This window comes from Apus apus, chromosome 4, assembly GCF_020740795.1.
Source record: "Apus apus isolate bApuApu2 chromosome 4, bApuApu2.pri.cur, whole genome shotgun sequence".
NCBI classification, from domain to species: Eukaryota; Metazoa; Chordata; class Aves; order Apodiformes; family Apodidae; genus Apus; species Apus apus.
Window position 1 is genome coordinate 4,129,703 of NC_067285.1, and position 144,179 is coordinate 4,273,881.

The following is a 144,179-nucleotide window of genomic DNA, read 5'->3' on the forward strand; positions in this document are numbered from 1 at the left end:
CAGCCTTAAAGCTTCACTGGTTCTCTAGAAGCTATCACTTCACCTTTCAAACAGCTTTGTCCAACATGCTGGAACAAGCCCTTTTTTAATGGCTCTAAGTCAAGTTCTAACAAGTTTATTACACAGCTGTGAAATTATATTGACATTTCTGGTAATGTAAGTCTCACATGAATCTTTGACGCCTTCTGTATGACAAGTGAAAACTCATTTCAGACCTTTTCTTTCCCATAAATCCTTGCATTTTCTCTGTTTTCATAAATAAATGCATTATGGAAGGTACTTCCAGCATATTGACAAACATAGGTGATTATGAAGATAAACAAAATCAGCTCTTACCGCCTTCAAACAAATATATTAGCTACAAATAGTGAAACTTCACTGAATTACATGGACTATGTTTGGATTTGGACATAAGCCATGCAGAGAGACAGTTATCACACTCAGGAATCACATTATAACTTTATTTGGCCAAATGAATCACAGACTTGAATACTACTTGTATCTGAAAGGAATAATTCCTTCCTTTGTTATCCCTTGTCTTCAAAACACAATCCTTAAATACAGACATTTTAAGGACTGCTCTCAGATAAAGTTGCATTTGCCAGATTATTGCCTTTAGCTTGACACAGACATTTATGTGTCACCTTCAGTTCCCAGTGGGCTTTTGCCCCTGGCTTCTAAGGCAACACTTAGGCTGTGGATAGTGAAGAAATCCCAGGAAAAATGGCCATTGAATGGGTTTGGTGTCAGAGAAGCTCCACACTGCAATTCCCTGCTGCTGCCTGGGATGTGTTAAACACACGGCTCACGCTCCGCGTGGCACATGAACAGCAATGTTGGTCCAGGAAATTCCAGACTGAAGTGGGAGTCATTCCTTTTTGCAATTCAAATGTTGGCAGGTAGGTGATGTGGATGGGAATTTGCTGGAAGTGGCTGCTTTCATACAAGTAGCCCAAAATAGGATGTTCCAGCTGCACATCGCCCACAGCCTGGCTGTGTGCACAGCAGGGGCATTTTGTCCCATCTTCTCCAACTGTTCCATGAAGCTACTGTCATCTACTCATCTCTGTTCTCTTCATGCTGGCTCAGCCTCACAGCTAAAATAAAATGCAGATAAAACTTGCCCATTGTAGAAGAAAGCAAAAAACTCTAAACCATTGACTAACGTGGACCTGCAGTCTTTCAGATGCTGATAAATCAACCAAAAAGAAATAGTATTAGAAAAAATAAATAAATACTGCTAGTTCTTTTTGTTCTGCTAGCATTACAGATTATTTTTGTTTTTAATCAAAAGGCAGCCTCTTCAGTCCCTTTCCTAGTGATAATCCTGCTGGCTTTGATCCAGTGGTGGCTGCCAAATGCCAGGGCAATGTGTTGCCAGCATAAAACCTCCAGGCAGTCTAGGGGCACAAAGAAATGTAACTGCCATCATTCAAAAGAAAACAAGGAAATATTGCATTCTTTGCAAAAGATGCCAGAAATTCTTGTTGGCTTTGTTTATGGTGAACACAGTCATTCTTAAAATGCTGTTTCTCCTCATCTGTTCAGCATGGAAGGGAAAAGTAAAGAAAACTTTGGACACGAGTACATGGGGATTCTTCCTTCCTCCAGCAGAAATGGACTGATGCAGGTGTATCTGTTCTAAATGTTCCCAAATAACAATGGTGATGGGTGCAGCCTCTGCTCCACATTGAAAGCACTTCTGCCATGAACTGAGCCATCACCTCAGATGATGTCTTTGGGATGCTCCCAACATGAACATCCCACCGTTCCGTTTCTTGCTAAGAAAAGGGTTCCTAAAATGAATATGATATAAGCGCAGGAAAGTAGAAGAGAACAAGGAACTTTTGTTTCCATGGCAATGGGAGCTCCTTCTTCAGACACAAGCACAAAGGCAATATGCTGAATGATTATCTGAAGGTCATGTTGTTCTTGCCAGAAAAGTTTGAGAGAATACACTGAGCTAATTTCCCCAGGCGAGCTGCATGCTGCATTTCTAACCAGTTAAAATAAGCAATTGCTAAAGGAAATAATTGCCTTTGTTAATGTTATCCATCTATTTTAAAATCTGTTTTCCTAAAGGAAACTGCAGCCTTCTCATGAGGGAAAGGAGTATAACTGGCTCTTCATTACACTCACTCATATTTTGCATCATTATCCTTGTGCTCAGAGACAGACGTTCAGATCCCATGTATTTTTGGCATCCCTCACCTGCTAAAATAATGACATTCCTTTTAACATCAAGTGCCTCTTAAAAATGAGTAAAATGTCTCTGTGTGAGAACTTGTTATTGTTTCCACTCTTTCAAGTCTCTGCCTTATCAACAAGTGCAAACAGGCTTTTAAATGCCTGGATACCCCAGGGATGCAGGCAGTGTAGACAGGAAAGCAGAAGAACAGCTAGCCAGTATCTGTCTCTCTTACATATGTAAAAAACAGGCCACTAAGAGACACATAAATCTTAAAGGCAGTTTACCTTGTATTCCCCAATGTCAGTTTTAGGTTTCCATTTCCTCTGAGATGATTTGACCTTGTTGACAGCAGGGGTAAATTCTTGATGTGGAAAAGAAAATGACTGTTTATAAAGCATAATTCCATCTTCTTACTCCATTCTGTGCTCCGTGATTTCCTACAGATCTGAAGTACAAAGGAACAGAAACTTTACTGGTGTTGGGAAGGAAAGTTATTTTTAGCCTTGTTTTGTTGCCAACACTTATAGAAACCTTATGTGCTACCTCAGACAGTTACCGTGGAATGGCAGTGAAAGAGGGATGCCTATTTCTTCATCTTTTCTTTCCAACCACAAGGCTTTTCTCCAATTCAAAAACTATGACCGTATGCCAAAGGAGAAGTTGCAGGAGCCACCAAGGAGTTGGAAGTTGAGTCATTGATTGTGTGGTAGAAACACAAATGAAGATCTTGAAGCAGGACAGTGCTTGCGCATACAACTCTACCTTTATGCTGTTAAAAAGCATTCCTGAATCTGAGCTTCATGAAGTTGTGGTTGTCAACAACCAGAGAGGGAGAAACAAGGCTGCAGAGGTGGGAGGGGAAAAGTTTGACATGTAGAGCCCAGCTGTCCCAAACAAGAACCACTAATTTTGCTAGAGCCAGATATTGTCAAAATGGTAGATGTGAAGTTAAGGGCTGGGAAACACCACCTTGAGGCACAAGAAGGGTGGGAAAGGGTGACTCAATGTGCTCACCCTTTGCTGGCACCTGAGCACCTCCAGCTTGGGGTTGGCATGGACCAGGGTAAGATAACATTTTGCTGGAGCTGGGAATGCCTTGTTTGCCAGGGGTGGTATTGAAATCAGCTCAAAATGCACAGCTTGAGACATGTTAACTCAACTTAGAGGCTAAACCATCATCTTGCAAATAAACATTTTTTGAGAGCAGAGGGGGAAACCCCTGCTTGTCTGCAGATAATGTCATGTTGTGTTTCACTTCTGCAGGACAAAGTTTTAAAGGAAAATGTGGAATGACTTACACGTTATCCCTGGCATCTGTCCAGGAGGGGAGGATATTGCTGGTTACAGTTGTTCTACAACAACCTTAGTTTGCTTTATCTCCTTCCACATCGACTTTTAAAAGCCACCGTGATACTTCACAGGCAAAAATCTGAGCCTTCAGTGAACTGAATACTCCCCTGCCACTCCAAGAAGAAAAAACATCTCTTTTCCTGTGAGCTTTGTGTTTCTAGGATGCTGACAAAGAGGAAAAAAAAACACACAACAAAACTGTAGAACCCTCTTATGGACAGGAAGGCCAAAATTTTGCCAAGAGACAGACATTTGTGTGGTCCCAGCAGGCTGGATGCACGCACCCCAAAGCCAGAGGTGGGTCTGAAAGGAGCAGCAGTGCATCCACACCCACAGCCACAGAAAGTATTAAAATCCACAGGGGAGCTGGTTATCAACAAAGGTCAAGACCCAGGAATAGATATTGATAAGTATGTTTGAGTGAATAAATCTTTCTTCAGGTAAGTAGAATCATATAACTGTCTTGGCTGGAAAAGACCTTTAAGATCATCAAGTCTAACAGTTAACCCAGCACTGCCAAGGCCATCACTAATCCATGTCCCTCAGTGCCACAGCTTTCAAATCTCTTCAGGAACGGTGACTCCACAACTTCCCTGAGAGTTGTTTGTTGTGACTGCAGGAGGTGAAGGAGTGGGTATGGCCATCACTTCAAGTTCTGCAAAGTGGAGATGTGTGAGCAAACCTGCCACTCCTTGAGTCCCTTGCTGAGACCTGCTAGGTTCTTCCTTGTGGCTGACCACAGTTTGTTCACCAACCTTCTCTTCTGGCTCAGGTGTCCCAAGAGGCATGCCCAGGCTTGGCTTCCCCTGTTTCACAGTGTGCAACCTCCTGTGGTGACCTTTCTCTCAGACCCCTTGGTGAGGAGGCCCTTGCAGGGACTCTTGAGTTCATAGCAACGCATGGAAACATCACTGAGATCTTCACTGCTTTGCTTGTAGCCTGCTGGCAAATTCAGACATTATTAGGGGTGAGATGAAAGCATGAGATGAAACACTGCTGGCACATGACTTGACCCCCTCATTTTACCATCAACACTTCACTTAAATAACAGGAACATAAAGCAATGAGTTGTTGGATTCCTGAATAATAAGGTATTGTGATGGGTGATCTGGCTAATATTTGGGTGGATACGTGTACCACTTGAATGTATTTTGTTACATTTATTAAATAAGGAGAGGGTTTTTATTGACAGAAGTTTTTTTGTTGCTATATATATGCAACTATAGTCATGCACCCATATATATACATCTACTATGCAGGTTCTCCCATTAAAAGCTTCAAATCCAAAAGGATAAATTATTAAAACATACAGGATAAATTAAAAACAAAAAGAAGACCACACAGTTGTCTCTGTAGAAAGGGTAGGAGAGAGAAAATACATGATGTTTGCACACATATATTGTTGAAGTGTACACATGTAAAGTTGCCAAAAGCAAGAAATGTAAAATTCCCCCAAATCTGCATTCCTCAGGTCTCTAATTAATGGACACTTGACTCCATATTGTATAAAAATCCTTCTTGTTATTCTTGGAAATGTAAATCCCCTTCTGTTTCTGTGTATCCTTCTTTGCTTCCTGCAATGAGTGAAATAATAATTTGCAGCTTAAGCTCCTTTAGCTACCAAAAAAATTGGTCATTAAGGATGGAAAAGTCTATTTTTCTATTACTGCTTTAAGTATCTGTGTGCCCACAGTGTTTGCAAAAGAGTGACTGTGCTGTGCTGCAAATGGGAACAAAATTGTACACATTTTCTGTAGCTTGTGCTCTGCCCTCAGGAGTTAGGACCAAGGGAGGAGAGGACTGGGTATTTTGGAAAGGGAAAAGAAAGTAAGAGCAGCTGGGAAATGGTTAAGATGGGATAATCAGGATATTCAACCTCCCACTGCAGACAGGGAGCACCCAGCCTGCTCCACACACCAGATCCAGTGGGGCTGAGCTCCCACAACTGCACCCAGTCACTGCACCCACTGTGCCAAAGGTGACAGTCCAGATAAAACCATTTGAAAAGTTTCACCAGAAGCAGCTTTTTCATCAAATTAAATTAAAAAAATAAATAATACATAATACAGTAAAGCAGTGAAAAAACAAAGTGTATTTTATTCTAGTTTTAGAAAAAGAAAACTCTTATATTTATAATAGAAAAAGTCTTAGTTTTCAGATTTAAAAAAAAGATAGAACCTCAAGATGAAAACAGATTTGCTAGTGAAAACATGTTTCCATTTGTCTAAAGGGAAGGACAACAGACACAATATAATCACAAAATTGCTTTTGGGGTAGGGGCTAAGAAAGCAAGGGTGATCACTCACAGCCTGGAACCCAAATATACCAAAAGATATAAGCACAGAGGTATGAAATTATGCTCATTATGGTATTAAAGTTCTGAGAGCACACACAAAAATGGGACTGCAAAGGCAGAATAAAGAGTAGGGTAACAGATGTAATACTTTCTCCAAGCTGACTGGACACTGGGAAGAAATACAATATAGATGATGAAAATATAAGCTGGTATTTTCAACACAGGAGGAAGGATTCATATTTCATGCGAGCCAACTCCTGCACATTTCCTTCAGCACTGAAGGTTATTTTAGAGGTATGAAAAAGATGAAAGATCAGATTTTATTCTCAGACAAATTGATTCCATTAACGACACTGGGTCGCATGTGTGCAGCTGCTAGCACAATATCCTGATCTGTTCAGATGTTCCAGAGAGAGGAAAAGTCAGGATCATCCCAAAAAGAGTGACAAAAATGGCCACTGATAAAATACCTCCTTGCTGGATTTCAGCTGGGCTGAGTCCAGGGAGCTCCCATGTACCATAGGAGAAAAGTCTTTTGAATTGCCACATGTTATGTGTTGAGTTGTTTTATTTATAGATAACTTACATTAGATTCTCTCTCTATATATTTATATTTGTTATTTATATTTCTCCATCTATACAAAATACATAAAAGTAATATGTCATATATAAACTGTAGATTGATTATATATGTAGAAATTAATATAAACAAGGAAGGCTGAGTTTGGTGCTGGAGAGGGATCCTACATTTGTAAAAGCGAAGCAGGAAAAAAAATACCATGAAAGGAAGTGGAACACAGCAGATAAAAATGAGGATCATTTGCCACAGAGCCACATCACAAGGATCTTGGTGCATGCCCAGGGTCCAAGAGCAGGCAGCTGAGCCCTGCCAGCCACAGGCAGGGTCCGTCCCCGGCTCTTGTGCCCACCCCCAGCTGCACAGCATCTCCTGGGGGTGGGAAACACTTCTGTGCACAGGCTGGGAGGCGAAGGCTGGCTGCCAAGTTTACTTTTCTGTGAATAAGTGCTCTCTTGGATCAGCTGCAGGCAGGAAGACTACAGAAATGCTTAGGGGGGTTTAGCTGAAACTGTCTTGTAGCTGGTTTTTGGACAAAAGCAGCAACGCCAATGAAAAAAAAAATACATATGCAAGGCAGGGGAGGAAAAGCAGCGAGCTAACCATGCTGGAGATCCCACCTGCCAAATGCTGTTGGAGCAGGGAGCTGGGCTGGCTGGCTGGCTGGCTGGTGAGCCCGAGGATCACATGCATCCCCGTCCTGCCCCCTCCCTCCCAGCCCTCCGTCCCGCTCCGCTCCCTGCAACTTTGGCAAAAGTCGCCCAAGGCAGCCGAGCTCCTCCAGCCCTCTGCCTCTCCTGGGGGGATCCTCCAGCTGCTGAGCCTCTCCTGTTTTCCCTAGTTCCAAATAGAGTTCTGGGACTTGCAGAGGAGGTTTCTGCAAAAGCAGAGGGTAATGATTGCCCTTAGCAAGGAAGGCTCATGTTCTTCTCCGCTCTGCTTCGCTCTCTGCGCCTTTGGGCTGGTGTTGTTGGGGGACGTGTCCCAGGCGGTACCCATGGACGATCAGGATTATTACCTGCAGGAGATTAGCAACAGGGATCATTATTATTCCTTTCCTTACCCCAGTGAAGAGTTTTTTCCTTTCACGGAGCAACCTGGCGAGGAAGGACCTGCCCGTGCTGCAGACACAGAGGAGCACCCAGGGTTCAAAGCGAGCAGGAAAGAGTTAAAACCGAAGAAAAACAGCAAAAAGGGAAAATCCATTCTTGAAACTCCACCAGGTAACTTTCCACCTCCTCCTCCAGAGCTTGGAGTCTGCTGAATCTCACGCTGACTGTGACTTTTAACGTTAATGAATATCCAGTTAACGGCAGCCTTGGTAATAATAACAATAAATGTGCTCGTGGTGATGATGATGTCAACACAATAATTTTTAATATCCCACAGAAAAAGATCTGGAAAACTTTTAGAGGCTTTTTAACCCTTTTCTCATCTATTAAAGAGATTTCAGGGCAGTAATGTATTAATTTTGCTGCGCTCTAGCTAGGACATAAAATTTTCCTCCTTAATTACACTTGACAACTGGCTTGCTGTTAAAGCTGCTGTGCTAAAAGCAAAAGAAAAGAGAGACATTCTGTACTGAAAGCTGATTGTATTTGGTGACACTTTACTTAACCTCTTGTCCTTTTAATGTAAGTGAGGCCCCTGAATTCATTTTACTTATAAACCTGTGCATTTCTTTGAGATTTCACTTTAAAGCCCTCCAGAGGAGGAGATGTAAACAAAGATCTTCCTGTAAAAGACTAAGCCATAACAAGCTCAATGTAGCTACTGAGCTGAAAAATAAAGAAATTTACCAAAAGACGTGCCTTATCATAAAAAGGCCACCCTTAATCTCATTTTCTATTTTCTGCATTTAATTGGCTGAAAATACGTGACTATTAAAGTTTGCAGAGACTTGATCAGCTTTTACCATCCAGTTGCTCCCATGAAGAGCTAATCACACCACCCTGAAAGAAGAATCATTTCCCTCCGTGTTTCCTAGATACTTTACTGGTTTGGGACACTTAGGAGTGAGTTTGGCCCCTGTGATGAACTTTAGAGTTGTAAAATTTGGGGCCAAACCCCACTCCCCTACAGCTGAACTCCCATTTACTGCAGGAGGAAACTTTTGGTGTCAACAGCTGGAGCAGATGCACAAAGTTTGCAGTTTAGTCATTAATACGGGGGTGCAGCAAAATGCAGGGTCAGGGGTTGTAGGGTGACATTTGCTTCTCCCAGTTACATCTAACAGGTGGCAAATGAAGTGTTTTCAAGTTAACCTTATTACAAGCAGAAATTGATTAGCCTTTTATAAGCAAAGAATAATATTGTTGTAGTAACTGACAGTGCTAAAACATCATTTCTGAAACCTGGAAAACAATTTGTGGGGCAGCAGTCTGGATTGGTGGTGTCATTCCAGGCAGCAGTGACATGATCATGGAATCCCAGATTGGTTTGGGCTGGAAGGAACCTTAAAGATCATGCCGTTTCAACCCCCTGACACCTTCCACCAGCCCAGGTTGCTCCAAGCCCCATCCAACCTGCCCTTCAACACTTCCAGGGAAGTACAGAATGCAATACAGCTTTCCAGTCTGTAGTGGGATGTTCTGAAGTTCAGCTCAGCTTTCACCGGTCCTGTTGACTTTTTCCCAGTTTTCCCAGCACCATGGCATCACACATACTCCATCAAATATGGAGCACCACATCAGGGGTGAGGACAGCATCCAGTCTGTGTGGGTAGTGTTATTTTATCTTTACAAACATACACCTTTTTTGTTTCCCACCCACTGCACTGATCTCCTTACAGGTGCAGAGAAGGCAGCAGCTGGACTGGTAACAACCTCCTTCATTGTGCAACACTCATCCCTTCCAAACCTGGCTTGGTTTAAGCACAACAGACACAACAGTACAAAATTTAAACTCTATTACACTGCTGACCTACCAGGGAAGAACACTGCAGTCTTACAGATAGTCTGAGTTAGGTCATTTCTTAAGAACATCTGATTTTACAAATGAAATCACATTTAATTTTCTATATACGAAACTACGGAATTAGAAAGGGAGAAGACCTCCTCAAACCTTCCCCAGAAAACACTCCATTGTGTGCCAGCTCCATTGTGTGTTTTTTACTTTCCACTCTACCAGGTTCTCTGAGTCCAAAGAGTTGTTTTATTTCTGCATTCAGCCAGGTGAGATCCTTCCTCCACTGCTTCCTCTTCCTCAGCATGACCAAGCACAAGGTCCAGGGAAGTATGGCAGAGATTCATGATGCTCCCCAAAAAGCAGCTGGAAATATTTCAGTCCCTCCTTCCAAAGCAGGCTTTTGTGATGGAGCTGAGCTATCAGGCTCCAAGCTTTCACCAGCCATGGGCCATAAGAGGTTTTAAAGCCTGTGAGCTTTAAAAAAGCCAGCCAGAGGTAAATCAAACAACCAGTCCCCTCCACCAAACCTTTGCTCCTTGCTCCAGCCTGTGGAGGTTTGCCACCAACTCATCAAACTGCCTGTTAGACTTAATTTAATATGGGAAAATGCAGCATATTTCCTTGGGAGCAGCTGAAGTATTTTACAGAAACAGCCATAACTAAACCATGAGGCAAACACCCAGCAGAGAACGGTTACCCTTTGTTAAAGATGTACACGAAAAGAGGAGGGTTTCAGCAGGAAGTGTCAAGGAATTTTAACTTCAAGCAGTGTTAAAAGTTCTGCCTATAATATTGGAAATTTCTCCTTTCTTCTTTCCCAAAGGCAGGCAAGGGGTAGGTCCTGCCACTGCAGTGACACCAACACATAGTGCCATGTCACCGTGTCACTGGGGATTGCTTTGAAATGAAGATCTGAAAACCTGGCCCCTCTCAGAGGTGCCTAAATAATAATACGTCCATATAATTCCTCACATTTGACCTGTTAAGAGGACAGCTGGAAAAAACAGCAGCTGCCAAACAGAAATCCATGAATATCCACTGCAAATCTGGCTGTGCAAAGATGTGTGTTGTGTATATATATATACATTTATGGGTTATACTTTTATGTGTTTATACATCTACCCAGAACAGGAATTAATTTATTGGACACGCATAAATACAAAGATTTGCTGTTTTGTGAGGCTCACTGGCAGCCAGGGCATGAGGGATTAGTTAGTTGTAACAAACAATAGTCTGGCTGGGAGCTGGGATGAAGAAAGTAGAGGAAGGGGGATGTGTGATCTGCCCTTTGGCTCAGCAGCTGGTCCTGATCAACCCAAGCTTTGAATCAAAGTTGAAACCCAACGCAGGAGCCTGAAGGACACAGCACATAACAGATGACCTGGACTCAGTTTATTGAAGCTAGTTACTGAGGTGGTGAGAATGTAGATCTTTTCAATCTGTGAAATATTAGTGTAGGAAGAAAACCTATTGAAGCCAGTGGAGTTGCAATGTGGTTTGTGTTTTTGTTTTTGTTTTGGGTTTGTTTTTTTTGTTTGTTTGTTTGTTTCTGTTTTTTTTTTCAGTTGTTGTTGGTTTTTTTTAAAAAGTATTATTAGGATCAATATTTGCAATACTTGAATCAGGTAACAGTTAAAAATATCAGCCTGCCTCCTTGCCCTTTAAATGACTCCTAAATGAAGTGGTAACAGGTCATCCTTGGAAGGTAAACAGTTGGATTGACAGGCTTCTGTATATACATATTTCCATTTTCTAATTCCAAAAATGTTTGTTTAGGCCTCTATCCAAAGCCCATTCAAATCAGTGGAAAGAGCCTTGTTAACATCAATGTTTTTCTTTTATGAGGCCTTTCATATAGTTTCATATACACCATCTCAGCTGCCCTCCAGATGCTTTGAGAGGTCGGTCTGCGTGCAGACAGGAGCTCACCCCAGAGAGGTTTATGGGGCTGAGATCCCCACCAACACAGCTCAGTCTTGAAAATCATTCTGGGTCGTGGCTGAACACTTCCCACAGTCAATCCTGTTGAGCCCAAATCTGCTGCAATTAAATCTGCAATTATTTTGATAGGATTTGCAAAAGTTACGTTTGTTCTGGTAGTCCTTGTTCTGGCCATGCCTCAGTTCTGACTGCCTTTAGAAAGTGAAAAAAGTGATGTTTTATTTATATGGCAGTGCTCAGAAAGGGGTTCACGGCACATTTATTTTGTGTTTCACAAATCTTGCAGTGTCTTCTGAGCTTTCAAGCTCACTATTTCCTTTGTCCTGTTGAACCTGTTGCTTTCCCCAAGCTTGACAAAACTCTTCAGCTTCATCACTGTTTAACTGGCCCATATTTGCTCGTTTTTATGTAATTGTGCCACCTGTTCAACAATGCAACTCTTAAAAACTTTGGTTTGTGGGGTCTTTTTAAATTTCTGTGGGGCACAGGAATGTCTTCAATGGGTCAGAACCTCCCAGGATCACGAGTCTGAGGAGGAGTCAGGGAGGGAAGGCAAAAAGAGGATAAAATGGCCAATGCAAGCAACTTAAAATTATCTTACAGAAATAATGAGCATGTATAAAAATAGACTGATAATGTATTAATTGAGGTGTTTATCAAGATATGAGATAATGGAGACATCAATGAGGGCTTGAAGGGAGAAAAGCTGAATCCTAGAGATGTTACTCACGGAAAAGGGGCAAGATTTTGTTGCCGAATGGTGAGGAAAACCTGATGAGGGTGTGAAGTTAAAAACATGACAAGTTTATGGTATTACTGGCATTTGAATGATGAATTTGTTCACTAGTAGAAGATACAAGAGAATGATACATATGGCACTAAACTAATAGCTGGAAGGATTTAAGAGGAGGCCAGAAAGGTCTACCAGGTTTCCAGCCAGAGCAGAAGGAAACACAGAAGGAAAAGGTAGCTCGTGAATCAGCATGGCTGGCCAAAATTGTGGGTTTGGATGGGATTAGCTAGAGTGCTGCTGCTTTCTAGCTCCTTGGTATCCTCTCTTTTAAACCTTGGATCTGGCTTCCCTCCCTGGGAAGCCCAGGGAAAGTAGAGCACTCCAGTGACCCAGCAGGTAGATTGTCATTTTAAAGCTTTTTTGCTTAAACTTCTTGTACCAGCAACTTTTAAGAATTAGCTCGTTGGCCCTAGGTGCATATCCCATGAATTTTAATATGACCTGTATCACATCCTAATTGCCAGATGTGATGGGCAAAGATGAAAACATGTGGCTTTTAATGAGCCAGCTTTCATCTACCAGCTTCTGTTTTCTCTCAGAACTTCTTCTGTGTGGAATTATGAAATGTAACATGGCCATTCCATTTAAAAGCCCATTCTCTACAGAATGTCAGAACAAAAGAGGACAAAAAGATGACTAAGAATGAATAATGAGCAATGGCCTCAAAACTGGCCAAACCTTTTTGATTAGCACTTTCCCTACCAGTGGCTTCAATGAATAATGTAAAATCACCAAAAAATATCAGAAGAAACACATTTGACTATGCTAGAGAAAACTGTTTTCTATGATAATTCTAGCAGCCTTCTCTGAATTCAAATTAATCTTTAGGGTGAGAAAAATGGACTTTAAAAAAGTGGTTTCAATGAGAAGATTCTAACAGTTGAAACTGAGTCTGGACTTATTCCTGAAATGCCAGCAGGTCATTATTGGAATTCTTTCTTGGTTTTTAATGTTCTTACCTGTTCAGTGATCTTACTAGACAGATCAATCCAATGGTTCCCAATCAAAATTCACTTATTTCCTTTGGTTTTGGAATGAAGACTTCTGTCAGCTGTGTGAGTTTACAATCTGTCAAAAAGATGGAGAAGTAGAAGGTATGGTGCAGAAGAAGCAATTTCTTCAATTTTCAATATCTGAGCCTTTTCTTCCTGGAATTTTTGAGCCTTGTCCAATTCATTGCCTTTTAAATCACACTACCAAAAGATTTGTGGCCTGGGTACAGGGTTGAGATTTCATTGTCATATTCATACATAGTGGTTGTATCTGCTTGTATTGTTCTTCTGCAAAGAGTGCAAGAGGTCTGGTCCTCTGGTGAGGTTGTGTCTTGTGGTACTGTTAGTTTTATAAAGCAGAGCTTTTTGAAATGAATTTGGAAATATGTGCTTTTGGATTTGCATGCTACTAGGATTTGGATTCTCAAGAAAAAAGGACACAAAACTCTGGAATAATTTATTTTTGAGTGATTTGTAATCCGGTGATTAGATATGCAAAATGCTCCATAGTCTTTACTCAGCTCAAGTGTTTGCAGGGAGAAAGCAGAGGTGGTAGGAATAATGACTAATATTAGAAAGAAATTATCACCTTTAATCTTTCTGGGAGCTACCTAAACTGAGAGTTTGGTTGTGTTTAGTTCAATAGGCCATGGATCAAAGACAACATTTGATTCTATGATTTGAGTTCCCTCTATTTTTGCAGGGGATTTCATTCAGGGATGGTCATGGCCATCATATCTGTGCAGTGCCATGTCCAATGTAGAAGTTACTTCTCAGTTACCTGCCTTAACACACTGTCCATTCCCAGGCAAGAACAGTGTGTGGAGAATGGAATACAAATATTTAGAGGACACTGTGGCCAGCCCCAGGACAGGTATCTAGCACTGCTGCTCTCTGTTTTTCCTGATGGGGATGTCTTCTCCTGAGCCACAGATGATGCTGATCACTGAGCAGCACAGTTGCCTCTCTCAGGGGCTTGCCTAACTTCTCTGGAAGCCTTTCTCTGGCTATTTCTGCTGACTTGAAAAGGTGTCTAGTGGGGTTTTTGCACATCTGAGCAAGTAATGAAAAACACCTACATGAAACCTTTAGTGAAATACACTGGAGTGTCAATTCATCTCTTCTGAGGCAAACTCATTTCTAATTCCCTTGTAACACAGCAGAAGGAACATTTATTATTCCAGTCCCCTGTGGTTTAATCATCCCAGTGTGGAGAAGAACAGGGTACTCTGGAGGTCTGCTGTGTGCTGGAAGGGATGGAGCACCTTCAAAGAGGAACAAGGAGTTTTATTCTTCCTGCAGTCACCAGGCAGTGCTAAATCAACTTGACAAGTGTAAAAGGAAAACTGCTTCTCTTTTCTATCTATAGTTAAAGATGGCAACAAAAAAAAGGGGAGAAAAACAAGAGGGGGAATGAAGAGATGCCAGATGGTGGCTCTGAGAGTCAGTGGTGATGAAGACATCAGAGGAAGTTTATAGAGATAATTTAAACCTGAGGGGGAACCCAAGTGTCTCCACTTGACTTCCAGAGTTTTCTTCGGCCCTCAGACGGGCTCAGGAGCTCTGCTCTCTCCCCTGTCCCCAGATTTGCCTTTTACATGTTTCCTCATGTGAACTTTAGAAAGCAAAACAGTTTCCCTTTCCAAAGGGAGTGATGTCTGACAGGAGAGGACAGAGCAAGGCCGAGTACCTCCTTCCTCTATCACTTCCAAGATATACTGTTCACTGCCCGTGCTCTCATCATCCCCAGGTGCTGGGAGAGACTGCTGTTTGCAACGGGAGCAACTGGGAACCATCCTTCTCATCCTCTCCCAGAAACTAGAGCATTTTCATGTTGTCCTCTTCAGAGATACAGTGATTTATGGTGGCAGGTTTATGGCTCCTCTCTACTGTCAGGGTCCTCCTAAACCATCCATCCAACGAAGGGAGAAGTCCAAAGTATCTCTGAGGAGCTGGTCTGAAAGCTGGGTTGAAGGACTCCCTACTATCACCACCATCACCCCTCATGCCAGATTTGACTTTTAACACACTGGCATCACTCTCAAGACACTTTTATCCAGAGTAAGGGTGTCAAACCTAGTAGTATAAGTTAGGGTTTCTCTGAATGCTCTCTGGAGCCGTCCTGATTGGATCCACAGGCTGGGAAGTGCATAGTCTTCAGTTTGGATTTCTGGGCTTCCAGCAAGCAGACAGGCATGCATGGCATCTCTAAGCTCACTAATAACTCACATTTCATGTCATTTGAAGCTTCTGACACACTCAGCTTTGTATCAGTGAAGCCTCCAATGTGTTAAATGTTTAGCCTGTGACGATGAGCCTTTGCTGGACCAGGGCTGAGTTGTTAAACAAAGCAGAAAAGATGTTTGGACAGAATGAATGTTGGGAAAAAACAAAGCTGCAAGGTCACAGGAAGCTGGAATAAGGGGGAAGAACCTCTGAACACTCAGTCATTTGAATTGGAGAGATGCCCACCCTTTGAGGTATTTGTCTGAACCTTGCTTGTTCTGTTACAGCTCCTTTGCTCTGCAGAATGGAGCAGGATCTTGGTAAGAGCTTCCCTGCTGAACCTCTAGCTCTTCCCTTCCACCAGCTTAGAAATATCCAGAGCCATGATTTTCTCATGGTATTTTTAGCTTTTCTCTTCCAGTGGGCAGGAACTTTAGAGGCTTGTGAAAATGCTGAGTGCACAAAACTTAAAATATATAAACGGAGCTGTTAAAACCACAGAACCCTGGTGCTTGCTTGGGCTTGGGGCATTTTTTAAATTTATTTTTTTTAGTTCCATAAATTGACTTTTCCTCTCCTTGCACCCCAGCCATTCCACTCCTCTGCTCTTTAGGCTTCTCCATTATTATTTTTTCTTTGGTGTGGTATTATTTTTGTTTGTTTGGAGGTTTTTTGTTTGTTTTTAAATGAGGCTCCTCGTAGTTCAGTCCAGGCCTGGATTTGATTTTCTCAAATATTCCAGATTTAATTGTTTTATGAAGTTTTACTTCCCATTGCTTTGAACTCTTAAATACTCTGTTTTCAAGGTGCATCTCAAGGGTGCCACAACTTGGACATGGGGTGCTTTAAAGGAGAAAGCTCTGTAATATGAGTTCTTAAATCTTTTGCTTTTCAGGACTTCTGGGTATATCCAGAGAACCTCAGGCTATTTTCTGTATTAACTTGGCCAATTTTTTATCCCTTCACTAAAATATTTTTCCACTATTTGGGATTTTAAATGTATGAGCCTCTTCTGATTTTTTAGTACTGCCTTAGAGCTGCACTTGAATCAATCACATAATTCAAAAAAAGTCCATCAAAAGGAACAATTAAGTGAAAAGCAAACAAGCCAACTGAACTGATTTTTTTCCTTTACTGTGCTGGAGAAAATACAAACTGATTCCTTCATTAGGGTTGGGGTTGGGAAGGAGTACAAAGTTTGAGTCCAGGTTAATTGTAACCACACAACTTTCTTCTGAAATCATTCCCTGAGCCCCGAGCTCCAGGCACTGTGATGGCTTCTGTGCTTTATGAGAAGTGTTTGGTTTTATTCATTCCTCTTCTTATTTCATATGAAATTATAACAACAGATGTGATGTTAGGGAAAAAAAAAAAAAACCCAAACAAACATATAAATGTCTAAATTCCCTGCTAGAGCAGACCCAGCAGTTCTCCATAAAACTGAGACTTACACTTTATAAAAGGTTTTAAACCCAAGTTGGACTCATTTTAGGTATTTCCTGTCATAGGTTCTCTATATAGGTCAAGTATTTAGCCCAGATGTGCAACCTGGAGGAGGGTTAGGCAGCATCTGAGACCAGCCCGTGCAGGGTGATGGCTCAAGAAACAAATCCTGAGGCTTCAGCAGTCCCTCCCAGCACCTCAGTGATGCTCCCTCTTAGTGGGCAACACAGGACTATGGGAGAAGGAAGAGTATTAATTGCAAGGGGTGTTAATTGGAAAGGGTTATGAGCACAGTTGGGTGCTGGGATATGATGGCTGGCTTGGTAAGCTCTGCTGCAGTGGTCAGCCCATCTTTGAAGATCTTCTTGCTTGTGCACAGAGGCAGGTTTGCAGCTTGTCTACATGCAGAGGAGGCAAATTTGAATATGACTTTGGATTAAAAACATACTCTTTAAGAAATATTTTAAACGGACAATTATTAATTTTTCACAAATCAGCAGGCAAGGAATGACTTTTGGAAGGACTCATAGGCTAGAATTCATAGAATGGTTTGGGTGAGAAGGGACATTAAAGATCATCTAGTCCCACCCCCCTGCCATGGGCAGGGACACCTCCCACCAGCCCAGGTTGCTCCAAGCCCCATCCAACCTGCCCTTCAACACTGCCAGGGATGGGGCAGCCACAGCTTCTCTGGGCAACCAGTGTCTCACCACGCTCATAGTGAAGTATTTCTTCCTAATATCTAACCTAAATCTCCCCTCTTCCAGCTTGAAACCATCTCCCCTCCTCTTATAGCTGTAAGTTGATCCTGTGGTATTGACCTGGGTGTCACTGCAGATAGAGACTACTTCTACATTCTGTTGGTAAATGTTTATTTTTAGTTTTAATCGTGAAACAAATGAAAGATGACATTTCAACTCACAGCTGAGATGACTAATGATTGTCTGCAGCCTAAAGGCACAACTCATATCACTTCATCATGCTGGCTCTGAAGTTTGCTGGCTCCCATCGACAGCCAAGTCAGAAACTAAACTGTTAGAAAACAGCCTACTAGGAAACTCAAACCTGGGAGATTCTGTCTTCATCCCTGACTTGTGTCAGGCTTTGGGCTGCTGCATCAGGGGAACACGATGCATCTCTCTCAGTATCATTTTCCACTTAAAGAAAAGTAAAACATATCTTGGTCTATGCTGAAGCTTAACTTGATTAAAAGTTGAGTAACACTAAATAGTGCTGACTGGGAAGTGGTTGACTCCATTCTTTCTCAGGTGTAAATTTAGTACTTGGGAATGGACTTAGCTGTAGCTGTGGTGATAAAATTTGAGGGCTCATCAGTACTAATGAGACCTCCCTTACAACCCCTCTGCTCATTGTGTGGGCTCCATGTGTGTGTTAGGGAGAGTGAGAAAGTGAAAACTGGGTGACCTCAGACTGGTGCCACCTATCTCAGTGAAATTAGGTGTTTCCAGAGAACTGCTGAAACCCTTTATGTGTATTTCACCACCAGGTCTGTTATAGCCCTAGGTGTGTAATTCTGATCCTCGGGATGGAGAACAGCCCCTTTGTTGTGCCTCCCATTGGGATACTCCCCTTGTGTCATTTGGGATCCCTGTTTTGCCCCAAAAGGCTGGCTCTGCTGCAAAATCCTGAAAGCTGGCAGAATCCTTGGTAGATGTATGTTTCCAGGGCCCAATGTTATGGACATTTCCCACGTTATTTATGTTTAAGGCATTTCCTGGCTTTGCTGTCACTGTACAACTGCACAGTGAATGTGCTGTACCCAACTATGGATATATTTACTTCCAAAGTTGCTACTACAGCTTTCATAGAGGGGGAGGAAAATAATTGCAGCATAAGCCAGTTTTATACTCGTACAACAGTTTTTATGCAGTCACACTATGTTTGGTAAAATACATTCAAGTGGAATTGCTAAAGTGGTTAAGCTTCAGCACTTTTAGGGTGTCTCATTTGTTGAGCAGAGGTAGCATCTTAAGGTAGCAGCTATTTTCTGTCTTGATTTTGTACTTGCTAATGGTATTCCAAGTTCCAGTGTTTATTTTTACTGGTCACAATTAATGCTCTTACAGTGGAATCTTGGGTCTTGCAGTTTCCTTCAGTGATTTGATACTTGATGCTATTTCTGGCATGAAGACACTGGACAGATATGTGTTTTTAATGGTAATTTTAGTCCTATACTCAGCCATTGTGCTAGTGGTCTGTGTCAGTTTTTTCCCCATTTTTTGGCTAAGTCTAGTTGTTTGGCTCTGGAAAAAGAAAAAAAAAGGATGCTTCTCATTTTTGATGGCTGTACTCAGTTCTGTGGCTTTAGCTGGAATCACAGAAAGTCTTCACTCTCTGCTTCAAAAAGGCATCAGAGGAATCATTTTAAAATTCATAGCACAAAGTTCAGCCTTAGTCAAAGCTCATAATAAAAATGTAAGAATTGATGTGGTATTTTTCAGGCTGTATTTTTTTTTTTGCCATTAAAGGGAATAATATTTTCAAAGAGACTAACTACATACATTCCTTTGTAGAGAAAGTGAGGACTTGTCAGGCTTGGATAGGAAGGAGAGGCTGCTTCCTATCATGAGCACCTTGATGGCATTCCCATGGGCAGTGAGTGAGGGAGAAAGTTCAGGGTGCCTGCCTGCACCCCAGTTCCCTCTGCCTTCCTTCTCCTAAGGAGATGTGGGGAAAGAGAGATGGAGCCAGTTCAAGACATGCAAGACAGTGTTTCCATACCTGCCCACCTCTCCACCTGAAGGAGGGTGCAGCCTGAGGGCATGGATGGGTATGGTTACTTTTTACCCCTGAGCAGAAGAACCACCAGCAGCAGGACCAGAGCCAGAAGGAAAACTGGGAAACTTTGTGCATGTGGGATCGGGTTCCTGTGTTGTCTAGGTCCTAAATCATGTCATCTCCAGGGCAGACTGTGCAGTGGCAGCAGCAGGCAACTCAGGGAATGTTGTATGGTGTCTGGAGTTTAGCTGAGCCTCTCGAGTCTGAAAGCTGGGCCAGGAAACTCCTGGAGAACAGGCTTTCTGGAAATGCCTGCTTCCAGCTGTGCCAGGAATGACAGAAGCTCTTCCTGCTAAATGGGCTGGTTTGTTGCCTCTAGAAGAAGGCACAACTTAGCCTTGTGAGGGAGCAAAAAATTAAAAATTAATGAAAGGAAAGAAAAAAGTGAACTTTCTGAGTCTCAGAAATGCCAGGTTTCATGTCAAACCTGACCTAAAGTATCAAGATAATTCCAAGTACCTGCTGTGCCCACCCTTGCCAGCTGGGGCACAGTGTTTGGGTGGTGTAAAGGGAGCCTGCAAGTGTTCATTGTCTGCACCATGGGAGGACTCTGTGTGTCTCTGGTGTCAGATAGTGGGAGGACTCGACTTTGGTGGCCTTGAAACAATCTCAGGGCTTTGACTCTTGTCTGCAGCCTCTGACTCCAGCAGACGTGGGCTTAAATCCACACCTTCCCTGCCCAGGACTGGCCCTGTGACATCAGGGAGGAGATATTTGCTATTTCTCTGGAGCAACCTCCCTTCCTAAAAAGCTGGTTTAGCTTTTGAAGAATGTGTGAGCAACCTGGACTAGTAGGAGGTGTCCCTGTCCATGCAGAGGGTTGGATCTACCTGATCTTTAAGGTCTCTTCCAACCTAAACCATTCTGGGATTCTATGATTCTCACCTGGAGCCCATGAAAATGTTCTTGCTGATTTAAGGAAGCTTTGGATCAGGTCTTTAACCAAGCTGGGTTTCGTGGCTTCTGACCAGAAGTATTAGTGGATTTTCTTTATTATTTTTAATCTTTAGCAACAACCATAAAGGAAAGCAGATGTTGCAGTGCTGTGATAAATACTGCTCTTTCCTTCTCAGAGAAGTCCCTGATGTCTTAAAACCCCATGCAGTATTTGCTGCTTTTCACAGAAAATTATACAGCTTTGATGCCATGTTAGAGAACAATTCGTGTTGTCTTAAGATAGAAAATTTTGGCAACTATTTAATCCTTTATTTGATCTTTGATCTGGGACTAAAATGCATTATTTTGACTTCTATATAGGGGATTTGTTGTAAGTGCACGTTTTTTGCTTTGTTCTTTTAAACCCTGGGAATGGGTTTATAAGAAAAAGCAAATAAAAGCAAACTGTGTGTGCTTGAAGAGCCTTCATCTGCTTGTACTGCTTCAATAAATCTGGGGTGCATGGGGGCTGGTGGCCTGAATTGGAGCCAGAAAATAAACTAGTACCATAGAATCATCATAGAATCCCAGACTGGTTTGAGTCGAAAGGGACCTCAAAGATCATCTAGTTCCAACCAACTGCATAGGCAGGGACACCTTCCACCAGAACAGGTTGCTCCAAACCCCATCCAACCTGCCCTTCAACACTTCCAGGGATGGGGCAATAGTATGTATTGCTAGCAACATTTTGGATGTGAACAAAGAAAACCACTGAGACTCAAAGTCATGGACCAGTTTCCAGGGAAAAGCTGGGCCATCCCAAGTATAGAGAGTGACTCATGAACATCTGTGGAACTGTCACACTTCCATGGTCATGCCATCAAAACAGCAACATTTAGTTATACCACCTTCCCCCCACAAATGTCCTCAGATTGTAAATATGACAAACTATTTAGGGAATGGAGAGCTTTCTTCTGTTTTAATTCAGCCCCCACAAAGTCTGTCGAGCAGAACAAAGCAATCAAAAGGTATTTTCAGCAAAGATCAGGCCAGCAGAAATGTGTTTTAACTGTTATTTCACCTTTCAGGTGCCTTGCAGTATGCAAATACTTTGCATACCTGTGACCTAAGTATTACTTGAGAGACAGGAGTTAGACTGCCAGAGCTTCCAGCAAAAGTTTCTGCTGCTGGAAGATGAATTTTCAACCACCATTTCAATGGGAAAAGCTCTGAAGTTAGCTGGTAGGGTAACATTTATTATATTGACCTCATTAAGAATTTTTGTCCAACACAATAAAGATCTAATAGTATAACTAGTATGATAAGTGTAAAAATCTTAATCTACCAGTAGATGTTTGATTATGTGCTTAATTTACCTATATCACAGCTTCAGAGAGCTCCATCTCCTTTGTTATCTTTAAGTGTTTTGCCTAAACTCTGCACCTGCCCTGGGATAGCTGAGAAGAAGGAACAAGTAATCTCACAAAAAGTTTGTTTTATGACATGGGATTTTGCCATGAGGTACTTTACCATCCTGTGTTGGCAAGATATGAGTTGAGTCTCCAGAGAAGGGACGAGTCTATAGCCAAGTCTGATAGCTAAATGTGCTGCACCACTGGAAGTCACCCTGTGTATGTTTTGGTGGAAAATGCAGAAGAAATCAGTTGCACTGGGATTGGTTGTTGATATCTTTATACATATCATAGTCATGTTGCTCTGCTGACTTGGGAGGTACCAGCTCAAGCCCCAGGTGCAAAGCTAGAGATACCAGCAGCAACACCAAAGAATGCTGGCACTAAAACCATTCTCTTTGTAGAGGAAATTCTGTGTTAACTCACTGTCAACACTGCCCTGACCTCCTCTTTCCTTCTCTGAACTGCTGGATCTCTGTAATGCAAGATCTTTTCTCCCCAAACAGTTTTGAAGTGCAAGGGGATTTTTAGGTATTTAAAAAGACAAAACTCCTGGAGCTAAAACACATTTAGAATCATAAAAGAATAAATAGTCAGAGAACATTCAGCCTCCAAATATCAAGGAGACTGTCAGACTGCACAAGGCTGATATTTCTCCATTTCCAGACCTGAGTGTGAGGAGTTAGACAAGAACAGACTTGTGGGAATTGAAAAGGATTATAGGGATGGCTTTTAAAAATATAAGTGGAATGGAAACATGATGCTTCTTTTTTCTTTCCATTTGAAAAACTGAACTTATTTCTAAATTAATGGAAAATATTATTTAAATGAAACAATAATTTGTCTGCTCTGCCTTCCAAAGAGCAGTAGAAAATGATTTCCTAAATGCATCCTTATTAGATACAAAAGCTATAAAGACAGTCTGTGCTTATCTGAAAATCTTTATTTAGACCAGAAGAAAATAAAATAAATTAATAATTTAGGCAATAAAGATCATTAGAAATGTTTTTCTTGCCCTACTTATACATATATCTTCTACTTATGGAATGCATATGTTTCTAAAAATGCCTGCTAAAACAGTTTCATCATAAAGAGTAGCAGAGCAGCTGTAATTGTAGTGCAGGTGTAAAGACAACCAAGCTGGCTCTGCAGAAGGTGGGGTTTTGACCAGAGCTTCAGCAGAAGATGTTGCATCAGTAGGATGCAGCCACCATGAGGCTTTCAAACCTGGGCTGATACCCTTGCGTGGAACGGTGCTGAGTTTGCAAGTTGAGTTGATGTTGGCTTGAGGAGGCAGCTCAGTAGCTCCTTCAGGGAGGGCTCTTGCTTCAGGAGAGGTCTGAAGGCTAACTCTGAAGTTGAGATTTCAAGAGGTGAGGTTGTGACTGAAGGAGTTCTCAAGTGTTTCCCCCTCCTGGCTTCAAGGGACAAGGGTCTGCTAAGTGTGGAAGCATCAGAAATGCCTCACTGCCCTGAGCTGGGACACAAGCACCAGGCTGGTTAGCAGAAGTGTAACTGAAAGCAAAGGATACTGAGAAATAGCCATTTCACTCAGCTAATAGGAAAGCTATTTCAAAACGAAACCCTCACAGGAACACTGCTGAAGATCTAAAAGTTATTAAGTCTGAATCCAAGTCTCATCTCTTTTGGAGCTGATTTGATCCAGACAACTTACTAATGCTTATTTCTAAAGTGAATCCTTGCTCTTGGTTGCAAAACACACACAAATCATGGTTGGATATGGGACAGGGAGAGAGAAATGTCCATAACTCAACCTCTTCTCTGTACCTGCAAGCTTAACATTTGCTTTCTGGTTGCTTTAAAGTAGAAATCCTTTAGCTGCATTTTGTTAGTAAGTTGTGATGTCTATACTATGTGGACTTAAATGTCTTTCAAAGCCACAGTTGAATTTTCTGTATTTTATAATGATTACTTTTTCAACCATGATTATTCGTGCTACTCAATTTCTGTAGCTTCTGCAAGTGCTTTTCAATCTAACATGGAGAATACAAAATCATTAAGACAGTTTTTGATTGGGTAGCAATTTGCATTGTATGGATGATTTCTTAAAGAAAATATATTCAATCAATGCTTCAAAAAGTACAATTTTCATGAATGCCAGTTTCTTTTCCTGGATGTTTTTCAAAAAGAAGGGGCCCTAGTTATCTCTAGTAGCTTTAAAAAGTGGGGTCTAATGTGCTCCTCTTCTCACCCTTCATTGATGATGGAATCCGTATGCATGTGGAAAAGATTAATATTCCTAAACTGCTGATAGTCAAATGTTATGGCTAGGAATAGAAGACAGTTTCCTTTAAAAGCAAAATTCAAGGTTTTTCCTTGTGGAAAACAGCACAAATTCCATACATCAAAGCTTTTTCAAACAATGGGCTTGATGACTCCAAGAACATTGTCCCCGTGCAGAGCTGCACAGACAGAAACATCCTGCTGCTCTGGTCACTGGAGAAAGAGGGGCCAGCTGTGAAGAGAATGCTTTTCATTAATTTGCAGTCAAGTAATGGAGCAACATACTTGATTTTTCTTATCAAGTTAAAAGATGAAAAAAAAATCTACATATTTGATAAATTAGTGGACAGCTTAAAGTTTATTTTCCTTCCAGAGTAAACAAGTTGAATGATCTACCAATTTATATAAATAACAGTAAAAAATAAATTCCTGGAGGCTATTGAATGGATGGCAAAGATCTTGAAGGTTTCAGTTGAAATACCTTAATGCTGGAGAACACTGAGAAAGGGCAGTGTGTTGTTAACAACCGATTGCTCAGTTATCATTAAAGGTATCTGTACCTCATACCAGAGACAGCTCCCACCTGCTCCTAGAGCCTAAGCTTGCTTTCACTGAAAACTCCCATGAAATTGAGCATTTCATAATATTGGCCAGTTAATCTGATGAGTTCACAGACAATACAAATAATTCATCTTTAAAAAATAAGAAGCAGTCAAGTGTGTTTAACTGAGATCCACACGAGCGTGCTTGAGTCTCTTATTAAACTTCAGTTTCACTAGAAACATGAATAATACACACAAAAACATGCAGGCAATTTTTTCAGCTTGTAAATACCCATCCTGCAGTTTAAGAAACCCTCCCTGAAATCCACAGGCCAAAGAATATTGCAGTTTTAGAACAAATCACATTTCAGTCTGAATAAAACCAACCTCCCTTCCCGTAGAGAGAGAGAGGCAGGTGTATGTCATGTCAGGTAACTTCAGGCAGGTCTGACAGGCAGCTGCTGGGCTCAAAACCAGGGCATTTCCTACAAGATTCATAAAAAGTCATGAAAACAGGCAGAGAAGAGAGGAGTGGTGAGGCAGGGGCTGGGTGCTGACAGCCCTGGAAGGCTCCCAAAGCCCTCTCTCCTGCTCCGTGCCCAAGCACGGGCTGTGAAACACCATTTGGAAGAGCCCGAGGGTCCATGGATCCATTGCTGATGAAGCTGCTCACTATGTAGAAAATGTTCTGCTTTTTAATCACTCCCAGCAGTCCCTGTAGATTGCCCCTTAGCCTTGTTAGGTAAGCTATAAACATTGAATTAAATGATGGTTTATAAACCAAGTATAAAAAAGCTTGCATTTGTTTTCAGCTCAGACCTCACACAGGTACTTCTGGTTGGCTTTTGGGTGCCTGGGCATGGTGAGACTGTTCTCAGAGCTAAACACACTGAGGTACAAAAGAGTCTACAGGATTACACCATGAGATTGACTTCCCAACCTGTCTTGAGGAACTTGTTAAAGAAAGGCAGGCAGTTCCCAGCTATATAATTTACTCCCAGCAGAGATCTGTCAGAGCCTGAGACTTCTTCCAGTCTGAGTATGATGAAAGATGAAACACTGTCTAAAGAAATGCAATTAAAACAATCAGCCAATGAAACAAAAATCCTCTGAGCTACTCCCTCCTTTGGCTTCTCTTATATATCCTGTCTCTTCTCTGTTTTGGATAATTAGGTTGAAAGCTCTTTGAAATGAGGAACTGTCTACATTTTGTCTCTTGTGTAAGACTAAGGTCACTGTTGGTACATTAGAAAATACGTTATTATTTAGCATTTTTCTTAATGCCTCTGATGGAGACAAGGAATTTCAGCCTTGGATTTCTGGGAGAACTTTCCTAAGGATGAACAAAGCAATACTAGAGTGAATTGACAGAGTGTAATATTTCTTCCGAGGGATTTTAAGTTGGAATGAGCTAAGGAGGAGCACAGGAAATCCCAGATATTTGCCAGTTGGAGCATGAAAATGCTAACTACACGTGAAATTTAGACACGGCCAGGATGTGATTCTTAGTTACGTGCCCTCACAACATTTTGGTGAGGGATTAAAAAGATATATGTGAGAGGAATCCAGGCACAGGGCATGGGACTGAGCTCTCTGACAGTTCTCCTGGAATCACTGCACAAGTGAGATGGTGATTCCAGCTGTCAGGCAGGCAGCGAGGAGGGATGGGTTTTGAGGATAAATATCCAAAGCAATTGTGAGGCATTTAAATGCTGTGCTGGCTGTGGACATTTTAGAGCAGAATAGTTTCCTGATAATCATGAAATAGACTCTTTCCAACATTTTCTCTTCCAAAGCCAGAGCTCCAGGCTGTATTGTTGCATTGCTGGCTAGCTGCTGAAGTCATAGCAACTGCTTTTCTTTCTTCAAGGCTTTGGAGCTTAGAGAGATGGCCTCTGGTTTGAAAATTGGCTTTTTTTGTGCTTAGTCATAACCTCTGCAGAGCTGTGTGGCCTCCCAGACCTCTGCAACAGATGCTATTGTGCAACGTGAGGGCCCGTGATTGAAGTTTCCAGAATAGTTTTTAATTAGAAACATAACTTCTTACAGTAGCTTGGAACAAGTACAGGGGGGAAAAAACCCAACCAAATCAAAACAAGAGAGGAAGAAGAAAATGCCAAAAAAGAGAAGAATAAAAGGCCATTTATTGGCATTTTGTACTGAAGAGCATTTGGTAGGAAATACTGTGTATATCTGTGGAAAAGTGAAGCATAAAACAAGTAGGAATAACTATGGGAGACCCTTAAAAAGTCAGATCCTCAAGAGGTGTAAATCAGCATTGTTTCATGGACTGTAGGAGAGCTGCCATTGCTCATGGATGCCAGCTGAAGACCCTGGCCAGTTTGGCCCAAGAGAAATCCAGAAACTTTGAATACTTGGGATTTTTTTTTTGGTTGGTTTCTCTTTAATTAAATTGTAATCAATCTTTTGTTTTGTAGACTGCCCTCCACTTGGTCTAGAGACATTAAAAATCACTGACTTCCAGCTCCATGCCTCTACAGCAAAGCGGTATGGCCTTGGGGCCCACAGAGGAAGGCTGAACATTCAGGTAACATCTATTTTTCTCCTGAGTGGGAGAATGGCTGAAGGTTGCACTAACGAGGACTTGTGGATGGTTATTGGTTCTGACTACTTTGTCAGCTTGTATAATTCCAATGAAGGGGAAACTGGAATTACAGAAGTGAATCAGGTTGATGGATAACCTTTAGGTTGGTGGGGCTTAGCTAGGAAAAAAACCTCCAAACTTGGTGTGTGGAGGGTGCAAATCCAAACAAAACTAGGAGCATGATGAGGTGGAGGCAGCCAGAACTGCTCCCTCCCCAGCTCCAGACAAACCATTCCAGCTCCCTTAATGATCAGCCTGGAAGGAAGCTCACACAGCAAGTTTCTTTTTTGTTGTTGCTTGCCAGTAGTTAATGACAATGGTTAATTGGAAATGTGGTTTCAAGTGAAGCACTTGCCCTCAGGCAGCTTTTCAGAGGCAAGGATTGTGCTACCAAAAGCTGCTCCAGTTCAGAAATCACTAACATCCAATCTGGTTTAGCTTCTTTTATTGAATATTACAGATGTACTTATGTGCTTTGCAGGACCAAAATCTCTTTTCCCATTTCTGTTTTCCACTTTTAGTCCTTTTGCTGAATCACAGTCATTTCCAGTGTAAAAACACCCCTTCTGCATAATAAACACAACATTTAAAACTCAAAGTCATAAACAGGATAATAGCAACAAGCAATGAGGAATCATTGAAGTTTATTTCATTTATTAGTAACCTTCCATCATTAGACCCTCCATTAATTTCTTTTTTAATTCAGCTGAAGGGGTATCCTGGTTAATGACCTAAGACTGGGACCAGGCAGGATGAGCTCTCATCAGCAGAGTGGTTTCACATGGTGCCCACTCAGTGTAATGGTGGGCAGCTGCTGGAAGGAGGGACCACTCTTGGTTAAAATCCCACCATGCAACTGCCTTCTTCCTTGCTGGAGCTTTTGGTTCCTCTGTGCAAGCAGCTCCATGAGTTTCTCTACTGGAGCAAAACAACTATCACCCCCCACAATTATTATATTTTGTGCTTTTTTTCATTGTTTAAATTGATTCTGGTCTAGAGGCTCAGTGAAGCACTTGGTTCTGCAGCCACTTGAGCAGTTGGAGGTGAGTGGTTGCACAGAGGTGAAAACTGGGTTTTTCCTCCCCAAACCAAGTTTCAGGTACAATGGGTTGTGTAGGGTGTGAGGTCTCACCTGCAACCTTCAGGTTTAATTCCTTTTGAGATCTGAATGAGGCGATTTCCTTCTTTATTTCATATCCTCTATTAGGAAAAAACCCAAACCCTTATGGACAAAAAGAAGCCTGGACTCAGGTGGGCTCTATAGCTATGTTTAATTATGTTCTTGCAGGTTTTTTATACATAATGGCATAAGACTGAGGACATTGGCACAAACCTCTGAGTTCTGTGCTGATTCTGTTTTTCATGCTGGTGTTAGAGCCCTTTTTATTTAAGCACAAAAATTACCATAGTGGCTCAGACCACGAGACCACCTAGTCTGGTGTTTTGTCATCACCATTAACGCTGCTTTAAAGCAGGGAAGTGTAAGAGTCTTACCTCTGGATGATATTTTTCCTAAATTGTAGTCTAGAGTCTCCAGCAGAAACCAAGGGGTCAGTCTCTTCTCTCCCACCCTCACTTGCTGGGAAGCAGCCCTGCCTTGGCCTGGCAGGTTATCCTTGCAATGCTGCAGTCAGCTCTGTGGCAGCAGGTTATTTTGCATTTATGGTGAGAATAAGGTCTCCACTTCACTGCGGGGTTGTTTTCCCCTCCCTGGAGGGCTGTGTGGAGTCTTGGGTGAAAAGATCTTCTGCCCTGTGCAAATTGAGCTTTTATTCCTCTCCATGCTAAAGCTGGTGACTTTTTTGCTGTGAACAAAGGCTTCATGATGTTGTGTTTCTGCTTTATATGGGCTTTCATGTTGTCATTGTCTGGAGCTGCACGAATTCTCACTGGATTGATTCTCCTCATGATGCTGAAGCTGTTCTTATCCCTTCCTGGTATAGGGACTTCCAGGCAAGGGAGGCTCATCTAGCAATAACCCAACAGCAGCTGGCTCATAGTCAAGTGGCTTCTCTGGCTTGCTTTTCTCTTTTGAGTGTTGTTATCTTTCTCTGCTGCATCTTTATCTCTAATAAAGCCTTCCTGGTAGCCTTCAAATCAAAAGCTTTGACTTTTAGTGCAAACTTCCCTGTCTACTATAACCACAGTAATTCCCTAAACCCCGTGACCAATTAAGAGTTATCACACTGACTGGCAGTGTTAAAAGGATGGGTTTGCATTTATTTTTTCTTTAGCTTTCCTTGGGATTTGCTTAAAATTTAATCTCACTTTTTTCAAATCCACTTAGAATTTGCAGATCTCTTTCTTGTTGCTTGGGTTTCAGTGCTTCATTTTCCTTTGCATTAAGGCTTCTCCATTTCAGCAGGATTGAAAAGATCTGTGCTTACAGCCAAGAGTAGGTGCTAGAGGGAACTGATGTGTTAGGTGGGTATTAAGGTCTCTGGTGCCTTCTGTTCAAGGTTCAAAAGGGCAGGGTGCTGGGGAAAGGCAAAAAGCACTGGGATTCCAGCAGCTGTGCTTTCATGCTGTGTAAAAGTGCCCACAAATAAAAACACTTGGCTCAAGTCAGAAAGCCTCAGAGAGGCTGATGTGCTGCTGAAGTTTCACCACAGCACAAGGCTAAATGTCCAGTGCTGAGCAATTTCATGGGCTGCTGCCCCTCGGCATGGTCCAGGTGTCCCCACAGTGCCATCACCATCTTCATGTGACTATCTTGTTCCTCCCAGGAAGAAGAAAAATTCCACTCTCTGCTCAATCTCATCATCTGATGTGAAGTCAGCTGAGGAGCCTGGGGCTCACCCCAGGTGACTGGCACTACCTTGATTCATGGGATAATGAAGCTTTCCAAAGGGTTCAGAGGGTTGTTAGTTTCTGTTTCCCTTATTTGAAGCATGTGAAGTTAATCAGTTGGTGTACACTTTATTCCAAAGACAGCTGGGCTTAGCAGGGCTGGAAAACACCTTCTAGGATCCTCTTCTTGTGACCTCACATGGTGTGGGACCCGATTCTGTTTCCAGTCCTGTGTGAACGTGGTGATTAAGCTGGGACCTCTCGAGGGCAGGAGCGACTCAGGTTGTAGAGCATTGGAGTTCTAGTCTGTGACTGCAATAGGGGCACAACCAAGAGTAATTTAAACATCATCAGGAAAAATCACAGCATAAAATAATATTCAGTGAGGGACTCTGCCTTCAGGGATAAATGTCATTAGTATTTGTCACTTGTACAATAATTAGCAGTGGCTAAAACCTGTAATAATCTGGCAAAATATTTCATCCCCTTCCTCATCTTCCTGGTTGGAGAAATCCCAACACTGAGGATTAACCAAGTAATTCTAGCATGTGTATGCAAATCAGAAGCATGTATTACTTTGTCTTACAATTTCTTTTGAAAAGCTCCTTCATCACAACACAAACAAAAGACAATTATTGAAGCTCTGCCGTAATTCTCCTCTTTCTTACTGGCAGGGGTTGCTATAAATACCTGTGATGATTAATGCTTTTTAAATTTCTTTTCCTACCAAATTTTCTGTGGTAAAATAATGGCTGTGATCACCCTGCTTTAAAAGGAGAAGAATTTAAGCAGAAGTGGTTTGATATTTACGTGTATTTTTATTGCTCTTCTAAGGTCACTTGAGGCAGAATAATAATTTTTTTCTTCAATTGAATCTATTTAGGTGGAAAGATCTTGATCTTCATTATAAAATAAAGCTTTTAGAACAGGGATGATATGAGAAAGTGTTTATTTTGTCTTATGTGTTTAACTCAAAAGAGAAACATGAATTACAATCAGAAGTCATATATCTTGTACAGGAATTGTGACCTTTTGATTTCCTTGCATCTTAGCATTTGGGTACACAGTAAGACATTGAATATTGTAATTCAAATACATCAATGTTCACATTTATGGTTAACTTAGCAGTGACAGACAAAGGTGCCTTTTCCTGTATCAAAATGTGACTTTTTCATAAGACCCTGAATATTGACAAATGTTTTTGCATTTGCCTGCAAGTGAAATACAAGCTGGGTTAGACTGTGAGTTGTTATTGAAAATGCAGTGAAGGAAAAAAAGGTTTTGCAGGAGGGTTAGTCCTTGCTTCCAGTTTCCATTAGTTCCTCCACTCTCCCACATATGAAGATAAAGTGTTTCAAATGTATAGCTTAAATTTTTGCATGTCATAACTTGATTCCATCTCCATTAACTCAATACACAATTTTTAAACTAAAGAGTGTACTGAGAAGAATGTGACTTGATCTAGTCTGACCAAATATTTGTTAATAATTGTTTTCATATTTCAAGAATTATCATTTTCCCCAATAAATTTAATAGCAATCTTAACGACTAAATATTTAATTGAATGGACAAATCTTTTATATGGAAAAAATATTTTGAAATGGCCATAGGGTAAATTCAAAACTTCAAGTATCTTCAGAAATACATGCTGACTTGGAACTCAGAAGTTTTAACATAAATTTAATGGGATTCTTTTCCTTAAAAATATTTCTAATAAAATCTTCCCATTAGTTAAACTGCTCTTTTTCAAGTAGTATTCTGTGCTACTTAGGCACAGCCACCTGATTCTTTTTGCCTAGTGAAAATAGTCTTTTAGCTTCAGAGAAGCTGCTGTCAGGAAATAAGAGAGCAGAAAGAAACATCAGCCCAGTTTTTGTTCTGGTTTTTTTAATGCTCTCTCTGCCCCTATTTAAGGCCAGAGTATCTTAAACTGTGCATGACTGTCAGCATGTCCTTTAGACTCTCCATATTTGATATACAATTAAATATAGGAGTGTTGCACTCAGTTTCGGTCCCTGCTCTACAAAAAGCATGGGCCAGGCTGGAGAGGGTCCAGAGAAGGGCCACAAGGATGATCAGAGGATTGGAGGACCTGCCATATGAGGATAGGCTGAGAAAACTGGGTTTGTTCAGCCTTGAGAAAAGAAGGCTTTGGAGAGACCTTATTTCAATGATCCAGTACTTAAAGGGTGGCTGCCAAGAAGATGGAGACTCCCTGTTTACGAGGAGTCATATGGAATTGTTCTTGGGTGATTCTGATTGGACACAAGAGGTAACTTTTTCACCATGAGGACAACCAAACATTGGAATAGTCTCCCAAGGGAAGTGGTAGATTCCCTCATATTGGACAGTTTTAAGTCTCAGCTTGACAGGGTGCTGAGCCACCTCGTATAAACCTGTTATCTAGAAAGGTTGGACCAGATGATCTTTGAGGTCCCTTCCAACCTGGTATTCTAGGATTCTGTAATATGCTTAGCTTCATGTAATCCCACTTGAAACCACGGAGACTTGAGTATTGAGACTTGACAATCCAGGGTTTGTGGGGTTTGTTTTGCAAGTAAGCTCTTTTTCTCCTCACTGTGATGTAGAGGAGAGGTTTGCACCTTGATGAGCATCACACTGATGGGAAGTATGTGCAGTTTGAACGAGGACCAAGAATCCCAGATGAAGCAATGAGACATTTGGGTACTAGGTGCACAGAAGTTGGTGGAATGTCACCAGTGTGAAGGGAATTAGCATGATGCTGGTTCAAGGTGCTCTGTAGATCTTAACGCTCCCTGGCAAGGAACCCCAAGGCTACTTCAAATTTCATTTTATTTTAAAATGCTTCGAAACCTCTTCTTGAAAAAGGTTACAACTCCTGCCAGTGATCATGTTGATATTCTCATGTTTTCCTTTTGTTCAGCTCTCCTTGAAAAAATCTTCCATTGTTAATGGTTTTTCTCTAGCTTATGCCTTGAGTTTTATGTGAAAGTCACTTTAAGTGGCTTAATGCAAATTTGGCAGATGGAGGAAAACAATCTTTAAGCTGCCCTGTCTCAGAGTTGAATACCTTAGAAAATGAGAAGTTTTAGGAATTGAATCTGTCTGTTTTGCAGTGCTTCCTTCAGATGATGCCAGACCCACACAGGGAAAGGGGATTACCACCTGCATCCCCTTTGTGAACCAGGCCCACCCAATGCCCAGCTTGGTAGAAATCACCTGTAAAAATGGAGCTAGGGAGACCTGTCAGTCTCTGCCACTGCAACCCAGCTCTGGCTGTAATATCTTCTGATGCTGCTCCGTGGGAAGCTGAGGGATAATTGTGGAAATCTAATTGACAATTGTATTCTTGGGTACCTCATTTATCTTTTGTATATATGCACCAACTGAAAATATAGCACTTAACACACAATTGCTGTAAACCAGAGCTTTAAGATCTGTCTTTAATATAAATTTACAGAGTCTTCCAAACTCTCCATTTCTATTTGGGAAATAATGTGCATCCATTTTTAGAACTGCATGGATGGCAATGATAAATCCACATTAAACACAGATGAAATATCATAAAAATACATGTAGCCTCAGGACTATGTGGAAAACCTTCTGTGTTCTTTACAGCAGTAGCCAGCTTGGTGCAAAACATTTCCTGGGCTCCAGTAATAAGATACATAACATCTGAGTTCCTTAGATATTTATCTTTAAATGCTACTTCAGATCTAGTTGGCATAGAGCTTGCTCAAAATGCCTTGCAGCTATTTCTTTGAAAATATTGAGAAGGCTGTTTGGTGGTTTTGCCAGTGTAAATTTGGATATAGATTGGGTACACAAGTTGGTGTACAGCTGGGCACTCCTGGATTTTCACCTTGGCTTAAGGCTTTTGAATATCCCTAGTGATGAAAATGAACAATTCTGGGATTGCAAATTGGTGGGAAATGGTATTACTCTCTCCATACACCCTTCAAGCTCCTTTGCTGCTTTCAGGGGAAAAGAGATTGCTCCAGCACTGACCATTATCTACATGGATCAGAACTGTTTTTTTAGGACTTCCAGAACTCTGAAGACTATAAGAATAATTTGTTCTGGCTAAAGACTCTATCAAGCCACAGGCACAGACAAGGTGGACTGACCTGAAGCTCTGTTGATGTTCTCTAACTGTAAATTCAATGTATATGTAGTGGTTCTTAGTTTTTAAAGGGACTTTGTAGAATTCCCCTTGCTACTTCAAGTAAGAAAATGTCTTGGTCACTCCATAGAGCTATTGAGAATGACAGTCTCGGGGGTCTTAAACTGGCACCAAAGGGATAAGCAGAATGAATGATGACCTCATGTGTTCTTTTCTTTTTTTCCCCATGGAAGACCCTCAGCTCCTTGGTTCTGATTTATGAAGACAGTTTTGCCTTGTTTTCAGGCAGGTGTTAACGAAAATGATTTTTATGATGGTGCTTGGTGTGCAGGAAGAAATGACCCATATCAGTGGATTGAAGTAGATGCTCGAAGGCTAACAAAGTTCACTGGAGTCATCACCCAAGGAAGGAACTCTCTCTGGTCGTAAGTACATGCTTGCTTTTGTCCTTGAGATTCTGAGCTTGCAGACCAAGGAATTCATGTTCTATTATCTTCTGGGTTTTCAAGGAGAAAAGTGAGAATGGCAATGCTGTGTGACACGAAGTACCTGAACAGAGGAACAGTAAAAGGCAAAGTGATTATATATGCCATAATAATCAAGCTTCAGGGTAGAAAGCTTCTATAGTGATTATCTACGTCTGGAAGAGGAATCAGCATGATTCATACAGGTTATATGTCTCTGTACTCACCTTGTCAAAATTCCTTGTGTTAAACTTCTGTATTTCTTATTTTTAAACTTGATTAGTTTATCATCTTACAGAAAAACCAGTGATCTTTGAGATTTATTAATGCATAAGGAATCATCGAGTAAATGGTAACATTCCAAAGGAACAGGATTTTTAATTGAGTTGTTAAAGCAAATTTTATATTTGTACTTGTTCTATAGAGGAATTTGTAATGTGACCAAACCCTCCTTAGTTTGTGCTGAGTAGGACTGTAGTATTTGGCAGCAGGTCTGTTGTGCTGTGGTTATGGATGGTTGGAAGACTCCGGGCAGTTCAAGACTGCTTAGGAAGGAGAATTTGCCATATATGTAAGGCAAAATGCTCTGCTTCCTTGGTCTAAGGAGACAAACCACCAAGCGTACCTCAGGAGCTTTGGCCTGAGTGCTGCCCACTTCCACTGCTGGAAGCAACCCTGAGCTTTCTGACTGCTGCTTGTGTTGCAAAACGAGGATGTGGCACTGGGAAATAACTGCTTTGCACAGACTTGTGTGCACTTACTCCTTTGTGACCTGCTTCTGAGTGTAGGTGCCCCAAATACCCTCTAATAAAACCAGTGTGGGTGAGGTGAGAACTGTGTTAGGAATCCAGCAACCAGCCAGCACAAGCAGGAACTGGAGGTGATGGTTTATTTTTTCCCTGATCTTTACAGTGTGGGTTCAGTCTCTTAATTTCTCTTTGAGTGTCACTATGTTATGTGAGCAAATAATCCCACTTGTGCTGCTAAAACCTTTGACCAAGTCTCCAGGAGATGCACAGCCTTAGACCTGTTCTGGTCAGGTCTTTCACTTCAGAAAATGAATGTGCCTTATAATAAAAGTTAAACCAGAAAAATACCACTATAGCTGAGAGAGTCTTTTTTTTTCCTTCTTTATTTTAATTTTCTGGGGTTTTTTTTCATTTCTATTAGCATTTCTGTGGGAGTAGGAGCCTTTTTGGCAATAAGGTTTCTATATTTATTTTGCATTGTTCTGTGTTAGGTAGATAATTACTGCAGCAACGTCTCATTCTCTTGGGTATTCATGCTCTTAACATGCTGTTCCTCTCAACACCAGTGCTGCACTGCTTGTCTTGTAGTGCTATTTTTAATCCAGCTTTGTTGCAAGTTTACAGCAGGACTTGACACTATTTATAGCTGGTGTTCACAGTCATCTTCTTTGTTTGGTTTTTAAATGGCTGAGTCTTACTTTTGCCCTTTTCCCCTCACAACGAGTTGGTGGACAGAACCCTGAGGGTCTGCAGGAAGAGCAGGGCTGGTGCTGGGAGAGGAGGTCTAGGCTCCTCCAGGATTGTTATTTAGATTTTGGGACAAACAGGCACAAACTCTGCCTCGTAGGAGCAAAGATAGTTTCAACTGGACCAGCTGCACTGTGGGGCAGGCTAATGTCTCCTGGAAAACATGTTCTGTATGACTGGGCTCCTCCCCGTGGAGGGGCTGGAGGAGTGGGGAGAAATAGTTCCAGTAAGGGGTGACTTCTTTTCTCACCTCCAGCCTGAACAAGGCACTCTTGTGGAGGTGGCTTTTCTTGTCAGGGTGTGATGGCCTCCATCTCACTTGCTAGCTCTTGGTACAGTCTTGGCTGTGGGATAGACTTCCCTGGGGTTCACCTTACTTTCTTTTTCCACTCACTGAATCACAGATATGTTTTCATTGGGGAAGACCTGTAAGATCAAGTCCAATCACTAACCCAGCACTGTTAATGTCCCTCAGCACCACATCTACATGGCTTTTAAATCCCTCCAGGGATGGTGACTTCACCACTGCCCTGGGCAGCCTGTGCCAGCACTTTTGAAAAAGAAATTTTCCCTGATATGCCATCTAATGTTCCCCTGGCACAACTTGAGGCCATTTCCTCTTGTCCTATTGCTTGCTACTTGAAAGAAGAGACAAACCTCACCTTACTCCAACCTCCTTTCAGAGAGTTAGTGTGGTATTATCTCCCGTGAGACCTTATCATGTTGAACAGATGAAATCAGTGTAGTTGATGTTTGTGTGCTCTGCTTCTGCATGTGTAAGTCCTTAGCTTTTAAAAATAAATTGGTAATCCCTGAGGTACCAAAGTAGATGTTAATGATTGCAAGAGTTTAGGCTGTTGTATGAAGCCTTCCTCTGAGCCAAGAGGGGTGTCCTGGGGTTTCCAGACACTCAGCACCTAGAAACATCTTAGCCAGGAAGATGACAATGCTGCTCTCTGAATTAATCCCGTTATGCCACCTGAAAGGTCATCTTCTCAGTATGGCTTTCTACCCCAGTTCCTCCAGCAGTCAAGAAAGTGAGAGGAAAGGGCAAAAACATGAAACCCTGGGCTGGAGAACAGCTATGTCAAGGGAAATTTAATCAGAACAACAGCAGAGCCCCTGAACTTGATGCAGAAGTTGTCTTAAGGTGATGTTCAGAGGCACTGGTGGAAGCTTTGGTACTTGTGGCAAACTGGGGAGACAATGACCCGACCACAGTTGTAGAGGCTGCATGCAGGGAATTGACTTTTGTAAACCAGTCCAGAAGAAGGAGGCTGGTAGGGCTTTTTATTTTGGTGTGAGCAGGTTCTTGTCTGTTTTGCTGAAACAGGCAGTAGAAGGGAAGGGGACTCATCAGCTTCCCTCTCTTACACTTTGCTACTGCCTGTGACGGTATCAAAAAGGATGTTTGATATGAAAGTTTGTACAAAAAGATGCCAATCTGTTACCTGAGGCATCTTCCCAACTTCATCAAGTTGTGTGACAAGGGTATGGTGCTTTCATAACTAATAGAAACATTTGTTGGAGAATACATTATGCCAGGTAGGAGAGCCAAAAAACAACCCTCTGATCTGGGCTGCATTAGAAGCAAAAACCTGCCAAGCTTGAGAGGCTAGGTAAGATTTTTATTTAAGCCTTGGAAAGTTTCCCAGCATTATATAAAAAGAAATAAAGATAACAGGATATGTGCTAAATTCACCAATGTTATTATGTGATAGTGATAAAGAATCAGAACAGCAACATTTTTTCTTTTTGTATTGAACAAGAAACTTTAACAAAGAAGAAAAATTTCTTCAACTGAATGTGTTCTCTGAGCTGCTGCCTAGATCAGATTTGTACCTCTCCTGGTCCTGTATTTCTGATGCAGTAGCCAGGGCTAATATATTGGTGGCAGAACAATTGCTATTTCTTGTCTGTCTTCCCCTGCAGGCTGTGGCTCTGCTTGTCTGGCCAGGGTTCTTGTGCTTGAGACATCAGAAGCTTGAGGAGGAAAGGGCCAAGGTGCAAAAAGAGCTCTTGAAAGCACAGATGGTCTGACTGGAGGAAGAAGCAAACCATGTTTGGGTAGTGATGAATATTTGTATTGTTTAATCATTTCCCTTTTTAAGGAAAAACACTTCTGAGTCAAATGTTGTGCCTGGCTCTGAGCTCCATGATAGCCGGTGGAGCCAGATCTTTCTGCTTTTCTTTCTTCTTCCTCTAATGAGAAAAAACAGGCCTTGAGCAAGAGATGCTTAACTTGAGGAGCTCTTTCTCTTACCAGTCAGAACAAGCACATAGGCTCAAGGGCTGTTGCTGTTTAGGCACCTCAGGCTTTCTTGGGAAACCTGAAGTCATGGCAAAATGTTCTTTTACCATCACAAGATGCAAACTCTGCTTAGGTTAGCCAGAAGATCTGCAGATGTTGACTTTCTCAGATGAAGCTGCATGAACCAGGACACCTTTTGGATTTTTGTACTTGTGATATCCACAACAGAGGTGCCATATGTGTGGGTTGATATGAATCAAAACTAACACCTTGAGAGTGGGGCAGAATATAACTTCCTCTGTATGCACTGAGAACATCTGGACATCAGTGTCTCTTACAAATTACCACAGTTCTCACCCTGTTTCACTCTGAGTATCCACTAGTTGATAGACAATGGTGACATCTCTTTGCAGAGCTGCTGTTTGTCTTCTAAGGCTGGATAAAGTTGTGTGAGTGATGTGACCTTTTAGAAGTGGATGAGTGCCATAGCTGGGCTACAGAAGGCTTTAATGCTAAATATTTGGGGGAGAAAGAAAATAGGTCATTTTTTCATATTACTGCCAATTCATCCTTCAGTTTTAGGGACAAGGAATCCATAAATAACTGTTCAAGGCTGCTGAGTGGGACACTGGAAGCATCACTGGAATTGTGCCATATATGTAGAGCAATGATGTGATTGATAGTTTAAAATATGCTCTTTCTTGACAGAGGGAAAGAAAAATATTAATCACTCTTAGCATTTTGGCAGAATCTAAAAAAGCATAGGAAGCATGTTCAGCAAATTCAACAAAAAAGTCTTGATGTTTTACCCAACTCATGTAATAAAACAAGCAGCTGCTCTGTACAGACTGGAATTGTTACAGCACATTAAATCAGTGCAAAGTGTTATTTGCCATGACTGGGTGACAGGACTGCAGAGATTGACAGCTTCACCAGAGTCAAACTCCCAGAGTGAATTGTTGCAAATTCCCTGAAATTATAGAAAGTATATTGATGGGAGTTACAAGGCAACCTGAATTCAGTGAAGAAAAAGCTCCCTTGATATATTAATGTCACTGGTTAAGTACTAAGAAAACCAATTAAATACTAGTATAAATTGTTTTCTGTAAACACTGGCTTGGTGGAGCCATCTTATGGGTTTTCATAGATTCACAGAACAGTTTGAGTTGGAAGGGACCTTAAAGATCATCTAGTTCCAGCCCCCTGCCATGAACAGGGACACTAGACCAGGTGGCTCTGAGCCCCATCCAACATGGCTTGAACAGTTCCAGGGATGGGGCAGCCACAGCTTCTCTGGGCTGCCTGGGCCAGCATCGCTTCACCCTCATAGCGAAGAATTTCTTCCTAATATCTAACCCAAACCTATCTTCTTTCAGTTTGAAACTGTTCTTTGTCCCATCACTCCCTGCCCTTGTAAAAAATGCCTCCCTGGCTTTTCTGAAGCCCCTTCAGGTCACTGGAAGGCAGACAGCTTTCATCAGCTTCAACCTTGAGTGCTCTCCATCTTCAGTTCCTGTGCTGTGTTAATCTACCACTTTGATTCTCGTGCCCTACGCAGCGTTTTGGTACTTAGCATCCTCTCCTGGTGCTGAGAAGCAGAGTTTGCAACCAGCTCAGATGATCCCACGTAGGTGGAGTTCTGACAGCACACTCAGAAGTGTATTTATACCTTCAAAAGCTTGTTTGACTGAAAATGTCAGAGCTGATGCTGTGCTGTTGTGGTGATGATTTGTCATGGTGTTCTTGTTCCAGTTGCGACTCTCTTGCCAAACTGGGTGACTTACCCACCCTGCAGTGCTTGGAGGGACCTGGTCACTGCTGTCCCCTTGAGGAGGACTGCTGCCTGGTTAACCACTGCATTGCAAGAGGGAAGGGTGCTGGTGTGTGGAGAGGACCCACTTTGCACAGCAAAGCTCACTGGGGATGTTTGGAAGAGGAAGGAAAGCTTTTTAACCCCCTTTGGAAGGGACTACAACAGGCATTTTGAAATCAGATGAGTTCAGTCCTACAGGCATCTGCTGCAGCAGATGACTCATAGTTATTAATCACAGCCTTGATTTGTATCTTTTGCACATGCATTATGGCTTGTTGTAAGGAGAAGGCTTGTGTGGGGTTACCTGGGGGCCACCAGGCAGCAGCCCCTTTCCCCTCCACCTGCTCACCAGTCCCAAGACAACATCTCCTCTGCACACACCTCTTGGGGCACACTTGGTAGATGTGAGCCCCTTCAGCTTTACTTTAAATATGCTCGTAGATGTGCTCTTGTGAGACTCCACCTGGAGTAGTTTGTCCAGTTCTGGAACCCCTGGCATAAGAAGGACATGGAGCTCATGTAGAGATAGTCCAGAGGAGGCCATGGAGGTGATCTGAGGGCTGGAGCAGCTCTGCTCTGGAGTCAGGCAGAGAAAGTTGGGATTGTCCAACCTGGGGAAGAGAAGGCTCTGGAGAGACCTCATAGGGACCTTCCAGTGCCTGGAGGGGCTACAGGAAAGCTGGGGAGGGGCTTTTTGCAAGGACTTGGAGCAAGAGGAAGAGGCAAGTGGATTAAAACTGGAAGATGGGACATTTAGGTTAGACATTAGGAGAAATTCTTCACTATGAGGTTGATGAGACACTGGAACAGTTGCTCAAAGAAGCTGTGGCTGCCCCATCCCTGGCAGTGTTGAAGAGCAGATTGGATGGGGCTTGGAGCAACCTGGTCTAGTGGGAGGTGTCCCTGCCCATGCAGGGGGTTGGAACTAGATGGTCTTTCAGGTCCTTTCCAACCCAAATCATTCTATGAAATGGCAGCAGTAGCTGTATGCTGCTGGAGCTTTTCACTTTCTCCACGTTCTTCCACAGGAAGGACACAAAAGGCATAGTGAGGCAGTGCCTGTGCAGGTCAGGTTTTTTTCCTCAAATATGTGACTGACATACAAAGGTTTGTGCCAGGCACAAACATGGTTGGAAAATGAAAACTGTCACAAAAGGAGGTTTAGAAGAAAAGGAGTAACAGCTTGGTTGTGTTTAGCAGCCAGAGATGATCTGAAAGGGAAAGTCTGGTGTGGGAAGAATTTCAAACACACACATCTCTTTGCAAAGGGTGGCCTGAAATGCCAGGTGTTAAGATCATAAAATCTCTGGGGCAGAGGATGTCACTGACACCCCACACAGGAAACCTGGCACCTTCAGGTGTTACTATCTGGATGTGCAACAGCAACAGGAAACACCTGCAGCTGGCACTAGAAAGGTAAGAAATTCTGAGATTAAAATCTTGTTTAAAAACTGGCCCTTGGGGTTGTAAATGCGTTTCCCACCCAGCTCCTCCTCACTGAAGAGAGAGCTTTGAAAAAAATGGTGCTTCAATCACTCTGAGCAAGTGAAATTCTGCCCCTGAGCCTCTCCTCATAGGGCCTCTGAAGAGCTGGTTTTCACAGCAGTATTTTCATTTAAGTCAGCTAGAAGCGATTTTAAAAATTAAACATTCGGGTTTCAATTATTAAAAAAACACAAACCCTTTCCTGCTAGTTAAGCTCCATCTCTTAAATCATATTTATTTTAATTAGTTTGTAAAGCTTGCTGAGCTACCTGTGGTCATCCTGAGCATTTTTTTGACTTGGCTTGGTTTTGCAACTGTCAGGCAGTGGGTAATTAAAAAAAAATTATCATCATAAATATTATGAAACATTAATATTAATGGTATTTAATTGTGTGAGTCTAAAATTACTTTTTACAAGCAGAAAGCCATTTAATTCTTGGCATGCTGATTCTGTTGCATGAGTACAGTTTAATCTAAGGTTTGCCTAATATTTTTTTGGTATAGAGATGCTGCCATTTCACATGTCTTGTCATCTTATTGAGGGATACATATCTGTGTGCCTGCTTGGTTCTATTTTCTATTAATTTTAGGGGGTTTTAATGCAGATAAATCAGATTATCATGATAGCAGAAGAATCACACAGTCAGCTGGAGCCAGGTCTTTTGCAGATGATGTTGATATGAATTCTGCAAATGCCAACTCATCCCCAGCATCTTTGCCACTCTGGGTGTGAGCTTCTCCTCACCAGCACCTGCCAACCTTTCCCATTTATGTGGGGCTTTAGTGGTGTGGAAAAGCATCCTTAGAGCCTAGGATAAGAGTACCAGATTTATTTCACTTGTTGCTTATCCAGCTTTCCATAACTGAGAACTTGGCCTTAAAGCATTCCACAAAGCAGCTGCTGCACAAACAAAATAAAACTCCATCCAAATAGTCAGAAGTCTCCAGTGATTATCTTGCCTGCTGGAGGCTGGGCAGCCAAACTTTTGGCATCCCTCCTCTGCTGCTGGTTTAGCAGCCACTGGGTGTTGGGCTGAGTTGGGATTCACCCATATGTCTAATACATAGAAAGAAAAATAAACAAGTCATATAGGGGAAGGCAAGGCAGAAAAATTTGTTCTGGACCCATCATGATTTCTTTCCCTATGCTCAGGAGCCTGATGATGTTGCTAGAAAACAAAAAGTTGATTCTCTGGACAGAAACCTGCCAAGGCTGTAGGAGATCTGCTTTTAATTCTTTGCTTTGATTCAGGTTTCCTCTCTGTCCCTTGACAAGTCACTTAATCCCTCAACTTGCCTTTTTTTGGATGGGAATAAACAAGCTGGATATTTCCATGCATCACAAGAAGCTGAATTTAAAATTGAAGGTGTTCAATTAAGCCTTGTCAAAAGCTAATATATTACAGAGAAAAAACAAGTAATAAGCTCTATCACATCAAGTGAATTGGAATAATATTTTGGGTTTTGCATTTACTGTCTGTGAAATGACTTGATTAATGTTGGCAATGGATTCTGGGACTTCTCAGGCTGCTTCTGAAGAGATAAGGCTGGCATAAATTAAAAAAAAGAAAAGGATTATTAATGGGAAGGACCTGAATTCAAATGGTTCCTGTCAAATCTGTGCCTTGAGATCCCTTTCTGGCACTGATGGAATTGATGAACCAGTCTGCAAGCAGCACCTTGTGCTGGAGGATGATGAAGCAGAGGTCACCTTGAATACTTTTGAAGACAGGGTCAGGCAATAACTCCTGTATTGCCTTGTTTCCTGCCAAGAAGCAGCTCGGTGACTAAAGTACTTATTTTCTGAGTGCTGGCACAGGACTTTCCGTGAATTAAGTCTCTTTGCTTCTATAAAACCAACAAATATCCGAGAAACAGAATACCAGGTCCAGGGAGATTGTACAGAGTGAATTCAAAAGGGCTTCTATAAAACAACAATAGGGACATCCTAAGTGCTGTAAAGCTTCATGGATTTCTTTCAGCTTTCCCTTGTTCACTGCTGATGAGCCCTGAAAAGATGTGATGTGGTGCAGGAATTAATGTTTGCAAATCCCAAATCTGGGATCTTCCTGTCATCAGGTAACACCACAAAGCAGCTGACATTCCCCAATATTACTTCTAGCACAAGACTTCCCTTTAGCTGCTGTGTTTCTGTGATGGATTTCCCTGAAGGCTTTAGACTTCTTCATCTACATGAATAAACCAAGCACCATGTAGGGATTAAGCTCTTCAATTCCAGGAAGCCCTGTGCTGGCTGTAAACAGACTGGCTGATGGTTCAAGCATGTGCAACTCGTCCATCTGCTTCCTGCAAGCTTCAGACCTCCTGTGACGCACATGTGCTGAATGCTCTTCTGCTGCTCTGTATCTGTGGAAATATCTGGGATTTAAAGACACTCAGCTGTCTGGTCAGCAGCCCTGAGCATTGGTTTCTGCCTGTTTTCCAGATACTTTGAACATATTAACCCGTGCAATGTTCCTCTTCCCTGCCGCGGGGAATGTGATTTCAAAGCAGAAGTTGCAGTTTCTGAGGGGAATCTGAATATACAGCAGCTTGCTTAATATTGGCAGAATCTGTTTTTCTTATGATGTTGGGGGAAAAAAGGGAAGAATTTAAGTTCCTAGAGGCAGTTTTGCATGTAGGGCCAGAGGTAGAAGAAGGATCTGGACAACTGTGATGGCTTTATTGTGCGTTGCGACAAGTGTGAAGTGGATAGGAGAAGGGGGAATGGTTTTAAACTGGAAGAGAGGAGGTGAGATCTTAGGAAGAAATTCTTCACTGTGAGGGTGGTGAGACTCTGGCCCAGGTTGCCCAGGGAAGCTGTGGCTGCCCCATCCCTGGCAGTGTTGAAGGGCAGGTTGGATGGGGCTTGGAGCAACCTGGTCTGGCGGGAGGTGTCCCTGCCCATGCAGGGGGGTTGGGACTGGGTGATCTTTGAGGTCTCTTCTAACCCAGACTGTTCTATGGTACTTTTTCCTTCCAGGCAAGCACAGTTAATAGGATGTGGTGAGTAACCTGACATATTGCACTGATTTATCTCACCCCATGATGTTCTGTAACCCTTCTGTACTGCAAACATGAGACTGGATGTAGTCCCCTTGGTATTTTAATTGGCAAAGTACTTCTGAGAAGCATGTTACTTGTCACTCAAGATGGAATATGTGTATGACTGATCAGTGTACATTTTTGGGGGGGGAGAAGTTTGAACCTTTTTAACTGCAGGAAGTGAGAAAATTAAGGATATGGTAAATAAAAGTACTAGATTGGAAGTATTAGTATAACAGTAACATTTTTAGGCCAATAAAATGAGCTGGTTCTTTTCAAAATGACCTATGTATGCCACTCTTTTCTTACAAAATTCTGTTAAACAGGATGCCCACACTTTAGATGTTACTTGATGTGGCTTGTGAATTTGCTCTTGCTCCATCTCTGCCCCTTTTTTCTTCACCACAAGCCTGACACTCTTTTAGTGAACACAGAAAAGCTGTTTTGTCTCTTTCAACATAAGCACAGTGGAGTCAGGGTGTGTGGTCATAGGTTCCTAATATTATTTATTGATTTCAACAGAAAAGCAAACAAATGTAAGTATGTATGCGTTGCAGTATAAGGGGAAGTTTTTCTTAGAAGTTTTTGTCCTCCTAGGTGCTCCCTGATCCATAAACCTTGTTGCTTCCCCCATAACTTCCCAAATTGCCACTATTCTTTCTAGTCTCAAGAGCTTTCTTCACCCTGGTTTCACTCCCAGCAATCTGCTCGTGCAGCTCAGCTGAGAACCTGTTTTCAAGACTAACTGCTCTAGAGAACTGCAGCTTGTGCACCATCAGTTTATATCCATGCAAATAGAATTTAATCATCTTGGACTGGCTTCATGGTACAAAGATACCTCTAAGCCACAACTCTCCTCTAAGTCACTGCCTATTGAAACCAGGAAGGTGTTAGGGGGAAAAAAATTAATTACTGTTGCCTTTTCAGACTAGTAAATGTGAGAGGAGAGCTGGAGCATTACCTTCTCCACAGCTGTATAGGCATTACCATGGGGAATGCTCAGATGGTGTAGAAGCTACACAGCTTGAACTCCACTCAGAATATAGGAAGCAGCACTTTATTTCTCCTCACACTCATACTTAGCTGAGTACAGGCAAGGCACAATTCAAGTATAAATGCAGGTTTTGCTTCTTTAGATTCAAGGGGATTTTGCTGTAAATCAGATAATAGGCCAGTAGAAAGATCAGCCTTCTGAAGATTGATCTAGATATTGTACCTTAGAGTTGTAATCAATTGGACTCTGCTCTGCAGAGACAGAGTTATCTTTGTTTCTATCTATTGCTAATAAATACAAGAGTGACTGCAGGCTCCAGATGTTCTTGTATTGGAAGAAATGGAAATTTTGCTGGTTGATATTTATGGGCTTTTCATCCGAGAGGATTTATTGGGTTTTTTCCATCCTCAGTGATATTACAGACAGAAATAACAAATGTTCTGTAGCTGAAAAGGTAAGATTTTTGAACACTGGTTGCACCTGTTCTAGATAAACCATTTATCCCAAAATTTGCATATAAAAGGAAAAGATCAGAAATCCCTCACATCCTGGAATGCCAGAATATTATCTTGGTTTATTTGCTTCTGTGTGCTGGGCTTTTTTTAATAATCTATTGAATTTTTGCGTGTCACTTTTTCAGCCAAGTGTTAACATGACTTTGCCAAGTGGGATTTCCATTGCTAGCAGTCTTACCAGCTTGGAGACATGAAACATAACTTGCAGTCATACTAAGTTATGGAAAAAATAACTTAGATACTCTTTGTCTTTTTCAAGGAGTAACTGGGTGACCTCTTACAGAGTACTGGTGAGCAATGACAGTCATGCATGGACTGCTGTCAGAAATGAATCTGGAGACGTGGTGAGTATCATGAAACAGATGTTTGAAGACGTGGAGAGTGAGGGCTGTCCACGTGGAGTTCAGATTTGCAAGATAAGTCAGTATAAGATGACAAGGCCACATGTCTCAGTGGTTCTGCTAATTTTAAGAGCTAGTCATGTAATACAGAGGGGGACCCAGAGGATCTGATATGACAAACCTGCACGTGTCTGCCTAGGGATGTGAATGCCACCCTGGCAGTGGTCTTGCCTGTGAGACATGTTTCATGTTGCATGGCCTGTACAAAGGTTAGAGTCGGTCTGCTGGTCCCTGGGGACATCTCATGCCCATGAAGTGCCTTTTGTTGGAGATAAGATGTGGAGCTGTGGCTCCCTTGCCCCTCTCTGAGGGGCATGGGGGAACTGGGCTCTCCGAAGAGCTGCTCTGGCCTGAGCCACCATCAACCTGAGGCTGTATTTAGGTGACTTTATTGGTTCCTATTATCAAAAGTGCTAAAAGGCTTTTCAAAGAACTGATCTTGCCCTTTCCATGTGTTTGGCCTGCTTAGATTTTTACAGGGAACAGTGAGAAAGAGATCCCAGTTCTCAACATGCTGCCGGTGCCGCTGGTCGCACGCTACATCCGGATCAACCCTCGCTCCTGGTTTGAAGAAGGTAGCATCTGTATGAGGCTGGAAATCTTAGGGTGTCCTTTGCCAGGTGAGAGTCTTTCCCTGTTGATGTTGCCATGGCTGCCTGTGCCAGGATTCAGAAATTTTATTTCCTTTGGAGGTCTTTGCTTTTTTTGATATAATAGCTGATCTTAGTGAACAGAGCTATGCAAAAATGAAACCCCCATATCTGTCTGGATACCCAAGTGATATCAGGATAACCCTTCAAATCCAACTGCATGGTAAATGTAAGTGACTTGATTAATAAAACAGGGTTGCACAGATTGTCTGACAAGATTTTCTCTGGTGTTTGGGCTGAAGTGCAGTGCAATTAATCTTGCTGAGAGCACAGGTACTAGGGATGCAATATGATTATGTATTGGGACAGTCACTTGCAGATGTTTTAAGCTTCTAAGGCATGAAAGAACCATTATAATGATGTAGTCTGCTTTTTTGTTTTTATTTTTTTATTTAATTGTACAAACCATAGGACTGTCATTATTTAATCTGAGGGCAAATACTGTGATTGAGCTGGTGCTTATCTTGTAAGGGGGAAGGAGGGGAGTTGAGGATGCAAAAATTTGTAGCAAATTTCAAGAGTTATCAAATCCAGCATCATCCCTGGTAAGTTTCAGGTGAAGTTAAATGGTTTAATCCATGGTAAAAACTGTGGCAAACACACAACCTGCAGCTCTGTAGACACTTGCTGCCTCTAATTCCACTGTTGATGTAGGGTCTTCACATGCCAAGGAGAGGTAGCTTGGTTTTTTGTCCATTAGATACTTACTCATGGAAAAGAACCACAAACCAATCTGGGGCATGGAAAGGATAAATCTCTGATGGAGCACAGGGCAAGTATTGTCATAAAACCTCACCTGTAGGTGTATTACCATGAAGCAGAGAAACTTAGCAGCACTTGGACAACTGCTTTTCTAGGGGTAACAAATGCACCTGAATGGCAGTGAGCAGTGGTGTCCTGTGCACATGAATATTCATGTTTTCAGTAGGATTGTGATTTATTTCAACTGTGGGTTTAGAAAGCTCCAACTCTCTGGGTTGCTTATTTCCCACTGTACCTTATCAGAGAAGATAAACCATTTGGGAGAGCAATTTGTAGGAAAATTCTTATAATAATTTTCAGTTCCATAAACCTGTGCTTAAAGAGGAGAGCAAAAATGTCACTATTTTAAAAGGTGGGTTTTAAGTGCAGCAGTTATTTACACTACATTAGTAGGTGAAGGTGCTTTCAAGGTAAGGACACATCTGCACTTCCACTGCTGCAATGGCTGCTGTTCCAGCTTCTGGCAGGTCTTGGATTAGCATGGAAACAGCATCAGTGCTTCTCCCTGGCAGTCACTTATTGAGTTAATTGCCTGCAGTGGCTGATTCAGTTTATTTCTGAAAGAAAATAACAGAATCATTCATTGAGAAACACAATGGGAATGGGGTGTGTTTATTCAAAATGTAATTGGGCTGCAAGAACTAATAGGTTTTGATAAGCTGCTGACCCGTCTTTTCAGCTCAGAAAGAACTGACATTTCTTTCTTCCAGCTCATTTTCCTCCTCGCACGCAAGGCCCTCAAAACAAAGCTGTTCCTCAGGTTGCAGAGGCCTTTCCATGCACGTTTGCTTCCTGTGGGACGTGACAATTTTTGCAGTTCTCTAATTGGATTCCTCACCCTTTCTTTGTGTCATCTTACTCGTTCCAAATTGGATACCCAGCTGGTTTGGCCGTGGCTCCAGTGTCCTTGACAGTGTTGCTCTCATACTCTGTCATCTGTGGGACTAGGAATCGAGTTGTTTTTGGACAGAGGTTTCCCTCATAAAACTGAGCAAGTCTCCTAAATTCACCAAAACCAGGAGGTGGACCTCTGCCAGCTCACATACCTCCATCCTCTCCAAAAACCCATGAAGACCTACACAATGCTCAGTTTCCTTACCTGCCTGGTGTAGTTTTGATTATACTTGCACCCCAAGTGTGAACATACAAGAGACCAAGTTGTCAGGAGAAGCAGTTTGGTCCTGTTTTAGAGCTCCCACACATCATGTCCTCCTGAGACAATGCAAGGGCAGATGGGGCCTAGGGAAAAATACACTAAGAAATAAAGGGAGGTGGAAGGAAAGTAATTTTCATTACTTTTAATTTATTTTAATGTTTTTTAAACTTAGAACCATAGAATCATTTAGGTTGGAAAAGGCCATTAAGATCATTAAGTCCAACCATTAACCCAGCCCTGCCAAGGCCACCACTGCCCCATGTCCCTCAGCACCACATCTACGAGGCTTTTAAATCCCTCCAGGTATGATGATTCCACCCTTGCCCTGGGCAGCCTGTGCCAGAGACTGAAAACCCTTTTGGTAAAGAAGTTGTTCCTAATATCCAATCTAACCTCCCCTGGCAAAACTTGAGACCATTTCTACTTGTTCTGTCACTTGTTACTTGGGAGAAGAGACTGACCCCTCCTTGCTCCAACCTCCTTTCAGATGGTTGTAGAGAGTGAGAAGTTCTCCCCTGTAATGTAACTTAACTTGTAATGTTAGGGTTTGTTTCTTTATTAATCCCTGAATAAATTAAGCAATTTGCATTCAGTCTGTACTGATTATCAGCTTTCAATCACATGTGCTCACATGAAGGGTAAGAAAGGGACACCAAATGAAGGAGAAACCCAAATAAGATCTTAATATTCTAGGAAATCTTGTTAGTACTGGCAGAATGATATGAAAATGGTCAAAGACAACTAGGATGCATTCCTGTGGGTAGGGCTCCGTTGATAAACCTGCTGCATGTGCCAGGTGCACTGGAAGTTGGCTACATTGTGAGAAAAGGTTATTTAGATAATTGGAACAGAGAAGTTTCTGGTTACCTAATCAGTATTATTTATAATTTTATCAGTGAAATGCTCATATATTATTCATAAAGTGATTTTTTTTTTTTTGCTGCATTGTGGGCTAGTTTTGACAAACAACTTTTTCTAGACAATTACAGTAGCTCTACAGAGAAAACAAAAAAAGAAGCTGTGTTATGAAGCTGTGTCAGTACCATCTTTCAGGCAGCACAAGTGGTTTCTTCTTCCACCAAGGGAAAAGTATTTAGCTGTGGAGAAAAGATGCCAGAAAATCCTTCCTGTAGGACAGGGTCAGTGCAGCCATTTCTTGCTGGGGACAAAAAGAGGCCAAGAGCACCAGCATTTAATTCCCTCTCCAGTTTCCAAAAAATGTTGATATTTACAAAGATGTAGACTGACATACACAATCTTTTGCAATTGCCTCAGAGGGATGGATGTACTTTCTTTGCCTGTTCTTTCTCAAACCTAAGAAAAATCAAAAAGAAACTGCATATGATCAAAAGTACCCAGAGAGAGAAAATTAGCTGAGCTCTTCATGCATTTATTTATACAGCAGAGTATTCAAGGCAATAGGCAATTCTTTGAATGGAATACATTTGTGATGAAATTTAATTTTTAATAATTCTGATGTAGAAATCTATCATTGGCATCATGATTGTGCTATCACTTTAAACCCAAGATGAAAGATTAACTCCTGTACTGGAGTACTGGTTTTTGCATAATTCAGTCCTGTTTTCATTACTGGTTTGCCTCTTTCTTGCCAGTCTACTTGGTTACTTCTAGGACTGTGCTCATTTGGTGTAAAACTGGCTTTCTACACCTGTTTGTCTCTACAACAGTGCTAAATTCAGTGAGCTACTTGTGAGAGGAAAGTTTTGCTTAGAGTGATAGTCCTTGGGTTGTGCTTTTACCATTGCAAAGCTTCATCTTCATCTTGGCCAATTTAAAACTCTTTTGGGAGTTTGCATGAGCAAAGGCTGGATGAAGGGCCTAGAGAACAAGTCATACGAGGAGCAGCTGAGGGAACTTGGGGGTGTTTAGTCTGGAGAAGAGGAGGCTGAAGGGAGACCTCATTGCTCTCTTCAACTACCTGAAAGGAGGCTGTAGAGAGGTGGGTGTTGGCCTTTTCTCCCAAGTAAATAATGACAGGACCAGAGGAAATGGCCTGAAATTGCAGCAGGGAAGGTTCAGATTGGGTATCAGGAAGAATTTCTATACTGAAAGTGTGGTCAGGCACTGAAACAGCCTTCCCAGGGAGGTGATGGAGTCACCACCCTTGGATGTATTCAAGAAACATGTAGATGTGGCACTTCAGGGCATGCTTTAGTGGCTGAGTTTGTGGGGGTTTTCTTGTGTTTTCTCGTGGGTGTCTGTGGTGGTTTGGGGTTTTTTTCTTCGTTGATGGTTTGACTTGGTCATCTCGTAGGTCCTTTCCAACCATGATGATTCTGTGATCCAAAAAATGAGACCAAATTCAATAGTTCTCCTGGGAAAGGCCAGTGCATTGTGTTTCTCCTTAGAGAGATATGGAACATCCCCCAGCAACGCAGTGGGTGTCACTAAAAGGCTTTCTTTCATATTTTGTTAGTAAAATGAAGTGTATACTATTCTGAAGCATCAACAGTCCTCAGAATTACTATTATTATCTGAATCAAACATTAGGAAATAATTAAAATTATTAAATTCTGGTAGAAAATGATTATAATTCATTATCCTTAACTGGAATTAGTTGTTTGCTATTAGACTATACATCAGCACACATAGAAAAGAATCTATCAATAGCTGAATAACTTTATTTCATTGATTTAATGTGTTATGTTAATGCTCATGAAATAGATTGTGTGGAAAAACCTCACTTCTGATTCCTGCCAGCAGGTTTTTTCAAGATCACACTTGTGCAGTCTGTGGCATCTTCAATTTTGTAAAGAGAGGTAGAATTCATTTATTAGAAAAAATGAAAAAAATATCTTGCAAAATGCCATGCTGAGGTTTTTAAGACAGCATAAAGGATTGAGACTAGAATATTCTTTTTAATAACAACTTAGCAAAATCACTTGGATTGACTTCATTACCATTTGGAGCACCATTTGAGAACCTCTTTGAAGCCTGGAAGCCCTGTCAGGAAGACACCATACAACTCATCTGTAGGACTTCTGTGAGAAGGAAGTACATGAACAGATTGTGTTGGGAATGGATGAGAATTCTACTTCCTAAACTAGAGTAGCTTGATAATACTGTTCTGTGAGTCTTGATTTCATCTTCATGTCATTGTGAAACTCACTTCACACCTTTCCAGTGTCAGTTAAAGGAGCACTGAAATCTAAAGGAGGGAAAAAAGAAAAACACATATTGGGAGCCAAATAACTGGAAGCCCACTGGAGGAATCAGGGCTCCACCACCATGGAGGTGTTGGGTAGAGCTGTAGTATATGAGAAAACCCCTTCTGTACATCAAACCACCAAGCAATTGGTCCTCTCTGTTACTTTTTATGGGCAGTCCCCGGAGCTCTTGTGCTGGAAAGTAGTTGGGTGCTTTAGATCTTCTTAATCCTTTTACAAAGACTAGAAATATGAAGGTAACCAGGGACCTTTACCTGCAAACTTAATTACCTCTACTTGTAAGGTGAAGGTTAGTGGTAGTAAAAAATTAATCTATTTCTCTGTGTAAAAGTGTCACATTTTTGCAGGATCTTTTCTCCCTGGAAGAAAGAATGACTGCCTGAGCTTGTGCCATAAATAAGAGACCTTCAATTCTAATTCATCTGTGGCTTGAGTTTTTTCATCGCTCTTTCTCAGTTTTAGAGAAGAAAATGTTTTTTGCCAAAGTGAACCTAACCAGCTGTGGACAAGACTTGTCTTTCTACATTTTAGCTTTTAAATTTTTTAATTTCAATTCCTGCTACAGCAGAAATCCAGTGAGCCAAGCAGAGGCTCAGGTAGAGCCTGGCAAAATGCGAGTGTTACTTCTCAAGGGAGCTGTCAATCTGTGCACTGGTTTTGAAGAAGGACCAGAGATACAATCATTCTCACTCCACAGTTTCGTTTGTGTCCCCCAACTCTGCAGCATTCAGTGTAATTCCCATGATATTAATGTTTGATATATGGAAAAAAGTGTCAGACTTTTAGAGAAATGAGATTAAACTAGCAGGAAAAAACGTATCAGTTGCTGTGTATTTTGACTTGTGGTGAGAGAGAAAGCCTTCAACATCCTGGCAGTTTTATGATGTTTATTTTTATATTTTCACAACAGAAGGCTATATTTACAACAGCAAAGCTATTCTGGGTGGTATTAAACATATTGTCTCTTTCTAGAAGAAGTGGTTTGGTCATGATTCTCATTTCTCAGTCATCAAGATATTAATGGAGAATTTCTATATATCAATGTGTTGGCTCTGAGGAGTTTGACATTCCAGAGTCCTCTGCAGGGTTAGTGCAGCATTGTTGCTCTCAGTGGACTTGCATTAATTTAGCTTGCAGTTAGGTTGGAAAGAAGACCTAAAAATTCAGGTGAATTTTGTGAAACTCAGCTCTCTTGATTCTTCAAAACTGTGTCCTGATCTGATTAGGCTTCAATTCAAGCCCATTTCCAGACAGACTTACAGGATAAGTTCTTACTAGGAAGGACAGACTGCATTGAATGACCAAATTTTTTTGAGGCAAGATGTGTTTTTGGCAGATTTTCCAGTCATTTTTGGAAAGCAGTGTTCAAAAGACCTTCCAGTATTTCTGCTGTAGATTAGGGAATGGAAGTGGAATCAAGCATGGGAATGAAGAGTAAATCAGTGGTAGAGAATATAGGTAATGTTACAATTAACTTAGTGGAGCTTGCATGTTTCATTTAATAAAGAACTTAATTCAGAATTTCCTTTCCTTCTACACAAAAAAAACCCCCAACACTTTTAGAATGTGTAGGAAGAACAAATTTGAGACTGTGAAGGTTTCAATGTCAGAAAAATGAAGCTTAAACATATTAAATGATAAGGTATTTTGAAGCTTTGAGTTTTCTGACATTCCATTAAGTGTTTGTTGTAGCAGGGCAGTAGCTGTATATTCTTCCTTCTAATAAATATGATTTTTTCACCAAGAAAAATCACAGCTGATAGGTGATAGTGTTTGGGTTTTTTTTTTTAAAAAAGAAAAAAGCCCATATTTTTCTTCTCTAGAGACAGTGTCTTTTGGCTGCACCACAGTAAGACAGGATATTTAAGCTTTCATACTTCGCTTTTTTCCCCATAATTTTAAATGAAGATGATTTTGTGCAAAGGGAAAACATTTTCAAAACAGCCTGGCAGCCACTGGTTTGATAAAGGATTATTTGAAATTCCAGATATGGCAAATTAAGGAATGTGCCCAATGTTTTTCAAATAGACTTGTTTATCTCTAAAAATTAATATTTTAAGCTAGCAGCACATATATTAGGAAATATAAAGTTGAGCCCTAACAGTCTTGAGCAATTTGGATTTTTTTTTCCAGGTGAATGGCCTGGAAAGTCAAGGAAACAAAGGCTTTTATTCTAACCACATATTCTCCTTTGATACTTCAACACACACATAAATTATACCCACCCAGAAAAGAATGTGCTTATTACTTTAAAATTAAGACCTCAAATTCCACACACACAAGTGTAGAAAAATAATCAGGAATTAATATTACACAAAGTAGATTCTTTCCTCATTTTGCAGGCAGTGCATAGACTCAGGGAGTACTCCTCAAGAAAAAGAAAAGATAATTCACTGAAACAGTAAATTAATCAGGTAGATGCCAAACATTTACTGCAGCTTTTTCATCTGGTGTTATTTTTTTTTCCCACTCATTATCTTGCATGACTCATCATTTTCCAGTGTATTTTGTTCTCCTCTGCATCCTAAGGATGCTCTTCTGCTGAAGTTCAGTTGCTTGTGCAGTGGAGCTGTCTAGCAAGGTGATGCCTGTTGCCTCTTTGCTTATCTTTGGATCTATATGAGCTGATTTGTGCAGTAATATATCAAAAGAGTAAAAACATTTCCAGTGTGGTGTTTCTCTGAATTTTGCTTTTGAAAACCTGTTTTAAACACATATAGGTCAGGGAATTTCAGATTTCCACATTCTTTGCATGCATTGTGGCTAAACATCTTTGTCTTTGAAATTCATTGGCACATGAATATTATTCTTTCTTTTCTCAGACCCAAATAATTATTACCACAGAAGAAATGAAATGACAACCACAGATAACCTTGACTTTAAGCATCACAACTACAAGGAAATGAGGCAGGTAGGCAAAGAGGCTGCACTGTGACCTCTGGATGGAGGGTGGATGGGTGCAGGCTTTTAAACTTTTATGGGATTTTAATTCTACCTTTAAAAAAATGTTATTAAACTGAGTCTGCAATCTTTTGTTATAAGACTTTTTTTTTTCTGTTTTAATCTGTTAAACGCAGTAATCTTAAAATCCAAAAGTCTTAATCTGTACCTCATCTCACCTTCAACATCTGACACTACGTGACAGAGGGAGTATTTACACCTAATGTGCCATCATTTTTCTCCCATGTTTCTTTGGGTGGTGAATGTTACAGTGGTTTCTGCTTTCAAATATGACCTTGTCTTAGCCATCAGAATTCTGTATTTCAGTGTTTTTCACTGTCCTATCACCACAGGTGTGGGTTGTCCTTAAGAAATATTTCTGCCCACTTTCTCTGCAACCAGGAAGATAATACATTTGGACTTGAAGTGTGTGAATCATTTGCTGTGTGCTGAATTTTTAGTGTATTTATACTGCATGAATCACCATTCTTTTTTATTGAGCAATTGTGGACTGACTCACACATTTATTTTGGTAGAGATTTCAAGGCCTATATTTCTTATCACAAAGATCAGACATATAGAAACTCAATTGGCAGAGCTACTGCCAAGAACAATAAAATAAAGTGTATTTTAGGTTCTTCTTACAGAAAGACAGGTTGGTCAGCTTAGAAATGATCTTGGGGAAAAAGCTGCACCTTTAAACCAGAATGTTGTTCTCCTTTTCACACAAGTAGAAAACTTGCAACTGTGGATGAGAGCTGGTCAGTTGTGAACTGTCTTTGACAGTGATCTCCCAGTTTCTGGTTTTCTCTGTCTCAGAATGGTTAATTTATTTAGAGCTCATTGGATTCTAGCTGGGTTCAGCTGCTGGTAGCCAGAAAATTGTAATTTGGGTTGCAATAGGTCTCATATCTCCAAAGCTGTTCTTAGACCTTCATCACTTCTTTCCTGTGTAAAATGGGACAAAAACTCAATATCCAGAGTTAACTTAATATTTTTTTAATTAGTCTGCATTGTTGTCAGTTTTGTTAGCCCTTTCACTGCCAAACAATGTTAGAAAAATGCTGTTCTTTGGAAGATATTTATCATAAAGCTGGAAGAAGGCAGAGGAGGAGAGGGTGTTCTCTGGGCTGTTTGGGAAGCATGACATTGCACTGTAATGTCAGGTATTTGTGAGAGGGAGGGTTTTTCTCAGTGTCTGAATATTTTAATAGAACTCTCTGTTTAGGTAGATGATGTTTATAGTACTATTTTTTTTCTCTTAAAAGGACATTCAAGGCTCTGAAAGGCAAAATTCACTGTATCTCTTATGCAGAAGTCAGGACTGTCTTACAGTCCAAAATATTTCTATGATTTATCCATGCTGTTTAGGATGCTGTTAAAAAGGGTTGAAAGATAGCCTCAGAAATAAGTTGAGATGGACATTGAAGTACAACCCTGTCTTTGAAACAACAAACCCAGATCATATCCTGCTTCAGAAACAGGAGTGTTAATTTTAAAATCCATTTAATTGATTGTGACTCATACCTGTAGACAGGCCAGCCTCCAACCACCCATGAGGTCTTGTGTTGCTCTTCACAGTCAGCTACGTTTCTGGATGTGATGTAGTGCTAATACAGAGCATTGAAGAACATTGTATATGTTACCAGTGGAACAGGTTTCTTTGAAGGTGAAACAGCCTCAAAGGTATTGCATGCAATTCCAGATCATTAACCCCTATCTAAAAGTCTCCAAGCTGAAGGAGGACGTGCTTTCTGGTTGGGCTTGCAGCAGAACAAGAGCTATGGAGATCTTGGTAGCAATAGGCTAACGGGTGGTCTCCTTGATCTTAAGGGTCTTTTCCAACCTCAATAATTCTATGATCACCACAGAGGACAACAAAGGGCATTGACTGCCAGCCCTATTGTCTTCTCTAAGTGTAGATGGCACTTAGACCTATATTTAATACACCTTTGCTGCCAAAGAAAGAAATTGGACCTTTGGAGACCAGTTTTGCAGGGCTTCTTCAAAGACCACATGCAGCCTTTTTGCAAGGCACTAATAAGGTAAATAATTGGTAGTGACAAACAAACAGGAACTGTCAAATAAGAGCTGTTAGCAAGTGTAATTGTGAAAGTGGTTTACAGTCCTGCTGGTTGTTAATAAAGCCCTGACTGACTGTTCTCATCAATTGCCTTTGACAGTTTGTACAAAGCACAAAGAAAACTCTGTGACATTTCAGGTGACCTATTGTGCTGTTCGTAGGAAATGGGTATGAGAAAAGCAGATAGGAAATATGTTCATTTTCAGTATTGTATCTACATGTAAACATTACTATATCCATACCATTATGAAAGACCCACAGTGAAGTTTACTGCAGAGGCCCTAATTCAGGAGGGGTTCTTTGTTTGCCTCAGAAAGTAATCACTTGCTTGCAATTAAAGAAATGATAGGGACTTTACTGAGGCCAACACAAATTTCCTCAGATTGTTGTGTACTTTGGGCTCGGTTCTAGGCGTTTCCCTCACTAGTTATGAACTTTTAACACACTTTTAACTGTTTTCCTAAGTGGGTGCTCGGGGTATCCCATGGCCACGGGGGATTTCTGAGGCCCCACACTCCTGAGGATGGGCTCATTTTCCCTATTTCACATCCTGGGCAGCTGCATGGATGCAGAAATACATCAGCCAGGAGGGATTTTCTTGCAGTTTGAAGAGAGTACAGGGAGAGGAATTGGTAAACACACAGCTGAGACAGTAGCATGATCTATATACTATAGAAAACAGTTTTTAACCTACTAAAACAGACCTTCTTTTAACGCAGTATCTGTACTCATTGGCAGAGTGAAAAAAAAATATATATATTTATCTCTGGAGAAAAACACTGTATCTGATCCAATAATAATCCATTCCATCTTCTTGTCAGTAGGACATAATCCCAAAAGAGTGAACCTTCAATGAGTTTTGTTTTGTGAGGGTCTCGCAAGAGTTCTGTAGATCCATGTCCTTTGGTGGGATCCTTAGTTCATTATGAGCGGGTTCAAATGAGACAGATCTTGATCATGAACATTTAGGGCATTTTGTCTCAAAAAGATGGGACTTGGTTCAACCAAACACTAGAAAATATAAACCAAAGTCCCCTGGCTTCACCTCTGTGGTTCAGCTGGAATAGCAAATGATACCCACTTATGTCTAGTTCCATGGCAGTGACTGGGTACCCCCAATATCAGCACCTTGATGATGGTGACAGTGGTGAAAAAAAGACATGAAACTAAAGAACACACTGAAGGGGCATAAATGTATTTTTCAAACAAGTGCCAAAAGAAATTCTTGCAAAAGATATTGTTTCTTACATGTATAAAACCAGTATGTGAGATGAACAAACGTACCAAAATGCCATCTTTTAATTCCCTTTGCAACGTGGTTATAAATAGAAGTGAAGCCTTTTATCAGAGGAATTTTAATGATATTATTCCCAATGTGAATTGTGTTTCAACTTAGATTTGCTAAATGGTGGCATGGGAATTGGACACATCTAATTACTGCATTTTTTTAAATCATCAGTCTTGTGATCATCCAATATTGTTTCTAAATTAACACTGTGTGAGCACAGGGTTTTGTTGTGCTGCAGTATTCCTTCAGTAATGTATTCATCCTTGTTTATGAAAAGATTGTTTAATTAATAGTCCCTAGGGTTCCAATTTGCAGTAAAGTCCTTTCTTTAGTGACTTCTAATGAAAAAAAAAAAAGAAACCAAACAAATTATTGCCATTTAAAGCTATAAATTTTAACATTCAGCTGAAATGCCACAGTAAAGAGTGTGTTTGTGGGACACTCTAGACTCCAGATACCCTTACCTGGACGACATCTGGGTAACTCCACTGGTTTAAATGGAACTATGCCCTTAACTGTGACCTTCCCAATGCACTTAAGTACTAAAGCCATTTCATTATATTTTGCCTACATCTGCAGTATCAGCAGGAACACCGAGTAGATTTTGACAGGAGGAATGTCTTCACCCTGGCTGTTGGCATTTCCACTATTAATTCTATTTTTTGTTGAACTTGAAGCAAATTGTGAGGAATCTGTTCTTCACTGAAGGAGTAGATACGGCTGTGTTTATAGAGTAATTCAAATTATATCTCTTTGGCCACATCAGCACTGCCTTAACTAACAATTTTTCCCATATGAGCTTTCACGTTAGAACACAAGAAGTGTGGGCTCGGTTTCTACCTCAGTGGAGGCAGGTGTAATCAGAATTCCCTGGCAAAATGATGTTTAAATTAATTCTATCATTCTCCCTCCGTTTGCTTTGAACTGAATTGCTGCCTCACAGGGTGAAGGAGAGAACTATCTCCTTTACTGGGCAGAGTGTGTCTGTGACAACCTGTGATGTACATACATTGCCATAACACCAACATCCTGGGTCATCTCAAGTCACTTAGCTGTAGTAAATCACAGAGTATATGGAAGGAAGCTTTAAGGTGGCTAATTATTTTTTTTCTGCTTTTATTCCCATTGGATTTCTCCCTCAAGTCTTTAATTTCATTATGTTAGAAATGCATCTCAAGTAAGAAAGGTTTTGAAGCTCACCTACCCTGTGGTGTTTCAGCAGAGAGTATTCAGCTTGTTCCAGCTGAGCGAACATGTTGTGTGCTAGGGGAGCTGTAATTCATGGAGTAAACATAAAGCTTTTAGAACTAAGAAATAATCAGAAAAGAAAATGAAGGTTTTGCTACAACCAATTTGGGATGAAATAATGAAGAGCAGATCTCTTTTGGTGCTGCATTGTCTAACGAGATGTCATTTCTTTTGTTGGCAGCTGATGAAAACTGTGAATAAAATGTGCCCGAATATCACAAGAATTTACAACATTGGAAAAAGCCACCAAGGACTAAAGCTGTATGCTGTTGAGATTTCTGACAACCCAGGAGAGCACGAAGTTGGTTAGGATTTAGTCTAACTAAATCTGTTGAAGGGTGATGGGATTTGGCTTCCCCCCCTGCCCGTCTCCCCCCCCCCCCTTAATCCTCATTTTCTGTATGTGCAGCAGTTATCACTGATGGAATTATGCTCACAGCAACAAAGATTTCAAAAGTATGTGGGAGGAATTTCAGAGCTAAATTTCTAAATTGGGAAGAGGAGGCTGAGCACAAATAGAAGGCATTTTGAATGTGGGATCAAATTCTTTAATGATAATTTTATTCTTTACATTAACAAAAGCGAATTTTAGTGCTGGGGAATGGATTTCAGTTGTGGGGATTTCGGTAGCTTTGGATAGAAATCTGCTGTTTTATTTTTTTTTCTATGGAGTGAATGTATTGCAAGCAAGTAATTATCTTTGGGGAGTGTTGAAGTATAACTTCCAATGGGGGTAGAATTCTTCAGAATAGAAATCCAGCCTTTGGCCCCTCTGTGGAGAAAAATAAAGATCTCATTATGATAGTGCCTGGGGCAGCTGTTGGGATAAAGGTATCTGGTGCTTTTCCATGTCCATAAATACCCTGATATGTGTTCATCCCACCCAAGGAAGAACACTGTGATGTCATCCTAAAGCATCTGCTTTGCCATAGCAGATGGACCACCATAGGTGTAACCTCTCAGTAGAGCTGGGGCTGACCTCATGCTGCAGTCTCTGAATCTCACATGTGAACACCAGAACAATTCATCTAACCTACCTTGTCCACTTACCTATATCTGAGAGTCCTGCAGAAAACACGCAACAAGTGTCTCATGGGCCAGACAAACTGGGAGGGTGGAACAGGCCATAACTTGGCCAGTCTGGTCCTTCCTGTTGGTGTTTGCAAGCGTTATTCACAAAAAGGACAACAGAATTATGGGGCTGTTTTTAGGAGGTGGCACAGCTCCTAATCAACTCTGAAGTGTTTTGTAGTTGAGTGCAAGTGTTAAGGTATTCAATATAACCTTGAAAAATATACACCAACCTGTTTGGTTTTGTGAATGAAGGAAAAGAAATGTATGAAGTCAGAGATCAATTCTTTACAGTAACTGACTTATCTTTTAAGAGCCTTAACATCAGTCCCAAGGAACTACCAGCACTGTCTTTCTTTTGTTATTTTTAGACTATCAGAATTTTTTAAATCTACCTGTAACATGCTGAAATTATGAGATCAATTAAGAAATCTGTTTAATGAAAATGGATTTTGAAGGTTTTACTCTGTGGTTTTAGGTATCGCTCATATATATAAACCTGTTCTAAAATAGAAATGAAAAGCAATTATTTGTTTCTGTAGAGTTACATTTTCATTTATCAGTTCTTCAGTTCAGGCATTTCTCTACCTCTCCCTGATTGAGATCTTGCTGATTGACACCAGTGTCACTTGGTTAGGTATTTGATTTGCTGCTCTGACTACAGTTCTGCCCCTTGTGTTTTCAACAGGTGAACCAGAATTTCGGTACATTGCAGGAGCTCATGGAAATGAAGTGCTTGGACGGGAGCTAATCCTTCTGTTAATGCAGTTCATGTGCCAGGAATACCTGGCTGGGAACCCTCGCATTGTCCATCTCATTGAGGATACCAGAATCCACCTCCTGCCCTCGGTCAACCCTGATGGATATGACAAGGCATATAAAGCGGTAAGAAGGTTATGACTGTGTCAAGGAATCATTTCCATAGAATCCCAGACTGGTTTGGATTGGAAGGGACCTTAATGATCCTCTGTTTCCAACCCCCCTGCCATGGACAGGGACAACTCCCACTAGATCAGGTTGCTCTGGGAAGCAATTTAAGAACTTTCCATTTTTACTTCTCTTAGATCAATGAAATCTGCTCTTGTTGTCATTATTTCTTTATTTTTTTCAAAGATCATATTTTACAAGCAGCCAAAAGGAGTAAATCAAATATTAAAGACATCAAAGAAAACATAAACTAATGAAACCTCTTATTAAGACAAAAAGCTGAAAGGAACAGTATCTTATGTGCCACTGTTTAACAGGATGAGGTGCACGGAAAGGAGGGTCACAAAGACTGCCAGAATAAACCATACTGAGGTGTACAGATCAATGGAAACACCATTCTGGAAAATTAAGAAATTCATGTGATGTGTTTCTCATGAGAAACCAAGCTGAGCACATGAAAATTTGCATTCTTCCACATCTGAAATGTAAGAGTCCATCTTTAAGGAGAACACAATGTGTAGGGCATTGTAATAATTCAGTCTGGAAGAAGACAGACACCAGGAGGAAAAGTTGCAGAGTCTGGTCAAATGCACTGGAAAATCTTCCAGGGCAGTCTGTAGGGGACTGGAATGCAAAAGCCACATTCACAGCCATGAAAGGGAATATGTACCATCCCTATTGCAATCCAGGGGCAAACCAGTCTGAAACAGAAACCTTAACAACAAACCAGGATAATTCAGCTAACCCCAAGTCACTTTTCGTGGGTTTAGCTTCATCTCATTCGAGGTTTCATCTAAAATGAAAAAAAAAAAAAAAACATAACAAAAAAACCCCACCTAAAACCTAATTATTAATTTTGGTTAATTAAATAATTTATCCTTCCATTTCTGGGAATAGAATTATCTCTGACACCCAACAGAATCCCAGAATCCCCAGACACTCTACTGAAGAGTCCCAGGTTGCTTTGTTTTTCTGAATGAGCATTTATCTTTTTTTTCCTCCTTTCTTTTTTTTTTTTAAATCTAAGGGTTCAGAATTAGGGGGCTGGTCTCTAGGACGATGGACTCAGGATGGCATTGACATCAACAATAATTTCCCTGATTTAAACTCTTTGCTCTGGGAGTCTGAAGACCAGAAGATGAGTAAAAGAAAAGTTCCAAACCACCACATCCCAATTCCTGACTGGTACCTGTCTGAAAATGCCACTGTGAGTAAGACAAGAGGAAGGGAAACACAAAAGCTATGCAGGCTGGAAGACTGAGCTTTACAACATGTCTTAGGAAATTAGTAACTTGTAGGTGAAGTTGTATACCTGATCTAAGCTACTTGTCAAGGCTTTCCTGTTAGTCATTGAAAATGCACCAAAAAGCACCGTTCACTCCTGTGTTTCAGAGGCAGCCCTTGGGGAGGTAACTGCTTCTTGGAGGTTCTTTTTTTTTTCCCCCCTGGGCTATTGTGAGAACATGGAGGACTCAATACCCGACTTTTAGGCAGCAACAGGTAGACAAAGAGAAACCCATTGCAGGGCTCGGTCCTCTGAGCCAGGCCTCTCTGTAGTTTTGTGGGCTAAGTGAGCTCCTTGCCAAGACAGTCAATGTACAGATTTCTCCTGTTTTCTTATTTGCTCCTATCTGAAACATATTTTTATTCAAAATAACCCAGCAAGTGCTGAGGTTTATGCAAAATCAATGCAGTGGCTTATCTTGAAGTCATTTATTGGATCATAGTGCCAAAACTTTAACTTAGTTTTGCATGACCTTTGATTATAATGGCAACTATACATAGTGCCTGAGATTCCCTCAGATTGTGGGGAAGACACTGAACTGTGGCAGTTCTGTGGGCTTTAGAAATATTTCTGTGTTTACGATCCCTAATTTCAAAAACTCCCTTCACCAGATGGAGAGGGAGCAGTGGTGTGGTCTGGCATCTCTGGCTTCACTCTATGTGCATGTTCCCGCTGCCCACGTTAAGGACATGAAGGTTGTGTTGATTTTTATGGGTTGTCAGTGGGACTCCTGTGTCTGGTCTGCCTTTGAAAGATGATTGAATTTCACAGGTCGAAACACAAGCCACTGTTTCATTTTCTTCCAGGTGGCAGTCGAGACACGGGCAATAATAGCCTGGATGGAGAAAATCCCTTTTGTGCTGGGTGGCAACCTGCAGGGAGGAGAGCTGGTGGTGGCCTACCCCTACGATATGGTGAGATCCATGTGGAAAACCCAGGACTATACCCCTACCCCAGACGACCACGTCTTTCGCTGGCTGGCCTATTCCTACGCCTCCACACACCGGCTGATGACAGACGCGAGGAGGAGAGCGTGTCACACTGAGGACTTCCAAAAGGAGGATGGAACTGTCAACGGAGCCTCCTGGCACACCGTGGCTGGAAGTAAGTGTCTGTAGAAAGTGGAATTATCATGGCCTTGCTAAATATGCTAGTGCCATCGCTGCCTGGTGAGCATCGCAGAGGCAACGGTGGCAAAACCTGTGCGCTGGGAGGAGTGTTTCCTCATCTGAAAGGCTGTTTGTTGCATTTCATCAGAGGATTGAAGGAGACTGTGTCACTAATACCTGGTGGCCACTTCATAGAAAGGCTTAGAGAGTTGGGGCTGTTCAGCCTGGAGAAGAGAAGGCTCCAGGGAGACCTTAAAGCACCTTCCAGTGCCTGAAGGGGCTCCAGGAAAGCTGGGGAGGGGCTTGGGACAAGGGCAGGGAGACACATGATTTGATGGCTTTTGCATTGGCTGGTGTAAAGTTAATGCTGGCCAGACTTTACAAGCTAGAGCCAGGAGTTAAGTTCCCAGATATTTTCTCTGGAGGTTAAAAAGTGCTGGGTGAATTCAGGGGGCAAGATTGAGCTGCTTTGATCACAATGCCAATGCCTGACAATACATTCCTAAGCATTACTGCAAATTCCCAAAAACAACCCTTCTGAATGCTAACTTGATTGCTTAATTATCTAATTCATGAGTTCAATTTTCCTGAGTGCTATAAGAAACACCATTATGAATTGATCCAAGACCAATGACATTGACCATGTCGCTAACAGCTGTCACAATAAGTTACAGTAAGTAATGATATTGATGCTGAATAGTATCTTGATTTCTTAGTAATAATTACATATTGGATTTGGTTCATCTGATTTGTTTTATTGCTTTATGATGTATTTCCTTATAATTTACATCCTGTTCTCTTCCATTACAATGGACTTCCTTGGAGGACAATGCTGGAATGTTGCTTTTGTTTCCAGTTCTTTACACCTTGGACTCCATACTAAGCCTCAGAATAAGTGGTTTCCATTGGAGCTCAGCCTCCAACTTGCAGAACAGTTTAGGTTTCTTCTCTATATAAACAAATAATAGAATCACAAACTGGTTTGGGTTGGAAGGGGACTTAAAGATCATCTAGATCCAACCCCCCTACATGGACAGGGACACCTCCCACCAGCCCAGGTTGCTCCAAGCCCCATCCAACCTGCCCTTGAACACTGCCAGGGATGGGGCAACCACAGCTTCTCTGGGCAACCTGGGCCAGGGTCTCACCACCCTCACAGGGAAGCAGAGAGTGATTTGTATTGCAGATGTCTATATGCATACATGTATATCATCTGATCATCAACCAATGGCACCTTGCACTCTAACAGGTTGTCCAAACATGATTCTAGGTTTGGAGAGAGATTTCCTTTATGCTATTTCACTCTCTAATTCATGACTTTACAGATGTAGTCGTATCACTCTCTCCACTTTTCTGTTTATTTACCTCTTAGATCAACATGTTGCACTTTCCCTAACCCCCTGCATGCTCACTGCCTGGGCAGTCACTGAAGGTGACACACCAATATGTCACTTGCTGAAAACTGTCCTCCTGCTCTCTGCTGTGGGTGGCATCTCCTGGCTAGAGCACATCTTGAAGCTGCTCATCCTCTCTCTCCTCACCCATCTGCTGCCTGGCCTTGCCATGATCATGAACATAAACTTTTCCCTGCTTATGCCATGGGAAAAATTAGAAGGGATTTTTCTAATTCCTTTTCAGCACCAGAGAGTCCCTGGAGAAGTATGTACACCACAGATATCTTGCACAGATATCCGTAGGCCTTTGAAACCCAGCCATGCTATTTCCTGCATATATTTTGGACTGCAATGAACACAAGTTCTTCAGCAATTTTACTTCTAATGTTTCTGCACTGGGTGAACTGCACAAAGGCAAAGAACAGATGAATTTAATTTTATTTCCAGTGTTTTCTAGGCTGACTCTGCATGTTTCAGACACTGCATGGAGAGTTGCTCTTGGCAACATGAAGCCACTTCCTTAAACACATGTATTAAAACTGAGCAATTACTGCATATTGCAAAACATTTCACAATAGATTAATCAAGACGTAATACAGTATGTGAAGGGAAAATAACTGTGGCTGTTTCTCAGAGGGAACGTTTATGCAGAGTGGCATGTGCCACTGGCTGATATTTAGCTTTCCCCATGAATGACAGTGAAAAGTTTAACATCTGTAATGTATAATCCTCCTGTTCTGCAGCCAGAAGGCACCGAGGGTTCTTTAATTACTTGATTACAGTTCTTTGATAATTGGGCAGACTAGGGGTGGTTGTTTTTTTCAAACTCTTTTCGATCAGAAGCACTTGACAAATGCGTTTCCTGCTGATCTTTGCCATTTAAAATCTAACAATTAATTACCATTAATCAGTTTTTTAAAAATAATTTTATTAGGCATGCAGGTGGAATAAGAAAGGAAGCTCACATCATGTTCTTGTACTGTGTCATGTTATTTGTGTCATTGTGGAGAACTAATAAATGGAATTTCTCAAATGAATAATAATGAGAAATGGGAGAGAAACTTGGAGAATAGAAACTTTTGAGATCTGTATCTCAATACAAGCTTTCCTAGTGATCAGGACCTTTGCCAAGGTCACAGAACACTCTGTAATGTAAAATTTCTACCCAGGACAGTGTCCAGGATTAATAAAGGTTCCTTAAAAGCAAAGCACCAATTTTTTGCTGTAAAGAGAGACCTTTCCTAACATCTTCCTGGTGTGCCTCCATTTCCTCCACCGATACCAGAGAAGCTTTACCTGGAATGTGATTAAATTGTTTGTTTGGTTGGGGTTTTTGTGCTAAATATCTATTTCTGTGAAGTTTTGTGGTGGCAGGAGGAGGCTGCTCTCTCTTGCAAAGGGATTGGAGATGTGATGCTGGGCTGACACAGTGGCCTGGCCTGTCATGGTGGCATCTTGCATCCTCTGTTTCAAACATGTTGATGGGAGGCTGTCTCTGCAAGGTCTTGTTCTATTAAACATGTAACTCTGGTGCTTTGTTACAGGAGACTTGGCATTTCTAAAAAACTTTTGCCCTGCCAGGTCTGCAGCCTAAGCCAGCTAGAGAAAAATACCCATTTTGGGTTACAATAAATTCTATTGCTTTGCATAAAAGAACCAAATCTGATCAACAGATTAAAAGAGGATATAAAATTGGTTTTTTACCTTCTGTTGACAGGCATAAATGACTTCAGTTATCTGCACACAAACTGCTTTGAGCTCTCCATCTACGTTGGCTGTGACAAGTATCCCCATGAGAGTGAGCTGCCCGAAGAGTGGGAAAACAACCGCGAGTCACTCATTGTTTTTATGGAACAGGTATTGGAGGGAAGAGTGACTTCCAAACCCTTTAACTATTCTTTTCTTAATGAAAGGAGGTCTAAGGTTTCTGATCTTTTCTTGCATGACTTCTTACGTGATTATTGGTATTTATGATGGAAACCTTACTGACATAGCACTTCAGCCAGGCTGTTTTAACTTAGGAAGAAGTAATGAAGCTTGTTAAAATGTGATGTGAGCTCAGAGCTGGCTAGAAATGACTGCCAGAAAGAAAAACAAAACAAAACACCTTGTGTCTACTGCTTTATCTGTTTGTTTTATCTGTCTCTTGAATTGAATGCCTCAGGAATCCTAAGCTGGTAAGCTGGTTCAGAAGTAGCCTGGGAGGCTGGTACTAGGTTAATAATGGTATTTCAAAAATGTGTGAGCCATGAAATAGGAATAGAGTACATGTAATCCCCATGGGGAATTCATTGTTTGTTGTGTCTTCCTAATGATAGTCCTGTTCATTGCTGTGCAATGTTTATTTGTTTTTATTTCTTCTCCCAATAGGTCCATCGGGGCATCAAAGGCATAGTGAAAGATGTGCATGGGAAGGGGATCCCAAATGCTATTATCTCAGTAGAAGGTGTCAACCATGACATTCGCACAGGTATGAACCCAAAAACATCAGTGCAAATGAACATGTTTATTGTTTAAAAAAAGCCCCAAAACCAAACCAAAATACAGAGCCTCATTTTGCAGCTTTGAACTGTTTTCTGAGAAAAGCCAGCACGTAGTACAGAGCCCAGGGAGAGTGTTGGAGGAGTGACCTGTGAGGAGGGAGTCACTTTTTCCTGTGGTGCAACTTCCCAGACAAGAACAGAGCTATGGCTTTCCTCTCTTCACCTCTTCCTACCTCTTTTAAAGCAGTGAGCAAATAGCCTTTTGTCTGCCCAAAATCAATAGCCTGAGAACAGCTGTATCTGAAAAACAGTTGTTGTTGCTTGTCTCCTATAAGGTACTGCAAATCTAACCCAGAATTATTATAGTGCTGGAGTGCACAGGTGTAGAAAGTGCCTTGTTGGGCAAAGAGATTTTCTCTGGCTGGTAACAGTCATAGGACTGTGAATGTGTTTGGGATGTGATTTACAGCTGTGTTCAGAGAAAAGGAGACTTTTCCAACCTGAAAAGCCTCCTGTGAAACATCACAGATTTATAAAAGAATGTTTAATGAGGCTCAGTAGAGACACTGCTTTGTGGGGATGAATTTCAGCCCAAATAACTACTTTTCAATGTGTATAGTTGAAAAAAACCCCCACAAATGGCTATTTTCCATGTTAGCACAGTCTATATCTTCACCCAGACACTGATATGTACATTCAGAGTAAATGCTAAGCCTGGAAATGGCCTGGAAAATAGTTTTGGCACTAAACAAATAACTGCTTAAAATAGACACTGTCACAAGATTAATAGTAATACCTGAAAACTGTTGTTGGCAGGTAGTGGGCAGGATGGTGTCCAATGGCCACTCTCTTTGTGTAGGTGCTGTACTGTGATTTAAGACACATAGTTGTCTTAAGTGGAGAAACAACAGAGGGGATACACAGACAGACAGAACAAAAGGAAATGACCTCAGGTGGTGCCAGCGGAGGTTTAGATTGGATATTCAGAAGAATTTCTTCACCAACAGGATTCACAGGCCCTGGCACAGGCTGCCCAAGGCCACTGTCAAGTAACCATTCCCAGAGGTTTTTAAAAGCCATGTAGATGTGGTGCTCAGGGACATGGTTAAGTGGTGGCCTTGGCAGGACTGAGTTAACAGTTGGACTTGAAGATCTTGAAGTCTTTTCCAACCAAAAGAATTCAGATTCTATGCAGAAAGAAGTAGCCAAACAAGATGTCAGCAGGTGTCATTAGTGATTGCACTCAAACTGCTGATTGCAGAAGACTAACAAGGTTTCTGTAGGATGTTTAAGGAAAAGTAGCATCATGATGAATAATCAGACTATGTTGTTGTGTACTCCAGGTTTGGTTCAATATATGAATCAGGAACACCAGTGTAATGATTTTTTTTGCATCTTGACTGGCGTTCTGAGTCTTTCATTAGTTGTTGCTTTCACTTCTTTGCCATTGAGGTATTTTGACATGTAAACTGATTTCAGCCTGTAGAATATCACAGAGCTTTAGATAAGAATTTTTTCAAATCTTTAATCCTTCCTGCAGTGGATTATCTGAACCAATAATAAATCTTGGAATAACTTAGTTTACATTAATTCTATTTCAGTGCTACTGAGTCTCTGTTGTAAAAGAAAACCTTGAATGACAGATATTTAATTAGGCAATAATCATTCTGACTTAAATATTTCAAAATGGGACCACTGGGAAATGATAGTGGGAATGGCCAAGTAAATGCAACAGGTGATTAATCTTCAGCTCCCAGTAAGCTGGATTGGCACATGTAAGAAAAATAAAGAGAGCAAACATGCATGTGGAAAGGAGTCCCAGTGGATGTGGATTAACTGTGCAAGATCCCAGAATCCACCTTGTAATGCTCAGGGAATCTCACAGCTATTTACATCCAGAATTAGAGCTGAGATTCTATGGTTCAAGGCCATCTGTAATTGTTAGTAAAAATAAAAGTGCTTACTTAATTCTTTTCAATTCTTCTTTTTAATGAGACATCTTTAAGCTGACACTGAATAACTTTGTAGATGGGAACATAAAAGTTCTATCTTGTTTTATGTTGTATAGATAACAATGTATGTCTCATTAGTCTTTGAAAGTAGAGAATTGATGTTGGAGCCAAAAAGCTTAAATGACACTTCTAACTCCAGACAAAGAAGGCAAATTGTCAGCAGTCTTCTTTCATGATGCCTTTTTAAATGAAAAATGTATCTCTTTAAGCCTCTGAGTTGCCTCGATATAAAAATAGGCCAAGCAGGAGAAGAATTATGACCACTCTCTCTGTTCATATAACTTTAAACAAAAGTGAGCTAGGCTGTCAGGCATCTTCTAATTATTTGATATATTAACGTGGTTGACTACCCTGAAGAGGCAGTTGTCTGGAGATGCTTTCTAATAACTGTTACTTGTTTGGGGAAATCTCTCTGCTTCTTCCTGTGGACAAAAAGAAGTGCATGGAAGGGGCACTTTTTTTTTTTCACATGGATGTCCAACTTATCTTACAGGATGAGAGGGTGGCTGACACCAAGGTAACAATATTAATAGGCTAATTGAAGTCATTGATTCTGTAAGAGCTTTGTGGAAAATTATTCCATTTGCTCTTGATGCAGATGTCACTATTGAGTAAGTCTTGAGTGATTCCATGTTGTTATGGTTAGATGTGGATGAAGCTCTACAAGATGACCTTTGGAATAGAGTTCATCAATTGGATGACCTGGATGCTTCTTTTTCCCCATGGTGCAAAGGCAATTTTGTAGGTTGCTTCCTGTAATTGCACATTTTGGACACCTCAAAGCAAATCTGAATGCAGAAATGTACCATTTCCTTCCAGTGAAACACTTCTTCTGTGTCACAGCCCATACTAGAGTCCAAAGAAAGATCATAGAGTCACACACTGGTTTGGGTTGGAAAGGACCTTAAAGATCATCCAGTTCCAACTCCCTGCATGGGCAGGGACACCTTCCACTAGACCAGGTTGCTCCAAGCCCCATCCAACCTGCCCTTCAACACTGCCAGGGATGGGGCAGCCACAGCTTCCCTGGGCAACCTGGGCCAGGGTCTCACCACCCTCACAGGGAAAAATTTCTGACGCACATTTCTATGTGACTTTTGTAATGAAGCAGAATTAATTTAATTTAAAAGTATGTTCAGATAAATTCTTATGAATATTTTGGTAAGTTTTCTGTGATTTCAGCATATGTTTATGTAACCAAAGAGTTTGAAGTCGCATTTAGTAACATTTAATATCACGAGTCTCAGATAATGTAATTCTGGTGCTATAACTCTTCAGCCTCATTCCTGGCTGCCTGTTCAGTAGAGAAAAATTAAGTTTTAGTTGTTTCATGCATTGGGTGTGCAGCACCCACTGGGTGTGCAGCATCATGGCTTTCTTTCCTGGAGGGTTTTTCGTAGGTCACAGATCAGTAGGGTAAGTTTTATGAATGTAGTTAAATAAACAAAATTTGGTACATTAAAGTGTAAATATGACAATTGTAAAATTATAACAAAGGACTTTCCTGTCAGGCTCCAAGAGCGTTCCTCGAAGTGTTTATGGAGTCACCTGACACCTTTATAATAATAATACCTTTGTACTTTTATGCATTGTTATTTTATCTAAGCAGAAGTGGCAATTCTTTCCCAGACCCAACAGGAGGAGATGGATGTAGTCTGCCCCCAGCCTGCTCCCACTGGAGCCTATTCTTTTAGCAAACCTGTTATTTACTAGACGTATCTGTATTTTTAATTGTGCTTCTCTTGCCATCTGCTCTGAAATATTTTACCTAATGCATTTAATCTGATTTTTTTTAAAAAAATCCCTTTTAGTCTGCTATTGAATTCCAAGCAATGACAGCTGACAGAAATACTAATGTCTGCTTCTTTGTAAATGGAAAGGGAGGTAAAGTGCATCCTGCTAACAGTTTAATATCCAGCTTTCTCATAATCTCCCAGTGGTGTGTGAATGTGTAGATATTGTTTTTCTGGCCTTGTGTGGGGTTGTGATGAACTGCCTGTCGAATATGTCCAAGAAACGTGGGTCAGTTTTGAGGTCCAGGGGTTAAATTTCCCACTGACCTTCACAGACTGCAATATCAGGTATAGTTGACATCACTGTTTTGCTGACACTTGCTGTTTGCAACCGTGCACTTTTTTATGTTACCAACCCCTAAACTCAAATCCTGTTTCTTTAAACAGAGGCTGACTAGCCTGATCTTTTCCCAAACATAATACTTTCCTGCATATTATCTTCAGTTTTTGCAATACACTGCATTGTGAGTGACCCAAGGCTAGTGCCAGTAAGGCTGTCAGTTCTCATCAGTGCTAAAAAACACCAACCCCTCCTCATACAAGAGATGTTGTATTTCTATTTATATATAAACAGAATTGTAGATTGGAATATGCACTTTCATTCCACAGTGGGTTTTCCCAGGAGACAGTGCAAAAATAATTTTAAATACTAGTGTTTCACCCTTTTCATTCCACAACTAAGCAGATGTGCTAGTTAAAATAATATTTAAAAGCACATATGGGTAATCTGAGCTTATTTATGGAGAAAAAAAAAGAAGAAAACAGGAAGTCCTGACTAAACAAGGTGTAAAAACACATCTTGCTTTGTACATGAGTAGTTTCTTTGACTGTGGGAGCTCTATTTATACATTTGCAGGTAAGCAGGTGTTAAGTACCCAGAAGAATCATAGTTTGTATGAAAATTAGTATAATAAAACTCACTGTAAGGTTTTATGGAAGAGGAGAGTTGCTTAGATCTCCAAGTGAGTTGACATAATGCATTCACACATTTTGCATCCTAAATACCACAAAAACACATGTCCAGGTGGTCTGGCTAGGATGCTGAGTGCAATGTGGGTACCCACTGAACATTCTTTTCATTGGTTAGTTAGAATTAGTTTGGGGAAGGTCTTTCATGCCCCTCAGGAATCATCAAGAGTTACAAGGTGGCCCTTTGCCTCCAGATCTTCTTTGCTTCAACTGACAGGAATCTTAGGCCAAATTGAAGCCCATTTGTTCATCATTTGGAAAACAGATTTGAGGTGTGTTTTCCTGTAAGGTTGGCAGGATGAAGAGGGGTGTGTGTGGTTGGTGGGGGTGGCCTCATTGACACCCTCAGAGCTTGTGCTCCCATCTTATCCACGTGGCAGCATCTCCACATTCCCCTGAGCAACACAGAATCACAGAATTTTTTGAGTTGGAAGGGACCTTAAAGATCACTGAGTTTCAACTCCCCTGCATGGGCAGGGACACCTTCCACTAGAACAGGCTGCTCAGAGCCCCATCCAGCCTGCCCTTGAACACTTCCAGGGATGGAGCCCCCACAACATCTCTGGGAGCTCTTCCAGCATCTCACCACCCTCAACACTGAAGAATTTCCACCTGATCTCTAACCTAAATCTCTCTTCTTTCAGCTTAAAACCATTAGCCCTTGTCCTCTCACTGCAAGCCCCTGTAAAAAGACCCTCCCCAGACACCTTCCTCAAGGAACAAGGGCCACTGTCCTGAAAGCCATCTCTTTTCCTCCCAGGAGCTGATGGTGACTACTGGCGCCTTCTGAACCCGGGGGAATACGTGGTGGGCGCCAGGGCAGAGGGCTACACCACCGCCACCAAGACCTGCGAGGTGGGCTATGACATGGGAGCCACCCAGTGCGACTTCACCATCTCCAAAACCAACCTGGCCAGGATCAAGGAGATCATGAGGAAGTTTGGGAAGCAGCCCATCAGCATGTCCGTGCGGAGGCTCAGGCAGCGGGCTCGGCAGTGGCGGCAGCAGCGATAGGACCTCGGCCCGTGCCACCCACCAGCTCTGCTTCCATCAGCCCGGCCATAGTCGTAGTGACAGTTCCATAACCCTTCTCTTCCTGCATATTTCTCTGCACGAGGCCTTTCTGTTAGTGGAGCTGGACCAAGCAGTGTGGGGAGGGTTCACTTGGGTGACATATTGGTGAGGAAATTCAGGTTGAACCAAAACAAGCCCCCGTTTTGGGGGGGAGAGGCAGGAAGAATGTAGGAAAGATGCTTTGAGTTAAGCTGAAATGATTTATTATTATTATTTTGGCCTTTATTGTTATTTAATCCTCTGTAGATCTGTGTTCTTTAATAACAGAAAAAAGGAAAAAAGAAGATATAAAGGAGAGGTGTTATTTTGAACAAAAAACTGAAATATGTTGTTTTTAAAGCATAAAATGGGTATATTTTTGCAATTAAAAAGTTTTTATATTCTCTACACTTTATTTCCACACAGGAAGAGAGCTTAGTAGGGACAACTTCTGCTGAATATCTTTAAAATCTATGTCAAAATTTTAGTCTCCCTTTCCCTGGAAGTTCAGCTTTTGACAAGCACCATAATATGTGGGGGAAAACCCTGGAGCAAATAAGCCACCTCAGCTTTCCTGCTTGGATTGTTTATCTATAAGGATGTCTTGTGGTTCCAGAGTTTAAGGCCATGAGTTGTTTTCTCCTCTGGCTTTTTAAGGCTGCATTTTCACTCCCTGAACTAAACCTGAGGAAAAAGGTATGGGAAAAGGGCCACTGTGGCATGATATCCCTTCCTGGAGGACTTGAAACAAAGTTTTTCTTGTGGATAGGAGTTGTATCATTTATGAGAGGAAGGGCTCGGTCACTGGTGTGTACATAGTTCACAAATCCACAGATAACATCTATTTTCTTGATTTTTTATTTTTTTATTTTTTATTTTCCCTGCCTTTAAGTGATTTTTATGTTCATGCACCTCTTGGGCACTGTCTTCCCTGATGTGCAAGGGCTTCTGTAGTCCTCTGAATGGCCTACTCGTCTTCCCAGTGCAGCTGCTGGTGCTTTGCTGGCCTTCTCTAGGAGAGCAGGAATTGTGCTTCATTACAGGATTCTAAGTAACAAAGTTGTACAGCAGGATAGGATGGAGGTTCAGGAAAGATACAGATCGGATCTAGGAAAGAATGAGCTGCATAAACACTGGTTGGATTATGAGTTGGTGAAAATCAACTTTGCTCCATTAGCTTCAAGGTTATGACCTTAATTCCACCAAAGGAAGGGCCAGATGTATGATTTTAGCCAGCCAAAAGTCTGTGGCTATATAAACAATTCTTATTATGCTTGGTAGAAGGACTGCAACGTGCACTTCCAAATATAATTCTGTTTCAAACATTTCAATTGCTGTTATGGTTTTTGCCTATTTGATGTGATTCTTGGGAAAGAAACTCACCAAAGTACCATTCAAAACTGAGAAAAAAATAAAATGCAAGTAGAAAAGTTACTGTAAAAACACCACGTGCCACCTGTGCAATATGTTGGTTTTTTTGGTCAACAAATTTGTGAACAGAGAAAAGGCAAAAGATTGCAGAGTCAATAATGTGATCATGAATCCTCACATAATAAATAGTTATATTCTTAACTTTCTCTATTCCAGCCCGTGTTTGTTCTGCATATACCATCAAATAGCAGCAATGCATTCAGCAGCAAGGGCTCCAAGAAAATAGAAGAGTGCATACACAATTTTCTGTTACAAATCATGGAACTCCAGCTCCCAGTTAGCTTCATTTAACATAAGTAATAGAGGTAAACAAATCATCCAATTGTTACATTAATATTTGGAATTCTATTTTACTTATTGCACTCTATTCACCACCCTTACAATGTGCTATGTGCCATATATTTTTTGTACAGCAAAGTTGTCAAGAAGGGGGAGGGGGGGGGGGTTGACAGCCAGGAAGGGGTTAGTGATGTCTTTGTGCAGGTAGTGTCGTGAAATAATCTTGGAATGCTGAGTAATGACAGCAGACAATTTGTTAGCAGTTTGATGTGGCTTGTTCACCAGCATATGTAGATTTTATCATCACAGAAGATCAGGGTCATGTACAATTTTTTTCTTTTATGAACTGATGGAATGTCTTGGGTGGCTTCTCTGTGGAGTCCCATGAAGGCTACGTTGTCATCTTGCTGGGGATCTACAAGGAAGTAACCAGTCAAAACTAAATCACTCTGATCATTGAAGCTACCAACCACTGTCTTAGTCTATCTTAGTAGTTCCTTCTACCTTGAAATAATGTTTCAGTTTGTCTTGAGATTTATGTTACAGACCTAGAGGTCCCTATGCTCTCTTCTCAGGTATGAGATTATCTTGATGATGTTATTTCTTATTTGTTAGCAAGAAGTGGATTTGATGGAAATTTGATGTCTATTAGCTACACTTAGATGGACTCTGATTGCAAAGACCTCAGTGACACCAGATGCTGAAGACAGTGACCTTGGTGGTCTTCACTGGCCATGACTAGTGCTTACGTGTACTTAGGCACAGCAGAACCATGACTAATGCAGGTGACCTTACTCCATTTTAGTCCAGGCATTACTAAATAAATGGTCTAATATCTGCCAAGTGTACTTGTCTGTGCAATTATTTTTGGCCTGCCCACCACCTTTACACTAGAAAACACTCAAGCTCAAAGGAATTTTACTAGGAACTGCAGATATATGAATATCTTGTGCTGAGAGAAGATGCTTAAGCCTGCCCTGAATGTAATAATACTGAGCTGATGTGTGCCCTGTTTGCTGCTAGTTATGCACTCAGGTGTTAAAATTCTTTGAAATACATAGCACTGCTATTTAACCTTTAGATAGATCCAAACCACAAACCAATAAATCTGGATGCCAGTGTTTTCTAGTTATCTACCTTTCCCATGCCTTTAGAACAGGTACATTTTTTTCTACATTCTGTGCTTTTAATCTCTTTTTAATGTTGTAGGAGAACAGGCAACTCTGCAGAAACGACAGGAAATCATTCTTGAGGATGGATAAGGTCCTTTTATAATTACAGATCTATTTTAACTGCTACTTATAAAAGGACTTTACTAAACTTTGATCAGCCCTGCTATAGAGGGGGAAAAAATGCAATCCCTTTCAATTAAGAAGAAATTCAGCTGCACAATCTCACCCACACAGTAAATGGTAAACAAATAAAAGGTTAAAACAGAACAAATTCCACTCTCCTTGATAATACCAACTGTCAGTCATCTATTCCCATGCAGAGCCCTGACAATAATGAAATACATAGGGAGTTGGGTGGCTTCTCCTTGGCTTTCCCTGTCATGTTATCCAGCTAATTAATTTTTCAGATGCTTAATTATCTTTATTTTTCTCAAGGTGTGTTTCAGTTTTTCTCATCCATCTTAGCAACTACAAGCACACTAACCTCTCGAAGACAGATCTTGGAATCTGCAAATCAGCTTGGGAATGCTGAGGCCAATAAAAATGTATCTAGTAAAATTATCTTTACTTATACACGTTGGAGTACAGTTAATCTTGGCAATCTCTCACCCAAATTGCAGGAGACTGTTAGAAGTATCTGAGGATCCCTTCTTCCAGGAGGTTGAACTCTGTGTGAGTAAAACCCACTGATAACAATGACTGTAAATAAAGTAGCTGAGTATGCTGGTGAAGAAATGCAATTTTTTAAAATATATTTTAAGCCTGTTGCACATTTTCAGCTTCTGCAACCAACGACTTTCCTTTATCATTGTGTGGTGTGGTTTTTAACACTGACTTCAGCTCATTGTTTTCAGGGCATTTGGGACATCTTCCCAAAGTGTGGATTTTGGCAGCCAGGGATGGAGTTCTGCAGCCAGATTTATTTGCTTCTTGCATCACCCTGTGGTAGGGGGTTGACCTTTCTGAGAAACACTGGAACAGAGATGAGTTAACTTAAAACAGGTTTTTAATCAATTACTTTCACTAGTTAACCTTTGAAAATTGGCATCTATTTGCTACATGTCTACAAATGCCCAAGTCTGGAGACAAATGTGTCCCTTTACCATTTATCTTTGTAGTCAGTCTCTGTGGGAATTCAGTCACAATACCATAAGCCTTGGGGAAGAAGTAGAAAAAGCACAAACAAGTCATAAAAATTGTAGTAGGATCTTTTCCTGCTGCAGTGCACGGCTCTCCTTGCATGGGAGCACTGCAGGAAAAACACCTCTCTGTGCACCTACTAATTATCCAATGAGCACCCAGAGAAGACCCATCTCATATTCACTAAGAGGATGCAACTTCCTAAATGTCCTTTCTTACTGGAGCAGTTGCATGTGGGGAGAGAGGGTTGTGATTTTCACTGTTGATCTCATGGATAATTTTAGCACCACTTTTCCCTGTGCTTCATTGTTCTGTCACAGTATTAAGCAGTTTTATCAGTCATTGCCAGTCCTTAATAAGTAGTTAGAAATGTTTTTTGCCTTCCAGTGTTTAACTTAGAGAAGTTTTATGTCTTTATGCTGGTATTTCTTTAATTTTGCAACTTTAAATCCTGTCTATACACTTAGTCAAATGTGCTTGCTAGTCTTTAATTTCTTTTTAAAGGTCATTTAGCTTAAGATCACATTCTTGCATTTCACTGTAACCCTATCATATGATTTTTGAACCACAATATTTTTGTTCAATGAATCCATCATAGTGAGTGCAGTCTTGTGCCTGGAACAGCTGAGTCACTAAATAACCATTCTCTGCCATCTCCCACCGATACAATCACCACTTTACAGTACAAAGAGCCAGTTTAAGTTTAGATGAGACTTATAAACCCACCAAGCCCACATTCAGATGTGCAGGACAACATGTTGATCAGTTGGGAGCTTCTCTGTCCCCTTAACCTGAAGAGTTATCCAATTTTATATTGATGGAGATTTAGATTGCTGCTTCATGTGAAAATACTCAACAGTGCTCTCCTGCTCACTATCTGTTCCTTGCTCATTAGGCAGAAAAAGGACATTTTTATTCCTTTCATAAATGTCTGATGGGCTGAATTAAATGGACAATTTTTGGTATGACATTTCAACTCATAACCACCTGAAACAAATGTATTTATCAGTTAAAAAATGTCAATAAGGGGATTTTGGAAAGCCTGTGAATAATATCTTAGGCAGTGAATATAAAGGTACTTTAGAGCTGCATGTTTGCATACTGAATCTGCTTTTGCAGCTTCATAAATGTCTTCAATCATCTGCGGTAGCACCAGGATCAGAGAGGTTAAATCCACCTTCCCCGTGTCTTGTGGTTTGCACAGGCTGGATTAAAAAAATATCCCACTCAGTTTTCTGCCCAAGATACTTTGCTTGACTCTCTTTTCTAAACTGATCTCCAGAGACCTTTCAAGCATTTGCTTCTCCCCACTAGCCAGGCTCCCAGATGAAGGTCCAACTTGCAACAGTGAAGGTCACGATCTGGACACAGAGAAAGAAAAAGCTGAGTAGCAGATTTTGGAAAATCATGACATGAAATGATAGCTCCATAAAGAATCACTTGCATTCAGATCTTAAAATTTCTGCAAGATTTTATGAAGTAGTTATAGGTGCATTTAAAGTTGTCTTGCTAATTCCATATGAAAATAAGCACTTTTCCCTGGTGGCTTAAATAATAAATCATCCTGCCCTTCCCTCTGTACTGAGGAACTGCAACGTCCAGTGGAGACCTGGAAGTTGTTCTCTCAGAGGGTGAGGTGTTGATGTGCCCAGTGGCTTTCAAAGCCATGAAAAAGGTATATGGAATATACACAGATCTAAAGAAATATATAAATATAGAGACCTAAAATGTAGCTTCAAACATGGCAGCTCATATGAAGGAAGCTCAAACAGAGTTTGATAAAAACATATATAAAGAGAGTGGGCTGATTCGCAAGAATAGAAACAAACAAACCCCCAACAGCATCCAAAACAACTCTTTGCTTTTTGCAAGCAAAATAAATGAGCAAATCCCTCCTCTGCATGTTTGAAATAATATTTATGAATAGTAACACCACATCAAAAGTCTGAACAGAAACCTTTCTCTTTTCTTCTGAATGTTTTTCCACACCAGAGCTGTACTGTGTACTCTGAAATACTGATGCTTAAAGAAAGGAATCAGTAACAATTTCCACCTTTTTATTACATGAAGTAATACCAACCACCTGTTATTTTAATTATTCTAGTCATTAACCCCACTTAATTTGCAGCAGCTGCTTTTTAGAATTCAGTTCACCCCTTGTGTCAACAGCACAATCATTCTTATTAACTCTGCACTATCCCAAGAGCAAGAAAAAGAGCATTCAGGGTAAACCAGCATTTAAAGGTCTAACAAAATTCAGCCTTGCTGTCAGCAAGTAAAAATATGAAAAATGGAATTACTTTTTGTGGTTTAGTTGTGACAGCAATTCAATACCTGGGTTAACCAGGATCAATGGCAACACAATCTCATTGAATAGACTGGGGGGGATTTACATTTGAGATCCCGTTCTTACCACAAGGATCTGGATCTGATTAACATGGCTTCAGGTTTTTCTAATGTAAAAGGTGTTAAAACGACAATCCTATTCATTACAGTGAGTCTCCTAACTCCTTAGGTGAGTACAAACACTTCTTTGCTTGCCTCCTTCTGGCATGCCACAGCTCTGACCCACCTCACTAATGAGCTCCTGGTGGCTCCAAGGCTGGACCAGGCTCTCACAAGCAGTAAATCCTCAGGATAATCTGGAAAGGAGTGCAAAGTGAACAGTGAAACAGATTCTGTTTCTATGATCTACCCTGGATCTGCCTAAATGCAAAAGCTTATTTCCATGCACTTGGCTAATGACTGGCATCTATAGCCATTCATCATGATTGCTGGGAGCATTTCAAGCCTCTGTGGTTGCAATGAAGGACCAAGATCTTCAAGTCAAAAGCTCCACCAGAAACAAAATGTAAGCAGTTAAATCTACCTAATGAGTTTAATTGCAAATCATTTTGCTAATGTTTCTTGCTATATTATAATTTTAATGTTTAATGTTGCTTGAGCATTAGAATTTTGAGAGTTACTCTTTAGAGACTGGTTTTACTGAAACTTCTAAGCACAACTTATATCACTAAGAAGGTTATCAAGGATCAGTTTAATGCCTCTGGGTCACTGATGGTGCTATATTGTCAATAACTGTGACATCTTCAGCACTAAGGGATGTGCAGAACACGTGATTTGGAGAAAATACAGCATTATAAAATTGGTTTCTTGCTAATGAAAGTCTTCATACGAATTAATTGATAAAATTCCATCTTGGCTTTGGGAACAATCTATCCTTCTTAAAGCACTTTGGGTCTCCAGAGGGTACTTTTCAGGTTATCACTTTCTTTAGATGTAGTATTAATTCCTTGACTGCTGGATGATTTGCTGTTTGCAGACTGAAAATCAAGGGTAGTCAGTGCTTGAGGATGATGGGATTTCATGTGGCCGCTTGCTTGGTGGCTTTCTGGTACTAACTCTGGGGACAATAACAAAGAGCAAACCTTCCCCATTTTTAAAAATGCACCGTTAATACTAGTTGAGAAGAAATGCTGTGACCAGAACTGCACAACATATAAATCCATAGAGCTTCACTGAGCTTCATCCTTGTGAACTGCAGGGAACTTGTTTGCTTTTTAGGTCTAGTATTTGGGAAATAAGAACAGCAAAAGCATGAGATTGAGGTTGGGGAGAAAGATAACCACTTTTTCAGAGAAAGGCTGTAGCGTGGAAAAGAGAATTCAAGTTGGCTGCTTCTACTCACCTATTTGCCCTAAAAATTCTCCCCTGACCTTGACTGTTTCTGAATTTTCAAATAGTCCTTGTTCTTAAAAGAGTCAGTGAGGTGACCAGCAAAGCAGAACTTAAATGGTGGCATCTGAAGATATCCAGAGAGTTCCAAAGCAGATGCTGGAATATTTTATTTTACTCCAAATGTTAATAACTGTAATTTTTCAAATAAAAGAACATTACTCTGAATTTTGGGATCTGGCCGGAAGGAGAAGACCGAGTATTTTTCACACCAAGGGACCTGCAAGAGAGTTGGTAAAAGCTGAGAGGAGGAAATGGGCTGGTCAATAAGTATTCCTTCAATGAGTTTATGTTTTGATGGGAATTTCATGTTTGATGTGAAGGAGGAAGTGGTGTTATAATATTTCCATGGCAGGAAGATGGACAGTCAGTGGAGGACACGTAAAATAAGCCAAGCCAGGCTGTGTTGAGTTGGGTTTCTAGAAAGATATTAGAGAAGTATCATGAACTGCTGAGGATGTTGAAATGATCCATTCCCCAGCTCCATTCCCCATTGAAAATAAAATACATGTCTGTTATTAGGGGGTAGGGGAAACAACTCTGAAGGGGAAGGAAGGAACAAATAAAGGTGTTAAAAATAATAGATTAGAAATGAGTCTCTGTGACCTACAACAATAGTGGGGGGTGTGTGGATGTGCCTTGTGTGGGCACATTGTGTACACTTCATCTGTTTACTTTCAGTAGACAGAAGCAAGGACAAGGACAGGCAGCCCCCAGGGAGCATCAGCACTGCAGAGCTGCCAGTTGTTTGCCATGAGAAAACCCAGACTGTACAAATGTAGCCCTAGTATAGGAAGAGCAGAGTCTAGGAGTCTGTAGTATTTATCAGCTTTCCTGATTATATCTCTCTGAAGTTGTTTCGGTGATGAAGCTGCAGCCTAAAAACTTGAGATACAAAATACTGATTTTAACATCCCTCCAACCCTTTAAAAAAGAAAATAAAAGCCCAAAGTCTTCTGTGACTTCTGTATCTGAAAGTGCTACCCTGAATATGTAGGAACTTGGTCATGTTTTTATATGAGTCAGGTTGCAAAGAGGCTTTAGGGGGAAGACAAGAACAAATTTTCATCTGTTGAAGCAGTACCAAACCTTCTGACACCAAGGTAAAATTGCCCAAACACTCTGTCACTACATTTAATAGACTTCCTTATCAGTAATTCAGACAGTGGTCACAGCTCAGCAAGAGTTAATTTTTATCTGATTCCTGCTGTGAAAGCAGGATGATTTTCTACATCAAAATTCATGACCCGTTCCCACTTGAATGTTTATGAAAGGTCCAGCACATTGTGGCTGCTGCTGTAAACAAGCTACTAATAAAAATACATCATCTGATCTCTGGTAAAATGCTGCCAACACTTGTTTTTATACTACAGATCTCCCTGGAAGAATCTCAATTTTTTTTAAATAAATAATTTTCTAGTCTTCAGAGTTGCAAAAGAAAGCCAAAGATCAGAAGTTTATAAGCATCTGGAGAAACCATGAGCAAATATCAAGCCCCTAAATTATATTTTCCTGTTAATAGCATTAATTTTAAGCTGAACTCATGACTTTGCATGAGCCAGACTAGAAATTTTAGACACTGAACTGATACTATTATGAGGGTATTTTGTTTTTCATTTCTTGCTTCCTAAGGTTGCTTTTCTTGTAAGGAATTTTGTGTCTAATATTAAACATTGAGCTTATAAGAACATTTTCTGTACTTAGGAGGTGAGTTGAATCATGGTACCTGTGGCACCTTATTGCCTTTGCCCCTTCTTTCTTCTCCAAGGTGTATGGACAATCCCTTAAGCATTAGCCTCTCAGAGATAGACCCATGGTCCAAGTCACCACTGAAAATCACCCTGTTTGGGTAAAAAAAGGGAAAACAATGACAGTCCTCACAGAGATTAGTGTCACACGAAGGGGGTGTGGGGACTGTTGGGGATAACTGGCACATCCAGTGTAATATATTTGAGTTTACACAGAAAACTCCCTGAAATTCAACTGCAACAGCCTCACTTCACCAACTACCCTCTCTCCAAAGCTGACTACTTATTTGTGGTGGTGTAGGTGACTGAGAGGGAAACAGTGTAAGGGGCAGGACAATAACCTGAAGAAAGTAGCCTAAAAAAACCTTCCCTTTTTCTAGGGAAGGCAGATTGGGAAGGGAGGGGATGGTGGCAGCATTATTCACAGCAGTGCTTGGTAGTTTTTGTTCAGTTCATTGAAAAAGTGAAGTTGCAAAGGCACAAGTTTTGAACTTGTGGAAGCTCAATGAGCTTTGGCCATGCACAGACCTGCATGAAAATACCTGTATAAACAAAGGTATTTTGGAAAAGCCAAGAGATTAATTCTAAAACAGGACTGTATTTCTTGAGTTCAAGTTCATGGGAAGTATCCCTATATAGGAGACATCTTAAATTTATGGATCCTTCCATAAACTCCATATGCAAGGACATTTCTTTCTGCAAGGAAAAATAAACAAACAACAGAGTTCTTGAAACACCCATCTAAAATCATGTTGAATAATTTTAAAAACAAGCAACAGAGCAGGAGAGATCTTCATGGTCAGAGTGGTAGCTAATATCTTCTTATTATCACTGATTTTTAAGAAGTACTAGAAGATGCCTGAGGTCACAGTCTTTATCCCTTTGCTCCAAGGAAGGAGCAATGCACACATCTATCCACTCTGTCTAGGCCAAATAAGATATTTAAAGCAAGAAGTTACACCAGTTCCACCACATCAAGCAACTGAATAGCCTGGAAGCTCCCTTCTTTCATGCCTATCAGCCAGTTGGGCCAGAAGACTGAAGAACATAGCATGGAAAGACAAAAATGCACAGGCTCTACACAACCAGAAGTCAGGACTTACATCTATCTGGATGGTTTAGCGATTCAGAGTTCTGTAGGAACACTCTATGCACACATGCACTAACGATGAGGGAAACTCTGCTGGCCTGCTGAAAACCAAGCCTGCACCAGGTTAGGTCATCTACAAGGTGCCCCATGGCTCTTCAGATCAGCTCACTGTAAGCAATAGTGCTTGTGATGCCCCCAGCCCAAAGCATCTGAAATATCTTGAACAACTTCAGTGGCTCCCTAAGCTGTGAACAAGCAGGGGACAGTTTGTAAACAACAACCAGAGCTACAATCAGCTGCTCAGAACAAATAGTTTGCACAGGTCTGTGTGTGCAGTTAAGGCAGACAGTACAAGTACAGCTAGTGCCTTCACCACCTAATCAGCTGAATCTAATCTGCTCACTTTTACCACAGTCCTCAGTCCTTGGAAGAAGTCTGTGCAAGTTGGCCAAAAAATAGAGGAAACAATCTAAACAGAAGTTCTTCTGAGATTATGATCTCTTTGCCCATGGATGTTCATTGTTTGCTGGCAGGCAGCAATATCCTTTGGGTCCTCTTGACACGGGAGAATTGAAAATGATCACAATTTCTAAATACTTTTTTTTTTTTTCAAAAATAGTTGACAAGTTTTAACAGATAGTAGATTTTTGTTGACTTTGTAGTGTTCCTTTGGAAGAATACATTTGTAAAACACACATATTTATATGCAATATTATATATAAAAATATAAATGTGAAAAATGCATGTATATATATTCCCTTCCTCTTCCTTCTTTTGCATTGCAAAGGAGGAATAAAGTATGAGTAAAATTATCTTTGGACAAATGCTGCCTGGCTCTACAGAGGGGTGGTATGTTGCTGGTTCCAGAATTACAACATGAGCAAAATAAAGGCCCAAGAAACTTATTAACTATGTTTATACACACCCAGTAATTCAGAGCTGGCAAGAGGTTTTTAGGCAGCTTGGCTGGTGCTTCAGCCAGCAGTTGGTGAGACCTGACCCAGAAGCTGCTGAAACCTGTGGACTGCATGTGTGCTCTGCCTCCTGCCCTTTAAATGAAAACCTCTTGTTAAGTCAGCTCTTTGCTGGCTGCATCTCCTGCCCTCTGGACCCTGCATGTTCTATCACAGGCACAGACACAGGAAACTGGGGAGACCTGATTTTTTCATTCCACTTATTCACATGACACTTTCATTCTGATGCAGAGCAGCTTTCCTGGGCGCACGTCCTGAAAAGCTGATGATAATTTTTGCTGGCTTTTAGTGTTCTGTGGATTTCCCCCCGTTTATTTCCTACTGACTCGGGCTGTGTGGCAAACAGCCACGTTAAAGCTCCCAAGGTCACAGGGGAAGGTGATGTTTCATGTAACCACTAGTGACAAAGATCAAATCTAATGGAATTTTCTTAATAAGGAAAATTATGGAGGTGGCCAGGGAAGGGAGGTAGAGGCCTTGCAGTACATAGACCTTGATAAAGGGATTTCTCATCCAAATAAAGAAGGCTGGAATGTCTCTCCTGCATAGAATACATATCCTTGAATTATCAGGCAGTACTTTTTTAGGTGGAACATCTACCTACTGCTAAATACACCATTATTTAGAGAATCATCTGTCTTCTGCATAATTTACATTTTCCTTTAGATTCAGATCCCATCTGCTGCTCTGTTTTCTTTTGCCTGCTGTCACAGTCGTAAGCATGTAATTACCACACTCCTACTCATTTTTTCCTCTTCTTTTTCATTACAAGCTTCATTTCAGCCCATTTTTGTCTTTACCTTGCTTTAAGCCTGCAATTATTCAAAGACACTTAATGAGATCAACAGCAGTAGTTTGTGCTGCACAGATATTTTTGAAATGGATTAAGTGAGGACGGATGACAAAGTAGCAAAAGCAATCCTTGGATCAGGGAAAGAGAAGGAAAAAGCAGCTTTGTAAAAATTAACCTTTCTTGATGACTTTGTGTGCATTACAAGTTTTAAATGGACTGGTTTTTTTTTTCCTTCTCATGGGGTAAAACAAGGATTTACAGTCCTGAGAAAAAAAATGCACATCTTTGTAAATAGTCAGTGCAGCAAAGTGTCAACCCAGCTCTTCCTTTGCGGTCCAAGTTCAGCTCCAGGCTGAGCCACAAAATGCTGCCAGCTTTGCTGTTGGCTTCTGGTTTGTTCTGCTGCTGGTATTTTTCTAAAGTTAACTGTTGACTGTGTGGCACCCTCTCTGTCTCTGAATCCACAGTGTGCAGGTGGCTCTTTTTCTAGGAAAACACGTTGTGATATTGATTGCAGGGATTGCCAGCACTTACAGATTTGTTAAAAGCACCTGCTTTTTGTAATTACTGTTTACATCTCTGAAATGCCCTGGAATTTTTAGCATCTGAAACTGCCAAGAGGCTGATCTGACAAGAAAAGCCAGCCCGAGAGCTTTGCTAAGAGCAGGAATTGGCTGAATTTGAACAGAATGTAGAAAAAAGGCTGCTTAGAGCGTGATTTAGGAACAACTGTCCTGGTGACTGTGGCAGGGCTGGCCTTGGGGACCAGAAGCTTTGATCACCTTCCCCCAAAGGGATCTGGGGGCAGAGCCCAGTAGACATGTGGCTCCTGTAGGACTGTGGACTTTGAGAAGTCTTGGAGGTGACATATAACAATGACATATAACATAAATGTGGTAGGTTATGTATATTTTATATATATAACACCAGCCAAAAACTTAATCCATAGGGCATTGAGTGGGGAAAAGCTGAGATTTTTGGCTAAGTTTTTGATAACCAGGCATCTGAAAGTGTAGGGGTTTGGTTTTTATTTTCCATTACTTAATGTCCCGAAGTCTGTTAAAAATATTGTGTGACACTGTTAGAGGGATTCATCAGTAGCTTGGAAATAATGCAGCATGATGTGCCAGCACCCCAGCCATCTGCAGGGAGAGTTTTATTGTGCAAGAGTTTATCCACTTCAAAGAGGTTTTGCAGGAGAAAAAGTCTGGGGAATTTTATGGATCATTTTTCTGGAAGTTCCCTTTGTGCTTTTAGTTTCTTGTAAACGGAGTTTTAACTCTTCAAATTCTGAATTTTTAAAATGTTTTTTCCTGTGACTGCACCTGCATAAGAAAAAGGAAGGGCTATACAATTTGCATCAAAGTTTACAGCAAAGTTAGATGTGAGTAATAAATAATAACTGTAAAACTTTGACCTAATCGGGAGAAGAGAGAGGATTTGTGGAACTAACATCACAGAGAGTTTTTAAAAGCAGGGGGAGTCAATCCTTTGCTGAGCTGGATTGGTTCTACCTGAGCCTAGATGAGGGCAGGAAGCCCCAAAATGCTAATTCTTTAGAATATTTTCTTTACCAGTTATTTTCTTGTGTTTCAGTACAAAACATTGCAGCTGGAAGGGATTCTTTAGTGTAGACAAGACAGATTAGCCCTGATTGTAAAACTAACCTTTATTATTTCTTTCTTGGAAATAGGGAATTTGATAGTCAGACTCTTTCAGGTCTGGAACTTTACTCCAAGGCCTCCTGGACTCAGGAGAAAGTCTCAACAATATCCTGTCCAACAGGTTCCTTCAGGCTATGTCTCAATAACTTTCTGTAATCATTTGACATAACATTTTATTTTAAATACATCCTTATGGACCTATAAGAATTTTGGCTGTTTGGTATTAGTAACAGTTATAATAGAAGGAAAAAAAATAGAAAAAGAGTGTGCAGGGCTTGTATAGTAGGATTTTAGATATTACAAATGAAGGTAGAAGGAAAATTGACTTCCTAAATTATTAAGACACTGGACTTGCTAAATGTATCTGTTAAATGTATGGTTATTGGCTACTCTTACACTGAATATGAAGACGAAAAATTAATTTAACACACTTTGTCTTTTCTCATGTCCATTTGAGCAATAGTAACCTCAGAGTGGTGGCTCAAGGACCTGGTGACCCAGGTGATAGTGTGGAGCAATTAGTGAAATCTTGTGATGGTCAGTTTGGATCAACAGTAGACTTCAGGTTTTGGGAGCGTTAGGTTCAAGCACAAAACTTCAGCAGCAGAGGTAGAACAGAACAAAACCAGCCAATATTGTTTCTTCTCATATGGCATGAAAGTCAGGCACCAGGAATTACTACTGTGTAGAAATGGTACATTCTAGTAACTCATTTTACAGTTTAAGAAGCTTGCAGAACTAATGAAAGCAGAAGTGACATCACATGTAGGCAGATACAGGAAAATGTTATGTGGCTGCTATTAGTAAAATGGGAATTAAATGTGCTACCTGGACAGCAAAGGCACAGGATTAATTTTTAAATATTAAGTCTGATGTAGTGATTAAACCATTAGAAAAGATGTCAGAACATCACTTGTCATCTTGGAAACAGGTTCTCCAAAGCACTTTCAGGAAGAGCTGAAAAGAAAATGAAATCTGGCAAGAAACATTAGTGATTTGAAGTGATAAAACTCCTTACCAAAACTCAAAGGCAAATAGTATTAGCTACATCCATTCTCCACTGAAAAGCTGAATCATTTAGACTGCTTAACTGTAGAATGATAGTCAGGGTTTCCTCCCAGTGTGACCTTCAGCTGAAGCCTCTGTGCAGGTTCAAATTCACCATCAAAGATAATTGATCTCATTATCAGATAGAATGGTTCAGTATATGCATATTGAAATGTGGGGCTTAAAGCTTAATACGAATAATTACCTGGAAAATGCTGTGTTGAAACGAGCTGTATTTAGAGAGTGTAGTTAAAATATAATAAAACAAAAAAACAGTAACAGATGGTTGGACTTGATGATCTTGAAGGTCTTTTCCAATCTTGGTGATTCTATGATTCTATGAAAAAAAAAACCCAAACAAACAAAAAACCAAACAAAAAGCAAGTGCTTCTGCTTCAGCACCAAGGGGAGCTCTCAGCTCTGGGTGCTACATGGGCAGGAGTAGCTGCAGCTGCTGCTTGCTCTTTTCTCCAGCATAACTGGAAAAGCACCTCCTCAGCTGTATCTCCTCCCAAAAGCAAGTTTCCAATGTGTCTCTCCACTCACACACAGGGATGTTATCCCAGTTCAGGCCAACTTGTTGTTATCTAACGGCCTGTAAATCACCAAATGCTTCACAACTTTTCCCCTTCAGGGGCCTTTTGACATTTACCTTCTTATGCACTGTTCCAGTGTGGTGGGACCAGATTGACTCAAGGGATGGACTAAACCTCATTGAACATGCATCTCTTCACTTTGTGCTGGGACTCCTACAGCTTTGGCCAGCCCCTTTTCTACATTTCACAGGCCATTACATAAAAAAAAAAATAATAATAAGTACTATTGTTTGAGGTGTCTTGCCATGCTGGATGCACACCCACTGCTGTGCTGGCACTACAACTTGTGTCCTTCAAAAGTCTAGGTAGCAGAAGCTGGCAGGAGGCTTCTAACTGGGATCTAGCATGATGCTGGCAAAAGCAAAAAGTGGATGCCAAGTCCTTTGAAATGAGATGCATTTTCCAGCATAATTATTCTGTTGCTGCTAAGTCTCCAGACAAAACTTTCCAGGAATTACTATTCCTTTGCATCAGCCTTTGTAACATGAAAGGCCATATTTAGGTCCTAAGGGATGAAAAGAAGCAGTTGTAATGGAGACCAGAGCAAAAAAACCCCTTCCACAGATTTGGAGGAACCAGCCTCCTAGAATCCCTCACATTGTGTTTGCAGGTGTCCTTTGGGTGTTTGTTTGAGCCTGGAGCCCAGGATGGATCCGTGGTGTTGGGAAACATCCTCCCACTGTAAGGGGACATTATTGAGGCACTGAGGCTTTGCAGAGCCAGCATGTCCCCAGCTTCTTCTCCTGAAGATAACAGTGAAAGCTTTGCTTATATTTGTGACTCGATTTGTGCACTGCCCTGAGTACAAATTGAAAGTGGTTATGCATAAATTATTTGCCTCCTCCAGCCTTTCTGAGGACTTGGTGATGATCTGTAGAGACGTGTGTGTGTGTCTGTGTGTGTTACAAAAGAGAGGGCAGGCACAGAGAAAGATGGAAACTAGAAACTTCTTTGCTGAGCTGTTTAAAATCAAGGGAGGAACTGGGAACTGGAGACAGAGTGCAAAGTAATCATGTTGGTTAAATCAGAAATCATAGTCTGAGAGTTTGGAGCTCTTCTGAGGTTTCTCCTGCTTTTCTACAGTGGAGATTTAACACCTCTAAGGGAGGTAAGAGAGTGCTTAAGAGGCCTAACTGTGCACTGGAGTGGAATTTAATCTTCGACTAGATCTCTATCTGGAGACCACAGGGAGGAGACTGGAGATGATGTGGGTTTCAGTGAGTGCTTACCCACACCTGAGTATTGAAATGATGCTGTTGTTACTGAAGCACAGTTACCGATTAAACCCAGACAGTCAGCAGAAAAACATAGCCAGGAAAAGACTTCTGATCTGTGAGGAATACCAGCCATTCCCTCTGCAGGCTTTGTCTCTTGGGTGGTGCTGAGGATGAGTCTGAAACCTCCAGAGACTTTTCCATGGAAGCTCCAGGTGGGAAGGGATGCTCAAGGAGCAGGAGCCTGTAGCCCCACACTACCAGCTCCCCCCAGCCTTGATTCCACACCAACTGTGAAACCTGCTCAAGATGTTGAGGACAAAGCTAAATTGAAGTTGGTCCATGTTGATTAAGCTGGACATGTGCATTAAGATTAGACACACACACTATATATTAAGGTTCTCCAGTTATTTCACTGATGTTACTCACAATTGAAGTTGACTTTGTAATTGTTTTCCAAAAAATAGCAGCAGTGATTGGGACATTAAAGGCTTGACTTTTGCAACAATGAAATGAAACAGACTTTTTAAAATGTTAAACTTTATATGAAAAAATAGCTCACACCAAGTAATTTAATCATAATCACATTTCATTAACAGTAAATGTAACAAAATCACAATATACATATATAGTATGTATTTCTTGATATATGTCACCTTGTATTTACCATTAACTCTAAGTAATAAAAATATATTACAACATTTGATATGTATTCACAAAGCACAAGCTGTTGTAAACAAAATAGACAGCACGGGCCCCATTAGTCAACAATTTTAAGTCAGGATTGAAATGTATTTTGCTGTGTTCCCCTAATACTGAAGGTACTAATAGAGCAGAATTTTATGTATCTGCCTTTACATGAATCAATCTGTATCTCTGAAATATCTATTGGGAGACTATTGAGGTTTAGTTCACCTGGAACACTTAAGTCCATGTAAACCCATGACACTCTGGAGCATGTTGTCACTACAAATTGGTTTGTGAATCTCTCCCCATGCAATTTAGAAAGGTTTTATGTATATTGACATTTTTTCCTAAGTGCATAGCCCCTCCAATTGCATCCCATTGTTACAGGAGAAAAAGTCAAATGTAACAAATTATAAGGGTATTTTTATAACAATTTAATCAAAATGAGTCCTATCTACAGCAGCTGTTATTAATGTTATGTCAGAACTATCTTTCTTCAGAATGCCTGAGTGCTTTTAGAAATAGGAAACTATCTCTTTTCATTATTTGTGAAACAAAACAAGTTTAAATACACAGGCCAGACCTTTTATACCTCTCATCATATGAATGGCCCTTACTCAACCAAACAACTTCACTGTCCTTACAACAGGGATTTGTAAAACCAGCCCTCCAATTTTATTTTATTTTTTAAAGCAAATAACCTTCTAATACTCTAATCTTGGGGTCAAGTTTTATGTCTAACTGTATCTGGAAAGACTGGTAATATGTTACATTCCTGCAAGAATTCAGAAGGGAGTGATTAGTGATGGCCAAATACATGGGATTTTTTAATGCTAAAATGATCTTAAGAAAATAAAAACACTGAAAAAAAAGTCTAAGGGTTAGAAAAATGCCCTGTGTATAAATAAAGGCAAATCAAGGCACCTTTTTAGTTATTTATTTCTATTTTCCAAGGCAAACTGTGATAATGATTTTTCAAATATCTTATCTGGGAAGCCCTGTGGTTTCTATGATAAAAAGACCCATTCTGTACTCTGGCTGAGTCAGGTAGCTTTGTTTTACTTGAATGAGGCTGGGCTGGGTGGCAGAGCACAGAGAACTTGTCCCCAGCCCTGACCCATGTTTGCTATGTGACCCTAAGGGCACTGAGTATTTTACTGACATTTTTTCCCCCAACAAAAGTGATTCAGTTTATGAGATTTGGGTTGTTTGTTTTTTTTTTGTTGTTGGCTTGTTTTTCTCTGTAGCTCATTGATCACATTAGCAAAGCAGGAGGAGTAGAAATTACCTGTCTCTGCTTAAGGATTTTGTGGTTGGAAGTTAATGTAAACCACTTTGCTATTCAACAGGGTTGTTTTTTTTTTTTTGAATTTTGTTTGAGAACTCAATGCAGTTTAAGTTCAAAATTAATAAACAGGACAACCTGTGGTCAACAACAGGAAGGCTGTTGCCAACTTTCCAACCTGGGCCACGTTGCATTCCCACTGGTATCTCACTAGGATGCACTGGTCTTTCATCTAAAGCACTGTTTTTCTTTCTCCTTAGGAACTCTTGCTGGATCCAGATCCCAGGAGGATGGATTCTTGCCATTTTTCTGCTGTTTGTATGATTTTTAAAAAAGCTTTGCTTTAAAGCTCTAATTGCCAAACTACAGTGACAAGAAAACAGTTTCTTAGTATTCAGTAGTAACTCCAAATGGAGATGCATTTCCTAATATATCTTTGCAGATTATTAAGCAACCATGAGGTTCATGCCTTTGGGTACATTGAAACCATGTGCAATAGTATTTCTTCAACAAAAGAAAATCCTATTTTACTACAAAACTACCACACATGCATGCTGTCAGACACCTGATGCATTTGCTTCTCAAGACACACATTTCTGAAGTGCACTTTGCAGCCTATAGGACTAACCATCCTTCTTATAAATATAGATCTATATGAGAAACTAAAGCAACCTCTCTAGTTCATTAGTTCAACATTATTTGCTTAAAACCCAACAATCTTAAATACATATTTACATGATACACACCAGGACTACAGGTAAGTAGACATTTTACAAAGACTGCAGCAGCTCTGTTCTCCATGTAAACGCTTATAACCCCCAACAGCTGCCATTTGGGGCAGGATGGGTTTCATAAAGAAACCTGGCCCATCAAAGGGTTTGGATGTGCTGAATGCTGAAATCATAGCAAGCAAAGTTCTAGAGAAAAATAGATTTAAGGCTAAAATGTTATTGTTCTTACTTGGTCAGGCTTGGGTAGGTTACAAAGATGTAACCCACTGCAGCAAACACATAGTGACCATAGGATCAGGATCTACCTGTGCTTTCTGTGCCAAATGTGATGTGCTGAAATATCTAGTGATTCTTAAGGTCAAGTAGCAATGAGCTGAAATAGGTATGAAATGTCTGGTTTTGCTTTTAGGCTTCATTTAATCACAAGAATGTCTAATTCGGGGAAAAGGCAGCTCTAAGAGCAGTGAAAAGCAAGCAATTTTCAAAGGGTTATTGCAAAGGCATTCACTGCACATGAAAAAATGGACAGGACAAGATATTCAGAGCCCTCAGAGTCTTCCTCATGCAGGATTAAGATGGGAGAAGGAACTATGAAACCATGTAGGTTGGGATTTTTGGCTAATTACCTAAACCTCCTGGACTTTAAGAATTAGATTTTCTCTTGTGGCAACGCTCGTCCAGGTGTAGGAGGTTTCTGGTCATTTAAACAAGGTGAGCAGTTTCCATATAGCCCATCTGAAAACCATTATTGTCTTCCCAAGCCAAGAAGGATGGTCCTGCAGAGGCTCTTAGAGCCTCAGCCCACCCAAGGGCAGCTACTGGGCTTTGACAGAAACTTTGTCTTTGGGGTAGGTGGATGGCTGAGACCTGAAGAGCTCTCTGTGCAGAAACAGGTCATCAGGAAAAGCCACTGCATCCAGGTAACATATATGATTGCAATGGCAGCAAAGCCAGCTTGTAGTTCCCAACCTTCCTGACCCTCAGCTTCCCATTCACATCCATTTCTGCCCCAATTTTGTATCCTCTGAAGTTTTTCTGACACAGCTGGTTTTGAAGTTAAGTCTAAGATGCCTTCCCAAATTATTATTTAATTTCCAAGAAGACTCTATTGTTGGTCTGAAGCAGAGTGGGATCATTCCCCAGCACAATTGCAGAGCAAACAGATGTGTTGGTGAAGCTGAGATGATAACCTACAGCAAGAGGCAGTGATGTGCCTCTCGAGAGCTGGACAAGGTGATCTCCAGAGGTCCTTTCCAACCTCAGCCAGTCTGTGGTGCTGCAATATGTGTGGCTACTGCTGCAGTAGTTGCCAGGATTCATAAGGATTTATCAGGACTTTTCTTAATACCTAGATTTGATTATTTTCAGAGATAAGACCAGTTATTAAAAGTCTGAGTAAGGGCCACTTTAAACAGGTTTTTGGCATCTTCTACTCAAAAAATAAAAACAGGGATAGAACTTATTTAGAGGGGGATCATGTTGTTGGCTGACATTGAAAGCAGATACATGATGAACTCCCTAAAGTCTGTTTACCTCTTCCCATTTGTAAATACCATGAAAATGGGACCCTAGAAGGCAGATCTATAAAACCTGGGTATAGTTATCTAATGGGACCCAATCCTCAGATGAAACAACCTGCTATTATGCTGATTTATGTCAGGAGAAGAGCTGGTACTTGTTATTTATTCGTAGAATCATAGAATGCTTTGGGTTGGAAGGGACCTTAAAGATCATCTAGTTCCAACCCCCCTACATGGGCAGGGACACCTCCCACCAGCCCAGGCTGCTCCAAGCCCCATCCAACCTGCCCTTCAACAGGGATGGGAGCTACAGCTCCTCTGGGCAACCTGGGCCACTGTCCCACCACCCTCATAGTGAAGAATTTCCTCCTAATGCATCATCCATGAACTCTTATCAGTCTCCCATATTTTTTGCTGAATGCAATTACCCAGATCTTCAGATGCAAACTGGCTCAAAAAGTGCAACATAAACCAGGATCCTAGTTCACAGCTGGGGCTCTAAGACTGTAAAAATAACTGGAAAAAGAGCAGAAGAAAAAGCTCCCAACCTGCAAAATGACAGAGTGGACTAAATTCTCCCAGTTGTCTGCTAATGTTCTGCCTGCCAAATTTACAAGATGAGAAAAAAATGTTAATTGAACATGCCTGTGAGAAATAGATATTACATATGGATTGCAGGCACCAACAAACAGAAACCTGCATCTTGCCTATAAGCAGCTGCACAGCTTTTGCACATGCAGTTCCATATTTTGGGCACAGGTTGCAGCCATACTTAACAGCCTTTTTCCAAAATATTTAAATAACAAATGGAAAATCCTTTCCCCCCCAGCCCTAGCAAGCACACACACACACACTATTTGTGTAAGACAAGAGAACAGTTCTGCTTCATGATCAGAGATAATCAAGTATTGAGCGTTACATTTACCATCATTATTTTCAGTTGCTCAAGTGAAGCGCTGTATAAGTACATGGAATACCCAGCAGACACATGCTCATATCTACATTCATCACTTACACATACATTTTAGGAAATTTTGCCAGTTGCCTAGGAAGGATTCAGCTGAATATCTAGCACTCCACGAGCCACAGGTTTGTATTTCTAGTATCTTATAAAATGTCGCCAGGAAACGTTAGGGGGCTACTTTTATTTTGTATGCTGAGTCAGTTTGTCAAGCACCCGAGTTTACAACTCCCACTTGCTTCAGATGGCAGAAAGATGACAATGTGTCAGGGAGCTGATGTAAGTAAGGGGAACTGCTATTTATTTTCTGTTCTAAGATTGATTTTAGAAGAAAGGCACCATGAAAGAAAGACAAATTTTTAAACACATACGAGGGGAGAGATTTATTGCTCATGGTGACACATAAATCAGCCCGTGACTGGGGGTGATACACAAGCATCATGAGACAAGTCCAATGCTGTATTCTTCTCCATCTTTTGCTAGCCATTCTGCATGTATAATGTTTTGGTTTGTGGGCTGTTTGTTTGTTTGCTTTCTGGGAAATTATCTTACTCTGTTTGGAGAACTGATTTAAAATTTGAAATCCTTCTGGGGTTGGGGTTATTGACATACAAACCTCCTATTGACTTTGGCAGCAGCCCCACTGTCCTGGTTTGAGCCAGGATGAAGACACCCACATACAAGCTGACAACAGCTGTGGACTGTCACAATGATCCTGTTGCAATTCCTTTAAGTAAAAGTGGTCTTAGTAAAATATATAATAATCTGATATAGAGCTTTTTTATCTTTTTTAATTCACTAAAAATCAACTTCTTAATATCCTGTATTCTGATATAATCAAGTCAGCAAAATAACTTGAATTTCTTAAGAAACAAGTCTTAAACTGGGTGGTTTTAATTTATTGCACCTGAGAAAACAATACTAATCTTAAGAAGTAAAATGATTAAGATGAGGTAGTCTATTTGATATGGCTAAGGGCTAATTTTGAACACCATGTTTGAACTTGTTTGAATTCTGTTACTATATTGGTGTGTATATTTTATTCTAGTTACCCAGTTGTTTCATAACTCAAATGAATACATGAGTTGAAGATTTTTATTTTCATGGTAGCTGATGCTCTTCATTAATGCTGATTCTTCTGTTTACAAAGCAGGTGACAACAAGACTTTATGGATTGACATGGTTCCTGGCAGCTCTACTTCCATGTCAGAGCAAGGGCTAAGGCAAGGTTTTCTAGACTGACAACTGATATTACCCCACTTGGGGTGAAATCCCTCACTGGGCTTTGAATCGCTGGCCAGAATCTTCAGCAGTGGACACATTTTGCAAGGTATGAAGGAAATGGTAGTTGCCAGAATGTCTGTTTTACCCAAGACTGATATTCATGGCAGAGTTTGCGAAATGGCAGCTGCTGCTGCTGATGCAAAATGATATTGATCATTTAACAGAAGTGATAGGAAATAGGCTGATTTAGCTCATTTACCTTTGCTGTCAGGGGTTCTGGCACCCAACGGTGCTCTTGGCTTGGGGGACACAGGAGGTGGCAACTAAAAAGTTATTCCAGACTATCCTGAGTCTATTATCTCAATATGTCTTGACAGCCAGAACACGAGCACGGATAAGTGGTAATATAGCCAGCTAGGTCAGCTTTTATTTAAGCTGCCATAATTTACCTCATTATGCTTAATTAAGCTACCATAATGAGCAAGGCTATTCAAAATCTGGGCATGTATTTGCCATTTACCACCACAAAAGAAACTGTGTACTTCATGGCCACTGGCCAACCGAGCAACAGACAATTTAACTTCTGATGTTAACTTGGTGTTGTCTAATGGACTTTAAGTCACTCTCTGGAGAATACTGTGTGCAGAATTAAGGTCAGAATTGGTAGTAAATCTTTTCCCATCAAAGCATAAACAGTGAAGCATTTGAAACCAATAGGTTTTTTGCCTGAAACAACTTTAAGAGTTTATGAGGATGACAAACTTGTAAATGCAACTTGTTTTGGAAATCAATTATTCTATTCACAGCAACAGAAATGACAACTGAGTAATTATTGCTCTTTAAATTCTACATATTCATAAGGAAATACTTGAAGAACTGTCTCATTTCATAGTGTTTTCACTGAATTGAGAGAGAAATCACTGAAAATTGCCCAGGAAAATAATTTCTCTTGAGCCACTGGAGGATGGCTTCAGCATCATGTGTCTACATGACTGCTATGAAGCCATCTACCAGCTCCAGTTATTACAATGAACTAAGTAATGTTTACAAAAATGAAGATACTGTGATGGTGTCTAAGGAAGTGTGACATGTAGGATTGTCCTGGTTTTGAAAATGTTACTGGTATTTAAGCCTATGACAGCCCAGGCTGAACTGAATGCATGGTGGATTCAGATTGTTGACTGCAGTTTCATGGTGGGAAGTAGGACTATTATTTTTAGCCCACTTGCCTTGGAAATGATATTTTTATACTCAGCTTTAGACCCATCTTTCCTTTAAATAACATATCTGAAGAAAAAAAAACAAAACAGTATTAATTACATCTCAGAAAAAGAGATATTTTTTTTTAGTATTCTCCCCTCCCTGCTATGGGCACAGGGCCCAGTTCTTCAGCTTTTGGGTAAAATCCACCTCTTTGTAGCTCAAATGTACTGAAAGGTAGGGAGGAGACATCCTGACCCTTCCATCCTCTCTGCCATGTTCATTTTTCTCAAATTTAGAGAAAACTAGTAGGATTCTGTGGAGGTTACTTAGAGAAGACATGGTTGAATCCAGCCTGTAGTGTACTTCAAAAGTGATTTTTCTCTTCATTCAGTTCTATGGGACCATTCCCAACAGATGTTTCAGAAGAGGTTGAAAGAATTGGGCACTGAATGAGTATCTAGGTAAAGATTTTTCTAGTAAGCTTTTCCTATAAAGAGTTTTTCTATAGAGGATTTACTCAAGCAACTAAGTTCAGATGGTTTTTGTAAAGCCAGGTTGGCAGCTCCATCAGAGGGAGCATTACCTGCAGCCAGTGAAAAATACAGCACAAATCTCCCTCTGCAGCTTTTTAGAATCAGCTTGTGATGGCACCATTTTGCTCCCACTATTTTCATGAGTCCTTCTGCTGAGGACTATTTTTTTTTTTTTACCCTCTATGAACGTGCAACTGCTGATGGAAACCAACAGGAGAATTGTATGTTAGAAGCCTGCAGGACCACAGATCAAAAACACTCTCTCAGTGGGAGGCAGGAGGTACAAAGCAGCCTCCCTCTCTTAGGTGGTTCACGGGCTGCTTGAGGGACACAGGCTGGGCTGCAACCTGTGACTGCCTCCTGAAACCTTGACAGCTGAGGATAGGGATAGGCCAGTTACTTTTTTTTCTTTCCTATATTGTTTTATGTGTCTTTTAGGTCCCATACCAGGCCCCTCACTCGTTCAGCTGCAATATATTCTGGTTGCGTGGTTCGCTCGTGAGGGCGGAGGAATTGATGGAGCTTCTCTTGAGGATCTTGTTGATGATGTCTTTCCATGTCTTCTTGTACTGATGCCGTAGCAAAGAGTACACAAAAGGGTCTGAAACCACTTTGCTGTAAGCTAAGCACTTGGAAATGATTCCCCAGTGGGAATTGATGTGGACCACAGAGGATAATTCAACAAGTCTGGGGAAAGAGGAAGGTCGAGAAAGTCAACATTCGTATCAAACGTACGGAGCAACAACACAACTGTAAGTCAATGATCCCTCCAACCCCACAACTTATTCCTGAGGAATTGCAAGAAAAGAAAAGCATACTCATGAAAATGTGATGTAGTGCTCCCCTTACACATTTCTGAGACTGCAAATATAAGCTTGAGGTCAGTTTCCCAAGGCTGGGACTACAAAGCTCCTGCCAGAGTGTCTTGATATCCAAATGTCGAGGCATCCTTGATTCTGTACATTCACTGAGGTTGGAAGTGGACCTTGGATGTGTTACCTCCTAAAAGGCTCTCTTGATAATTTGCTACTAAAAATGTTATTTAAGAATTTAGTGCAAAATGGATTAGCTCCATCAGGGTATGAGGCAGTATTCAAAAAAGCCTCTTTATTTGTTATTGGAATACACCTTTTGGACGATAAAAACTAAGTCCAAATCCCTGATGCAGAGCTGGGTTTTGAACTCATCTGGCTTTCTCAGGCCATCAAGACACTTGATAAATGGGCATCTCTCTCTACAGCACTGTAACCCAATCCTGTTCTTTCTGTCTAGTGAAACCATGCTCGGGATTATAAGCACTCTGAGGTAAGCAGGTCAACTCTTCACAGAAAGTTTCCTGCTGATGAAAAATACCCTGCAACATCTACTCATAAAAATATTTACCATTACACTTGTAGTCCCTGTGCCAGAATTTATCCATATGAAATATATATATATATATGTGACTTTCTCTGATTACATTAGGATTTTCAGTCCTAGTAAGGCCTCTTGTTAGAAAATTTCTCATTTAATATTTCACTTGATGTTTTTTCTTCAATTAGTGTTTTTTTGTGTGTGCATTTTTCTAGTACTTGGTTTCTGATATGTTTCTGGCAGCTGAAGTTCATCACAGACCTAACATCACTTTACAGAGAAGAAAAGGAGTGTAGTCTCCCCAGGTATGTTACCTGTGGATTTTTGCAGTTGTTGAATCCTTCATGACAGCAAACTTAACCAAAAAGATTATTTTTAAAAAAAATGTTGCATAGCCTAACATAAGTTTTTGAATTTTGATGCAAAACTATACTTTGAGCACTGCAGTTTGAAATCAGGCCACAAAGTGTCATTGCTTGGTCTCATGGGAGTCATATTCTCCTACCATTAACTATCAAAACCATGCAGCATCTAGTCTGACCTCATGGTTCTTGGTCCCCTCTGGAGTACCTGAGAAACCACCTTTCTAGAGCTAGCTAGCTTTCTTAGCCAGTCCAGCTCCCAGTTTGTCTGGGTCATGGAAGAAGCACAAGGAAGGAAAAGTAATCACTGAGACATGGAATAATAGAACTGGAATTTAAAAGCAAAACATATATATTTGCAACAAATTTAGCAAGGCAAGACTTTGAACTCATTAGGGACGGGGAGAGCGAAGAGCTTTATATGCTACTCATACCTAAACTAGTACAGATGTTCACTTTGTACTGGGAGTATTTTTGGCAGTGAAATATTGACAGCTCCATAAGGTTTTCTTTCCCAGTGTGTCTGAGCAACACTGAAAGGCAGTTCTGTTGATTAGGTGTCTACAGATGTTGAGAATCTATTGATTTTTCTAGAGGAGGAACAGCCACATGTGCTTGAGGGCCCCACCATGAAACAGGAAATAAGATCTTTGCTGAAACAGCCTTCAGCAGCAGCTGCTCTTAAACCTGTCCAGAAAATACTTCAATTGCTCATGTCTCTTCAGACACAGCACCAGTTTCAAAGGGCATTCTGCTCCTGGTTTCTGAGGCAGCAATTACCGTAATATTGTTACTTCAAACAGTTTAGAGATGAGGATTTTTTCTTCCTCAGTCTCTTCATTCTCGTTCCATAACCTATCACTCCATCACGTTGGTTAAAATAGCACTGACAGACCACATGGTCCAGCCAATTGAGCACAAAAGTAGGACTAAGGAGCCTTAATTTTTTAAACCACTGACTCCTAGCTTCTGTCTTCTCTCCCTGTTCTGGTTTTACTAAGCTGCAAAATCCATGGCAAAAGCTCTGCTTCTTCCTGGAAGTGTGTGCTGGGCTTAGTACCATGGGTGTGCAGCCAGCTCTGGGGCTTTCCTCACTGTCACAGTGAGTAAAGTCATAGTGTCAGGAATTCTAATATTGAGATTGTTTTGTGTGCTTGGTGCTAGCATGTGGAACAGGTTGCCCAGAGAAGCTGTGGCTGACCCCTCTTTGGAGTGTCCAAGGCCAGGCTGGATGGGGCTTGGAGCAACCTGGTTTAGTGGGAGGTGCCCCTACCCATGCAAGGGGGGTGGATCTAGGTGAGCTTTAAGGTCCCTTCCAACCCAAACCAGTCTGTGATTCTATGATTATATAGATCACTTGTGTGTCATTTCCATTGGAAGTGAGGTGCACCTGCACAGTGTTCCTTTTGGCTGTGGTGACGTTAGCCAAAATACTCCTTGGGCTCACAGATGTGTGAGACACTTGAGATGGCCAGGCTGTGTTCCCTGAAAATACCTGGGAATTGCTCTTGCCCCTCCACTTGCCTCAGCTGATCACTGGAAATAACTCTGAGATCCCAAGGCACTGTCATCTGTCCCATTTCTTTCTCCTTTCATCTTGACTAAACAAATGCTGCTCTTTCACCCTCTCCTTGTCACTCATGGCTGATGTCTTTCTTACAGAGTAGGACCCAAACTCAGGCATAATTATCTTCTACTTAAGCTGCTGGGGGGGAGTCTCATGTGATGTATTCTCTCTTGTCTCATAAAATGTAGCCTATGACCCACGTTACTATGTTCTAAAATGAGAATTAACTATTTGGCAATTAATCATCTACTGAGACATGTTTAGTTTGTAATTTGCCATGAGCCATCCTTCTTCTTGTTGTTAACCACTTCACAGATTTGGTATCTTCTTTGCATTTTTGAAATTGATCATGTTGAATTTCACCGTGTTGATATCCTGAATGCTTTACAGAGGTGAACTTGATTAAGATTATTTAAATTCAGTGAATGCCTTGAATGACCAAAATATGACAGATTTGTGTCTGGGTCTCTATCAGTCAGTTCTACAAAAGATTAATGATCTTCATTTAAAGCAAATCAGATAGTCACTCTATGGTTGCAAGCCTAGACTTGCTGATTTTACCCTCATCAACTGATCAACTAAAAAGCCTACATTTTTATTGACAGAATTTTAAGGATTCCCTTGGATTATGCTTCCTTAATTGTCCTTCATATTTTACACATTTTGCAATTCCTGTGTATTTTGGATAGTAAATGACATTTGCAGCTCCCAGCAAACAGAAATGCAGACACACCCCAAGCTCTGCAATTCCAATCTGAGTACAGACAGCTCCATGTCAGTCTTTCAAGGCATATCACCAACTTTATTGCCTTTGAAAGCAGGTTTGTTTCTCATTTATAAGGGAAATTACATGCATAGCTTCAATTTTCATGAAGTGTTTCAGCCAAAACCCAGACATTTCCAGAGAAGGAGCATAAATATTTCAGTGCTACTTGTAAATGAATTCTACAGTATCAGCTACACAATTCCCTGTCTTGCTTTCATAAGCCACTCTTCTACTGTCTGGTCTTCAGCACCTTTTGAATTCAAAGCTAAAATCTGTTTTGCTGTGATATTTTGCTGATATTTTAGAAACTTATAGTTCTGGACCATGTATCAAGTCAAATGGCTCTTCAGTTCTGTTCTTTCAGGAAACAAATGAGAATGTTGTGTTGACAATTCAGACCTTAATCTTTTATACAGAAAATACACACTGAAGACCCTTTATATACAAGTGCAATTCAGCACTTCAGGAAAATGAACATACATGCCCAGCTGAAAGCTACTACAATGGTGAGATACCTCTTGGGAATTGCTTAAGCCCAAGGACTTAACAGACTTATGGAGAAAATTCTGAATAGCCCAAAGCCTCAAACCAGATAAAAAGTCTTGTTCAGCTGTGAAGCAAAGCTGGCACTATGTTTTGGAGCTTGGTAGGTGATAAAATTCTCACAAGCTGAAATACAGTCCTTTCCCCAGGAATTGGGATGATCTCTTGAATCTTGCATTCCTAGGATTTCTCTTTGGATCTCTGGTTATTTTTGTTGCACTCAAGTCTCAAAGTATCAGAATTTGACCTTTGCAGCTTTTTTTGTGTTAGTGATCTTAATAAATTGACCCCAAGTTTTAGCTTGATGTTGATTTTACTTTATTTTCACTTTATTCCTTGGTAGACTGAATCTTTTCTATGCTTCCTTGGTAGTGAAAATGCTCTATTCTTGATACCAAAATGGAATCACAGTTATCATTAATCGATTTTCCCTTAGCCAGCTTTGCCTCTTAAGAGGTGCATGCATTACCACTGACCAGTTTCTGTAAGTCCAGCTTTGGACTCTTGTAGCTAATCTTAAAAATCTCTTATACCAACTCTTGCAAATTCTTGCTTTCAGGGCTGTTCCCCAGAGCCTCAAGAACCACCTGCCAGCACAGAGATATGAGGGTGACAAGGAACCACAGAGATACCATGTTAGTGAGCAGCACTGGCCAACTTGTACCAAAAAGTTTTTCCACCCAGGAGGAAAATATCTCTATCTGACATGAACCAGGGCTTCTGATAGAGCCTAGAAGGCCACTTTCTTAACTTGTCATCCTAAGATTGCATAGGAAAAAACATGCATTTATATGCACAGACAAGAAAAAACAAAACTTGAAGAGGAATTCTGATCTTACTTATCTACCTGAGCAGGATCTGCACATAGAGACCAGGCAACCCCTTTAAAATTGCAGTTTATCTCTTGTCCCCCAGAGATAATCCAAGAGAATTTTAATCATTTGCCTGTTCCACCATCCTCTGTAACCTGAGGGCTTGGGGCTACAAAATTCTTTCTGATACTACTTCAGGATTTTTAATTCAAGGCAAATTTCCTCAGACTTTGACAGCACTTACTAACTTGCATGAGCAAAGTTCTGTATTTCTGTATGAAATGCCTGGAGTTGGAAACAAATATTAGAAATTGATAGGACCTATTTTAATTTTTCTTATGAAAAAACTCCTTGGAGAAAATAGGGTTTGAACACTGTTATTTAGGTGCATAATGATAAATATAGCAGAGAAGTGGACTAACAGGATTTTTACAAACCAAGAAACAAGCTATGCCTAGAAATATATAAAGTGGGGCAACACTTTCATCATACTGGTGCAGAGGAAACATTGAATCAATAAGAATCAAATTCTACTGATATACAAATTAAGGCCAGCCACTGAAAATAGTTCAGTGAAGGGTGTTTTCTGTAAAGTTCTGGTTTATCCAGGGAAGGATTTATCTGGCTGGGGTTACAAGCATGGATCCTTCACCGGTTCATGGAATTGCTAAAGACAAGTGTCTAGTTTTAGTGTGGAAGCAGAAACATGATGTTGTAAGAAAGCCTTGTGATTTGCTGCTTTGAGGCCTCAATTCATGAAGTACTTAAAAGCACATTTAATTTAAGCACATTGTTGATTAGAGCTGGCTGTCCAAATTGAGAAGGTAAGTCACACACTTGATGGGCTATCTTCTGCTCACTGCCTCAAAAAGTGATGGATTGCCTTTATTGGAAAAACTTGGGGTCAGCCATAGAATCATGGAAGGGTCAAGGTTGGAAGGGACCTTAAAGAACATCAGGTTCCAACCTCCCTGCCATGAGCAGGGACACCTCCCACCAGACCAGGCTGCACAAGCCTCATCCAACCTGCCCTTGAACACCTCCAGGGATGGGGCTTCCACAACCTCCCTGGGCAACCTATTCCGGCATCTTCCTGCCCTCATGGTGAAGAATTTCTTCCTGATGTCTAACCTAAATCTCTTCTCTTTCAGTTTAAAACTATCACCCCTTGTCTTATCACTGCCCTCTCTGGTGAAAAGCCCCTCCCCAGCTTTCCTGGAGCCCCTTCAGGCACTGGAAGGTGCTCTAAGGTCTCCCTGGAGCCTTCTCTTCTCCAGGCTGAACACCCCAATTCTCCCAGCCTGTCTCCAGAGCAGAGCTGCTCCAGCCCTTGGATCATCTTTGTAGCCCATGCCCGTACTGAGCCTTAATTCAGCTTTCTCAATGATTTTTTATGACGGAACTCAGTTTGAGTGAAGTCAATCCAAATAATTTCCAGTTGATAGTGTTGGAATAGGAGAGACTTTAAAATAATTTTTTTCTTTCTCCATTCTGCAGAGCACTTCAGTTTTGCCAGAGCCTCTTAGTAAGGAATGCAAGTTGTAAATTTCCTTCAACAACTAGATAACACTTTTCTGGATATACTCACTTTTTAATACTTCATGTTTCATAGGAGTAATTTTGTGTTTCCCCCAGGAGCAATTTCCAAAGATAAGCTAGTTGATGGATAAGGGCATCTGACCATAAATCACAAGACATTTTGTTTAGCTATGAGCCAGAACAACTTTGATATTTTATGTTTATGAATAATAAACTCTACTTTCTCAGAAAAAAACCCTAATGTTTAATTCTGTGGGCCATGTTTTCACCTCAGTTGGATCTTCTTGACCAGATTTTTACAGTCTGGACCTTTCAGACAAGTGTCTTCCCTTGCAGATCACCCTGAACTGGGGAGGCAACCTGAGCAGTAGGTGACTACTTGACCCCAAAGAAAGTCTGCAAAATCCTGTGGACTGACTTCCTAACTCACTCCCGTGAGGCCAAGATATCAACAGGGCTGACTGACCAGAGATTGGCCCAGCAGAACTGTATCAAATTAGTGCTATGACATTTTTATACAGTAGTGCCAGCTCAGTAAACACAGTCTTTGTCTTAGAAGCACAAACATTTTTTCACAGGAGCCTTGAAACCTTTTCTGGTTCAGCATGCCCTGCTTCTTCATGTTAAGAAGGCATCTCAGTAGTCTTTTCCAGTATGCAGGTTCACACTTACCTTGTAATTACGTAAGGTGCAAAACAGAGTATAAAAGTACCAATAAAGGTACTTATTTTCCTTGTTGCTCGCTGCCTCCGTCTCTTTTGTTCTTCTAGACAACGTTCTCTTACACTGTGTGACATTCAACACAAACAAGAACGTGAATCACAGTCTCAGGTAGCAGATTTTAATGGCTTTACTTCTGGAATTATGAGGATCAATCATTCCAGTAAATGTTGCATTGGCATAAGCCAACACCAGGTACACTTATATGGGACAATACATTGTATGATCATCTTACCCTCCAAAAAGAATTACTGAGAAATGCATGATGATAATTTCTATGCACACACCCCCATTATGGCAATTTATAGATGGTCAAATTGGTGGAATTCGGCCTTAAATTCAGTTGCAGCTCCCTTTTGGGATTACTGAAAGCTGTATTTGCAGGCCAGAGTTTGCCTCAAGATATTCAGAGATGTGGAAAATATTCAGTGGAGTAGGCAAAATGTAGCTTCTCTAGAAACAGCAATTCCAGCACCACTGTCTCAGATAGGAGACACTTCCCAACAAGATAAGCAATAAACTACAATAAAATCATAATGGGAAAAAGACATACTCTGAACATTCAGGCCAACATTGGAACCATCATGATATCCCGTAACTATGAAACATGTTGCCATAAATCTTTTGCCCCCCTGTGCATCACGGGCACCGTGCTGAGCACTTTGCAAAGCTGGGAATCATCTAACAAACCCAAGGCACTGGGATGCTCTGGCTCCTCACCTCAAACCAGCCTCATCTCCAGCTAAACAGATACCAATTAGTCACATCCTACCTGTAGCATTTTAGGACAAGAGCTTCTCCACTGAGTTGCCTGGTCGGTCTCACCAGGCCACCAGAGAACTGCTAGGACCCTTGGGGTGCCAGCCAGGTGGTGGGAGCATGAGGCTGACCCCACACTTCCACTGCAGGAAATCTCCTTGGAAAGAAACACCTTTGCTTTCCCAAAGAATGATGAAGTGAAAACCCCTCTTCCTCCTCTGTTTGCTCATGTCAGTCCTGTGCTGTGTTTTGAGGGAAGTGGACACACAACTGTCTTCTCCAGGCAGGTAGGTCGCATGGGCACCACCATATCTCCCAGAGTCATCTGTACTTGAGCTACACTCTTTTGGAAAGGGAAAACCAAAGCCAGGCTGCAGCCCTGGAAACCCCCACTACACAAATAGCAGAGCTGCTACATGTTGGCTCCTTGCACAGGTCTCTTGGTAAAGCAACCACACGTCTTGGGCAAAACAAACGGTCTGGCCCATGTGCTGCATTTTGTGACTGCCTGGCTTTGGTCTTTCTGTTTTTATTGTAAATCTGTAACTGATGTCAGGTTCCACATTCACATTTGTTAATAACTTTGAGGTTTATGGCCATACCCTTAGGTTATCTGCTCTATCTGCAAATGTTTGATCGTCACCTAAACACGTTATGTCCTGAGGATCTCAGTGTCAGTGAGTTCTTATGTTCCACTGTGCTAAAGAAAATGTTCTCCTTTGATCCATTTTCTATTTGGTCTTACACTGCCAGTCCCCAGAGCAGCAAGCATGATGCCCAAATTGAAAGAAATACGGGAGGAAAAGTTTGTTCTTGAAATAACAAATCATCTTGCTCTGAAATAATATGCCTAAGCAGAATGAAAACACATCTAAAAGTGTTACATGTTCTGAGTTATTCCCAGCTAGAAATGACAGCTGAGAAGGAAAAAAAAAAATAAATCCACCTTTTCAGGGGAACCTATGTGATTTCTGTTCTGCAGGAGCTGGAGGCCTTGGAGCATTTTTAGGTGCAGACATTATCTTAGAGGTTTGACAGACCTGTGTTATTGAATTAAGTATCCCAGGCATATGGCAATATAAGAAATTAAATCTTCAAAATAGGTTAAATTAGCATGTTGCTGAAGCATAGAGGACGGTGTAATTTTTGTCTCCAACCATTTCCCCAGTTACATCTTTTCCCTACTGGCACATACAAAACTGTCCTTGATGCCTGGAGCTCACACATGACTTGGGAAGTCCTGATAAACTTTAACCAATTTCTTTTTTTTTAGCCTTTCCAGATGTAGCTAATAAATACCACATCACAGAGAAAGGTATTTTATCTCACTCCTTCATATAGACAATGTACACAGATGAGTATTTTGCTTTTGCACACAATTTCATGCCCTAAGATAAGAACATATATGTAAGTTCCAGTAGTGACACTAGTACTAGAACTGGATTATTTACTAAGCTTTCATTTAAAGATATTAGTATCCTGGAAAATCTGAGATATATCCCTTTGATGGTCTGGTATTTCAAACAAAGTTTATGAGATACTGGACCTTAAGATCTGCAAAGCTGGATTTAAAATGAGACAATTAGGGTGAATACATGGGTTAAGCACTTAAGCGAAGTCTTACCCAAACCTCTCACAATCCCAAACCTCTCTTGGTCTTAAGAACAAAGTCAAGAAAAGGCAATATCCAGAAAAAATGCCTAAGCTGACTCAAAAGGACATGTGCCCTTAACATTCACATGATTCTGTGTGGTATTTAGAGGTTTCCTTTGTACTCGTCTTGAATGATCTTCAGAAGATCACTCCTGCCTCCCTAAGTCAGAGGTCATAAAGGCATCTGCCATAATGCCTGTCACTAGACCACATTTTATGGGGGTTCTGAGCAGAACATTGTCCCTACACATTTCTCAGAGTTGAAACTTGACCGTGCAAAAAAGGCAGGGAGGTCAGAGCAGCCTAAAGTGGGATTACAAACTTCCTTATCTCATCTGTCTTCTCCCAGCATCCACATCTATGCTGTTAGGTACTAGAGTAAACACTGCAATTGCCTGTATGTGCATAACATTTATATTCATATATATATATACACATATATAATTCAATCTATATTTTGAATTTTAATATATACAAATGACATATATATTAAATTAATGTGTGTGTGAAAATATATATATATAAATTCAAATTATGCCTTTGTTATGTCAGAGCTTTATGAACACCACTGGCTGCTCCAGGAGACCTGCAGACCCTGTGTAGCTCCTCTCCCATCTGGGAAAGGAACCTGAGGTCTGACCCTTTCCCCAGTGGTAGTTGCCACCAGTTAATGCAGCAACACCATGTGCCAAATCAGTCACCACTTCTGTAGTCAAGACAAGAAGCTAAAAATCTCGTTTCTTAGAAGCATTAGAATAGCCTGATGCAAGAGATAAATAATGGTCAGTCATACAGGTTACTGACTGCCAAGTGCCTGTGCCAGCCTGTCTCCTCTGAAGAAAGGAGGTGCCATTCCCACAGCTCCATTGAATCCACCCCTCAGCGAGATGATCACAAAATGCAGAAACACTCCCCAATTAACCTAAACCAGAAAAAATGCAGAGGACGAGAAATACCATGGAGGTTTTTGCCCTTTTTCTAAGCTTTGCTGTGCAGTCCAGGCATTCTTGAAGCATTAGGCAGGACTGTTGCTATTTCATAGCCCCAGCAGGTCTGTGGCACTGCCCTGGCTGGGATCAACCACTGCGTCTCATGGTGCATGCAGGACTAGTCGAGGTACAGTTTAGCCACCAGACAGCACGTAGGGCTGAAGGGTGTTTTTTCCTCTGTGGATAAGGGAAGATTTATGCTTGTGTTTCTCAAGAACAGTAACAGGACTTGCCCAAAGTTCTGCTCCACATTCTTGGTCAAGAGACAGATCAAAGAGCTTAACTGGAGAACTCTGAGCAAATGTTTCTGTTCCTCTAACAGTGTGCTGTCCTGCCCTGATCCTTTCAGACTTATTTGCCTTCAGCTTAGGAATCCCCAAAACATGACCCTTTTTGAGGACAGCCACATGTGCTTTCAGTCCTGCAGCTCTCGCTCCTGGCTGGAGGCAGCTGGTGTTCTCCTCCAGCTTGCAGAGCAAAATACAGCAAGGAGTGCTGGGTGGGCTATTTGGTGTGGGACTGCCCTCAGCTTTCCTCCCTTGCAGGCAGACTTCTGCCCCTGTATCAGACACCTCCCTTCACTGCCAGCTCCTAGCATTTTTCTGAGAAACATTTCCCTTCTCTTTGGTCTCTGACAGAGACAGGCTGGACCTTAATATCCAGTCTCTGACTGTCTCCCAAACAGCACACACATCCCTCACAGCTGCTCTGTCACTCTACCTAGCCAAACCATTCTTTCTTTTTTCTTTCCAGGAAAATACACCAGATTCTCCTTTTTCCAGTCCCCTGCTCCAGCCACACTAAGCCCTAAAGCCAAACTAGCTCCTCTGAGCAAACGCAGCCGGTTTCTTTCCACACCGTGACCACTGCCCCTGTTTTCCCTTCTCCAGAGCTCACGGCTTGACTCTGTCACACTGTCCCAGTCATGGCTGGGTCTTAGCCCCATCCACCCCAGCTCATCAGACACTCTAAACCAGGACAAGCTGATCCATCAGCTGCCCTGTTGCATTCCATCCTGCCTCAGCTGTGCAGGTTCATTGCTCAAATCCCTGTATCCTGGACAGATCACTCTAACTTGTCCTGCTGTTCCCATCTCACCAGCCCAGTTTCACATCTTTCCAGGTGTGCCTGTTTTGGTCCTCTCTATTTCCTCCTCTCCACTTCTTGCGGGCAAAGCCATCACATACTCACAGCCCATACTGATGTCCTCCTCCCCCAGGAACCTTCCCTGGCTCCTGCCCAGCACCGCTGGCTTCCACCCAGCAAGGCTTCCCCTCCTTCAGCTGTACCACTATGCTCCTGACCCAGGGAAAACTGTCTCTCCTATCCTCCCTCCTTCAGCCAAATCTGCATCCCTTCCAGATCCAGACACAGCTGTTCACACGAGATTTATAGTTTGTGCATAATCCCTGATGTGACCCTTTGGCACAGCATCCCAGCACACATTCTGACCCCTTTTGCTCTCACCTTCAAACCCGTTATTCTCCCAGCCCCTGGAAATTTTCTGCTATGTCCAGGCATGAGGGGCTTCCTTAAAGGCTCTCATGTGAAATGAACTTTAAACATCCCTTGCTTGTCATACTCATATTGCTCCTGAAGTGTCTCTCACATGAATTTAATTGTAGGCAGTCAAACATAAGCATTTGGCAGATGTTATTCCCTTACAATTCTGCCTTCAGGAAAAATAGTTACAGAGAGCATGGCAATAGGGAAGCTACCGGGTGAAGGGAGTGAAGCACAGTGCCCAGCTTCCCTTTGGAATGCCAAGGGATGGGACATGTGCAGCCCCAGCCTGCTCCGTCTCAGGGATCCAACAAGGGTTTTGACTAAGAGTGCCAAAAAATGTAAATCTATTCAACCCCTAAACCCAGCTTCCAATACAAAGGACAGTGATCAGATCCCTATTTCCAAGGGAAGTGCATGCTCAGCCAAAAGTGCCTGCTCCTTTGCTCTCCCTCCCCAAACAAGCCCTTCAGCATAACAAAGTTGTTTCTACAACTGGAAAAATAAACACAACTAAAATAAACATGCAGAATAGAAACAGGCAAGAAGGATGCTTGTTTTCTCTCCCTCCCCATCCCCTGCTGCGATACAGAACAGACTGTATGTAACATGACACTGGCTGTGAATAGTCTCACTTGCTGAACACACACACAGGCACCTTACCTGGGATGGATGTCCACAAGCAGCACCAGGGTCTGCATAGTGATCACGTCAATCCGCTTACAGTGGAACCGTGCCACCTTCAGCACTTTTAGATACGTGAAACACAAGATTATGAGGGAGAGGAGGAAGCTGAGAGTGTGAAAGACCCCAGTGAAAATCACAAACTGTGTCCTGTCCTCTGGTCTCTTGTTGTACAGGGTGCAGGAGGCATAGAGGTGATGGAAACCCACCCAGGAGAGAGAAGTTGCCGCTATCGGGAACGACACCGAGTGTAACCACGTGTAGCTCAGTATGAGAGCAGCATCTCTGTACCTCATTTTGGAGTGATAACTTAGAGGGAAGACCACAGCAATCCACCTGTCAATGCTCAAAGCTGCCATGCTCAACATGGAGTTCGTGGTGAGAAAAGTCTCCAGGAAGCCCACAATGTGGCAGATGTGATCTCCTCCTGGTTGACTCTTGTAAATGATCCCAGCCAAGGTCAGGGGCATGTTGGACACAGTCATCAACAGGTTGCAGAAGGTGAGGTTGAGGATGAACAATCCCGGGACCTGCTTGCGGATGTCGGCGCTGTACAGGAAGCACATCAACACCAGCACGTTGGCCAGCAGGGCCACGAGCATCAGCACCACCACCACGAAAGCCAGGATCACCTCCCAGATGCTCATGGTGCGTCCAGTCACAGGAGGGACATCTCCGAAACTGCGCCGCGCCGGCACCCGGGGAACATGGTGCGAGGTGCTCTCACCTCGCCCTCCTCCCCAGCCTGCTGGCACTCCTGCATGCCCTCCGGATTTTCAGAAGAGCTGCAGGATTTTCTTTTTTTTTCTTCCAACCTCCCCCTCCTCGTTGCTCCTTTCCACGTCAACGCTTTCCGAGACGCGCACAAAAGAGCTGGGAATGCCCATCAAACTGCAAGGAGGGCTTAGGAAAAAAAATATATATATATCAGCAGGACTGAACCACTGTCTCCATTCAGTCCATTCGAAGGAGAGCAGGTTATTCTGAGAAACTGCTCTCCTGAGATCCCTAATTATCAGCCCCAAGCTTGCAAGCAATTCACCGAGTGAATTGTGCTCTTTCTCTCTTGCTTTCTCTCTCTCTCTCTCTCTCTTGCTCTTCCTCTCCCCTCCCCTCTCCTCCAACCCTCACTCCCTTCCAGGCTGAATGTAACCTGCTTTTATGATCACAGATAAAAACCCCATTAATGGATCAAGGCATGCACACTGCTGGTGATTCGCAAACGTGATTATGTCATCCCCACTCCACAACCCCTCCCCTTCCCTTTGAGACTGGGACGAGACTTTCCTCAAGAGAAATCCCATGCTTTCATTGAATTGATTAAGCCATTAATTTGCAAACAGCCCTGTAACCAAATTCCTGCACTCCAGCGTGTTTCCCTACATTTCGGTGCATCACTTCCACAGTTGCTGCTTGCTTCCAGCCAGGGCAGGGAATTACTTTTCTCTTCATTAGCTGTGCTCAAAAAGATGGGGAAAAACAGATGCATTCTGCTACCTCTCTGGAGCTGTCATTAGGCTGCTGAAATGGTTTTACTGCACTGGTTTAGCACTTTGCAGCTCTGTGTCTCCAAACATGATGCACAGGAGGAAAATCTTTGCCTCTCCTCCTCCTTTAAAAGCAGGGAAACCAGAGCCCCAGAAACCACTGTGACATGCCCAAGGTCATAGAGCAGGTGAGTGGCAGAGGCAGAAACATGCTGCTGGTCTTGAGATTCAGTCGGGCTTTCTCCTCTCCTACAGCTTTTCCTTCTTCCTAACCAAAGCCTCCCACCCATGAGATCAAAACCAAGCAGCATCTCAACAGAGGAAAAAGGAACGAGCCCTCATCACACACGGTTACATGTTAAGTTTGTTTCAAAGGAGAGAGTGGCAGCTGTTTTCTTGGTTGCCTTTCCTGTCTCTTTAAAAGTTTAACTGGGAATACTGAGAGTTTGTGAGCAATCGGGACAGCTTTCTCATCAAGGCAGCCGAGCCCTTAATCCCTGCACAATAGGAAGGCACAAGAGAGGCTGCAGGATAGGAAGGCACAAGAGAGGCTGCAGGATAGGAAGGCACAAGAGAGGCTGCAGGATAGGAAGGCACAAGAGAGGCTGCAGGATAGGAAGGCACAAGAGAGGCTGCAGCAGAGCTGCTGAGGCTCAGCAAGTGGCTCCACACTGGATGCTCGGGCAGCTGGTCGCCCTGCACTGGCAGCTCCAGCCAGGGCTGCCCCAGCTCCTCCCCTCGGTAGCAGAGCTGTCATCCTGCATGGCCCCCGAGCTGGGCATGAGACAGGCAGGCCCCTTCTCTGCCACTTTTGCTTCCTTAAACCAGGCTTTAAAGGATTAATAACTACAGCCTCCAGGATGGTTGGGCTGGGTACTCGGGTCCTCCACACACACACTTGCCTAAGGAGGAGCTGAGCCCAGGACTGTCCCCAAGCCCTGCGAGCTCCCTGTCTCCCAAACACAGGTACATGTCCTCATGCTGGGTGACTGAAGAGGACTTCAGTGTCTGGTTCTTTCCTGAGGAAGGGAACTGCCACATGAGAAAAGCTTAAAGGTGGCCTCCTCTCTAAATAAAAAGGGTCTTTGCCCTCCTAGGAGAGGTAGACTGACTAGATGGGAGATGACACAGATCTTACTGAGTGGCACCAGAACCTCAGCAGAACCTTCCTCATTGTTGCTTAGGAACAGCCCCAGCTGAGAAAGGTGTCAGAGCATCAACAGCCTGAGCAGGGTGTCCATGTTACAGCACCTACCATGACACCAGCTTAAAGCCCAGCAAGCAAAGACAGCTGCAGGCAACGGGAGTTGAGAAGAAAAACTGGGAAGTTTCTAAAGATGTGCAGGACTTGCTGGGAGAATGGGAAAGAGGTGGAAAAAAGGAAAGGAAAAACTGGTGACATACAGGAGGCAGGTACACAGTGGCAGCAGTGGAAAGGAATCACATCACACACTTGGTGTCAAGGTGACAACTGACTCCTCCTTCCCACACTCAGCATCCTCCTTGTCTCAAATCAATCCTGCAAGGCCCCCAGCTGCACAAATCATTCCAAGCCCAGCAGCACAGGCACTATATAATTTAGTAATTTATCTTGCCTTCAAACACACAAGGCTACAGGTTTATCACAGTTTCCTGAAGAAGTGGGCTGGCTTTCCATTAGGAAGCTGTGGTGCCTCCTGGATTTAAAAGCTCGGCTCCTGAGCAATTCCTTGGTGTGACAGGGGGATCTGGCATCAGTGGCAAGCACAGTTGGACAGGGAGTAAGGAAATTTACCTCTGAAGGTAAAGAATGAGGGATGACAGTCAGGAAAGAGGGATTCTCGCAAAGAGAGAAATGTGAAATAACAGGAAAGGAGATGGTTGCCACAGCTTTAGCCAATACCAGGGTGACAGCTGCTCTCTGTTGTTCCCCTGCTACCCTCTCAGGGAAAGATAAAAAGGGGAATAAGGGAGAGAGACTTGAAGGTTGGAAAAAACCTAGAATAGGTTTAATGAAATACCAAGAAGTAATACAAATATATGTAAATATGGAACCTGCACTCCCTGGTTGGTAATTACTTCCTGACCAGAAAAGTCCCAAACTCAGCAGCTCATCGGGGTGCCTGAGTCCAGGGTCCCAGTGACAGTCCTTGGAGCCACCAAGCTGATCCTACCCAATGAGGCAGGAAAAGGTGACTTGCCCAATTGAATGGTATTCTTCTCCAGCAAGAAGACAGGACTCAGGAGCAGCAGAACCAACACCAGGCAGAGCAGAGCCCTCTGAGGAGCCATTTTAAACTGGCAGCCACAGGCAGGAGCAGGGTGATTGGCCCATTGGGGTCACCTGCCCCCCCTCTCCTCCCCATAGGCACAGCTGCCCCTCGTCCTGCCATCGTGGCTGCCACGTCAGCAGGCTGCTGGGGCATTGCAGGAGGACTCAGGTTAGTGTGGGATGGGAAATGTTAATCCTGGCTCTCTCAAGCTGGGATGACTGTTCAATGAGGCAAGGATGGAATACGGATGGTCAGGTTTGGGGATGGTATGGGATAGGTGCTGCAGTGAGTGTGTTGTGAAGCTGATGTAGGGGAACCAGTGGGAAAAGTGTAGCAGTAGACATACCTTGAAGACCAGGAGAAGCTGGCAGGACTGGCTGTGCTGGATCTCTTTGCTGGGGAACGGAGAAGGACAGCTGCAGGACTGTCTAGAGGAGACACAGTCTCTTCTTTATGGTGTCTGAGCTCCTTCCAAGACCTGACACCTTCCCTCCCTCTACCCAGCCTCGTTTCCCCCAGTTTGGTAGAGTGTTATTGCTGCCCATAATAATAAAGCAGCAAATTTGACATATATTTCAGTAGTCACTGGCCTAAATGAATGAAGCATCCCTAATGTCCTGCTTCAAAGTTTACTGATTGCTTTGCCTTTTCCTATCAAGTTATTCTGTGTTGTACAAGCTTCTGGGGTAAAGAAAACCTGGTTATCAGCAAAGCCAAACTCCCAGTGTTTACAGGGAAAATGTAGCAGCTAAAAAGGACTTAAATCTACAACGAGCAAAAAAAGCTTTCCAGATTTCAGGGTAAAGCTGAAGTTTTCTCTAGATGATTGATTTGAGACTAAGCATGTATGTCTGAATGCCCAAGTAATTTACATAATTCATTCCCCCGTTGGTAATCCCTGCAGCTGAGGATATTTAGGGAATGCTTCTGGATTTATTTATCATGCATACCTAGAGAGCATGATGGACCCATCAGATAGCTTAATTTTATACAAACCAGGAGGAGAGAGTACATATTTTATCAGTGTCGAGGACAGGAATGTGTTGCCTGTGAGCTCCTAATGGCAGGGACTGCAAGTTTGGTTTGTGGTATTTCCATGACAGAATATGTTATGAATTAGCAATAAGCAGTACTAATAAATAACAATTTTCACCCAGTGGACTCTGACAGAACTAGGTCTGGGTTTAGAAAATGAGTTCTCCTTTGGTGTTTGCTCCATTATCAGGCACCAAAAAAAAAGACACCCAACCCCAGAACATCTCCTGTGTTTTATATATCTTAAATGCAGAGGTGACTGTACAGAAGAATGGTCTGGCAGATAGAGCAATGGGCTGGAAACCAAGAGACCTGGGTCCGATGTGACCATGGGAGCATCAGTTCACCAAACCTCTCCCATCTTTGCTTTGTCCCACAAACTCATGGGCACAAAGGCCCATGTACACAATGAAGCCCTGACCCTTGAGAGAGCCTAACGGCCTTGTCTTTATCAAATAACAAATTTTATCCCCAAATATCTAGCTCTAGAAGGATTGCAGACATCTCTTGCCATTCATCACAATGACCTACAGCTGATGGATATGTAGCCTACACAACACATGCATACCAGTTTACCCAGACAGAGATAAGATTTGTACTGGTATTGTACCAATTGCAATGGTGTGAAACTCCTTTAGACAACAGGTTAATTTATTACTATCCATGTAATCATTCTTATTTCATTTTTGTCTGTATTTGACAATGGACAAAGATATGAAGCTGATTAAATCTTCACTATTTTGGGTGTACCTTTCAATTTCAAAAATTCTACAACACATAGATGGAAGTTTTGACTTTGCTGGGGTGTTCATGGAGGGTAAAAGCTTTTTCTGCACATTGTCCCACTGAGACTATGAAATATCTGCTTGGCTAAATGAAATTTTCAAAGTTATGTCCAATATGGGATATATTGGCTAAGAGACTACTAGGAAAGGCTATTTTGATGACCTAACCAAAACATCTAAGACACTCGTGTCATAGGAAACAGATGTTTAACACCACTGAGAAAGCTACTTGAAAATGTAACCTGAAAATGCATTTGAGGTCTGTTGCATTCCCTTTGTGCTGAAGGTTTAACGCTCCAATTTTTCTCTGTCAAATTTTGGGATTTCAGTTTCATGCTTTCACTGCACTTTCCTTCTCCCATTGCATCACCTTCCTCCTTTGATCATCAGTGTACTAACTTTACAGGACTCTAATCACAGGGGTATTGACACATGGAAGAGAACATTTCTCCTTTTCGTGTGTCTTAGTTTGTTCAAAGACAATCAGTTTCCCCTGGGAAGCCAGTGTGCCTGCAGAGACAGCCCATGAGTGGTTCCTCTTGCCTCCACCAGCCTTTTCTTTTTGCTTCATGGGTGTTTGGAGAGTTTGCAATACACTCATGAACTATAGAACCAGGTCATTTCACCTCGTTGTCAGTTAAACTAAACTTTAGTAACAGCAGCATCTTTAGTCTGATTATTTGAAGGTCAAGTGTCACATTGGAAAAAAAAAAAAGAAAAACAACACAAAACAAGACTTATCCCCTTCTAGGTGAGTAAGATAATGGCTCATGAAGTCATTGTTCTGCTGGACTGATGGCAAAGTCTCCCTGACTCAGAATTTCACCAGATATGTATAGTTCAAAGAACATGAGTAATGACGTGTGTCATGTCTACACACTTTGTCAGGGTGGTAGACAGACTTAATGGGGAAGCTGTCCCTGGTGGTTCATTGCTCCATTGCTAACGTCAAAAGCAACAGAGGACAGTTTTTCCTCTGCATCTGCAAAACTACAACTTTTAAGCCCCTGTGTGTCAAGTGCTCCAAGCCTTTGGTCAATGTCCCAGGACAGAAGCTTAAGAAGAGAAGGCACTAGGAAGCTGTTGTATGAGTTGACTTTGGTTTGTTTTCAGGCCAGTATCATTCAAAACCTTGGCCAGTTGTCTTGCTGGAGAGAGGAGCTGCAGGTCTCTCTTTCTGGGTCCCTGGCAGGCAGGGCATTGTGGTGCAGAGGTGACTGCCACACCTTCTCTGTCACCTTCATTGACCAAAATTTCTTTTGCTTCAGTCCCCACTCTTCCCAGCCCCAAAAACCTAGTACCACACAGAGCGGCTTCTTGCCCAGTTCCTTGCTCTGGTAGGTACCGTGTGTTGCATGTAGCAGGCACTGGATGGTATGCTGGGGCTAACTGGGAATTCCTGGCTGGCCGGATGGTTTTCCAAGGGCCACAACTTTGGAGAACTGGGGAGAGAAACCCTCTGCTGTCTTGCTGTGTAGCCCTCCCACTGCAACAGTTACAACAATACTGCTCATCAGAGTCCTCCTGGTGAATTATTCATGCTCAGGTTGTCACTGTTTCCTTCATGGAATAAAAGGAACATCAGATTCTGAGGCACACAGCTGATGCTTCTGGCACTTTTCTTGCCAGATGGATTTTTAAGGGCTCTTTGGGCTGCTGAGGAATTCAAATCAAACCAGCAGCAGCAAGTCCTGTGAACCTCTGAGTCAGGGACTTGGGTGAGTGTGTAGGTGGGAGACACAGCCCTCCCTTTTCCTGGGCTGCTTCTGAACCTGGTAAGACCTTTCTTCCTGGGGACCAATCAGTAGATGAGCAAGCTTAGTCACTTGGTGCAGGTAGGAGAGTAATTTGGTCTTTCCACGTTATTCCTTCAAGTGTAAGATGTTAAATGACACATTCCAGCATGGAGTTTGCTTCACAGTTGAAATTTTTTGAATCACTTCCTATCAGTGTTGTCAATGATGAGGACACTGAATCACACTTCATCTCCATATTGAGCTGTATTTGAACATTATTCATTTAAAGGAGTGCATGGATGTACCTGCTTTATTTGGTTTACCTAGAAAGACAACCAAGAGGGCTCAAAAAAAAACTTGATTGATAGGTTTTAAGTGACCTTTCAGATTGTCACAAAAAATATCTTGGCAAAGAATAATTAATTCTATTTCAATTTTTTTGAAAGAGGTAAGAGACTTTTTTCTGATTCTTGCTTTCATAACTTATATTTATTCTTTGCCTCTTTCTTGCATGCAAATGAAATAAAAGAATAATCTGAAAAGTAACTTTAGTTTTCCAATATCTTCTAAAAAAAAAGTCAAAACAACAAAAAACCTGATTTAAAATAGAATTAACTTAGTATGTCCATAATATTGCAGCCTTTAGAATAGTCTTAGTGCTTTCGGAGAGAAGTAAATGCTTCCATCAGCTCTTCCACCATCCATCTTCTTGTGAACACATCTGCCCAGGTTAGAATTATTCAGCACAGCCCAACACACTTTCTGACCCAAATCCTGGGAGGTATTTCTAGAAGGGCTGGTTTCCAGTCTCCAGGAGTTGTTGAAGCATTACCTGGCATGTTACTTGCACCAACTGAAAGAGAGCTGCCTTTGGAAAACTGGGAAGAAGGAATTGCATTTGAAAGTCTGCTGAGATGATGCCGATTGTTTTTACAAGCTGTATAGCTGTTCTGATGTTATTCACATGAAAACATGTCAATCAAATATCATTTGAACTTAGAAAACCTGTTGTTATTCCCCTGAGTTACTGTTAAGTTTTGCTGTTCATGTTGTCATAAGGATGTGTGTGTGGACAGGGCTCCATGGGTGCTTCTCTCATGAGGGCATGTAATGAGGATTCTCTCAAATAGTGAGACCATCTAGACAAGAGCTTAGATGTGCTAATGGATGTCCATGTCCTTTCCTTTTCCATGAGGATGCAGGGAGGTCCCTCAGGAAAGTGGAGCTGCCTTGTGAGTTGATGTAGCAACCTGAGCTCGGGTAGCCCTGCATTCCATCTCTGCCAGAGGTCCAGCATGGACTTGTGGCTAATGGGGATGGCTTTCTCTTCATGACTATTAAAGGCATGAGCCATCCCTTTCTTTGTTCATTTGCTTTGGAGACTGGTGACCATCTTGGTCAATTTGCAGCAGAGTGCTAGAGGTCTCCAACAAATCCAGAGACATTTTATTTTAGCTACATCTACATGTATGTGGGAGGAAAGTTTTGCCATGAGAAGTTTGTGCTTGTGCAGGTGGCATCAGCAGTGCCTGACAAGATTTAGAGACCTATGTCCAAAGGAGAAGGCAATGTACCTAGAAAGGCACTCAGGGAAAGTAATTAAGCTTAGGAGTGGCCTCTAGTGCACTGCTGATAAAGCTACCTAAGATGTGACAGTCACACTGGGATTTAAACTGTCACAGGAAGAGCACTGGATATTTGAAATGCAGGGAGTATATTTTAGAGGAAGAAAAAAGACAGTAATTAAAAGACACAAAATATTCTTGGGTGTCTGAAGGGAGGTAAAACAAACTCATTTCCAGTGTCTGTGGAGGAAAGGCATTTTGCTGGATGTTATATTGGTGAATTTGCTGGATGTTATATTGGTCTCATGTTCTGATAACCAAGTGACATCTGTCACATCCACACTCTTCTAGACAGAAGTTGTTCTCTTTGCCGTGTTCTTCAAAATGTCACAGCAGAAATCACTTTTGTCACACTTGCTCTTTTTAGACATGCAGTATTTCAGCTTCCTCTTGTTTTCAGCTGGGCTGGCTCCTTCTCACTCAGCAAAGACAAAAATAGAGGCTTTTAAAATGATACGTGGATGTCGGGGCCTGTTTCTATATAAAAAGTCATATATGAGCAGGGACTCTCATAAACTTGCAGTTAGATATTTTTGTAATTGCTAGTATAGAAATTGTTCTTGGATATTCATATCTATTAATTTCTTTCCTTGAAATATCCATTATTAAAATTATTGTGACTGAAATAAATTAGTTTTGCATCTTGTTTCTCCATTGAGCAGAGCAGCATTTCTGCTTTTTCTAATAAGTTCTGCAGGGGAGGAGGGTTATTATATGTGTGAGGTTGATCTAACCAAATACATCTGCTTTATTAGTGAAGGATATTTGGATCTTTGCCTCAGGGTACAAGAGTTTGAGTTCCAAAATATTTTTAATTTACATGATCATATGTATTTTCTATTTTTGTTTTTGCTTTGTCCCCTTACTGTGCTGGAATTGTGGACTTTAGAGCTCAGCTAATTGTATATCACCTGCAAATTCTCCACCTGATTGCTTGACTTGTTTTAAATATACTGGAAAGCTTATTAGTGCCATTCTAGCTCAGTGAAGGTAACATTCAACTCACAGGTCTAAGAGACAAAAAGACTCTTTGCAAAGCAGCATATCAAAGGCTTAAGTAATTTTCCTGCATTGGAAATCACCTGGATTGGTGATTCCTTTGGATTTATGATGTATTGATAAGGCTTTTATAAGGCTTCTTTTTACTGGAAACTTTTCTACAGGTCCATTAACTTTGAAATTCTAATTTTAACCATTGCTTTAACTGCCTTACCATAGTAATGAAGGAATTATGCAATCCCTTCAATAAGCCCAGGCAGACTTTTTAAAACAGAGATGTTATTTCCAGGCCTGTGGTTTGGGCAGCACCATTAATGATGTACAGGCTGCCCCTGCTATCAGTTCAGGCTTTCCATCTTCAGATGTTATTAGCTTAGAAGTTTTCAGTCAGAACTTGTGAATTGAAGTCAACATTCTGCAATCAAAATGGAGGGCAAAAAGGAAGCAAACACTGAACATACCTGGTTTCTGTGTTCATGCAAAACAATCATTTGACCATTGACCACAACCAGCAGGTTCTTAGGATGTGTCACATGAAACTACCACAGATGTATCTCCACTGGCCTTTTCTTTGTAACCAAGAGAGATGGAGTACCAGGCCAGGTCTGAAAAAAGTCTTGCTTTTTGTATCAAAATTTTGAGATCATGGTAAGCTGAAAGAGCTGCTTCTATGATCCTTTATTGGCACCAAAGAGGACCTTATCTCTGAGGTAGCACATCTGTTGATTCACTGGTTACTTTCTACAGCTGGAAGCAGACACAACCTTCATTTTATTTCAAAGCATGTTCCTTGGGCCTAGAGCAGAGCATGTTTCAGAAAAAAAATACAAATGGAAACCTAATTGGTGAGTGAGTGAGCTCCTGAAGGTGATTTATGCAGAAGCTGCAGCCTGCCTGGAACAGCAGGAGACCCATTTGACCTAGACGAGCCCACTGAGGCACTGGAGACAAGAAGTCAGAATGCTCTGCAGGACTGTAAATGAGTTTGAGCAAAATGAAAATGTGAAGCAAGAAACATGTGAATGGCATAGCAAGTTGGACAGGAATATCACTGAAAACTTTAACAAAAACTTTTTCCTCTTCTGTTGGGCAAACACATAGTGCAATGTGTGTGGATGCATGGATCAGAAAGCTACAGATCAAGCATCAGTTTAACTTGCCTGGAGATGATTGTCTGCTAAGACATGGTATCACACTCATTTCTTTAATCTTGCTTAATTTCATTTAGCTTAGAAGATATAATTTATGTGCATAGTCAATAAAAGAGACTGCTGTTGATTGATGAATAATATCTCAGACTGTTTAAAAGAAGACCTCTTCAAAATTGCATAATGATGAAGGAAGCTTTTAATGTATTAGTCATTTTTGGAAGGACTACTCTGTTCTTCAGGAAATAATTAATTTCTTGTTGAAGGGCTTTAAACCTTTTCTTTCCCTCCAATTCTCATCATGACCCAAAGACTGAGGATGACTGAGCCTTTGTAGACAAGAGGAAACACGACTTAAATTTCCAAGAGAGAGTTCAGGAAGTGTCTGAACTCCCACCAAAACACAGGGCATCAAACCCATCTGCCTCACATGAAAAACAACCAATTCTGTTCCAGTACATGCCCAGCTAAAACAACCTACTGCCACTCTTCTCCTACAGAAGTGGGGAAAATCCACAAGGATTGGTCTTCCTTTCCTTGAGTAGCTTAACCAGAAGAGTACTGAGGTCTGTTTTTTAACCAGAGTTTAATATTTTTCCAAGCTATGTAACTGCCACTGCAGCCTGTGTTCAATAGCTTGACATTGTCCCTTATCTCCCCAGTGGTGTAGAGCATGTGGATAAAACTCCTTTAAAAAATTCATAACCTTTCAGCCAACTATAACTCTGGCTGTCATCTCTTTAACATATTTTTAACACAATAACTATAAAAATAAACACAAATAACAAAATAGCAAGTATTGGCTGCTTTCTCCTCTGTTCTTATCAGTCAGCCTACTCACAGAACCACAGAATTATTGAGGCTGGAAAAGACCTCTGAGATCATCAAGTCCAGCCTGTGACTTAATAGTCATAATCATGTGGGTTACTGATAAGGAAAGAAAAATTATGTAAAACTCATGCAGAGAGACAGAGCCCAAACTGACCTCCCAGATTAGCAAGTCACTGAATTTGGAAATTTACCCAGTTCACAGTAGTATTCTGCAATTATTAGGTGTAAACAAACAAGGAGAGCCTCAGTGTGTTTTTACCAAGGACTTCTTATGACTGGTCTCTAGTGAGTTCCTTCCTACAATGGAAAAAATATACATTAATGTAGATTATTTCTATGTCTACTAGCTAATCCATTTGTGTTTAAAGCAGTCCTCTGGTAAAGATTAAGAGCAGCCATGTAGAAGAAAAAAAAAAAAAAAAAAGATTTGAGATTTGTGGAGGGGCCAAGTGAGAACAGAGACCCTGAAGTGATCTGTTATATCCTTTATATCATAATACTCTAGAACATCTTTGACTTATATTAAATTTCACCTGGTAGTTGAGAGCCTAGCTACCAAATCTAATTATGAGGCAGAAAAGAAGAAAGTGATGAAGTTTTGTCTAGGTCCTTAATCACTATTTGATTTTTATCAACCCTAGGCATAATAAACATTGCCTGCAATTATCTCCCACGCAGAAAGATTACTTCCTTTTGTCATGAATACCTGTCATCCAGACCCAGGAGCCCTGGGTTGTTATTACTCAGGGCTCGAGGAACACCTGCATTTTCTTGGCAAGCTCTGGAAATGATAATGTTCCAGCAGAATTCATGTAAGAATTTCCTCTGCATTCATTAGAATCTTCTTGATCTGGTAGCTATAAAAGAAAGAAAAATTAAAGGAGTTGCTGAGTGATCTCTTTTCACAGTGCTGAGGATCTTCCACCCCTCATCACAAGTTTTAGAGTGATTACATTGTCACAGACAGTCCCCAATTTTGTTATTTGACCCACCCAAGGATTTGGACAGAAAGCTCAAAATGTGTTTTCACTTTCCTGATAATGAGGTTTTCTCTGATGTAAAAGGAAAAAATCTAATTATCGTTAAAAAAAACAGAAACACACACAAAACTTTCATTTTAAATCAGTATAATTCAATTAGCTTCAAGGTATTGTTTATCTTCTGTCTCTGGACCCTGGGAGATGAGGAAGCACTGCAACTCCCAACACCTGGAGACACAGGCAGTGGCCCTACAGCTGGACAATGCTGAACCCTCTTTTCTCTTCTGGGTACATTTTCTTCAAACTGAAACAATATCTTCAAAAATGGTTCTAAATGCAGACAAATTGAGGTTGCCTTAAAACCCACCCTCTGCAATATTTATTCATTTCCAAGCAGTGCTGCTGTCTTGGATTTCCAGGGATCATAATTTCTCCCCACTGTACACAGGCTTCTCCCTCCTTTTGAAACCAGCTCTGTAAGATCACAGTGGATTTTGAAATTATTTTCTTCTAACCTTTCTTGCAAGTCAGTGGAGGGGAGTAAGCAAAACTTGGAACTCTGATCCTTATTTTTTTCTCAGTAGTCCTTTTTAACATCTGAGAGTCTTTCTTTTCTTTGGTGTTATCTTAAGGGAAGAAAAGAGTATTACAGTGAGTTACATTGGAGAGCACCTGCAGAGAATAAACAATTCAACTCAGTATAAACTGCACGTCTGCTCCTCAGGAAAACTTCCAACATACATTGGCAGGGCAGAGATTCAGGTGTTAGTGACCCCTTTCAGAGAAAAGACCTTTCAGAAGAGCATTTCAGATCTAGATACCAAACTGCATGGTAAGACTCTTGGGCAAGGAGGATGTCTGTGTTGAGTCTTGCTTGCAATTTCCCAGCAAGGCATTACCTGGAGTAAGAGCCACCTTACTGGCCATGCTCATGCTCTGGAGGAACCTGGCAGTGGGTGGATGCAGGATGATGTTTGGAAACACCTCAAGAGTCCGAGGAGAGCTCAAGTGCTCCATAGAAGTGGCACATGTGGACACATGCTGTCTGGATTTTGAGCCAGCTTGTTTTGGACAGAAGCAGTACTGGTGCTGAATGTCTGAGGTGTAAGAGGAATGTGTGCTTTAGGATGTATGAGGCAGCCTGTCCTCTAGCTCCTGGCACCAAAGGCCCTGCCATCACGACCAGCTAAAGGCCTCAATTATGGTTTCAAGGAGACAATTATAACACTCAAAATCCCTCCAATATTATTGTTCCAGCTCCTGTTCTCTGGTCATGACCCTAACACGTCCTCCTTGCTCAGTGGAGGTCAAACCACCTGCCAAAGCAAACTTCTGGGCTGTCAAGAGAGAACAGGACCCCAGGATAGGGCTTGCACTGTGGAAAGGCCTGTTTTGTATATACAACGTGCCTTTTATTCCTCTTAATCCACATGTCAGGCCAGAAGATCATGTTGACTAATACCTGTCTGCTTAGCAGATACAGAATTAAGCTCCTGGTGTTTATGTGCTATCATAGCTGAGAGCACCTTGGCAATGCTCTGGGTCCATCTCATGCCCACACTGTCTCAGTGGAGCAGTCCAAGAGCAAAGAGCATCTCTGAAGCCATCCTAGATGTCACAGCTTGGGGTCTGCTGCCATGTTACAGGCCCTCAGCCTGCATCCTTAGTTGAGTCTAAGGTAAATCTGTCAGAGTATGGTACCAATCTCTCTTCACACCTGTGTGAATTCTTTCCTTATACATTACTCAAAGATGGCAAAGTGGTTGGCAAGACAGTGGGCATGAGAGTTGGGGCTGTTCAGTCTGGAAAAGAGAAGGCTTCAGGGAGACCTTAGAGCTCCAGTACCTGAAGAGGCTCCAGGAAAGCTAGGGAGGGACTTTTTACAAGGGCATGGAATGATGGTATGAAGGGAAATAGTTTTAAGGTGAAAGAGGGGAGATTTATATTAGCTATTAGGGAAAAATTCTTTGCTGTGAGGATGGTGAGACACTGGCACAAATTTCCCAGAGCAGATGCTCCATCCTTGGAAGTGTTGAAGGGTAGGTTGGATGGGGCTTGAAGCAACCTGGGCTGGTGGGAGGTGTCCCTGCCCATGCAGGCAGGTAGGAACTAGATGAGCTTTAAGGTCCCTTCCAACCCAAACCATTCTATGACTCTATGACTGAAAGGGCAGAAAAATCTGAAACTTTGATTCCAGAGGGCTGGAAAAATTCTGTTCATGAATTCCATGTAGTCCTTGGCATGATTTCCAGAAGAAAATATATTAAGATTTTTCACATCTTAGAGGCAAGTAAAAACTGACTTAAAGAGACTTGATGTGCTATTGCAACTGGAGGAGATGACCAAGCAATGTTGAAGCAAACTCAGCTGCATTATCAACAAGCAGCTTGCTTGGTCTGATAAACTGAAAATGTAATTCTAGAGGCAGCCCATCTCCCTTAGCAGCAGGGAAATCCAGCCCCTGTATTCCCAAGACTCCCAATCAGGATAAAAGCTTGTATTTATCCAAGGAGCCATGAATCAGCTAAAAATCAATACTTTTTAAGTAGGGTTTGGGATATTTTTCTTCATAAGCCTCACAGGATGAGGACTGCACTGCAAAATCTCAGCTTTAACATAATTTTTCCTGACAAGACATGCATCACTGCAACTGGGGGTCTGTAATGAAAGTGATGGCACAAGTTTAGAGCACTGCAAACACAAACGTGCAATGACAGCATCTCAGAGTAATGCTCTGATTTTCACATGTATGTGCTTCAAAAGTCGTTTTGCCTCAGTGAGATCCCATGAGGGTTTAACCCCTGACAGGTCTGAGCAAAGGATTTCTGTGGCATTAAGTAAAATGGTTGGATCTGTGGGGGCAAAGGGGATGTAGCAGCATGAAAACCATCCTCCTGCAGGTGCTCTGGTGGGGTTGGTGGCTCTGGTTATAGCAGCAAACCTTTACTACCTCTTCCTCAGTCAGATCACTTGGGTGTGGGGGCTGTGGTGGGTGCAGCCCTGTCCTGCTATCATCCCTGAAAGGACTGGGGGCTCATGACAGTATCACCTTCCTCTCAGTTATCCACAGTAATCCCACAATGCAGAAGGTGGAAAAACAGCCTCTCTCCTCTATTCCTGAGCTGACAACAGGAAAACTGGATTTGTAATTGTGTTTATTCTTCTTATACTTCCCTCTTTCCAAACAGAAATACAGCTAGGTCTTTTCTGAGCATCCTTGCTTCTGCAATCTTTCTTGGCAAATTGCTATAGATAGACAGAGATACAGCTAGAGATACAGATAATATCCATTAATATTCCAGGATATTACCTTTTTCCACCAAAGGATAGGATTACTTGCTGTGCAACTTTATTAAGCCCTAACGTGAGGTGGCTTTCACCAGAGAAAGCTGTATTATAACACGGGTGAAAAAAGCACAGGACCTGAAATAAAAATTCTAAGGCAACACATTATCCAAATTGAACTTTAAATCTTATGAGAGATTCTGATGACCAAGTGCTGTCTCATTTCATCCATTCTTTTACTGCCCCATTGCAACCTCCTGCACTTTGCATATAGAAAGTCAGGGAGACGTTTTTTCTGATAAGCTGATATTCAGAATAACACAGAATATATCATGGATCAAATGTATCATATTGACTCCAAGACAAATTAAGAGGATTTTGTCTATATGAGTATTAAAGGAGCATGAATTCAAGGAAAGACTTGGTTTATGTCAGCACCTGTAGATACAGGTGGGTACAGGCTTTGAAAAGCAGGAATTGGGAATTATTATATATGTTTCAAAAACAGGGATCTGCTCAGCTCACTTGAGATCTCTCCTGACTGCATCCAGGCTCTGCAGCTGCAGAAATCACCCCATTTATCTGCTGCTATCTCTACCAGAGGAAGATGCTTTAAAAGATAACCCTCATTATTAAGTTCTCCTTCAGTGATTTACTGAATGTATGTTGAAAGGGTTTTGTTGGGTGTTTTTTTAACAAGCACAGCATCCTTGTTCTCTTTTCTATAAAGCTACTCCTTCTGAGTTTGCTGTCTCTGTTAGCCCTGAGCATTTAGTTTTCAGATGAGTGTGGCAGCATTTGTTGGTTCCTCAATAGAACAAGATGAAAGGGACAAGCAGAATGTGATGTTTTCTAATAGGATCTGAAAAACTATGGCTTCTGGGTTAAGGTTTTTCTTGTTTTTCCAAATAAAAATCTCATAGGTGAGGAAGACATGACAAGAAAATAGGCTTTCTCAGCTAATACACTGAAGAAACTGTTCAGGAAAAGTTAATCCTGCCAAAAAGGTATTTTCTGAGCAATTCTGGCAAGATTAGAGAGAAAATAATATTACTTATGTGTCTTGCTGTTATTTGCAGCACAGGTAAGAGGTGTCAAGACACAAGTGTCCTGGGGTTTTAATATTCTAGGTCATTCTTTCTTCTGCAATCAGCATTTTTTTCTCATTTATGTCACTTTTATCCTCTTCTCATTATTCACTTTAGTCTCCCATCACTATGACATACCTTATTTAAGGCCTGATCCTAAGCTTGCTGAAGTTAGTAGAAAGGCTTATGGAAAGACTAGTGGAAAGACTCTGAAGGCTTTTAATTAACCCTTGTTAAGCCTCTCAACCAACAGGGAAAATACCTGGGTTTAGTTGCCTTCCTGTAGCACTTGGAACATGGAGTAATAAGTTTGGCATGGAACTGCAACGATGGTTTGTCACTATGATGTGATTGACCAGGAACTAGCTAACTATAGCAGATAAAAGAAAATCTGCTTTAAATGGAAATGAGGTAGAAGTCCCACAGAAGATCTGCTTATGTGGGTAGAGGTGGGTCTCCAATGAGTTGGAAAAGCCTGAAACATGAAGAGGTTGTTATGCTTCCCAGAGTTGTTGAGATGTTTCTCTGCACTGGGCTCCAGCACCACTATGGTGTCTTGATGGGATTGATAGGAAAGACAAGTGACAACCCATCCCTGCAAGTGTCTGACTTAAAGCCTTCACCAACTTCCAACACATCTTCCTCAGCAAAGTGTCTGCCAGCCTATAGGATTTTCTTCAATCAATTTTTACTTTACTTGTAGATAATTGAAAATCTTCAACATGTGTCTGTGAAGATCCCTTGGTCTTTTCATTTTCCAGAGGAAAATTAGGAGTACGTGCTCCAGTTCACATCACTTGGGTTTGAGCAATCCACAGTGTGTGTTGTACCTGCTCAAAATAAATGATACCCCATTATTAGGCTCTACCCATTACAAAGTGTAATTAAAACACCCTGCCCACGGGATCATCACAACCCTCTGAGATTAATCTTAATGCTTCCTGCCTATTTTAAGCCACATTTGGCCACCATAAGGCAAGGCTGGCCTGATTGCAGAAGTCCCAGTGAGCTCACATGGAAGGACATGATGGTTTCTTTCTGGTATAACTTGGCTACACAAATAAACAATCTGCATTATGTGGTTGTTCAGACAGGGATGATGTTGGTTTTGAGGCTGGAGCAGGGGAGAAATTTGAGCTGGTGGAACCAAGCACATCAACAGTGTCCCTCAAAAAGAGAGCAAAAATGAAGCTTGACAAATGCTCTATGTCTTTACTGAGTAAATGCATTCAGGGATAGGAAAGTAAAGAACAATCCAAATTTGAAGGCTAGACTGAGACCCCTTTTAAGAGTCTGACCTCTTATTCCTAAGAAATTCCCAAAGGAAAACACATTGTTCCTATTTTCTGTGAAATAAAGCTTCCCATGTTTCAGAAAGGAAGTAGTTGTGTTCTCAGGCTTCTAGTTTGTTTATTGCCCCAGTAGCCTGAATTACAGAGAGTCATGGATTTCTGCAGTACTCTAATTAAAAAAAAACTGGTTGATGTTCATAATCTTCCTAAACAGCAATTATTTCTTTAATAGAAAGAGTTTTATATTTGTGTGGCCCTTGTTCTTCTAGTTGTGATTTTAAGTGCAATAAGAAGACTACATGAGATAAGCTGCATTACAAGCTTTAGAGTTAATTTTGCTAGTTTAATTACAACTATATATTTTATTCAGTTTCTTATCTAAAATTTATCAGCCTCAAGATCCTCTGTAGCTGAGGTAATAATTAAATATTTAATAATCCATGTAGGCATAGACTGCCATTAGAATTCAATACGAGTGATATTTCAAAGAGCATTTTGGATAAGGGCTGATACAACCCCAAGTTGTTTGTGCAATACAGATGTGCAAGGGAAGAATTAAACAAACTTAAGTAATAAAACTGAATTTTAATATTATTTTATCTGCTGGACCTGAAGAGGAGTAACTAGGATGAAGTCAGTCTGGTGTCTCTGAACCATCATGAGTTCAGGGAAACATATCAGATACTGTGTGCATCTTGTCAACCAGACATCAGTGCAGAGCTTTGGTTTAGTCTGAAGAATCCGAATTAAATGCTTTGACTTGGGACACAGACCAACCTTTTTGCTTCCATTTACAAAGTTAAAACCAAATGTTTTGCTGTATCCATGCTTTTTTCAACTTTCCGTTCTGCAGCTCCCTCAGCTTGCTGACTTTTCAGCTGGGCTTAGGAAAGAAAACATCAGGCTTTCCCATGGAGTGGAAAAAGAGTTGGGGGGGAAAAAAAAAAGCTTGTGCTAAACTGAACTGGCAGTAGGGAATAATATCAGATTTCTGAAAAAAAAATGTTACTGTATGGCAACCTCCCCCTCTATTCTGCGTTGGTGAGGCTGCATCTGGAGTATTGTGTCCAGTTCTGGGCCCCTCAGCTCAAGAAGGACAGGGAACTGCTTGAAAGAGTCCAGGGCAGAGCCACAAAGATGATGAAGGGAGTGGAACATCTCCCTTATGAGGAAAGGCTGAGGGAGCTGGGTCTCTTGAGCTTGGAGAAAAGGAGACTTAGGGGTGACCTCATCAATGTCTACGAGTACGTAAAGGGTGAGTGTCAAGAAGATGGAGTTAAGCTTTTTTCAGTGATGACCAGTGATAGGACAAGGAGTAATGGATACAAATTGGAGCATAGGAGGTTTAAGGTGAATATCAGAAAAATTTTTTTTACTGTGAGAGTGACAGAGCCCTGGAACAGGCTGCCCAGAGAGGTTGTGGAGTCTTCTTCACTGGAGACATTCAAAACCCACCTGGACGCCTTCCTGTGTGATGTACTCTAGGTGACCCTGCTCTGGCGGGAGGGTTGGACTAGATGATCTTTCGAGGTCCCTTCCAACCCCTATGATTCTATGATTCTATGATTCTATGAACCGTTGCTGCTTAACAGGCAGAAATATGCACCTGGATTAACTGTGTCCCAACCTCCTGCTTTTCCTGAAGGAAGTGGCACTGGTTGACACGGCTGCCAGATCAGCAAGCAGGGAGGTGACCACGAGCCTCAAGAAGGAGCAAGACGTCCTTCATTCCCAGTTCCTCAGCTTCTCTGCTGAGCAAGCAGAGCAAGAAGCTTGAGGTGCCCCTTCTGCAGCTTCCCCACAGCTGCTGAGGGGCACACGTGCCCCCTAGGTAAAGGATTCTGCTGTGTAGAGAGTGTTCAAATGCAAATCCCTCTGTGTGAGCAACACACTGCTGCCTTTTCCTACCACTTCCATTAATGAGAGGATTTCTAATGGCAGCATCTCCGTGGGCTGTCAGACCTCGCTGTGGTCCTGTTCCATATGGAAAAAGCAGTGAAATGTATTGAATCCAATGAAGTTCAAGTTTAAAATTAGAATGAGAAATCACTGACAGCAAAAGTCTGGGGAACTTTTCACACAGACAAGAAATGGTGAGTTTTGCTTTCCCCTAAACCTGTGAAAAGCTTAAATATCACTGTGCTCTGGGAGACTTTGGGTAAAATGCTATGTTTGATTCTCAAAAGCCAACATGAAAATGGTATTTGGAAATGGAAATAGGCTTGTTTTCACAACACAACCCTCAGCAAACATTATCCTCTCTCCCCCTCAGATATGTGTGACAAGTTTCACTGGCTCAAATAAAATGTATTTGTTTCCAGAGAAGCCTTTCAAGAAAATTATTTTGAAACGAGTTGACTTTGGTTGTTATCCTACACTTTTTCATATTTTATTAACTTGACTCTTAACAGATGGTGTTTAATGAATAATTACACAGTAATGAAAAAATATTTTGCATTTAAAGAAAGATTTATGCAGATTTGCTAATCAGTTTAGAGGCTGCCTCAGTTGTTTATAGTACATGTCCCAATTGGGATGTAATTTTCTAACTTTGCATCTATATTTAACTGTCTAAATTGAAGGAAATGAAACAGAGTTGAAGTAACTAATTGTCAGCAATTTTTCTTGAAAGATTAATCAGTAGAGAAGAGTCTGTGAGCTTAAAATATTCTAGGCTTTTATAGATACTGAAAAATAACATTTGTGAGTGCTTCCCTCTTCTGTGGATACTCCACTACACAATACCACAATTTCTACCATCCACTAAAAATCTGTTGAACTGTGCAATTATATCTGAAGTATTGCAGTCATTATCCACTGCAATAAAATAACAGATAGAGGTAAAAATATATATTTTCAGGGTACTGTAGGGCATGATGCACCTTACTGTCAAGCACTGTGGTCCTAGTAAGATGATAAGCCTGGTCCAGCTGCCCCTTGAGCCTATGGAAAACATCCCACTCTCTTTCAGCTCTTGATCTGCTCTCTTAGTTTAAACCTGATGCTCAATATTTAGATTTTCCCAAATTTAGGAACAATGTTTTCCAACCTGGTGGATGTCCTTGCACTCACACCAATACTAACCCCACAGCTTCCCCATCCCTCAAGAGCCTCTCAGCTCCTTTCAAAACTCTTCCTCCTTTTCCTTCTTCAGGTCTCCCATGGCACTTTTGCACATTCCTCATTCCCACACCCATTTTTATGCATCTTTGAACTCTCAACTTGTAGCAGAACTAGCAAATCCAGGCAATATTGTATTTGCCACAGAGCTCACCACTAAGCAGAGTCAAAAATTAAGTGGATCAGCTCTGATGTGAGTAGCTAGGAGTGCAGCTGATTTTGTGGGGCTGTGAGGGATGGTCGGATTTCACAGTCCTTACGTGGTTCCATGTCTCCCAGCTTCTGTCACTGAAGATTTTCCATTCTTCTCACTTTTTTTTTTCCCTTTCCTTGAAATGAGCTCTTGTAAAGAATACTCTCCTGTTTGTGTTTAGGGAAAAAATAAAAACCTTTTACTCAAAAAGGAAAAAAAATCCCAAGGAATGTAAAACCACTAAGCCAGCATCCTGGGACACTGCCTGGTGTAATTTATTTTTTGTTCTTTGTTTTGCCTATTGATGTCCTCTCTGCTATGTCTATCTTGGCTTCTGTATTCTGAAAGATTATTATTTTAAAGCTTTTTCATTCAGTGTAACTCATTTGAAGCATCCACAGTGTTTGGTGTTCTAGGTATTTTTCAGGTCTAGAAAAATGGAGGGCTAATATCTAGATCACTTTAGGTAATTGCATGAAAATTTTGGGCAAATAAGTAAAGTTACAGATCAATATTCAGCAAGCCCCTTATTTCTTCTAACCCTGGAGAAGGGATAGAGGGGCTGAAGGTTGTTATCTCTTCTGTTTTTTTTAAAGCAACTGTTGTAACTGATCTGAAGATCTGTTAGAATAAATATTTCAAGCATATAGTAGAGGAGAGCAACAGTTTAGTACAGCAAAGAAGAGGTGTCATTTATCACTAAATAAGATCATAGAATCATTATGGAGTCATAGAATCATTAAGGTTGGAAGAGACCTCAAAGATCCCCAAGTTCCAACCCCCCTGCCATGAGCAGGGAACCACTAGACCAGGTTGCACAAAACCTCATCCAACCTGGCCTTAAAATCCTCCAGGGATGGGGCAACTTAGGAAGATTGGAAAATGTCAGCCCCTGTGAAGGAATTATTTACCCTTCTCCAGGAGTGTTAATCACTTATGGAGAGCAGGGCAAGAATAACCATGAGAAAACCTCTTAGCCAACAGCCCCTTTAGCTGTCAGCAACTTTTGGTTTGCTAGAGGCTCTTCTGGCAGTAAGGAAAACTGGGAGATTTTCCCAACAGTGTGCGGGAAGCAGTGCTGGATGTGACCCTGTTTGGTGCTGGGCAAGAGCAAACCCCATCCCCATCCCAGGGCAAACCCAGCCTCCAGCCCTGCCACAAGCTCTGCATTTTGGAGGGGAGACATGTCAGTACCGTGGGATATCACCAGCTGAAATGAGACTCCTGCAGAGTCTGGATGGGTGCTGGTGGGTGTAGCCAGACACAGGCATTTGTCCCTTTCCAATCTCATCCCGCTTGGTGTTTATGAGCTCCACATTCTTGTGTGGCAGCCTCGGTTATGGAGAGAACAAAATTGGAGGAAACTGTTCTGTGAGGCTGCTCTAACTCATACCAGGGATGGAAAAGTCCTTTTTGGCTTCACACGATAGAGGTGGCTTACTGAGGCCTCACTTGTCCTCAGTCCTTCAAGAATATGTGCAGAAACAATGGAGAAAGAGGCCATGATCTGCTGCCAGATGTGCCTCAGACTTATGGTGAGCCATATTTGTGGTGAGCCACAGACTTCAGTGAGAGAGATCAACTATGTCAGGCTTGTTTGATTATGAAATCCAGATAATAACCCAGTGAAAGTCTTGAGGGCCACTCTCACTGCAACGTGATTTCAGTGGGTAATACAAAATTATAGAGTATTATAATACTGGTTTGTGACAGGAGTTTGATGCCAGATGAGATCTTACAGGCACAAACTGGAGCACTGGAGGTTCAAGTTAAACATAAAAAAAAATGTCTTTACTGTGAGGCTGACAGAGCTCTGGGACAAGCTGTCCAGAGAGGTTGTGGAGTCTCCTTCTCCTGGGACTTTCAAGACCTGCCTGGACATGATCCTGTGTGATCTGCTGTAGGTGATGCTGCTCTAGCAGGCAGCTGTACTAGATAATCTTCAGAAGTCCCTTCCAACCCTGACCACTCTGTGACTCTGCAAATCATGAGGTAATTGCCAAGGTGGATGAAAGGCTCACAGCTGCTGGCTGTAGAAATAGAGGAGAAGACTGTCAAAGGAGCTGCAGGGAGTCAGACACACAAATCCCACTGAAATGTAGTGGATTTGAGTGTCTGAAGCACCAGTAAAAATCCCAACATAAGCAAAGGGCCCTCCTTTGGGGCTGATGATTGTGGTGTGGGGCAGCTCAGGGGCCAGCAGAGACAGCCTAGAATGACTGATACAGCACAGGCACTTAGTTTGTGTACCCAGGTTGCTCCCCTAGTTTGAAATTCTGTCAGCAAAAAAAACAAACAGGGTAATTTTTCCAAGGAGAAGCCTCTTGTTGAGTTACCAAGACAATCCTAACCCCCCTGGGCATCACTACAGCACCCAGCAGCAGCAAGTTGGTGCAGGGGGAAGCTGCACGAGTCCCTGGGAATACAACCCCTATAAAAGCTCACATCTTTTTCAGATCCATTGCAGTGCTGAACTCATGGCAGCGTGAAGATGTTGCTGGGTATTTATGAGTATGCTGTTTCAGGCTTGTACCCCAGTATTATTATTTAATAAGTTCCTTCAGCCAGAGCGTTCACAAATACATAAACCAATAGGTTAAGTGCAAAAACAATTCCACTAAAAGGATGTGCTCTATTTGCTCTGCTCAGGTATTGCTAATAATAGAGGTATGGTAAAATGACTCAAACTGTAACAGAAAGGTTAAATGCTTGAGTGCACACTGCAGAGGAATACCCAGCCACACACACTGAAATCATGTCCTTTCAGATTAGTCTGGGGATGTGGGAACACCACAGAGCCCTGGCACACCCTGTCCAGGGGCTTAAGGGTATTTCTGCCCCTCTTTGCCAGACTGTGTTTGGGGAAAAGAGCATTCCCTCGGAAAAATAATCTCTTTGAATGACAAGTAAAATATTTATTCATCAGAAAATGTGGGTTTTAACAAGCTCAGCTGGCTGCCCTCTGCTCTGGCAGCTCCAGTCCAGCCTTTCTTGCACGCACTGCACTCTGCTTTCTGAGCAGGCTGGGGATGCCATCCACTCTTCAGCCTCTGCTGGCTCTTTTCCACTCCTTTGCTTACGCTTTTCCATCCCAGTTAGCTCTGAGTAGCCTGGAGGGAGTGAACTAGATTCTCTTTCTGGGGCATCCTCAAGAGAGATGTTTACCCCGTTGCGGACAGTCGCAGCTGTGTCAATCTGGTGGCAGCACATGTGCACTGCACTGGCCTGCAGAGATGGTCTTTTTCCTGATAGTGTGGGAGGAAAAGCATCCAGTGCCTCCTCACCCCACGCTCAGGACCATAAGGCTGGCCATTCCACAACACTTCCCTTCTGCTTGGAAACAAACACATTTCAACTGAGATCATTCGAGGATTATAAATCCCAGGGTATCCTTTAAATCCTGTTTTGAAACAGCCTTCCCCTGAAACCATCTTCTTCAGTCTGCCTCCATCAGTTGCAAATGATTGATACATTATCAGCTACCATACCGAAGAGAAGCTTGTAGCTTTTGGATCAAATGTGTCAGCTGGGATACAAAATATGCAAAATACACAGTTAACATGCATATTTCCAGAGGCAGAAGTGATTTTTCCTGTTTCATAAGGCACTAAATCCACTTGCACTGATAGAAACAAGATTTTCTTTTGCATCCAACTCCTTGATTTCCAAATACAGTTTTCTGGACAAACCCTCCTTTTCGTCAGACATCATGCCTAACAACAGGTCTTTCCAACTCCATGCTGGTAATGCCAGGGTGTGATGATAATGGAACATCTGCAGGGAACCAACCCTTCTTTTCTGGAATTCCCACCTGAATTGGCCAGAGAAATAAGCATATGCAAAAAGAAGAAACATTCACTCACATTTATAGGTTTGAATCACCTCAAAGCCACTTTTTTGCATATGCACTTTCAGGGTTTAATCAGAATTTTAATGAATTTGTCCTTCAATATATTGGCCTTTATTTCAAGAAATAGATAATGTTTTAAAACATATGCATGGTTCAAGCCCTATTCCTAGATCAATTCTTCCACTCTTGATCTACAAATGAAATCTCAAATATAGCCTAAGGTATCCCCAGTTATTCACCATACAAGAAAAAGTTGTAGCAGTAGAAAGGATTTCTAAGGACTACAAAGTTCATCTGCTGCCCTGCAGCACCAGCAGGTCTTCTGACAGCCTTCTGCCAAAAGGTCCCTGACCAGGGACAACCCACATTTCCGCTAACCAGCCTACATCCTCAGTCTTCCCCTTAGCAATATTCTCTTTATTCTGTAAGTCAGGTCTCCAAGAGTTAAATAATCAAGTCTTGATGATTGGAAGACATGTAGTTTATCCAAACTTTATTTAACTTCTGTTTTCTTCTTCCCTGACATCTTGATCTTTCGTTACTGGAATTAATTGTGTTAGCCTCTTCATTACAGCTGACCTGACTAATAAGGATTAATGCAAAAAAGGCACTAAATGTTGTTTTCATAGCATCATGGATTGATTCAGCAAAGACTCTGGTTTGGGGCTGGGAGACATGCTCATCTTCCAGATGGTGCCAGCAAACTGCTTTCTCCTGGGGGTAAAGCAAGTAATCAGGGGGGGTTAGAGATGGTTATAAAATCCCAGAATCACAGACTGGTTTGGGTTGGAAGGGACCTTAAAGATCATCTAGTTCCAACCCCCTGCCATGGGCAGGGACAGCTCCCACCAGACCAGGTTGCTCCAAGCCCCATCCAACCTGCCCTTCAACACTGCCAGGGATGGGGCAGCCACAGCTTCTCTGGGCAACCTGGGCCAGAGTCTCACCACCCTCAAACTGAAAATTTTTTCCCAACAGCTACTATCAATCTCTCCTCTTCCAGTTTTAGGACATTTACCCTCATCCTCTCACTCCCTGCCCTAGTAAAAATTCCCTCCCCAGCTTTCCTGCAACCCCTTCAGGCATTGGAATGTACTCTAAGGTCTCCCTGGAGCCTTCTCTTCTCCAGGCTGAACACCCCAACTCTCCCAGCCTGTCTCCAGAGCAGAGCTGCTCCAGCCCTTGGATCATATTTGTGGCCTCCCCTGGACTTGCTCCAACAGCTCCACGTCCTTCATGTGTTGGGGACTCCAGAACTGGACACAGTACTCCAGGGAGGGTCTCATGCAAGCTGAGTAGAGGGGAGAATCACCTCTCTGGACCTGTTGGTCAGATTGGAATATCACATTTAGAGAGGTAGTTACTAATTAATATCTAAGGCAATAAATTTTTAACCTCAGGAGAGCTCTCTACCAAAGGCTGGTGAGACAGAGGCAGAGGGGAAGGGCATGTTATGGGCCACTCCACCAGCACAGCCTTTCCATGCGTGACATATGAGATACCTGGGAACTGAGCAGTCAATCTCTGGGAATAGAGAGGAAGAAACTATGGAAATGAATCTAGCAGAAAAGGAGGCAAGTAGACATGTCATATATGCCAGGAAGTGAAATTATGAAGTGGGGAAAGTAACTTTAGCAGACCAAGTTTGGGACTTGCTAGGATGAATAGTTCCACAGTTTTCCCACCTTTCTGCTTTCTTCTGGTAAAACTCAGCCAGTTGGCTTTCTTCCCACCAAGAAATCCATTGATCCTTGATTATGCCTAAAGATTGATTTTGCTGCTTAGTCATCTGGGGAGTAAGCACTTGAAAAGGGTTTCTTTCTATGCACTCAACTTTAGACTAATTCCTCTTATCAATATTCTTGCAACTACTTTTTTTTTTGCCTGTTGTTTTCTTTATTGAAATTATGTAGGGTTTTATTTCACATATGCTTTATTGGAAGGGCAGCACTGAAAGGCTGTTTTCACTTTTTCTGGAAAGGTTTTTTGGAGTATTAGCTTGGGATTGGCAAATTTTCAGTAATTTGTACTCTCAGCAACACACTGGTATGAAAATTGGATTTGGGCAATGGGCACTCCCTGAGCTACTTTACTTCCAGTGTAATGACTTTAACCAGAAATTAGGGAATAACTAAATTGGGCTTATAGCATGAAGTGACCCCAATTTCTTTTTAAAGCCCCTAATTTCAATGGCATGCTGCTTTGATTTCTAGACTGATTTTAATAACCTGAACATTCAAGTAACTCTTCTGAAAACCTGAAACAGCACTTGGGAAGAAGGAGGAGGGGAAGGATTGCAGTCCTTGCATCACCTCTCAGGTTGGCGTTGTGGATGGTGGACATCAGGTCAGAGGAAATTCTTCTGTTCTCTTGTACTTCTTCCTTTGGAAGAAAAAGGATTAAAAGTTTTATATTAAAAATCAAAATATTAGATGATATCCAAATGTCTCTCCCTGTGAGTTTAAATGAGAGGCCGTTCATCTAAGAAATAAACAGACTTTTTTAAAAAATGCTTTTAAAATATTGTTACTGCTTATCCAAGGGGGGGAGGAGGGGGAGGATAGATTCTTCTTTTTCCTCAAGTCTTGTAATTTACTATTTGAAATCTGGTTATATTGTCAATTAAGAAGTTCCCCCGAATGGTGGAAATTCTCCTCTGCCTGGGGCCAGTGTGTCTCTGCTCTAAACACCAGGCAAACTGAGTAAGAAACTGCAGCTTCCAAGGTTTCTCTTTCATCTGTTTCCTCTTCTCTAGGCCTGTCACTGGCAATCACACTCCCTTTCTGTTTGTTTTTGTAGGGGGAAATCACACCATTTAGGTAGTCATAAATCAAACTAGATGCCAGTTGTGTTCTAGAGGTGAAGCTCTTATTAACTCCACTAATTTGCCTAATGACTCTCACCAGCAAGTTCTTCCCCCCTTTAACAACCTGCAGGACAGATTTTGATGTCTGATCAGAAGGAATGACTTCACAAAGAGTCAGAGTACATCAGCTCCTCAGTATAAACCATTAAATGTTTGATGGCTTTTCTTACTGTCCTTGAGCCCCAGATATATATCTTTTGAAAGTATCGAGATATATGTACAGGATGTTTTTGCATTGCAGTTTTAAAAGGTAAAGGAGCAATGGTGGATGCTTATTTAGGATCCTAAAAGGAGGGGTAAATGTCTGACAGTTTCTCCATTCCCATACCAAAGACCTAGCAATAAACCTCATCTTGGATCCCATGCCATAACTAAAAGAAGGATGACCAGAGAGGTGTGTCTGTCCTACCTGCACTCATTTAAAAGCAGGATTCAACTCTAGAGCCAAATAAAGGAAGGTAATAGTTGTAGATGTCATTTTTTCAACTGTCCCCTGCCTTTGCTTGGGGTGACACCCCCTCTGATGTTACTTGTCTCACTATGGATGCTGAAGTCGGACAACCTCAGGATCCAAGACATCTAGTTCAGGTTTTCAGGTCCCTTACAGTAGTGAGATGCTTGCTTTCTTAGGACTAATTGGAGCATCTTGCTAATCTTCCCTTCAGGAAATATTTGTCAAGGAAAAACAAAGAAAGATAGCTATGATGCCCATTTCTGTGGGGAAGTTCTTCCTGTAAGTGAATACACTTGCAAATAAGAGAACTTGATTCCTTCTTCCAAACCCTCTGAAATCCTTGCTTTATCCTTCTGCATAAAGACTTGTTGCTTAAAATACTTTGCAAGGACTCTGAAGACCTGATTTTGCATCTTCCAATTAATAATATTCTAGAGAGACAGAAGATATAAAACAGTCTTTCTAAATTAATACTCATTTCTGTGCAAGCTTCTAATCAAAGAAGGCAGCATGACACCTCCAGAGACTTGTATGTCTTTGTGTTGCCAAGAACAGGATATTGTTCTATTTGAAATGTATTTTACTCCCCTGTTCTCCTGATGTTTTCAGTTCCTTATAAATTTCTTCTAGTTATTAGTTTTGGCTGTGGTTGGTCTTCAGTTTAGGAGATTGAGTTGCATTTGAAATGGGTTTTTATAATAAATTTCCAACACGGCTGTAAATTGTTTTATCAAGTATCTTTATTTTGTGTATATTTCTGGGATAAAATGCCTTGCTTATTTATAACCCTGGGAAGTGCTTAATACCCACTGGGTCTGTGGAACCTGGATGTCCCCCAGGCCACCTCACATGGCTTTTGACATGTGTGTGTGAGTCCAGGAGACACCCACTCCCACTGGTGTTCCACGTGAGCTCCCGCAGGGTCTTCCTGGAGCTGTTACTCTTTCCCACATGGTTCTCCCAGATTTTCTCCATCTGCCTGCAACAAGTTGTACATCCCTGGGATGCAGGTGCTGATAGACACCATGGCTGCACTCAAATATTAAGTCCAGTACTCAGTTCTTCAGTTTATCTGTACAACACAACCAGGCCATCTGATTCCAGTAACTCTGTAGTCAGCCAAAAGGTGTCCCACATAAAAAAAGAGGGCAGTGGCCCTTCTTTTTTACCCTTGTTTCCTTGCTTACATCACTGAAGTTGTGATAAGCAAGCAGATGGACTTCTCCTGTCTCTTGAATCAACACTGCAAAGCAGCAAAAACCTCTTGACAATACATGCAGGGGAAATTTTAAACTTCAAAGTAGACCAACCATTGCTCTTAAAAAATAATGACCAAGGATACATAAAGGATGAGCCAAAAAAGACTGTCCTGGTTCTTCTTCATCTCACTGAGTGAAACACAGAGTGAGTCTCTCACTCAAATATGTAGATCCTCCTGTCTTGTTATTTGTGCTGAGAAACTTAAATAGCTTTCCTTCTCACCCAAGAAAAATGTCAAAGGCAGATAGAAATAAATTCTTTTCCTCACATTTTAGGCAGCTGCATCTGCAGCTATGGATGGCTCTTCTGGAATTTCTCCTCCTAGAAAGTTAGAAAAAGATTAAAAATATATATGCATTGTTGAGCTGGTGGGCTGGTTTTTTTTCTGAGGTAGCTTAATTAATGCTGTTGAACTGAGTTAAAATTAGCCTGAGCTGCTTGTAGTTGGTTGGTTATTCTTTTCTCCTGAATACATAATATACAATTTATTTTGACAAGTACAAGTGGGCGATGCACGAGGTGACTGCTCCTGTTTGGGGTGGGATGAGCTGGTTTTTTGGCCTAAACAGAAGAATACTTGGCTCAGAGGGCTGGAAACCTTCTTCCAACCCCACCTCTTCTTTTCCCTCTGCATGAATGGGTTTATTTTCATGTCTATTTAGGCAGCATGGTGTGTAGCAACCACTCCTTTGATGTTGGAAATATTATGGTTTGTCTTTGACAAAATAGCAACGTACATTACAGAAGGTATGGACACTGTTTTTAGCCAAGAGAATAAATATTTCCCAGTAGAGCTGCATCAGTTGTTCCAAGGAAGAAAGAAACAGAATTCATTTGAATGAATATCATTATTCTAAAGAAAAGTAAAATGGAGCCTTTCAACAGATTATGATTTTAAGAATGTGTCCTGGTTTTATTCCTGTTTTTAAGAAGAAAAAGTATAAACAAGATTAACTCAGGCTAGAAAAACAGATGGCTGCTGTTTTTGGAAAGTTAACTAGAAATGTATCTTTTCAAATAGTTAATGAAAAGTTAAAATAGATAGTAACATTTTACTCCTTCAAAGTACTACTTGTAGAGTGACACTCCTTGTACCCTTATCCAGCTTCTTTTGCCCTCACTCTCCACATTGTTGCCTACATTTTTAAGACTAAGCCATCCTTGTGCATTTCCAAGTCTTGCCAAACCCAGGCAGGCTGAAAAGCTTTGTTTCTAGAGTGTGAAGCTGCATTTTTTTCCATCAACGACCGGGAAATTCTTCTTCATTATATTATTAATTTACATCAGGTAAATTGAAACCTATTTTGTCATTTGAATGGACTTTTTGAGGTTTGGGAAACTTTGCCTTTAGGGGCAATTAAAAACATAAGAAGCTCGGTGATGCTCCCCAACAAAACTCAGATCAAAATGGGATGGAAATAAGAATCAGTATCTTTAAGGATGCCAAACTCTGTCTCTTCTTGGCTGGTCTCATCAGCTGCAGGTTGGAAATCATGGAAATCATTCCATGGGTAGGGTTACCCAAGTCATGGTTATGACAAGTGCTGCAACATAGAAGAGAACACAAAATGACTTATATATTTCTCTTTCTTCCCTACTTTTGCATTTCTGGAAAACTGTAGGCAGTAAGCCTTGCAGGGAAAACACTGAAT

General features: G+C 41.4%; 2 protein-coding genes across 2 annotated transcripts; one reads left to right on the forward strand and one right to left on the reverse strand.

Annotated features, from left to right (window-relative positions):
- Positions 1 to 7,297: 7,297 nt before the first annotated feature.
- Positions 7,298 to 75,811, forward strand: CPXM2 (carboxypeptidase X, M14 family member 2). Its single transcript, XM_051619727.1, has 13 exons — positions 7,298 to 7,637; positions 27,028 to 27,137; positions 34,375 to 34,514; positions 46,412 to 46,496; positions 47,023 to 47,173; positions 55,132 to 55,220; positions 60,050 to 60,173; positions 61,628 to 61,824; positions 62,894 to 63,073; positions 63,958 to 64,255; positions 67,372 to 67,511; positions 68,025 to 68,124; positions 73,672 to 75,811. Exons 1-13 carry the CDS (start codon positions 7,310 to 7,312, stop codon positions 73,923 to 73,925), a joined length of 2,196 nt encoding a protein of 731 aa, XP_051475687.1. The 5' UTR covers positions 7,298 to 7,309; the 3' UTR covers positions 73,926 to 75,811.
- Positions 75,812 to 99,446: 23,635 nt separating this feature from the next.
- Positions 99,447 to 112,888, reverse strand: GPR26 (G protein-coupled receptor 26). The gene is made up of 3 exons (XM_051618753.1): positions 112,221 to 112,888; positions 106,606 to 106,719; positions 99,447 to 99,678 (listed from the first exon to the last, which is right to left on the reverse strand). The coding sequence occupies exons 1-3, from the start codon at positions 112,886 to 112,888 to the stop codon at positions 99,447 to 99,449; spliced, it is 1,014 nt and encodes a 337-aa protein (XP_051474713.1).
- Between the last annotated feature and the right edge of the window lie 31,291 nt (positions 112,889 to 144,179).

What these genes read in the sequence shown, in the direction of transcription:
- CPXM2 (XM_051619727.1), top strand. Translation starts at nt 7,310, where the DNA reads ATGATTGCCCTTAGCAAGGAAGGCTCATGTTCTTCTCCGCTCTGCTTC. An exon ending in GGAAGGAACTCTCTCTGGTC is followed by an intron (nt 34,515 to 46,411) that starts GTAAGTACATGC and finishes GTCTTTTTCAAG; the next exon opens with GAGTAACTGGGTGACCTCTT. An exon ending in CCCAGGAGAGCACGAAGTTG is followed by an intron (nt 60,174 to 61,627) that starts GTTAGGATTTAG and finishes TGTTTTCAACAG; the next exon opens with GTGAACCAGAATTTCGGTAC.
- GPR26 (XM_051618753.1), bottom strand. Translation starts at nt 112,888, where the DNA reads ATGAGCATCTGGGAGGTGATCCTGGCTTTCGTGGTGGTGGTGCTGATG. An exon ending in CTTGTGGACATCCATCCCAG is followed by an intron (nt 106,720 to 112,220) that starts GTAAGGTGCCTG and finishes AATGTCACACAG; the next exon opens with TGTAAGAGAACGTTGTCTAG. An exon ending in GCACCTTACGTAATTACAAG is followed by an intron (nt 99,679 to 106,605) that starts GTAAGTGTGAAC and finishes CTCTTTCCCCAG; the next exon opens with ACTTGTTGAATTATCCTCTG.